Genomic DNA, 144,179 nt, shown 5'->3' with positions numbered 1-144,179 from the left:
GCAAGTATCTGAACCAGACATGACAGGGATGTTGGAATTATCAGACTGAGAATTTTAAACAACTGAAGGGAACCAACGTTTGCCATCCTTAAGCTGCCTTTTTTGGGATATTGACTCAAAGCTGTTTATTAAGAAACAAAAGAGTCAGAATGAACCTTCGACTCTTCACCCCTTTGCTGCCCAGGATATTCAGACAGAGAAATGTGCTTCGTAGACTTGCCTCATTCTCTATGACATCATAGCCTCTTTAAAAACATCAAACAACTTATGACATCCTAGGGTTTCCACTGTCAGGCTTGGGGCTACTCTCCAAAGACATATCTAAAGATGCACATAAACTCAGGAAGCTTTTTAAAAAAGATGTTTCGTTGATTTTTTTAAGAGAGAGAGAGGGAGAGACATTGATGTAAATGATCAGCTGCCTGCCGCACACACCCTCACCAGGGATTGAGCCTGCAACCTGGGCATGTGTCCTGACCGGGAATCAAATGGGCAACCCTTCAGAGCACAGGATGACACCCAACCAACTAAGCTGGCATTGACCAGGGCAAACTCCGAAAGTTTTTAAGAAGCTCTCACTTTCTGTCTTCCAATTTGGAATTTTCAGATTTTTCTCTCTCCAGCTTGCTGAATCAGCTTGATCATAGGAAGGGAAATTATGAGCTTTATGCTTCCTATTGGGCTACTATGCTTGGGTGATGTTTGGAGATAAACTAGTTGCAGATTTTAGACATTGGCTTAAAGATTGGCAGAAGACATCATCTTATTATATGTACATACACAAGCATATCTATATATATAAAAGCCTAAGTGACTGAACAACCAAATGACCAAACAACCCGTCAACCGATCGCTATGACACACACTAACCACCAGGGGACAGATGCTCAACGCACAGGATTGGGCTCCCCCCCGTATGGGTTGGGCCTGCAGGTATCGGGCTCCCCCCTGTCTGGATCGGGCCTGCGGGGATCAGGCCAAAACCAGCTATCTGACATCTCCCAAGGGGTCCCAGATTGCAAGAGGGCACAGGCCAGGCCGAGGGACCCCACCAGTACACAAATCCATGCATTGGGCCTCTAGTATACAATAAGCATATATGAATGTTTATAAATATATATACATATATGTATATATGTACTTTCATTGGCAGAGGTGCAGAGATAAATAGCAGGAGAATTGTTTTCAAGCTGCACATTAAGACAGATCAACTCTCTGCAGTTGAAGTAAGTGGCATTATTTGTGAAACAACAGAACCGGGTGGGGGGAATATGGGAGAGAGTTTATCATGGGACTTACTTACTGGGCACCATTGAATTCTATCAGGGCATCTCTAAGCATCAGCTCCCAAACTGAAAAGTGACTTTATGAATTTAAAGTGTTAACCACTTTTTTCTCTCTCTTAACACCAGATGGTCAGATTGACAGTTTAACATGGAACTATTCCCTATTAGAGATTCTAATACTTCATCCTTTCTTCTGCAGTGTTCAAAGCAGGATTTTGTTGTTTGTTATTCAGTTGACCCTTACATACTATCGAGCATATTATCACAGGCATTTTAGAGAGCTTATAAAGAAGGCTACATTTATCTATGAACCATTTATGGCATTATGTCGGGCGCCTTCAGTTGAAATAGTTTTGTTTTTGCAATTGCCAAGGCAACGGTATCTATAACCCCAAAAGGACTGCGAGCTGATATGAAACAGTGCAGCGCTGTGTGGATTCTGTGTGATGGTGGAGGCCAGATTATTTTTACAACTATCTCAACTGAACAAAGACAGCCACAAATCTAAAAGAGCTTGTGGGGTTTGTGATGGCTTGCTGTTCGCTGTTCAGGAAATACCTACGCTACAGTGACAGCGAGGGTGTGATTGTTCTGTTTAAAATAGCTTTATATTTCCCCCAGAAATCCTGAGTTTGGTAGCATTTATTACCTCCTAGTAGTCACTTCTTCATCATCCAGTCCACGTCCACCCATTCAAATGCATAGATGTAAGAAGGTGTGCAGACAGTGATTTAAGTGTTTGAGTTCAGGCATTTACTTTTGAAGACTGTGCAAAATTCTAAATGTAAAAAAGTTGATAAGGATAAATAGCATTGCACAGATACAGCTTGTCATGAGGCCACACAGAAGGATATGACCACAGATATCTTGGTTGGGTCACACAAACCCTAAAAATGGAGCCAATACATCAACAATGGAGGAGATTGGAAAAGGCTTTTTCATGTGCTCTGGTTGGCCACTCATGACAAGTTAGTTTAAAGCATTGGGAAAACACATAAGTCTGCTGCCACCAGAAATGAAATAGAAGAGTACTAAGGTGTATTCATAGACCAGTTAGAATAGGAAAGAATACAGTGAAGCTTGTTCAAAGAAGACAAATTCAATTCAAGCTCTACTAGAGATAAAACAATAGACTATGTGTATCAAGAATTTTGGTTGAACCAAAACCGGTTTGGCTCAGTGGATAGAGCATCGGCCTGCGGACTGAAAGGTCCCGGGTTCGATTCCGGTCAAGGGCATGTACCTGGGTTGCGGGCACATCCCCCGTGGGAGATGTGCAGGAGGCAGCTGATCGATGTTTCTCTCCCATCGATGTTTCTAACTATCTCTCTCTTCCTCTCTGTAAAAAATCAATAAAATATATTAAAAAAAAAAAAAGAATTTTGGTTGAAAGTGACAGGATATAAAGAAGAAAAAAAAACAGCCAGTGACTATATTGAAGAAATGGTCAACTTCTGCAAACTATTTGAAAGAAATGCAAATTAAAAGTTGACAAAGGTGAAAAAGAGTGGACAGACTCAGAGTGTGGGTAAGTTATAGAAAGTAATTCTTCATAAGTGTCAGGTGGCAGCACAACCTCCATAGCTGCCCAATTGTCAATTGGGTCACCCTTAATTACAAGCTACAGTTGTGTTCATGAAACCCTAGTATTGCCCATGGTACCCAAAACAGGCTTTAGAAGTCAGAGATGGCAAGACAGAGACTGGAGACACCTACAGGCATACACATCAGAACCAACACAGACTGCTGGAAGTCCTCTGACCTTGACTTGATCCTCATGTATTTTTTCTTAAAGGTTTCAGAAAGGCATAGAAACAATTTTAGAATGATGAATAATACTTTAAAATTTTCAGTTTCTTTATTTGATGGTCCCCGTGCCTATAACATCTATGGTGACTTCCCAGAATACATTGGTCTGGAGGATATTTGTCGGCTTCAGCTTCATTACTCTGACGTAACTCACTAATATGCCAGGTTGCAAATCCCATTAGTTACAAACTGGATACTGATGAGTTTCTAGATCACATTTCAGTGTTACAGAGCAAGAGAGCAATTCCTGTGGATGCTGAGGTGAACACAGTTGTGGTCTGAAGCATGGGCGGAGCCCCAGATGGGAGCAATCTGTTGTTTACAGCTGTGTGATGGAAACTAAACAGCCAGACCCTAAAAGCTTTAATTACAGCAGTGATAATTTGTCTTTTCCTGCTTGTTTTCAGTATGAGTAGGACAAAATCCCAGCTAATGAAGCAAACCTTGTTTCACGAAGGTTTAAAATTTATACCCCCAGCTTAGACTGGTATATTCAGCTGTCTACATGACATCTTTGCTTAGATATCTAACTATTCTTAAACTTAGCTTGGTCAAAATGGATCTTTCCCCTCCACCACCCCCACCCCCAAAAACATTGTTCTTGTTCCTAAGCAGTTAGAACAATGCCTGGTACATAATTGTCATTGTCTTCCCCATGTCAGTAAATGGCATTTTCAACCTCCCAGTTGCTCAGGCCAAAAATCTTCCTTAGACATCCATCAGCTAATCTCCATCATCAAAATTTTCCCAAAATTAATGCCCTTCTCACCAACCCCACAAGATCACTTATTCCAAGTAACCATCTTCTTCTGCCTGCATTATTTTTAAAAATATATATTTTATTGATTTTTTACAGAGAGGAAGGGAGAGGGATAGAGAGTTAGAAACATCGATGAGAGAGAAACATCCATCAGCTGCCTCCTGCACAACCCCTACTGGGGATGTGCCCGCAGCCAAGGTACATGCTCTTGACTGGAATCGAACCTGGGACCCTTCAGTTCATAGCCTGACACTCTATCCACTGAGCCAAACCAGTCAGGGCTCTGCCTACATTATTACAAGAGTTTTCTACATACCAGTCTCCCCACCCTCTATGGACACATAGCCCTTAGATTTGTGCTAAATCAGAAGGCAGGCACTCAGGCAGCGGCTTTAGAAGTAGGCAAATGGGCCTCTTTCAGGGACAGACTAGGCCTGGGCCTTTCCGTCTGCTCTCTCTTGATAGCCACACTGAGCCCTCAGGAGCCTATTAAGAACTGTGTTTTTGTTTGCTATAGGCTTGTGGGTCTTGTGAGTACAAGTTCCACTGGCTGTTAGAGAGAGGTGTTTTGGGGCCAATCTCTTGGTGGAAGTCTTAAAAGTTGTGGTGCGAGATGCTGGGTCTAGATCCTTTGTTCCTCAGGGAGAAGCTGGGAGTTGTGAGTCCCCCCTCAACTCCACCACCAATTGGATGAGGGGTGAGGTTTATGGTGAGAGTGTGTCTCAGCCTTTCCTACCCATTTTCTTGGTATTTTGTCATTTGCCCAATGAATAGGAGTCACTTAACTAGTTTCTAGATTTCTTTCAGAGGGAAACATGTAGCTATAAATTTGGTGTGTCTATAAGTGGAGGTGAATCCAGGAATCTCCTATGTCACCATCTGGGAATAAAACTTCCAGGAAAAAGGTCCTCAGCATGGGTCTTGGCAATGATTTTTTTGGATGTAACACCACAAGCACAAGTAACAAAAGCAAAATAAACACGTGAAACTAAAAGAAAACCAAAAACTAAAAAGCTCTGCACAGCAAAGGAAACCATCAACACAATGAAAAGGCAACCTATGGAATGGGAGAAAATATTTGCAAATTATACATCTGATAAGGAGTTAATATCCAAACTATAAAACAAACTCCTAAACTCAATAGCAAAATAAAACAAACAAACATAATAACCAGATTTTAAAATGGGTAAAGGACCTGAATATATACTTTTCCAAAGAAGATATACAAATAGCCAACAGGTATATAAAAAGGTCCTCAGCATCACTAATCATCAGAGAAGTGAAGATCAAGACCACAGTCCTAACTGGTTTGGCTCAGTGGATAGAGTGTCAGCCTGCGGACTAAGGGGTCCCAGGTTTGATTCCGGTCAAGGGCATGTACCTTGGTTGCGGGCACATCCCCAGTGGGAGGTGTGCAGGAGACAGCTAATTGGTGTTTCTCTCTCATCGATGTTTTTAACTCTCTATCCCTCTCCCTTCCTCTCCGTAAAAAATCAATAAAATATATTTTTAAAAAAAGAACACCAAGACAACAATAAGATATTGCCTCACTCCTACTAGGATGGCTTTTTTGTTTTAAATCTTCATCTGATGATACGTTTTTATTGATTTTATAGAGAGGAAGGGAGGAAGAGAGAAAATAATGCTCCGAGCTAGGAAGTGGATTCTAACCAGATATGGATCTGCCAGTGCCTTCATCATGGATTTCCCTCCCTCTACAATATTTATAAGCTACCGGTCTCGGTCTCTGGTATTTTATTATAGCAGCCCACACAGACGAAGACACATAGAATGGAACATTATTCTGCCTTTAATATAAAGGAAATCCTGCCATTTGTGACAACATGGTAGACTTGAGGACCTTAGGCAAGGTAAAATAAACCAGACACAGAAAGGCAAATAATGTATGACCTCACTTACAAGTAGAATGGTCAAATGCATATAAGCAGAGAATAGAATGGTGGTTTTGAGGGACTGGGGGAGGAGGAAATGGGGAAATGATGGCCAAAGTGTGCAAAGCCTATGTTACACAAGATAAATAAGTTCTAAAAATTTACTGCTCAGCATTGTTCCTATAACTAACAATACTGTGTATTTAAAAGTTGCTGAGAGTAGATTTATGTTAAGTGTTCTTAACACACACACACACACACACACACACACACACAAATAAAGCATGTGTAAAGACACGTTAGGAGGTGATAGACATGTCTATGGCCTTGATGATGGTGATGGTTTCTCGGTGCATACTTATCCCCAAACTCAAGTTGTGTACATTAAATATGTGCAGCTCTTTACAGGTCAATTTTACCTTAATAGTTTTTTGGGGGGTGAGGGGGGAACACAATGTAGTGACTTAAAACACACACACAATCATTTTATTATCTCCCTTGGTGGTTTCTGTGAGTCAGCAATGCAGGAAGGGTTTCGCTCTATGCTTCTGAGGTCTTAAGCAATTGTAGTTGGATGATGGCTGGAGCTCGAACATAAGAGGACTAGAGCAGTGGGGGGCTGGCCAGGCATTCATATAGTCTTCTCTTCATATAGTCTTAGAGCCTCTCTATGTAATATCTTCATATAGGCTAGTTTTAGCTCCCTCACAACATGATACCTCAGTGCAGTTGGACTGCTTCTATGGCAACTGAAGTCTAAAAGAGTGAGTATTCCTGTAACCCAGTAATGCAGCAGGTTGAGGCTGCATTGCCATTTATGACCTGCCTAGGAAGTCATGCGACATACAAGCCCATCTGAAATCAAAGAAAGGAAAATTAGACTCCATGTTTTGATGGGGCAGTGGCAAAGTCACATTGTTGAAGAGCATGTGGGACTGGAATTTGGATTGCAATCCATTTTGGAGAGAAATGTTACCTAAACAATATTATGTGTTTTAATCCATGAACATGGTACATTTCTCCATTTATTTTGATGTTTAAAATTATTTTTCTTTTCAATATTTTGTATTTTTAAATGGGGAGATCTTGAACAGCTGTTATATTTATTTTCAAAAAGATAGTTGATAATTTTTGAAGCTGTTGCGCATAGTATTTTTACTTCATTTTAAATTATTTATTGCTAGTACATAGACATTAAATTTTTATATTGACCTTGTATTCTGCATTCTCACTAAATCACTTATTAATTCTAATTGTTTGTACATTCTGTTGAATTTCATACATGTGCAACCATGTCATTACAAATAATGAAAGTTTACTTCTTTCTTTCCAAGCTTTATACTCCACCCATACTTTTAGTATTATGTTGAATAAAAATGGTGACAGTGAACATCCTTGCCTTCTTCTCAGTCTCAGCGTTTCACCATTATTTATAATATAAGCTGTAGGGTTTCTGAGTAACACTTTAACCAGATTAAGGAAGTTCTCTTCAATTGCTAGTCTTCGGAGAGTTTTATCATGAATGTGTGTTCAATTTTATCAAGTTTTCCCCTTAATCTATTGAAATGTTTTTTCTCTATTCTGATAATACATAAATTACATTGATTTTTGCAATATTAAACCAAGCTTACATTTCTGGGATAAATCCCAATTTGTCATGATGTCTGATCTTTTAAAATACACTTACTGGGTTCTATTTGCTAAAATTTTATTTATAAATTTTAACCTATTTTTATGAGAGATATTGGCATAATTATTAATAGTGCTCTCTTTTACTCTAAACAGGATAAATTTGATCACCCTAATAAATACTATGTCTTTTTGCATTTCGTTGAATTTGTAACCTTCCTAAAATTTTTTCCTGGTTCTACAATAAATTGTTTCAAAGAGTCTTTAAAATCATATTCTCTTTCCCTCATTCTGTAGATTTTTTATTTATACCCAGTTTTGAAGTGTGAACAGTAGGATTTGTGTGGGAGGGTTTTCCTCATCTTCAACTAAGATGAAGTCTTTCTAGACGAGATATTGGTCATCAGTCAGTGTAAGTGTGTTGCCCTTGACTATACTGTCAGTCCAATGTGTGATGAGCATCTTTTCAGGTTCGGAGTACAAGCTGACATGCATCATGTCCAGACCCATTTTCAGTTTCTAGCAAGTGTGCACCTAACATGGCTCCATTCAGCTGCGGTTACATACTCTCCCACCTGGTTCTCTCTTCCTTTGACCCACGGAGTCACCTGCAAAACTGCAATTGATAGTGTGTACTGCTATTAGAGACCTTCCTGTCCCCACCCTGCCTGCAGTGTTTAACTTGTAAATACTCTACCTCCCAGGATATAGTACAAAATTGCTGGTTCTCCTTCCTCCCGCCCCTCCCCCACATATATACACACTTCCTGACTAGTTATTTCCTGGGAGGTGCTATCTCCAAATAGATAGAGTATTGGCATCCTCAAAAAGCAGCACTGCCTTAATAATACTGTATTGCATATTTGAAAGTTGCTAAGAGAGTAAGATTTTAAAAGTTCTCATCATAAGAAAAAAATTTTTGTAACTATAAAAACTGACAATGTTAATTAGACTTACGGTGGTAATCATACTACAAGGTATACAAATTATCAAATCATTATGTTTTACATCTGAAACTAATATAATGTTACATGTTAATTATACCTCAATAATTTTTTTTTTCATTTTTAAAAAGCAGCACTTCGATGACATATGGGTATCCACCTAGTGTTCTACTTCAGCGGTCACCAACCGGTGTTCCGTGGTCCACTGGTGGTCCGTGAGGTCCAAAAGGTTGGTGACCGCTGTTAGTTGGTACAGACCTTGGATCTCTCTGTCTGTAACAAAAGGTAGGGGCAACTGGCTTTCCATTGACTTTTATTACCTGAGACATAACCTGCATAGGTTTGTACCAATTCAATGTGTCCCACTTTATAATTAATGAAATGCCCTATTCCTGTTTTCATAAATGCCATAAGTTGTGAGAGCCTACCTCATACACTTTGAGCCAAATGGCATTGAAAGCTGGAAGTCATTTCTTTGTGGGTACCTATTTTATATGTGTGTTTAGATCTGTCATTAGAGAGAAAGGCGAGATTCCAGAAATCTGTGAAATAGGACTGTCCTTGGTTGGGTGTGAATGGCATAAAGAAATAGAATCCAGACATCAGAGAATGCTATTATCTTCTCACTTGTAATGAGCTATTTACACGGGAGATGTTATTGCATTGGTTTCAGCACGGAAGGACCCTCATTCCGGTCTCTCCTCCCCTGGTTTCCTCGTGACAGGTCCCCTTTCCTAACCATTGGGCAACTGTCTTTTCCATCAGTTGAAACCTCCTAGAATGCAGACCTCCACTCACTGTGTTCTCTGCAAAGTGAAAACTCTAGTCTTGGCTGCTTATTTTTCAAGTCTCCTTCCTGGGTTTATTCTTTTAAAAACATTTGATCAGGCAGTTAAAGCTGAGAAAACTCAAGACAAAGGGTGGTGTGGTAGGGCCCAGAAGAGACTGAGGTGAGCACTTGATTAAGGTACATAATCCATAGGGGCTGAGGCCCACTCCTGGTAAAAGTGCCTTTATTCTTTTTTTAAAAAATATTTTTATTGATTTGAGCCCACAACCCAGGCATATGCCCTTGACCGGAATTGAACCCGGGACCCTTCAGTCTGCAGGCTGACGCTCTTATCCACTGAGCCAAACCAGCTAGGACAAAGTGCCTTTATTCTTACCTTTGAAAAAACAAAACTTTTTTTTAAAAATTGAGATTTTAGACTTGCAGGGCTGACATAGATTTTTCAAAAATACGTTGGGCAGTGGAAGTTTTGTTTTATTTTGGTAAAAATTTCTGACGAGGGTTTGGGATTATTGGAAGATTTAAGGAATTTTTGAAATATTAATTCACTCATCCATTGAATTAAAAATTACTGGGAATCAACTACATTCTAGACTGTACTAGGCATATAAACTTGTAGCAGGGGAAGATAGACATAAAACCGACAATTTTGGAGTTCTTATGTAATTATAACTGTGGTATGGTATAATAGTTATAAACTTAGATGAAAGAAAAGACATTTTGCTTTTCCTAAGTCAAATTAAATATTACTTAAGAAGCTACTTGCCCAGGTTAGTGAAGTTCAGCCGGATGATTCCTTGAGCTGATATCATCCAGGAAAACAGGATGGGGCCCCATTCCTCAGGCTGGATAACTCGCACTTTGGCTCACCCTCTGTTGGCCCATGTTGCCCTGCTGTGGTAGCCCTTTATTCTGGAGGTTCCACTCTTTCTGTCCAAGTTTGACCATTGGAGTCCCACTGAAGGGTCCAAGTTCACAGATTTAGTGCCTGAACTCCACAAGTACCTCAGCAGTTGTCTCCTGGAGGCATTGCCACTAGAGATGATGTCTCACGATCAGGTTCACAGAATCAGCAACCTTCTCCTCCAGCCCCAATCCTTCATGGTTCCAATGCCTTTGACTCCCATTCCCACCCAGGAGGCCCAAGACCTCCACATCCTTCTGGGGGATCCTTCCACATAATACTCCAGCATATTTGTAAACTCCAGAGAACCTAGTGAGGGGTAGGTTGGGGTGGGGTAGAAGAGTGTCTTTATCTTTATTTTGGGGGTTAGACAAAACACCCTGAGATGTGGACACAGAAAATGCTATGCGGCCCCTTGAGAAGCCTGCAGGGTACTATCAGAGTTCGTATCTCTGTGTCTGAGGAATCAGAGGAGGCTGCCTGGAGAAGAGATTTTTTGGCTGAGCTGTGAAGGGGACTAGGAGTTAACCAGGAAAATTTTAGACTCAATGGCATGGAAGGGCACGTGTGTGTGTGTGTGTGTGTGTGTGTGTGTGTGTGTGTGAGAGAGAGAGAGAGAGATCTGAGACTGTAGTAAACGTAGGAAGTTTATTAATAGAATTAGGAGGATGATATTTTGATTGTGAGTATAGTTTGCTAAGTAAGGCCACTTCACTCACATTTAAATATTTCTTACCTTCTTGGGACTTTTGGAGACATTGCCAAGGGAACAGGTGTTGGTTTTTACTTGCCAGATGAATTCTGCAAGAGCCAGAAAATTCAGAGATGTCTCTCAAATTTTAGATTGTTTAGAATGTTCTACAGAAGCAAATCATTACATATGTTCCAGACTCTTCTTTATTCTGACTTTGATTTCTTTCAAATCATTCACCATCAGCATACATGTGAGGACATGTTTGGTGTTAAGATTCCTGTGTTGTGTGAAGATCTGCATGGGTAGAACCCCTCCCAAAGGGAGGACATACTTGTCATTCCTCATTCCCTTAATCACTAAGTTCTCTAGCTCCTTTGTAGCTTCTTTTGGTTTAATGGTTTCCATAACAGTTTTTAAAAAGTGTTTCTTTCTCTCTTTTTATTACAAGTTTTTTAAAATAAGAAATGGGCAAAGCCAGCTTTCTTTTCAGAATTAAAATGTAGAGCAAATGAGAAAATGATGGTATTTAATCTTCCCAATTTTGAGTCTGCACAAATAATGCAGCCAAGTTTTACATTTCCAGCAGTCCTTCTGCAGATACTCAATCTTCTCTAACTTGGTTCCAAGTTTTATCTTCATTACCAATTATGCTAATTCCATTGTTATTTGAAAAGAAAAGGCCTTTTAAAAAGAAAAGAAAGAGAAAGCCTTCAGGGTTATTGTCAGAAACTGCTCTTTAGCTTACTCCCCTCCCCCACCCCGCACTAGCTAGCAAACTACAGAGAGGGTGGAGTGGAACGTGAACAGCACAGAGTGGGGTACAACTCATGAGGACCACTTGATCCTTACCGGAATCTGGTTGCTAGCATTTCTATCATCTGTGACAATGACTCCTGACTGTTATTTCCTGTGAGAAATGGGGGAATTCCTTTCTTTTTCATGCAAGTTGTACATAAAAAAAGCAATCTCATCAGCTGAGCTGGCAGGGAGACTCCAGAGACCAAGGAGTTCTGAGATCTGAACAATTAAGAACACAACAGGACCCCTTTGCCAACGACCTTCTTTGATGAGGTTTCTGGTGGTGTCCTCTCCTAGAAAGACAGCCCTACAAGAGGGAAGGAATGACTTCTGTTTCACTCGGGGCAGGTGCAACAGGAGGCAAATGTTTACTGACCCACTGTGAGCCCAGCCCTGGATTTGGCATTCAGAAGGCCAGAGTTCCGCTTCTTGCTCTGGCACTTCCTAGTTATGTGACCTTAGACTAATCACTTAGTCCCTCTGAGTCACAGTTTACTCATCTGTAAAATGGGGATACGTTAGTAGCTTCACCACATGTAATGTAAGGCTCAAATGATATAATGAATGATTCAGAAGTAGTACCAGAAGGAAATGTTGGTTATCTTATTCAATGTGATCCAACAGCAATACCACTGAACCTGTCTTGCCTAAGCGGTTCCATTCAGGGGAATTCCAAGGTCTTGTCCAACTGAAGAAGCAGATCATGTGGCACCAGAAGGGCTGTGATGGCTGGCAGGCCAGATTGCTAGTGATACTTAAGTCAAGGACACCATAGGCAGGCACACTTGCTCTTAGATCTGGGGTGTAATTTCAGGACACAGACAAAGGCTGGGTCATGAGCAGACACTGGATCATGCTGAGCTTTTACTACTATATTTATGAACATGCACCATCAAGTTTATATAAATGCTCACAAGGAAACGTATTAAAAACCAGAGGTCCAGTTATATGAGAGTAAAAAATAAAATGACAGCATCAAGTATCTTTCAAACAAGGATAGAAGTCAAAGGATTTTTGTTGTTGTTAATTGAGAATGTCATACACATTAAAAGTGAAAAAATTATGTGAATCATATCTGGGCAAAGGCCAACTGAATTTAAATTTTTTATTAAAAGAAGATAAGATATTAATATAGTCTCTTAAAACTAAGGACAAAATGTAAAACCTCACTCATTTAAATGAAATTAAAAAATCATTCTCATATTGCTGGTAAACAGAGGGAGAAAAGGAGAGATGGAGAGAGAATAAGGAAAAGAGGGAGGCAGGTTAAGGGGCACCTGTGAGGCAGCAAGGAGAAGGAGCTGCAGTAGAGAGAGCACAGAGAAAGAGCACTCAACACAAGGTTCTAAAGTTAGCGTGGAGCCCAAGAAACTGCTCTTGTCACTTGAAGCATGGACCTCCACAGAAGTTATTACTGACTTCAGTTTCTGATTATCTGAGTCGTCACTTCTACTTTAGAAATAGCTTATCTACCTGATTTAGGAATAAGTGCTTTCTATTGGAATTTTGGAAATTTTTGCTGTGTGAAGGAATGGCTTAAGTTTTAAGAGTCTTCTTTGTGTAATCTTAGTTGTATCTTAAATTGCATTGGCTTACTCTTTTCTTATGTTCCTTCTGGTGACTAATAACTCAGTGGATAAAAAGTGGGAGTGTCTGGCCTCACGAGCCCAGACTGCTCTGTCTGATCCTCGGAGATTCAATTCTAAACAACATTCCTAGAAGAGATGACTCAGGAATCCTTAGGACTTGAGATATGTCAGGGAAATGTCACTTCAGATACTTGCTTCCAACAAATGTTCATAACAGGTAAGATTTGACAGGACAGAGGGTAATAACATGGATATAAGTTACTGGTCTCACCTTTTCCCTTTCCATGCCATTCACATATACACCGCACCCCCGTTGGGGACATCTCATTGCCATTTTCAGTCTCACAATGTAAGAAAAGTACATAAGACTCTGAGGGTAGAGTCAGATTTGGGGTGCAAAATCCCCTCCCAAAGTTTCCATGTCCACCCCCTTTGAGAGTCACTGGGGTACTATGGTAGTCACTGAAGAGTAAGCCAGCATCAGATGAAAAGTCACTGACCCTACCAGCTATGCCTTCCATACAGCAGGTCAGCCCCATCTTCCCAAGCTGGGCAAACGCTACAACTGCCTGTTCCTATGAGATGACAACCGTCGCAAGTCACAGCAGCGACAGCCACCATGCATTGAGTGGTTTCCATGCACCGGGCTCTGATTACACCCTGAACACACATTGTCTCATTTAATTTTTATTAGTGACTCTATGTGCTGAGTGTTATGATTATCCCCATTTTATAGGTAAGGTTATTAACAATAAGAAAGGTTCAGAAAGCTGTCCTTGGGTCATAAGTACCAGAGCTAACTAAACCCAGAAGCCACAAAAGTCCATACAAATGTCACCATGCCACGGTGGCCTTCCAGAGCCCATCCCTACAGTCTCAGGCGCAGTCTTTCAATGTAGAACCACCTTGACTCTATGACTTAAAGACTCCTATGTCTGATAAAACGTTTATCCCTTTGTAGGCCTAATTTCCTAGTTTTGAACGAGCCTCTAAAAGGAAAAAGAGTAGTCCACTGTGTGGGAGGTTCGACAGAAGGGAGGGAGGAGGCAGCATGGCCATGAATATGTGTGTGCTTCCCGCCTATACTGAGCTTATTGCAAAAGGTCAAAGGTCGTTTGTTCCAGCTGACCAAGGTACAGGGAATGCCCCATTTCCTGGGTAATGAATGGACAATTCAGGGGCCTAGTCAGTCAGTGCTACTTCTTAGACTTTAAGCCACAAATCTAAAAAAAAAAAAAAAAGTAATAATAAACAAGGGAAGTTCTTTAAGACTCCCTCAGCAATCTAGTCTGATTGCTTTTTATTCAGGGAAGATGCCAAAAAATTTCCCAACTAACTACAATTTCATTTTTTGTAAGACACTGAAAAGAGGGAAAACTCAAATGTTTTTGCTGTCCTTCACTTGAACATTTCTAACCAAAGTAAACAGGCGACCTCTGTCCTTTGTGTTGGCCAGCAGCAGACACAGGGCCCTTGTTGGAGGAGCATGGTATCGGCCCATCACAGGCCCCAGTGCACACTGAGGCCCCAGTGTCCCGGCGAGTGAGATGGGCTCAGGCTGGCCTCTGATTCCTGCCCATGCTGGTGTGGCAGCGCAAACGGTTCATATTCAAACTTCATCCCTGCCCAACCCCCATAAGCATCTCTACCTCCATGAAAGAAGAGAAACCCTCTCATCTCTCATTCTGCAGCTCTGCAGCCCTCCAAACTGCCCACTGCCTTTCTTTCTGAAAGAAATCGGTCTGTTTCTTGTTAAGAAAATGAAATAGATTCATTGTAGAATATTTAAATAGGAGAAGTAAAGAGAAGAATAAACAGAGAATCGCTCTAAACCACCCAGACCGAAGTGTTAATCATTTTGGTATACCTATGGCATTTATCTGTTTCTCTAAGCATATATATTAGAGACAACATTTGGATCGTACTCTTCCTTAAAAAAAATCAATTGGATTAAAAAATTAAATGTAAAAGATAGTGGGATAAATACAGATGAGTATAGAAGGGGCAAAAGCAGTTTACAGTGATTCATATGAAAAATACAAGAATAAATAATAATAAAGAATAAACTCTGTTTCATGTACTCAGAACTGTAAACCTACTTTTGTCCACCCCTATATTTATATCAGATGTTAACCTGGGGTCCATGCATAAGCATCAGAGAGCCTGTAAATGCATATAATAATATGCACAATTTGGGATATTGATATATAGATGTAGAGATAGATATAGACATAGCTGTATGGGGAGAGAAGAGAAGACGGTTCATGGTTTTCATCAGATTCTCCAAGGCATATGTGCCCCAAAGAACCAACGAACCAACATGGCTGGGGGTAAAATAACCAAAGTGGAAAATTGCCTACCACACAGTTGGTAAGAATGTTAAACTTTTCTGTAGGGTAGTTTGGACACTCTCTTGTGTGTGTGTGTGTGTGTGTGTGTGTGTGTGTGTGTGTGTGAGAGAGAGAGAGAGAGATTTAAATAGCCATAAGATATTATAAAGTTAAAATAATTTTAAAAGCCTGGGAATGAATGGGACCAAGAATATAAAAGATCTATGATATGATAAAGCTATTATTTCAAATGGGTAGGGTAAGAATTGATAAAAATAATGAGTGTCAAAAACCTTAAGATTCTTCACCATCAAATCAAATTTTATGGAGAAGGTTATAAAGCAGTAGTTAGATTGGTATTCTTGTTTGGTTCCTGCCTCTAATAGGAATGCTTCTAATGTTTTCACATGAAGAATTTTATAGATGGTAATTTGACATAGTTATTTCCTATGTTAATGAAGTAGCCTATTTCTGGTTAACTAGGAACTTTTCCCACAACTATAGAGATAATTATGTTTTATCTTTGATTTTTAAATCTTTCAAAAAAAAACTTTGTAATTACGTGTGGGATGGAGGTTACTAAGATGTATTGTGATAATAATTTTGTATTATATACAATACAATAATCATTACATTGTACACTTGAAAGCAATATGTTACATATGTCAATTATATTTTCATTATTAAATGTAATGATTTATGTTAATAAAATACTACCTGAATTAGCAGAAAATCTCAACTTGGTCATAATATATTCTTTTTAATAAGATTTTTATTTGTCTTCTTAACATTTTGTTTACTTTTTTTTTCATCATATCTTTGGTCTTTAGTTTGGTATTTCCTTTTCTTCATTTTTGCTTCTTTTGTTAGTTTGGGTGCTTTAGTTTGAAAAACTGAAATGGGATACTTTTTATCCTTTTTTAATGTTCAGGAACATTTTATTTTTAAAAAAATATTTTTTTTATTGATTTCAGAGGAAAGGAGAGGGAGAGAGAGATAGAAACTTCAATGATGAGAGAGAATCATTGATCAGCTGCCTCCTGCATGCCCCACACTGGGGATCATGCCCACAACCCAGGTATGTGCCCTGACCAGGAATCAAACTGTGACCTCCTGGTTAATAGGTCGACACTCAACCACTGAGCCACGCTGGCAGAGCTTTTCTGTAACATTTTAAACAGCAGGAACATTAAATTCCTTAAGGACTAAAAGAAATATACTTCATAACTCTGTGGAATAAACATCTTTTGCAGAGTAATTATTTAACAACGTTTCCATTTCTTCTGTGATTATCAGTCTTTTCAAATTTCTACTTCTTCTTAAGTCAATTTGGCAAGTGTATTTTCTAGAAAATTTATTCATTTTAATAAGATTTTTCAGATTTTTTAACATTGAGTTAAATATACCACTTTCTTATAAAAAATATTTCCCACATGTTCTGTCCCACTTTCATTTCCAACACTGTGCACTTATAATTTTCTCTTCATTCTTCATGATTAGTCTTACCATTTATTATTTTTTTCAAAGACACTCTTGCATTTAATCTGATTATTTGCCTTTTCTAAGCTATTCTTTTTTGCTTTAATTGTGATTCCACATTTCTGCTTTTCTTAGATTGATTTTTTCTTTCTATTTGAGTTAAATCATCACTTTACTTAGTCTTATTATTTCTAAGTAATAAAAAAAATTGTGGCTACAAATGTTTCTTTGAATACATTTGGCTGAATCCCAAACATTCTGATTTGAAAGAAATGTATTTATATTTATAGGATAGAAAATCTTGATTTGTGCATATTGAGTTAATTATATTAGATACATTTTCAAATTCATCATAACTTTACTGAATATTTATCCTTTGGAGGTGCCACCGAGAGAAATGCTCAGGTTCCACAAAGTGTATCCATTATCTATTGCTGCAAACAAAACACACCAAAATTCAGTGGTTTAGAACAGTGACATTTTGTTATTCCTCATGATTCTGTGAATTGGATGGATTCACTCTTATAGCCAAATTCAACTGGTGGATTGGATGAGGGCCGGGTTCAGGAACGGTGGCTTGTCTCTGCTGCATATGGCCTCCCTTCCTCTACTAGACTGAATCAGGCTTCTGCCCAAGATGGCAGAAACACTCCAGGAGGACAAGCCCCAGTGAACAACAGTTAAGTCCCTGCTTGTATCTTTCGGTTTACTGAATCCCACTGAACCCATGGCCAAACCCAGACTCAGTGTGGGAGGGAACGGCACAAGAGCTTGGTAACAGGAAGTATGCTTCATTGGGGACCATTAATGCGATAATCTACCACATAAAGAGATTATAATTTGACCTTGTACTTTTCCTCATATTTCTAACAGTTTTGACCAAAATGATCCTGTTTATATGTTAATTCCTTTTTGCTACACATTTTCATTTTCTCATAATTATGTTACCTCATCAGATTTATTTTGGTTTGCATTTCCAGAGCAATTGCGTTTGCTTTTTATATCACTGCCAGGTGTGTTTCCTAAAGTTGGATTTTTAAAAAATATGTTTTTATTGACTTCAGAGACAGGAAGGGAGAGGTGAAAGGGCGAAGGCTACGCCCTCCACCTTCCCCCAGGGTAAGGGCTACGTCCTCCATCTTACCTTGGCCACGTGTTGGGCAAGGAGCTTCTTCACGGAAGTCTAAGACTCTGCTAGCCACACCCAGGAACGGGACATCGACTTGTGCCTGGCCAATCGGCAAAGCACAGTCCTTTCTCCTCCCTTACTCCAACCCCCCCCTATATAACCGGTCTCGGGGAGGGGTTTGCTCTCTCTCTTGGCCACTTGGCTAGCCGATGTGTCGGTGAGTCTGGTGGATGGAGAGCTCAAGTTAACTTGAATACAGATTCTTATGCTTTTACATCGAATTGGCTCCCTGATGTGGTTTCTTGGGAATCTTGTAATCTGGGCACAACAAGAGGGAAAGGATAAAAACATAAATGATGAGAGAGAAGCATTGATCGGCTGCCTTTTGCAATGTCCCCACCGGGAACTGAGCCCATGCGACTCAGGCATGTGCCCTGACCAGGAACTGAACCGAGACCTTCTGGTTCATAGGTGAATCAATGCTCAACCACTGAGCCACACCGGCCAGGCTGGAGATTGTATTTTTCAAGGGGGGTTAAAACTATGCACATTTAATGGGAACATAGTTATATTTGTACTTACTCCTATTATATGGTCATATGTATGTTTTCCAACCTTTACATTTCCTGATTTTTTCCTCATTCTCTCTTTTTGCTATCTATCTATCTATCTATCTATCTCTCTATCTCCCTATCTCTCTATCTCTATCTCTATCTCTGTCTCTATCTCCTCCATTTTTTCCTCAAGAAATCTGGATATGTTCTATTTTTTCTATTACTAGTTATCTTTAAATTTTTAAAATAAATTTGCATGTCTATCAAAGAATAGAATTTTAAGTAGCTATTAATTCTCTTTAATGAAAGATGACAAAACAAGTACATTTTTTTAAATATATATTTTATTGATTTTTTACAGAGAGGAAGGGAGAGGGACAGAGAGCTAGAAGCATCTATGAGAGAGAAACATCGATCAGCTGCCTCCTGTACACCCCCCACTGGGGATGTGCCCGCAACCAAGGTACATGCCCTTGACCGGAATCAAACCTGGGACCTTTCAGTCTGCAGGCTGACGCTCTATCCACTGAGCCAAACCAGCTATGGCAACAAGTACATTTTTTATTTCCCTTCTCCTATGCCACCCTGTGCTCCCAGTTTCTATAACAATAATCTGGACCTTTAGATTTAGATTGTTACTATGATTTAATCCCAGCTCCTCATTGTTATATATATGTTTTCTTTCAAGAATTCTCTTCAGCTCTAGCCGGTTTCACTCAGTGGATAGAGCATCAGCCTACAGACTCAAGGGTCCCAGGTTCGATTCTGGTCAAAGGCATGTACCTTGGTTGCAGGCACATCCCCAGTAGGGAGTGTGCAGGAGGCAGCTGATTGATGTTTCTCTCTCATCGATGTTTGTAACTCTATCCATCTCCCTTCCTCTCTATAAAAAAATCAATAAAATATATATTTTTTAAAATAATTCTCTTCAATAGTTTTATTAACTACCCAACCACACCTTCCACCTCACATATCAGACTACCTGACCATCAGTGGTTCAGACATTAAGGACATTTCATTATACCATAAAGACAGGTGGGAGAAGGGAGGCAGGTCTAGGTTTGGCTCAGCAGCTCTTCAATAAGCTTCCCGGTCCTTGGTGGGCATCTCTCAGATCCTTTTGGCTTTCTCACAGCTACAAGATGAATGCCACATTCCAGGTATTTCATCCTTAGACAGCCATCTTCAAGGCAGGAAGAAAAGTCAGACTATCTCAGGTCCTGTCTTTACCAAAAAGCAAACTCTTCCCCAAGAAGTCTAACAGGAGACTTTTCCTGACAGTTCATTGGCCAGAACTTAGTCACATGCCCATCCCTAGGCCAATCATCAACAATGGTCAAGAAATTGTCTTCCTTTATCCTGTGGGTCATGTTGTCAGCCGCACATAATTGGAATTCTGTTAGCAGGAAGGAAAGGGAAATGTTCACCCTATTGGCATCCAACAGTGAGTGCCACAGTATATACAGAATCAGGAGTAAGGCTCAACATTCAGTTTTATTGCTTTCATCAGTTCACTGACATTTCTTTTACACTATTGTATTTATTTGCTTGACTGGAATATCTTCTGTGGAGTCTTTTTTTTTTTTCCAGTTGGGCTGCTACATGAATTGTTTACTTTTTTAATAGTTGCTTGTCTAAAATATCTTAGTAGAAAACAGAATTTGAAGTCATAATCATTCCTCCTCAAAATTTCATGGATATTGCTTTGTTGTCTTTGGCATTTATATGACAAACGTCACTATGGGGTTTTTTTCTTTCACAGGTAACCTGAGGCTTCTGTCTGAGTGGCTCCATGAAGCAAAGAACACTTTACCTGTCCATTGTCGAATCCCTAGTGCCTAACCCAGTGCCTGGAACATAACGAGCTGGTCATGAGCCAGTTGTCTGTGGAGACTCCAGAAGAGCAGAGTCTTGCCTTCATATGAAAGCGTTTTTCTCCTGCATGGTGTGACCACATAAAGCTAGCTGGGAGCTGGTGTGGCTGCCCTAACCATCACTGCCCCCTTGGCAGATTCTGCCTACGCCAGACATCAAATGTGATCCCTTCCCTGTGTGCACCCCGTGCCTGGGCACTTCCTGGATGCTTCAAGACGGGCATTTGCCCTTCCTGTCTTTTTTTGTGATTAACTTTAGTCTACGGCCCTTGTCACAACCAACCTGGATCTGTTGGGGGTCCCTCCCTCAAGACACCTTTTTTTTTCTGTGAGGTAAATTGAAGTTTGCCTAACCCCTACTCTCAAACCGGTCTCATCTGCATTAAGTCGTACAGAACCTCCTTAAAAAGTCTGGTGTGTGGGCGGCATCTTTTGTTTTTTTCCTGTTTTGAACAGTGACAGATTTCCCTATCATTATTTCTTATTTTTGGCTGTTTCAGTGGAACTTTGGAAGAGAGGCAGGAGGGGAAGTTTAATGTGATGGTCTGAATGACACAGAATGGAAGTTTAGAAAAAGTCCCCTTCCTCTTAGAGACCTATGAGATGTACAACCCTCTCCTCTCATCACTAATCCCTTTTGGGGAACAAGGACTTTTTCTCCTCTATCAGCTCTGTGCTCCTTCTCTGGGTACTATTAAAAATATTTTGGATATCCTGATTTTGTCTTTCTCTGTCTCATAGTTTATCTCTCTCTCTCTCTCTTTTTCCTTTTCCTGTGAGCCTGGGAAGAATTTTTTCAGTTTATCAGACAGATTGACCCATCACTGAAAAACAAATTATTAAACCCCCTTTATAGCTCTCAATCTTTCTTTGATTTCTCCTTCCTCAATTCTTTATATTTTCCTTTTCCTGTCTATCCTTTGCTTCACTCCATCATCACTACCCTGTTTCTGTCAACATTATTAGTTTTACTTGCCTAGGGATTTCTAGGCATTTGACTTAGGACTTTCCCCTGAGCACTCCGGAGAATTCTGGTGGGCAATCTTCCCAGTCTTCAGAATGGTGTGGCTGTACGGTTGAGGCTGCTGGGAGGACAGCAGCAAAGACAGCATTGAGCAGAAGTGAATGCATAGCTCCTCCTCCTCCAAATGGAATGGTTTGACAGGAGCTATGCTGAATCCTCTGGGTACCTCTACTACATCCAGTCATCAATTAACGAGCTGTATGAGATGATAATACCTTTAGTTGCAGCAGCCATCTGGTAACTCCAAGTCTTATAGACTCAGCCTAGTAACTTGATGTCTTGGAGCTGATTGGACCACTCATGGAACCATCAACTTCCAGACCTCAATTGGGCTTTAGGGCCATCCTGTGATATCCCTTGAGAAGGAAGGATTCAAGCTTAATACACAACTTCAATGTGCATTCCCAAGGCAGACCTGAGATCTGGAAGATAGAAGATGCTAAGCAGAAGATCATACCAGTCTTTGGACAACAATGGACGTGAATATCACCCCAGTAGCTGCGGACAAAGCAAATGCTTCTTATGGCTTCTTACCCCACTCATTATGCCGGTGATGTAAACTGTAAAAATGGACCAAGCATAAGGTTTCCCGTTTTTCTTGCAGTTAGAGATAAGGAGTACACTGATAGCTAAGTCTTCACAGGGAGCTGATACTTGGACAGTCCCTTACTTTGGATTAGATTTCTTTTCCTAAATCCCTTAACACATTAAAATCTCTTCACTCTGACTAAACACAGTTCCCCAGAGTCCTTTATAAAGTCTCTTTCTCATACACAGATGACATCTGACTTTTGCTCTCCTACTGTGCCAGTAACCCTTTCCTGTTTTCCCCTCTGAGTCGCCCTGTCTGCAGCTGCCACCCCTCAAGGTCCCGCAGCCCCCTGAAACCAACTCTAGTCATTGCCCTATGAGGCTTGTCTGCAGGAATTGTAATTCCTTCAGTGCTGTGGCCCATGGCTGCGCTTCCCCCCGAAGAATGTGTAGGCTATTTAGTCACTAATGTCTTGGGCAATTACCCATCTGAACAGGCCTGAATCATTCAGGGAAGACTGGGGTCCTGGTTGCCCACAATCACTTCTACAGATGAATCAGGACGGAGCGGGAGGCTGATTACAGTGGAGAAGGGGATTCTTTAAATGCACGCTCTGTAATAAGTATGTAGAAGAAAAGAAAGGGAAAACTGACAGTGGGATTTTACTGGCCTCTGAGTAGAACATAACATGGTTCTCGTTTGCACAGGGAGGAGAAACTGTGATTTCGGGGCCAGCTGAAGCAAGTGTGTGCAAAGGCAGCCCCGGCGGATTCTTCGTGAAAAGAATCCTATTCATTAGGTTCCATGTCCACAGAGAAACAGGACCTTCAGTGGCCAAGCGAGACAGCCACAGTGCCTATAGCAGAAGGAATGTAGCTTTCTTCAGTCCTACATAGCATTCAGGGCTACAAGTAGAATTTCACTCAGCTCGGACAGCACTGTATTCCATACTACAAAATGCAAAAGCCTCACACCACCCTTTAGAAAAAAAATGGTTTCTTGCTCTAAATCACATCCTGTAATTTTTCCCTCACTGTTACACCACAGACTGAGAAACAAATGCTTAGCTCCTGACTTACCTGTGAAACTATCCCCTGTGGGAAGGTGTGTTTTGTGCATGCAGAGAGATATAAGCATATGCAACAGTGAAGTTCTGATATGAAAGTGATAAAATAAAGATGATGGTAGGAAATTGAGAGAAGGGAAAAGTATGGCCACTGAAGGAGTTTTTCTTTAAAGCATAGCTATACTAGTATTTGTTGATATCAAATGCTGTGCTAAGCATGCAAAAAATTCTTGCAGTTAGTTCTCACAGCAACTCAGTGAGTTCAGTTATTATTCTTATTAAAATGAGGCAGCACTGCATAGAAGCCAACACACAGGCCTTTGAACCAGCTCGTTTTGCTTTCAAAATTGAACTCTGCCACTCACTGGCTTTGTAACTCTGGGTAAGTTACTAAATTCTTAGGTCTCAATTGTTTTTATATTAAAGGGAGATGGAATCCATCTCATAAATTTCAGGAGAATTTCCCCTGTGAGGATTAAATGAAATACACAAGGTGCCAAAGGCAGAGTGTTAACATTTTAGGATATTAGGTGTCCTTCTAATTCTATAAATAAATGTTCAAAATATTATTTCAGTTCAGTTTACAACAAATGCTGTAGATATTAAAAAACAAAACAAAACAAAAAACAACCCCAACCCTTGATTATCTGTTTGACTTGAATAAATTGGAAGGTTTATAAAACTATAGGTAAGGACTGACTCTTGAAAATGCTGGGGGATAATCAATAATTTCCAAGCATTAGAATGTAGTTTGATTTGAATATTCTTTCATTTAAAAGATGAAAAATTATCTCTTGATTTTCCAATCCTGACAGGGACACATCCTCATTGGCTTGATTCTGCTGCTACTTCCCTCCACCCTGACTTTGTGTGTAGGCAGAGGCTAGAGAAGGAAGAACTGCTGAACCTGACTCTCACCGGCTTGGACAGCCAACCCTCAGCCACAGTGAACCTGATGTGTGTGTCCCAGCAGGAAAGGTGACAGGTCCACTCTCCAGTCCTAATGAGGGTCCCGGAGAACACAAGAGCCTGAAAAACTCCTGATTTCTTCCCTCTTGTAGCCAAGACAGGTTAGTGTAGGAAGGAGACAGACAGACGGCAGAACAGGTCAAGACCAGTGTGAAGGAGGTGGACAGAAATGCTGCAGGGGAGTCAGGAACCACTTACCAAAGAAGATGTGTATGTGCCCGGACATGCATGGGTGTGGACGTAGGTACCCCGGGACTTATCAGGAAACCCTCAGCACAGGTCATTAAGGGTTGAGAGAACAGCAAAGTATCCTCTGACAAATGTATTGAACAGAATGGCTTCTCAAAATTAATTTACACTACTCCCAAAATCCCTTTCCACTCCTGTGTGTCCTGCTCAAACGCTGAGGCCAATGGCCTGATGCTTTCTTTTTGAAACTAGGTCTCTCAGCTCATATGAAACAATCTTAGCAAAAGTCAACTCAGAGTCTGATCCTTGGGCCAAGGAAACAGTAGATTTCCCCTAAGTCTCCACCCTCACCCCACCAAGGAGAAGGGGTCTACCCAGAGCAGCTAGGCTGGAGGGGTTCGGAGAAAAGAATTAGTCCCCGAGCTTGGGGCATCTCAAGAATACCACCGGTCACGGCCTGTCGGGGGCATACTGTCCCCTATGGACAGACCCCATGGGTCGACCCCAAGGAACCTATGAACGGTCCCAAGGAACCTATGGTTCTTCCATTCTCTGCCCAGGATGTCTTCCTTTTGTCGCCTTCATTTTCCCAAATTCTAGCATCAAGGGCCAGCTTAAGGCCATACATCCCGAAAGGGCCACCCAGGTAGCTGCAGCCTCTCTCAGGGCCCACTTGTCAGCATGCTACCCCACACCTGGCTCAGCGCCTGTAGCGGGTGGGCTGGGGGTAGTGGTAGCTAATCAGGTGCCCCATTGACAGAGGCCCATCGTCATTAGCCCCAGGCCCACATGTACGAAGACACACTGATCTTAACAACGCGCCTGCCTGTGAACGTGGGGTGACTGCTCCCGCGGCAAGCGTCGGGAGAATCAAGTGTTCTTCCCTGGGATGGGGGCACAGGTGAGCAACCTGGATGAACAACTTCTTCGCTGGCTTCTAGGGAGCACTTTCCTTAGGCCAAGTCTTAGCAGGCGAAGCTCACAGGTCAGGTCTCCTTCAGGGCCTCGTCCCCGGTCCCTGGCAGCTGCAGTGGACACAGGTGACCCCCGCCTGCGCCTCTGCTCCGCCTCCTAGAGCCTAGAAGCTGCCACTGCGCCTGGGGACACTCCGGCTCGCAGCAGGCACCGACCCTGGCGCAGGGGCCGGACTGCACTAAGCTGCTACTACTCGTCTGAAGGTGGTGTCTGAAGTCGGTCGCTTCCTGCCTTTTGCTGGTCCTGGGTACCAAGCTCCTGCGGTGGGGCTCCGAGTCCCAGATCGCCCCGCCCCACCGCCCGCGCCCTGCACGGTGCGTGCAACGTCCCCGCCCCCAGCCCCAAACCTCCACCTCCTATGCCCTTGGGGGGGCACCCCCATCGGGGCGGGAGAGTGGGCCGCTGTGCTGGTCCCCGAGTGGCAGAGAGGTGACGGTAACCGCCTTCCCATTTCCGCCCAGCCGTGCAGTGGAGTGCGGGCCAGCGGAGGCACTCGGGTAGCCGAGGCACTGGGTCCTCCCTCTGCCCGCCCGCGCGGGGGCCGGCCTTGCCTCGCCGGCGCCTTTTTCCCCGGCACCGCAGCGCCGCTTCGCCACTCGGGCACCGCAGGTAGGGCAGGAGGCTGGAGCGCCTGCTGCCCGCCGCCCGCCGCCCGCCGCCCGTAAAATGGTCACCTCGGCTGGACAGCTCGCCTTGCTCGCCCTGGGTACGTATGCCGCCGGCTGCGCGCCCCCTCCTTGCGTCCCTTCGGCGACACCCCGCTCTCCCCTGTCCCCTTCATTTCTTTTTCCCGAGGGCTTTTCTCTGCCCGCCTATTAGAGTGGAGCCAGGTTAGTGCTTTTCAAGGGTTGGAGGCTGAGGGGTAAGGGGAGTCCATCGGGCTTCCTGGGGATGGAGGGGAGCCCATTCCAAAGAGGGGGGCCGTCGAACCCCCAGGCTTTCCCCGCGAAGTGGCCACCTGGACCGTGCTCGAGAACACCGGCCCGGGGAGGGAATCGGGGTGCGCTCGGTCTGGGACTTCCACCCGCCGCTGTGTGTTCCTGTGTGTTCGTACACTTGCCCTCACCTCCCTCCTTACCTGGCTGCCTCCAAGCCCTTCACCCTGCGCGTCGGAGTGTGTAGACTCCCAGAGGGTGGCGAGCCCCGACCCTCCCGCCTACCTTGCCTGCTTCCCTTTGGGACCCCCTTCCCATCCCTGAGCCCGAGCAGATGTTCACGGTCCGGAGAGGTGCCTTCGCTCTTCTGACTTACAGAGCTCTTGAGCTTTGGAGTAGATTTTGGATTTTTGTGCGGATTAATTGTTTTTTTAATTAACTTCCCTGGGAGACGTGGTTTAAGAGTCAGCCAAGGGCAGGGGTGAAACCCTAGACTGAGAGTTGTCTGTTTCCTTTGAGTTTGTTCTCGGAGGGGAACAAGGGATGGGGGAAGGGAAGGAAAGTTAAACCCACAAACCCGGGTCAGGTCTGCAGCGGGTGCGTTCACAGGTCGGTCTGTAAGTGATGAGGGTGCTGCGCCGCGCACCGCCAGGCGGGCTCCGGGCTCTCGGGAGCCGGGTCTGTCCCGTGTGGAGATAGCAGATCAACAGCCCAGGTGTCCTGGCCATTGCGGCAGCTTCTGTGAACTGAATTGTTCCGTGAATATCCCCTGAGTTTAACCCTGTAAAGCAAGTTGCTCGCTACATCTGAGTCTGAGAGAAGCTATGGAACCCCTCCCCTCAAATGCCCTGAGCCGCAGCCTTACCCAGTTCCGGGTACAGTTTCAGGGGGTTCGCGGACCCCTCTGTCATCCTGCCCATGCTGGATAGGAACCGCATTATCCCAGGGAATTAAGCGCAGTGTGGAGCGGATGCACCCAGCGAGGTCCTCACCTGAAACTCACCAATAGGTGGCATGCTTATGGATCGCTCCCCCTACACACCCCTTTTCCTAGGACCTTTTTGTTTATTTTTTTGTATTGATTATTGTTCTGATTTTAGATGTTTTCAAAGCAATAAAACATTACCAATACACTAAAAGCCTCCTATATGCTGCTTCCCCGTTGTAATTTTCTCCGCAAATTCTAGTAGTAGCAATAAGAGCTTGAGCGTTTTACTCTGTGTCAGGCACTGTGCTAAGTGCTTGCCATGTATTAACTCATTTAATTTAACACCAACCCAATGAAGAAGGAATTACCATCCCCATGTATAGAGGAGAAAAGCGAAGCACACAGGGCCCACCGTAAGTCGTTGGTCCCCAATTATTACAGTGTGGAAGGAGTGTGGTTATGAAGTCACCTAACTGGTCTCTGCGGGCCCATCTCCCAGGTTTGGGACTTGGCCTTGAGGAGAGATTATGGGAAATACTCTGGAACTTGCTGTTAAATGTTGTTGAATTCCTAGATCTCAAGGTGGGCTTAAGCTCTTTAGTGAAAATTAGGGGCAGGACATGATAAAGGGAAACAAATGTGAGGACCCTTTTTGAAAGTTGTCTCTGCCACTGCATCACAGTATAATTGGCCATGAAGACTGCATTCATTCATCATCTAATTCTTCTTTTTTGCATGTGGCACCGATGGGTATTTGGCAATCTAGCAGAAAGTGAGTTCAACTTGATCTTTGTTTTCTTCTTTCGGAAAAAGATGTATGACTAGAAGGGGTCAATGGGGGGAAGTTGGGGGACATTTGTAATACTTTCAACAATAAAGATTTTTTAAAAAGAAAACAATGTATAAACCTAAAAGATTGATTAATATGTAAAAGCTGGCTCATTACAATTCCAAAATGTGACAAGTTGGGGGGAAAGTCAAGGAAAAAGAAGGTAGGAGTAATTTACACCAGTGAGGATTCCTTTTTATTTCTGTTTCTTTAAAAAAAAAAAAAATCCCACAGACCAAAGGGTCTCAGGTTGGATTCCTGTCAAGGGCACATACCTGGGTTGCAGGTCCAACCCTTGTATGTGGGAGGTAACCAATCGATTAAATAAATAAATAAATAAATAAATGTATTTACTAGAACTTCTGCCTTCCATCTCACTTTCTAGATTGCTAAATACTCATCAGGGCCACATGCATCTTTCATTTGCCCATTTCCTCGAGTTGCTTTTCTCTCTGATTTTCTTCACGTCGTTGAAGGCAGTCCCAGACAAATCAGGCAGCGTGCCCCTGCTGACCCAGATCTAGAAAACCAGTATCTCTCCTCTCCTTTCCATTTTCATGGGGACACTCAGAGAAAGAATCAGTTAATACCCCTGATTACTTAGAACCTGAGCACTGATTGAGGTTTTGGCAGAGAGAGTGTGGAGACTAATGATTAAATGGCAACACTGGAAAAGTAATCCAGATTCCTGTGGTGGCTGCCCTCCCATGTCAGGTTTCCATCGCTGGCAAAGCAAACCTCACAGGGGCTTGGCATCTCCAGTCCCACATCCTCCTTTGCGTCCAGGGAGCAAGATGTGTAATCTTGGGCAAGTTACATAGCTTCTCTGTGCCTTGCTTTTCCCATCTCTGAAATGGTGATATTAATAGGGTTGTTGGATGTATGTAATGAACATAGAATAGTGCCTGGCATGTAGTAAGAGCTTAATTAATCTTAGCACCGTCAAGTTATCCTTGCTATTAAGTGAACCCCATAGAATTTCATTGCAGGTTATGTGGATTCCATAACTGGGAGAGTGTCTGTCTTACTCATCTCATCTCCCTGCTCCCCATCCTTCTTAAGCCAGAAAAATACCGCCCAACTTAAAAACCTGCCAAATGATTTTTGTGAATATCATTTGGCAGATGACAAATTCAAGCAAGTTTGGGAGTTCTTTTGCACATTGTGAATTCTTTAATTTTTGTTGCAAAATATTTGTATTTCCTCCATTACATTTCATGGTCGGTTGTTTACTGAATTCAGCACTAAGTTCCAGTTTTCTCAACTGTAAAGTGGAAATAAAACTGTGCCCAGCTCACAGGTTATTATGAGAATCAAATGAGATGGAAACGTGGAAGCTATTTATAAACTATAAAAAAGAAAGGGTTATACACAAATGAAAGTGATATTGTGATACAGAAGTAGGTTTTATAATCTAGAAATAAGCATTATTATTTTTCTGGCAGCTCCCAGGAGGACTGGATGTAGACCTAAAGAACGACATCCTAGGATGCCAAGTGTCACTAAGGATGTGTAGAGATGAAACAGGTCAGCTTCCCTGTGGATTTGGGACTGAGGCCAGTAGGAGGCATGAAGTAAGACGTTTCTCCATTGCATGGAAATTTTGTCTTTCAGTGTAGACAGTGGGGGGTTGGCCCAGAACACAGGTTTTCCTTCCTGGGCAGCCATAATTAGGGAAAGTTCACTTAGAACATGGCTGTAAAGGTGTATCTGGAGCCTTAGAAGCTGCGTTTCCCATATTTGCTTTTCCAAAATTTGGTTTCCTCAGAATTTTTCTGTAATACGCCACATCCCCTGCAAAGGGGACCTTTCTTGTACGAATAAATGATGCTTCGTGCCGTTGTGTTGCTATGGTAACATACAAAAACTAGGTGACTTTTTCCATTAGCCCTATCTCTGAGAGCCTTTTGAAAGCGTGTTTGAACAGGGTCCTACTCTTTGGGCTGCCCACTAAAAGGGATGGGCAATGGGAAGTGGAGGTTGGGTCAACCAAAAAAGGGAACAGCCTGACACGCTGAATTGGACATTGTGTGCTTGGTTTCACAAGCACAACCTCTGTAGCATCTTCCACAGCAGTGCCCTCAAATCCCAACCGCCTGGAGGGTTTGGTAAACCAGATTGCCAGGTGGGAAACAGGAGAGTTTGCATGGCTAACCAGTTCCCTGGTGTGGCTTAGGCTGCTGCTGGGGAGACAGGGGAGGAACACGGGGGTTGGGGGGGCGGGGGGGGGGGCGGGGGGGCGCGGGGGGGGGGGGAACCACTGCTCTTCAGTCAGTTGCTGTTAGGGAAGCTTCTGGCTTAACCAATTGCATTTTATCTACAAGTACATTCTGGCATTTATAAATGCCACAGTGGATTTATGAGTAACTATTAAAGGTGCTTGCCTCGTTGGCCAGGGCAGAGTGAGAAGTCTTGCTGAAGTCTCTTGTTCTAAGTGTTCTTGTACTTTACCCAGGGGAAATGTGAGAATCCAATGTTATTAGACTTAAGCTAGCCAATGCTAATCATGTCACTCCTTCTTTCTCTTTTTGGATTGCCAAAATTGACTGCTGTTCTGCTACCATTTCAAATATGTATATTTTTTACCCTCACCCGATTATATATTTTATTGATTTGAGAAAGAGAGGAAGAGAGAGAGAGAGAATCACTGAGAGGTTGCCTCCCATACATACCCCAACCAGAGATCGAACCCGTAGCCTTTTGGCGTACGGGACAATATTCCAATTGACTGAGTTACCCGACCAAGGCCATTTCAAATATTTTTAATCACCTCATTTTTAAGCATAAACTTAAAGTATAAACTAAACATTAATATGTTTAAAATTGCATCTAGATAGAGATTTGGGTACTTTTGCTTTTGTTTTGCTTCCCTCCCCTCCCCCCACCATGAAATGTCAAGTATAAAAAAGCCTGAAATAGGAAAGCCTGAAATCTGGGCTACCGGAACCATCTCTTAGGAACTCTTCATTTCAAGTGCAAGGCACATTCCCTTTAGACCAGTGGTTCCCAGCCTTTTTTTGGCCATGCCCCACCTAAGCATCTCTAAAATCCTGATGCCCCCCTGTGACATATAATTCTTATTATTAAAAAAGTGAACTCCTATTCACGTGGAGGAAGCCTAAAAGGCCATTAACTTGTTCTAAACAAGCTTCCAAAGAACATGGCATCCATGAAAGAGAAAAATAAAAGAACGAAAGGACAGTTGAAGTACTGAGGAAGGAATCACTAAGAAATTGTTAAAAAAAAAAAAATAATATGAAGTGATATGAAAAAATAGCAAATAAAGTTTCAAAACATATAATAGAGAACTGAAATGCATAAATGTCACAATATATATTTATGTACTATATATGAGGCCCCTAGAACCATAAGAAATGCAAAAAAATTCAGTTAACAGCTCACTCTCTAATTGTCCCCCTTAAAAATCAAATTACCCCCTGTGGGGTGTGTGCCCTATGTTGGGAACCACTGCTTTATACCAAATCTAAAAATCTGGGTAAATTCTTTTGAAATAGTATGGATTGGTTGTATTGAATATGACTTAAATAATCATTACCTAGGCTTAAAGAACAAGTTGGAAGTTTATTGAAATGGAATTTCTTGTATTGCTAGTGCTTTCTAGTAAGTTGTAGGAAACCATTTTCTTTCATGTAGAGTCTCTCCCCTTGTCAAGTGAAATCTCAGTACCTTTGCTTTTAATTTTTCATTGTCCCCTTACCTTGCAAAGCTTTCCATTTTCCCCACCTTCTCTTCTTGTACTTCTCAGGTACTTGTAGATGCTTAGGGCTTCCTCAAGAAGGCATGTACACGTAACCGCGTTGTGTAACAAGCTTGTACATATAACTTAGTGGAATTCCAGCCTGCTATTGCCTTGCTTTTGTTTTTGTTTTAATCTTTGAATATGTTAATGTTTCTGGCTAGGAATCTCAGCAGCAGAGTTCGGCCCCTCCATTCCTGCCTTGGATTAACCTTGGTTGATACTTGCCCTCTCTTTTCTACTTGTTTGAGGGCAGAGACTCAGTCTTCATCTCTGCCCTTGGCCACTGTGAGCACAGGTGGAGCCTCAGAAGTGACTACTAGATGCTACGATAGCATTTGAAGTAAGAGGACCCAGGCTTGTGTGGGAGATTTGTGTTGTTGTTGTTTGCTCATTTGCTCTTTGTCTTTTGTTTTGTTTTGAAGATCACTACTTTTAGGTCAAAATATTGGATTCTTACAAAGAGGCCATATCTCCAGCTTGAGTTTGAATGAGGTCAGTCAGTAAACAAGTCTCCTGGGCACTTAGAGATAGATGTACCTTAACTGCTCCTCCAGCATCTCTTGCCAGGTCTGCGGCATTCTCTGTGTAATTAATGTACTTCCAAGAGGTACCGGAGATTAACTGGCTAAATGGTACACGTAATTTGGTGACACAAAAGCAGCCAACACTGATAAATGAGAGGTTTGCAATTACACACTCCGCTCCCTCCCTCCGCAGGCCTTGGCAACCAACTGGGAAAACACAAACTTAGGATCCTTTTCTTAGTTGAAAGAAACAGTGGGGGTCGGGGAGAGGCAGAAGAGAGGAAAGGGGGAATAAATGGTGATGGAAGGAGACTTGACTTGAAGTGGTGAACACACAATACAATATACATGTATTATAGAATTGTACACCTGATGCCTGTATAATTATATTAACCAATATTACCCCAATCATTTTTTTAATTTAATTTAAAAAAAATAAAACATGGACATGGACAATAGTGTAGTGAAGGCCTAGAGTGGGGTGGAAGGGGGCAAAGGGTGAAGGGTGATGGGGGACAGACTGTCAACAATTAAAAAAAGAAGAAATAGCTCAAGGCCTCTAACTTTTGCCATGTCAGTGGCTCTGAGGAATTGGCATATGAACTATGAAGGGACATAAACTGTTCACCTTGCTTAGCACCCAGCTCAGATGGAAACTCTGGGCTTGAGCACTTCTCACCTTGGATGGCTCCTGGGTTATTATTTTGCATTGGAGGAGCATGTCATTGGGCCAGTTTGCATGCTGTCCACACCCCCTGCCAACAAATTGAAACAATGACAGATGTTTTTTTGCACATAGCAGACCTTGGGTGTTATAATTAGGGTTTCAGGGGATGAATCATAGGTCCCTGAACTAGAATGAAGAAAGCAAGCCTGGGGCCTGAGCATTTTTTTTAGGGAGGTGAGGTAAACTCGGACAGTACCCAGGTGGGGAATCCTCCTGGATCTAGACTCTCTCTGAACCTCATCAACCACAACCCTGCCCCCCTCCAAAAAACATAGAAAACACACACACTTATGCTGGTCATGGTGCAGGCCACTTAGTGTTCACAGATGCACACCCCCTGGTTGCCACCTCTCCATGCAGGCCATTCAGAACACACTCCTTCTCTGCCAGCCTCAGTTATATCCTTCTTATTCTTTTTCCAAAATGAAACGGAAATCAGAATCTACAAACAAAAAAATCTAAAAAACATACCCAGCCCTAGCCAGGTTGGCTCAGCAGATAGAGCCTCGGCCTGCGGACCAAAGGGAACTGGGTTCAATTCCGGTCAAGGGCACATGCCGTGGTTGCAAACTCCTCTCCAGCCTGGTCAGGGCTCATGCAGGAGGCAACCAATAGATTTGTTTCTCTCTCTCTTTCCCTCTCTCTTCCACTCTCCAAAAAAAAAAAAAAGAGCCCAAATTTGACTCACCGGAGGCATCCTCTTACTAGGTTTAACCAGCAGGTAGGTATCCTACCAGATCTCATTATGGGTATGGATACAGATATTTGTATATTCACTTTTTTCCCTTCAAAATGCCATTTAGTAGATTATGTTTCTAAATCTGCCTTTTATTTACAGTACATAGGGAAACTATTTCTGTGGCAAACAATATAAATATATCTTATGAACCTATAATTTTTTAATGACTATGACACATTCCATTATAGAATTATCATTGTTTATTTATGTATCCCTTATTGATTGAGATGTAGGTTGTTTCAAACTTTTAAATACCCAAACCTGCCGAAACCGGTTTGGCTCAGTGGATAGAGCATCGGCCTGCAGACTGAAAGGTCCCAGGTTCGATTCCGGTCAAGGGCATGTACCTGGGTTGCGGGCACATCCCCAGTAGGAGATGTGCAGGAGGCAGCTGGTCGATGTTTCTCTCTCATCGATGTTTCTAACTCTCTATCTCTCTCCCTTCCTCTCTGTAAAAAATCAATAAAATATATTTAAAAAAAAAAAAAAAACTTTTAAATACCCAAACCTGAAATGAAAATTCTTGCAGCTAAATTATTACTAGCGTCTTTCAATTATCTTCTATGGACTAATCCCCAGAGCTGGATTTCTAAGGCCAAAGGTACAAACTTTTTCACCTTTTAACATGTTTTGACAATCTGCCCTCCAGAGCAGCTGTACAATTTGATACTTCTACCACCTACGTGTCAATACCTATTTATCAGCAACCTTGCCTATGGTGAATATTATCATTTTCTAGACTTTTCTAATTATGTTGGTAAATGGTATCTAATTATTTTAATTTGTATTTCTTTGGGTAAGACCAAAGTTTGGTAGAATTTAAAGATTCTTCATGTTTGAGTGTTTGAATTTACTTGCTTGTGAATTCCCTATTTCTGTCCTTAGACCATGTTTTGAGTAGGTTGTTTTCATGTTAATTTGTAAGCAGTTTTTAAAAAATTAAATTGAAAATATTTTCTTCATTTTGCCTTTTAAACTTAGATGTATTGTGTTTGGGTTTACAGACGTGTGGTTGTGTTTTTACTTTTAAGGACTTAAAATCTGTTCATTATTCCATCGTGATTTCTACTTTTGCATAATACTTAGTCTTGGGATAGGAAGGCATTTCAATGACTGATCTCCCATTTTCCCTTGTACTTTTAAGTTGTGACTTTTGGGGTTTAAATTTCAATTTCTTGGGAATGTATTTTGGTGTAAGATGTGAGATAAAAGTCCAACTTGCCTTTTGTTAAATAATGATCCAGTTACTCTAAACACCAATTGTTGAATAATTTATTATCTACTCACTGAATTCAAATCCCACATTTGTCACCTGATACATTCTTAAGAGTACTGGGTCTGTTTGTGGAATTTCTGTTCTTTCCACTAATATGAGGCTCACCCTGTAATAAATCATTCTTTTGGGTCGGGAACATGTCATTGCCCCAGAAAGTTGGGACAGAAAATATTGAGAACTGGGAAAGCAGACAGTGCATTATAGTGAGCATCACTTCACTTCTCCCTCTCATGGCAAGACTTCTCCTTCCCTCCCACCCAGGGCATGTTGGAAGAAGAAACACTTGTGGTGGTGGAGGAAATGAACATTAATGTGGTGACAGAGAGAAGGATTACTTACCATGTTCAATCCCTGGGGAGAAAGGATGCCTTACCTCACTCATCCTCAGCTTGGCCGAGGACTGATGAGCATTGGGTCTCTACTGAAAGGCATGATGAACCTGCCTATGCTCTCCTACTCTTTCTGGAATTTGTGCTTTGCAGGATTTGGGGCTCACAAGGCAGGCCTACAATCCACTATGTGATATTCTGGTTAACAGAGACTGTATATTTTCATCCCCCTTCTCAAATGGGAGTACTATGGAGAATGTCATGGCATATCTGGATCCACAGACCAAAACCAGCACATCTCCCTGGAATAAGGAATAATTAAAGAATCTAAAAGGAACTTAGCTGGCAAGTTAGAACATTTTCTGTATTAAAACATACTCAGATATATTAGTGAATAGAATGGAAATTGAAATATCAAAATTAACTTTTAGAGCATAAAACCTCAAATAAATTAGGGTGTGTTTTTTTTCCTTTGTTGTACACTGTGCCCCAGACTCTAAAGGAATGGGTATGAGTTCCTTCCTTTTGCCATTTCAGGGATTTTAATTAAAATGTTTGAGAAATACTGTCCCATGTGGGTGACTAATTTTCAGAAATTTAGAGTAGAACAAGATGATAACTAAAATAAATAACTTTATCATAGTCTCCTTACTTTGAATTTAACTTGCTTTCCTTTTTCAAACTTTTCCTAAGGTAAAAACTTAAATTATTGATCTTAGTTCTTTCTTCTTTACTAATATATGTATTCAATGTTATAAATTTTCCTCTAAGTGCTGCTTTAGCTGAATCCCACACATTTGGATGAGTTGTATTTCCATTTTTATTTAATTCAAAATACATTTTATTTCTGAGATTTCTTCTTTGATCCATGTATTATTTAGAAGTGTGTTGCCTAATCTTCAGTATTTAACTCCTTTGTAGTCTAAAAGCAAACATTGAATAATTTCTGGGCTTTTAAATTTATTAGTGTGTGTTTTATAGCCCAAAATGTGATCTGTTTTGATAAATGCTCATATGAGCTTGAGAAAGAATGTGTATTTGGACAAAATAGTCAATTATATCCAGTTGGTTAATGGTGTTGTGGAGTTCAATTATGTCCTTACTGATTTTCTGCCTGCTGGATCTGCTTATTTCTGATAGAGGAGTGTTGAAGTCTCCAACTCTGATAATGGATTTATCTCTATTTTTCCTTGCAATTCAATTAATTTTTGCCTCATGTATTTTGACATTCTGTTGTTAGGTGCACACACGTTAAAGATTGTTATGTAACTTCATCATTCTTTAATGATTCAGAAGCTGTTTCAGGGTCTCTCCATGCCTGAAGGTCGTCACTAGTAAACTCTCATCCCCACATGGTACCTGTAATTATTGCAGAACTTCCATTACTACCTGTGAATTGGAAGTTCCAGTGAGTAGTCTTCTCCCTGACTTAGTTAAGCAAAATTCTGCTCTATTATAAATTTCCTTTGGGGAGAAAAAAAGTACAAAAGGCATAACTCCAAGTTCCTATATTGGGATCAAATGCTATCTCAAGAGAATGGGACCTCTGATGAAGGCCATCATTTCAAGTAAATTCTTATTTTGAACCTTCTGTAGGTTGTAAAAGGTTTTGGTGAATGAACTGGTTATGCCCCAGTGAATAACTTAAAAGTTAGAGATTTACGCTTAGGAAAACAACATCAACTCACTGTGTAATGTGAGCTTATTTCTTGTGAAGTGCCTCTTTCCCTTACTGTGGAAGGGAGGGGAAAATAAACAAAAGTCCTTTCAACTAAATTGGATTTATCTTTTATTTCTGATAAAAGGCAGGACTTTTTTTTTCTTTTAACAGTAATAACAGAGGCATTCGGAGTACCTCCACTGTCATCCCATGTAGACTATCTCCAAGTGAGCAAACAGTTGTGATTTTTGTAGGCTTGGGGCTAATGTAATGTGGTTCTTAATTCACCAATGGTAGCCACTTTATTCACTTGATGCTGTATTATAGAGCTAACAGGCTGAATAACAAAAATAAGATTCATCAGCTCAAAGTGAGGGATGCTATTTATTTGTTTGTTGAAATTACTTATTTTATGCATGGATTGTGCAGATTCTCTGCAGGGTTTGGTGATATTAATGCAGAGGGCCGTGACCTAGCTCTTGTGCCCTGCCCCTGAATTTTTTATAGCTTGTAGCAGAAGCAGATACATAGTTTTTCACAATATGATGAGATACCCAGCGGGCACCTAGGGCTCAAGAAGAGGGTTCTTGGTGTGACAGGGCAAGGTACTCTTTGAGGAGATAATGGCCACCACTTAGCACAGTGCCTATATATGGTAATTTCTTTACGTGCTTTATGTATTTCACAAACTCCTTTAACCCATCTAGAAATCCTATGAGATATGATTATCCCTATTTTTGCAGATGAACAAACTGAGGCACAAAATGTAAAGTAACTCACCCAAGCTCCCATAGTCGGCAAGTGGCAGAATTAGGATTTGAACCCAGAATCCTTGCCCGCTGATCTAGCCATCTCACTAGTGTGCTTCTCTTGTCGGTCATGGAAGGCTCTGGATGCTGAGGTGTCCGGAGTCACTCACATGGGAGAGTGCCATTTTGCAGCAGACATTAGGCTCAACGTAATCAGATTTTCAGACAGCCACTCCCCTAAATATTTACCAGATTGAGAGTACTTTCCATGCATGGAAGTGTCATGCTGGCTAAAAAGAAATCTTATTACTTTCCAACACTGTGAAATATCATAAAGAAATGAGTGTGGTAGAGTTTTGTTTTGTTTTTTTCTCTCCTTTGGTCAAGACTTCAGATGTTCAGAAGACAGAAGATCACAAGAGTTGTGCTACCTGACATTTTTTGTTGTAACCAGGGAACCTCTAATAAGAAATTCATTAATGGAGGCCTGTTGGCATTTCTGCCGTAATTTTTTTTTAATATATTTTTATTGACTTTAGGGAGGCAGAGAGAGGGAGAGAGAGATAGAAACATCAATGATCAGAGAGAATCATTGATTGGCTGCCTCCTGCATGCCCCGCATGGGATTGAGCCCGAAACCCAGGCATATGCCCTGACTGGGAATCGAACCATGACCTCCTGGTTCATAGGTCGATGCTCAACCACTCAGCCATGTTGGCTGGGCTCTGCCATAAATTTTTTAAAGGGTGTTGTTTTAAAGGATGATCTCTTCCATTTATGCCTGAAAGTCACAGCACGTGAACTGTAGTCTCTAAAGCCCTCTCCTAGGGTGCTGGCTTCACCTCCTCCTCACGCTGTTTCCACACCTTCCCAGGTGACATTCCCCCAAATAATAGCGGAACATGGCAGAGTCTTTAACACTTTTACTTTAACACATTTAGTTCTTCACAGTCCAACTAAAGATGGAATCTGGGTTAGCACATTTGCTAATAGCTGGCTTACTTTCAGACTCTTCACCCCCAACTTTAGCAATGACATGTACCCACAAAAAAGCACAGGCATTTCCATTGACTTGATGGAGTAGCTGATCAGAACAAAATAGCATTTATGGTTTCACCTGTCCATGGGGACTTTCTTCATGCAGGTGGCAGCATTTTTTGATGACCCTTGTACCTCTGAATAGATAGTTTAATATCTGGATCCTCAGGTGTTACAGGGGTGGGCAAACTTTTTGACTCGAGGGCCACAATGGGTTCTTAAACTGGACCGGAGGGCCGGAACAAAAGCATGGATGGAATATTTGTGTGAACTAATATAAATTCAAAGTAAACATCATTACATAAAAGGGTACGGTCTTTTTTTTTTTTTTAGTTTTATTCATTTCAAGCTGGCCGGCCCACGTAGTTTGCCCACAGCTGTGTTAGATTCTACCCATGTTTATTAAAGGTGATTTTCCCCCTTAGGTAAAGGTGAAGGTGTTGTACGCATTGGCAAACTGTATTACTAACACGTGAAACAGCCAGTGGGACGGACCTCCTTTGCAATGAGTGAGCGGCTGGAAAAAAAAATGTAGGTTTTGAAAATCAGTGTCTTAATTAAAGGATAATCCTTAATTTGATAATCCTTTTCTATAGTAATCTCCCCGTAATTGGTTTGCTTAAAGTGGATCGTCTCCACTGAAGTGCCCCTCAAACCCCGCCCCCCCAATATTGACTGCTTGGTAGTTATGTGAAAGCCCATCCTGCTGGCCCATGGGGGAGGAAATGCTGGTGTTCTAGGGAGCCAGGAAACTAAATTATCTCCTGGGGTTTAAATACACAGATAGTAGCTCCTTATAAAAATCCCGTTGTTCTCAGAGCTGAGTGCCTGCCAGTGTTTTCCACGGGGCTTCTGCACACTGCCCCACAGGCTTTCTTGATCTTCACTTGCATCACCTAATATCTAGTGACCCACTATCAAACATTTCTTTCTTAATTGATGCTCTTAGTTGTAACATTCAGCTGGAGAAAGAAAGGTTTAACCTTTTGGAACGGAACAGTCCCTATGGGTCAAAATTCCTTCATCTTTTCAGCTTGCAACTCAGAACCCAAGGAACCAGAATTGCAAGGAGCTGTTCAGTGATGACAAGGAAGAGTCTTTGGTGAAATGAGCCTGCTCTTTCCCAGCAGAAAAGAAAATAAATGTGCTTCATCCCCCCCTAGATGGGCTTCACCTACTAATCAGGGAACAACGCTTTCCGCTTTCCGGCTGTTTGCTCCTCTCTGAGAGGAGCTGCCTGAAGCAGGGACAGGGTTCTGCTCCAGGGGTGACTGTTCCCAGGCCGAGGGTGGAGACATCTGTCTGAGAGGCAGCTCCCTCTGCAGAGAGCCCCGCAGGCCTGCCCTGCAGATGGACAGTTTATCTGAGTTCCCAGCCTTGAGAAGTGAACCAGAGAGGGGTGTGGGGATGTTTGTTATGCCAGAAAATGGGATATGATACGTGCCTTCCGTGGAATATACCATTATGCAAGGCAGGTACCAGCTGGCCTGTGATTGGGAGAGAGAGTCAACCCCTCCTATGTGCGTGGACACAGCCCAGAGCCTGGTTCTGGCTCAGCCAGGAATGCCCTCTGGGGGCTGTGATGTCATCTGACTCCACTGCGGGCTGAGCCGAGCAAATGTGGGTGAGCGGCCTCACTGTTTGGCCTTGAAGATAACAGTCATTAACTTTTGTGAAAAGGCATGTTTAGGCTCCCAATAGAAAGCATTGAAGAAATCTGGGTTGTCCTGAGCTACCCACCTACATACTGTCCTTGGTTTTCTCCGCTTTAGCCTCTTTCATGAATGGTTCAGTCATTGTTTTCTCCTGGGCTGTTTAACACCTGATGAGCTAGCTATTTCCAGAGGCTTCACAGCAGACATTTCCTGAAAATCTGGGGCTTTGTTTATATAAAAACCTTTGTCTTTGAGGAGGCAGAGAATATGGTAGAAATAGTATTGATATTCTTAGGTTCTACCTCCTTTATGCTGGGGGAAGGGAATCCACTTTGATTTTGTCATCATACCAACGGTGCTTCTGGATGGCCTCTTGCTCCATTGACAGTAATTGTGTGTGAGAGTGTGTGCATGTCATGTAGAGGTTTCATTTCCTACTTCGTGGGCCTTTTCTTTTTCTTGCTCCTATTCTCAACTTCTGCGGTGCCTTGCTCAAAACCTAACGTTGAGTGGTTGACAAATACGTTTTTATTAATGACAAATAATTTACCCCGTTTCTCTCTTTACTTCTCTCTTCCTCCTCCCACCCTCATTTCCAAAACTTCATTGACGTAGCAACAGATGTTACAGGAGCAGAAATGGGAAATGGTTCCACTTTCTAGGTCAACTGCAATTACTTGGAAGTGGCTGTTCAGAAGGATTTAAGGCTGCACCTGTGGGAATAGTGCTGTGATCAATTAGTAATGTCTGCTGTGGGCTGAGTGTGGATGGGGTGATACATGTGCATTGTATTTGATTCCTGCTGGAGATGGTAGGACACTTCAAGAATGAGAAAAATATATGTGTTTTCAAGGAACTGGTTGAAAATGGTATGTACCACTTATGTCACTTACATTTCATGCCCTTTTTAACACACTACTCTGATTTTTAAAAGGTGTTCCATAAACCTAATACCATAACCATAGAAGTGTTACGGAGTCCTGTTAGGCAGGATTAGCATCCCAGCAAGGCAAGAAGCTTCTGAGGGTGTGGACTGGTATGTCCTGTCATCATTCAGGACACGGGTGTTTGCCTCCCTTCAAAGTAAGAAGCAGAAAACCACAGGTAATGCTGGGTGACGAAGCTCTGTGGTGACTCAGGTCAGCCGGTCTGGGGCCCTTGTTGAGTTATCAGAAAGAGTGTTCTGGCTGCCTCCTGATTCACAAGGAACACTGACTTCTACCTGTCCTCGAGGGAAGGACTCCTTTTCCAAGAGGATACGTGGCGTGTTGAATGCTCAGCTGAGTGGCCAACTTAGGATCATTACACTTGCATCAGTGAGGGCCGCTGTCTGTTCAGTTCTCTCCCACAGGCATCATGGGGTGGGGGTGGGGGGTGAAGGCGGATAGGAGGGGGTAGGAGGGGGGTGCTCTGAGGAGAGTAGAGAGCTAGGCTGTGCCCTCAGGCGCATAAGAGGTTGCTGCAGAGGCAGGGCATTTGGTGCAGAGAAACCTGGAGCAGAGAATAGCCTCTGAGTCTGTACATTTGCAACGTGCGCATGTGCTGGTCCCAAGTCAGCACGGAGCCTGTTCGCTTGGCTCCTTGTGTGTCTCCCAGGTGTGTCCGGGATTACCTTAGACTGAGATTCTTAGGACCTGCCTGGAGATGACCCGGGAAGGACCTTCATTGTAGCTTGTGGCATCTCAGAGGATCTCAAGGGTAGTGGGCAAACCCTGGGCGGGATTTTATTAAAAGCTCTTTAGAGAAGTTTGAGATCATCAGGACCAAGATAAGACTGTGTGGATTTGACCCTTGTGGGCATTCAGCCTGCTAATGGGTTTCTCTAGGCCTGTGTTCTGGTATGTTTATTCATTTGTTTGCTTTTTAATTTTTTGAGAGAGATGAGTGGTCAGGAAAGGTTTTTGAAGACATTGATGTTTGAACTGGCCTTGAAAGTTGAAGAAGGCCTGGGAAGGAGAAGAGAAGGCAGGGGAATGGTAGAGATGAAGATGGGGAAAAGAGAGCAGGTCCCTGAAGGAACAGGACCAAAGCGCACCTCTCATGTTCAGTCCCAAGTTCAGTGAGTCCTGTCAGCTCTGATTATGTTATATTCTACATCCGACCACTTCTCACATCCTTCCCCACTGCCCCTCATCTTTCACCCGGACTTCTGCAGTAGTTTCATCTTCACTCCTTCCACTTCCAGTTTTGCCTCTGGTAAGGCCTCATCTGTTCTCAGTACCCTGAGTGAGCCCTTTGAACATATTGCCCCTCTGTTCAAAACCTTCCAGTAGGTGCTCAGCCTAAAATAAAATTCAGATTCCCAGCGCTCCCCGTGAGAGAAGTCTGCCTTGGCATCTCTCCAGCCTCATTTCCCACCACTGTCCTGCTCCAGCCACACCAGCCTCCTTGTTCTTCTTTGAACAGGCTGAGTTCACTCCTACCACAGGACCTTTGCACTTGCTGTTTCTTTACCTTTAGATGCTTTCCCCCAGATATTTGCAGGATTGGTTCCCCACATTTATCCAGGTCTCTGTTAGATGTCACCAGTTCAGAAAAAAACATCCACAATGACTCTATTGATCTACACACATACATACATACATACACACACACACACACACACACACACATTTCCAGTGTCTGCATTATTTCTTGGAGATCTGTCATCACACACAAGTGTTCATGTTGTCTTATTCCAGAATAAAGAACCTAGGTTCCACAAAGTCCTTGTAAAGTTTTGCTGCTCAGATATTGACTTCTTTGGTTCACATTCCCTAGGCATCTCTAGGCAGGTTTGACTCAAAACGGAACTGAATTCATTTAACAAGTACTGTTGAGAGCTGTCTTTGTGTCAGGCCCTGTTTGGGCACCGAGAATGCAGCAAACCAGAAAACACCACCTCTCACTCACCCCTACTTGATCCCAAAAGGAGAGAAAATAAACAAACAAACATACAATAAGATGTCAGGTTGTGACAGAGCTGGGGACGGGGAGTGAGCCGCTTGCTTCATTACCTTGCTCATAGGTTTTCATAGAAGGAGGATGTGGAACACAACCCCCCCCCCACCCCGGAATCGAACCGTGACCTCCTGGTTCATAAGTTGATGCTCAACCACTGGGAAACATCATCTATTTTACATGAGGGGCCACAGAAGCAAGGCCAGTTGCCCTGAAACCGGGTCCTGGGTTTCCTTGGTTGTTTCGGAGGCTGCTCAGACTCCTGGCTGTGCCTGTCAACCTCTCTGTTGCAAGACTTCTTTTGAAGACCCCTCACCCACTGTTCCTCCCTTCCCTCCCCTCCAGTCCCATACCCTGCCTTCTCCCCAGCCCGTTTCCACAGGGAACGTGATTCTCCCCTGCTTTCTGTCATCGGACATGCTCCCTGTTTGAGAGGGAGGTGCAGGGTGCACAGCAGCCCAGCTCAGTCAGATCAGCCACTGACAAAGCTGGCCATTGCCCCTCCTGGGAGCCACTGTCAACGTTTAGTGAGCACATCCCTGCAACACATTTCACAACAGAGGAGAAATCAGTGTGCTCCTTGTACTTCCTAGCAAGTTTTCAGCTGGCCAGGATTCACAGTAATGGCAAAGGCTAGTCAGGAATTTAGCTCTGTTGTCTGTCTTTATACTCTGCCAAGCTGATGGGGCAGCGATGATGCCCAGAGCTGTGGGCTCCATGGGAGGCTGCACAGTGTCTCCTCTGTCTTTCCAGAAAAGCCCAACCCAAGCTGCTTGTGCCAGCTTGGCCTTCCTAGGAAAAGGACATTGTACTTGGACTTAGGGAAACAGTAAGACTAGACAATTCAGAATGTGGAGAAAATAATATGGCCTCGTAGGGTTGTAATTGTTATCAGCTGGGGTTTTTTTGTTTGTTTGTTTTTTTAGCTTGTATCATTTTTTTTTTATTGATTAAGTTATTACATATGTGTCCTTATCCTCATATACCCCCCCATCCCCCACACTCATGCCCTCACCCCCCTGTTGACTGTGTCCATTGGTTAGGCCTATATGCTTGCATATAAGTCCTTTGGTTGATCTCTCCCCCTGACCCCCACCCTCCCCTACCTTCCCTCTGAGGTTTGACGGTCTGATCGATGCTTCTCTGTCTCTGGATCTGTTTTTGTTCATCAGTTTATGTTGTTCATTATATTCCATAAATGAGTGAGATCATGTGATATTTACCTTTCTCTGACTGGCTTATTTCACTTAGCATAATGCTCTCCAGTTTCATCCATATTGTTGCAAATGGTAAGAATTTCTTCTTTTTTACTGCAGTGTAGTATTCCATTGTGTAGATGTGCCACAGTTTTTTAATCCACTCATCTACTGATGGTCACTTAGGCTGTTTCCAAATCTTATCAGCTGGGGTTTTTTAATAGACATTTTTAGAGCAATTTCAGGTTTATAGAAAAATTTAGTGGAAAGTACAGTGTTCCTATATACTTCCTTATCCACCCCCACACAATTCCCCTTCTTGTTAACATCTTGCGTTAGTGTGGTACATTTGCAACAGTTGATGGGTCATTATTGGTTCATTATTATTAACTAAAAGTAATGTATTTTTAACTAGAGTTAAGTGTGAACTAAAGCCCCTAGTTTACATTAGGGTCTATTCTTTGCATTGTGTATTCTATGAGTTTTGATGAATGCAAAATGACCTGTATCCACCATTGTAGTGTCACACAGAATAGCTTCACTGCCCTTACAACCCCCGGTGTTTCCCCTGAAGGATAACACCCCCCCCCCCCCCCCCCCCCCCCGTTCCAAGCCCCTGGAAACCACGGATCTTTTTACTGTCTTTTCCAGAATGTCATATAATTGGAATCACAGAGTCTTGGTCCATAGATTTTTATGAGTAACTTCTTTCACTTAGTAATATGCATTTAAGGTTTCTCCATGTCTTTTTATGGCTTCATAGCTCACTTCTTTTCATTGCTGTGTAGTACTCCATTGTCTGGATGTACCACAGTTTATCCACTCACCTAAAGAAAGATGCCTTGGTTACTTCCAAGTTTGGGCATTTATGAATTAAGCTGCTACAAATATTTGAGTGCTGGTTTTCTGTGGACATAAGTTTTCAATCATTTGAATAAATACCAAGGAGCTCAGTTGCTGGGCCACATGATAAGACTGTGGTTAGTGTTGTAAGAAACCACCACACTGCCCTCCAAGGAGGCTGCACCATTGTATCCGCTGATTTTGGTTCCTACCCCACTCTCATTGAGATGAGCCTGGTTCTCCTAAACAATGCTTCAATAATACCCTGAATGGTAATAATCTAAGACCCTTTTCTCACTGCACCCCTTAAACGTGAAGGACTGCCACCCACATTCTTCTTCCTGTCATCCCGCTATTCTTGCTAGAGCTAAACCATGCTGGCAGAAACTTCCCCTTTTCCTGCTCCTCTGCTCTTTTGTTTCTCATCTCTACCTGTCTTCAAAGAAGCGAATAGGTACAGGAGCAGGAGCAGAGTTGGGGGAGGGGGATCCACTCCCATTTTCCCTGCAAGAGCTACTGTGTCTTCCCCGGATTTTTGTCTTCCTTTCAAATGCTTTAGGGTGACACCACTAAAAGGAATCTGATGTTCCCTGCACCAAAACTGTGGGGCCTGTCCCTCACTGGTTTGTGTCAGTCCATGAGACTCTCCCCATTCAACTAAGTGCTTTGGGGGCATTCATGAACAGTTTTGCTACCAGAAGAACTTGCGTTGCTCTGAGGGAAATACATCAGGGGCCTAAAATCGGGCAGGTGGCCCAAGAGAGAGTCAAATGCATCACCTCTCTGGTCAGTTCCCTCCCTCTCGGGGCTCCTGGGAGTCTCTCTGGCACCTCATGACCGTAAAAGACTGGGCGTGGGTTTGTTTGTGGCTTGTCGGTCTTGTTACTTTATAAGTGGGCTTTGTATTGTGCAACCCAAATACTTTGGGTTAATACAGAGACAGACAGATGAACATAAGAAAAGAGGGAATTACTGAATGGGGAAGGGAGCATCCCAGTTAACTGAGGGCAGGCTGATCACCGTGGTTACTCTACAACAGGGGTAGGGAATGTCTGGCCCGAGGGCCATATAAGGCCCGTGAAATCATTTGGTCTGACTCTGCCAAGGCATTAGGGGTGAGTTAATCAAATGTTTGACCAAGTACAGCAGGCTAGTTTTTAAGTTGATAATTTTGTATGGCCCGCGAATGATGGTATAAATATCCAAATGGAAAAGATTGGCAAGGAAAAGATTTCCCACCCCTGCTCTACAAGCTTCCCCGAGACCATTTGCAAGGCTCTGATGAGTGGCCCTGTCTGTTGATGTGACTTCCAGCTTGTTCCCTTTTCCCTGGGTTTGGGGTGCTTCTGCCCATTCATTTGAGGCTGAATGGCCTGCGGTTGAAGAGATTTTCCCTGTTGGGGTCCAGAATTTCTTAACATAGTGCACTATTAGCATCTTAGTCAGGACAGAGTCCTGTGCATAACAGCAATTTAGCATTCCAGCTCTCACCCACTAAATACCAGGAGTGCCCCTGAGTCATTGTGACAAACCAAAAACTACCCTCAAAAAAAACTACCCTCACCGGTTTCCAGATGTTCCCTAGGAGGCAGTGCCAGCAGTGCCTCTCCTGTCAGGGCTCAGGGTGGCAGGGTCTCCCAGTGAAAGGAGGCCAGTCTGAGCACCTCCTGCCCACCCCTCATCTGGGCCCTTCTAGCAGCTGGTACCTGCACTTGTCACTCAGGCCCTTTCTCACCCACGCTCTCCTCCTCTTCCTCCTCCTCCACCTCCTCTTCCTCTTTCTCTTCCTTCTCTTCTTCCTCCTGCCCCTCACTTCCAGGGCCCAAGAAAAAGAACACAGACCCTGTCCCACTTGGCAGCATGATGTGGGTTGAGAAATGTGGGGTTATCGGAACTTCACGGTGTTTTCCCCCTTAGCTCTTAAACATCTGGAGTTCTGGAAACTTGTCTCCTCTGCTTGAACCTTGCTTCTCAATCAGTGGCCCTTATCTAGTCAAATGAGTTCTCCACAGGGGTGTTCTGTGGCCACCCCTGAAGACACAGATCACAGGGGAAACCTGACAGTGGTGATCAGCACTGGGCATCACTGTCCCCTCTGCCCCCCCCCCCCCCCCCCCCCCCCGCCGCAGGCTGGTGCCACACTGATCTGAAATTCTGCCAAGTCACACAGGTATTTATCTTAGCCCAAACCCCAAGTTTCACAGTGCCTTCTGCAGGGTGGCTCCGGGGCTGCCCAGAGTGGAGCGGGGGGAAGGGCGGAGTTTGTCATTACTAAGCTATTCACATGGAGGAAGTGGGGCAGAAGTCAAAGATTGCTTATTTTTTTACCTCCTCCCTGCTCGTAGCCTACTTCCAAGCCACTTGTAGTAAGTGATGTTTACATATGGCCTTGACGGGGCTGAAGGATTCGCCTGGCTTGGTTGGTTCTGCTGAGACGCTAACTCTGCTGGTCTGATGTCTGCACAGACAAAGCCCCTGCTGACCAGAGGATGGGGATTCTGGGGCCACCACAAGGCCAGGGGAAGCTGAGATGCGCCCAATGGGCCTCCCTGGACGGGGAGGGGGTTGCACCATGCAGTGGGCTCTTCCAGAGCTGGCATTGGGTTCCTGAATTTCCTGGCAGCCAGGTCTCCACTCACTGGTTCACAGTGCTGAGGGGCCTGGGGCCTGCACATAGAGCCATTGTGTCTACCGCTTTATCCTGGCCTTATCTTTAGTATACTTCCCATCCCTTCTTTCCTCTGGGACTCTGGGGGTGTCCAGCATAGTCCCTTCCACAGACACCTTAATGCCTCAACTCTGTGTCAGTCAGCTGGAACAGGATTTCGGAGCGCCTTGGCTTGGCCCAGCTTCTTGCGACCTCGGAGCTCAGACCTGGTACAGCCTGTTGGTGATTCAGTGGCCAGGGAACTCCAGCTAGCCCGGGATACTTGCCCTGCTGCTCTGCAACCTCTGGACGGGGGCCCCCAGCCCGCCAGCGCAGGAGCAGGCCTTGCGGAAGAGGAAGTTTGACTCAGGACCCAGCCCTTGGTCCAGGTCTTTGATAAGGCGTTAACTCTGCTGGAGATATGACTGCTGCCTCCGAACAAAAAAGGGTGTAGTGTAGATGTGGGGGAATGAGATCAGTCACCAGGCCTTCCTCACCCAGAGGAGATGCCCTGTGCATCCTGGTTAACTGTTTGATTGAAAGAGGTCATTTGCCCCTGTATGCTATTTGCATTATTGGCAAGGGTCCTTTCAGACCACCAGATCAGTAGACAGCATTGTTCTGTAAAGCTTTCAGGTGGGTGGGGAGTTGGGGAGAATGGCGAGGAGAGGTGTATTGTATCACCTTCTGGTCCTTAGAAACAAAGATATCTCAGTAAGGCAGCACCCACCTCCTCCTGCGAGGGTCTGGAGGCTTTTTTATTTAGCCATTTATTTTTTGCACACTTTCCTGGAAGTCAAAAGAGCACACGTCATCTTCCTTTACAGCTGCAACACTTCTCTGATGCATGTGGTGTCGGTCCTGGGCATTAATTAGGCCCTCGACTCTACAGAACTCCAAGCATTTTATAAATATTCTCATTTGCCCCTTGAAGTGGGGAGAGAAAGATAGTAATCGGTTCTCCTGAGTTGATGGTGGGAAGTGAGGTCCGGGCTGAGAGGGACAGGGAAGACCCATGTGAGTGACTGGGGTGGGCTATGCACCTGCCCTGTTGCTGACAGGGGTCAGTAGGTGAAAGGTGAGAATGCTACCTGCTGGAGTGGTCAGCAGGGTGTGTGGAGGACATGGGGGTCGAGCTGGGCCTGGAAGACTGGTTAGAAGTGAGGTCAGCGCAGCAGGAGGGTTTTCTAGGTGTGAAAACACTAGCGAGTGTATTTAGACCTGAGCCAGGTACACACATTTGGGTGGATATTCACAGAACACAAGTTAATGTGTCTGCTTCCATTGTGTCTCCTCATCTGGATCGTAAACCTGTGGCAAGTCCTGCCTTTGCCTGAGGAGCCCCTGAAGATGTAGTGCTCAGCAACCTGCAGCTCCAAGCCATTCAATGAGCCCTACACCCCTTATCACGCCCTCTGTCTTCCCCTGCTTGGGGGTCCGAGGTGCAGGTCTTCCTGTTTTCTCATAAAGTTTTCAGGAGAGCCTACAAAATGAGCTAAGGATCTGAAAAGAAAAAAAACGTTTCAGGGGTCATCTTATCAGTGATGAAACAACTGAGGATCATCTTGGCACGCGGTTCAGCAGCTGCACTCCTGGCTCAGAAGGACGACACTTCCCCACACTCCCAGGGCCCTCTCTCCATGCTAGCGAGACTAGTTAACATCATTGTTGAAGCAGAAGACGCATTTTAACTCACCACCCATCTGAATGGTGGTGCAGCCCCACATTTGTAATGGAGTTCAGTGTAAGTGGTTTCCAAGAATTGGAAGGATTCGTTTCCATGGGACAAGTGCACTGCAGACGTGAGAGAAGGAACTGTTAGTCCTTTGCTATCTCAGCAGCACTGAGAACTGTGTCTGCCATGTGGTGGGTGCTCGGTGATCACCTGTTAAATGAATGCATGCCAGGGTTCAAGAGTTCTTCATTTCCACTGAAATCAGAATAAGAACCAAGACTTAGAGCTGTCGGGGTCTAGGATAGATGTGAGGAGTGAATTACCAAGGATCAGCTGGTTTTTTATTCCCCATGTGCACACTCTCAATACTCACCCCCTCCAACTCTGTGACCTCTTAGAGAAATTCAGTTCCAAAAACCTAACTAGGTGTAGGTGTTATGCCAGGTGTGAGGGTTGATATGAGTAAGGCACCGTTCCTGACCACACTAGAGGTCAGAGGTGAAAACTTTTGAACTACAAGGCAAATCAAATAAGGACTTCTCCAAAGAAATGATTATTTCTGACGTTTGAGTGAAGCTTTGAGAGGCAAATTTGATATCCATGGGCAGAGGGAGGGGCCTGCCAACGAGGGAGATCGGCACAATACATGTTCATGCTAACTCTCTATAATAGCAGCTACCATTGGTGTGCCGCTCAACCTACTGCACATTTCTCATGTGTCCCCTCATTTCTTCTCCAACCCTGTGCAGGAGCTGGATAGCTTCCTTTCTTCTTACAGTGAAGGGAGCTAAGGCTCAGGCAGTGAAGCAAATATCGCACAGCTGCAAGGACTTGTCAGGTCCCCAGTGGTGTGAACCCAAGGCACCAAGCTCTGAGTGAGGGCAAGTCATGTGCAGGGAAAGGGGGACAGTGCCTGATGAGAGTGGTGGGAAGAGCAGATGGAAATGGGGTTTACGACCCGGACCTGCACCTTAAATCTCTGCTCAGGACTTGGACTGGGTTCTGTGAGCAGGGAGCCCATGGCGGGTTTAGAGGAAAGGAGTGCTATGGTCCAGCAAGTGCTTCAGGAAGGTCTCTCTGGCAGCAGGAGCAAAGTAAAAAGGCTGTTGGCAGGAAAATCAGTTAGACAACTATTGCGATAGCGCGGGAGAGATGATGAGGCCTGAACTGGGGCAGCGGCAGCAGATGCAGGGGGATGGATGAGATGGACAATGCGGAGGCAGGTTGTGTAGGAGGCCTTGACTTGGATACCAGGTAAAGGAGAGGGAGGGATGGATGATGTCTGTTGGACCTTCAGCCCCGCCCAGAAGTGAAGAGGAGGAGGTGGAACAGGTCAGGGGATGAGACCAAGTGAAGTTATTTTTAAACACATGGTTTGAGGGCCAGGCCTCTGGAGAGTGGTCAGGGTTGAAGATGGTGCTTGGGGCAGAGGAGCAGAGGCAGTGCCTATGGAAACGGGGATCTCTGTGCTGCCTTTGGTACCCCATATTCATCTACCTTCACTGTGGTACGGAAGATTCCACTTCTCCCTGACGTTGTGTACTCCATTTCACTTCATAATCCTTGCAGTAGCTGTATGAGGAGGTGTCATCCTTATGTACATATGAGGACACCGAGTGAGCAAGATTGGATAACATAGCCAAGGTCTCACAAGAAAAGAGTGGCAGAGTCAGGATTTGAACCCAGGTCTGATGTCAAGGCTCCTTTCTGCTGAGTCAGAATTAGAAAATGGTAGAGGGTTGCAGTGTGGACACCCACCTGTTTATTTCTTCCACCTCCCTGATCCTAATGGTTCATGCTGAAAACTTTGGTTTTTCCTAGCCACAGAGATACCGAGAGGGAAATGGAAAATACCTATGAGCATGCAGGTAGCACTGGCTTATTTTCCATGATGTCATAAGGCCTTAGCCTCATCAAGTTGGACTTTGCTGCCTATGGCCACGCCATTAGGAAGGGCAGCCTCGGGCCCCGAGCTCACTGGCCCAAGTGCATTCGCTCATAGGTGGTGAGCTTGCAATATATCGTCAAGCCAAAATCAAGATTGCACTGTGCTCGCTTCAGCAGCACATATACTAAAATTGGAAGATGACATGGGAAATGTAGAGATGGAACCTAGTTCACTTTTAGGTTCAGATTTAGGACCTCTTCTGTCTTCCGATATTTGATGTAAAGGTCATCATGCTAAATTGAAAGACAAAGTTACCATCAACTGAGCACACTCATCGAGACAAACACACATGACCTTCTTTTTTAAAAAAAATATATTTTATTGATTTTTTACAGAGAGGAAGGGAGAGGGATAGAGAGTTAGAAACATCGATGAGAGAGAAAAATCGATCAGCTGCCTCCTGCACACCCCCTACTGGGGATATGCCCACAACCAAGGTACATGCCCTTGACCGGAATCGAACCTGGGACCCTTGAGTCTGCAGGCCGACGCTCTCTCCACTGAGCCAAACCGGTTAGGGCTACACATGACCTTCTTATTGTCTGATCCTTTTTCAAGGCAAGGGGTCCACCTTACAAAGAGTTGGAAGGAGGCCAGGGGTGGTGCTCCTTGCTGGTGCTCTGTGTGCTAGATGGTTCTGTCTCTCTCTGCCTTCCTCTCTCTCTAAAAATATAAAGAACCTGTGAGTGAGAGAGGTGAAGTGACTTGCTAAAGGAGACACCATTCATGGCTGACCCTCGTCTCTGGGCTCCCCTTTAGCTATGTTCCCCATGTCACAGAGCATACATGGATTATGTCCAGGAGAGAAGAGGAGGAGGTGGTCTTTTCTAGCATTTCAGTGTGCTTTGCTGTACTTCACAGGACAAGCAGAAACAAAGTAAAGCCAGCTGGGCCTGTAATATGAGCCTGCAATGTCTGTCACTTACAAGCTGGGTGACCTTGGGCCAGTCACTTCGTCTCCTGTACCTCCACTTTCTTACCTCTAAAATGGGAGCATAATAGTACCTACATCTTAGGACTTGCTTAAAGTATGGAATCAGACAATGCAGGGCACATAGTAAGTTGTCACACAGATGTTGCTACTCATATTATTATTAATGCCATTAGCCACAAGGGCAATCCTATGACTGAACGATGTGAGGAGGGAGCTCAGGACACCGGTCAGGCTCTGGTGGTCTTCCCTCCACTGCCCGCCACTGGCCTAGAACGGTCTACCTGGTGAACTTGTCCCTTGCCACAGCTGTGTTTGGGCGCAGGGGTCAGGACCTCGCTTGTGTGGTTTGGAACTGAAAGCTGCCCCTCCCTGCATAGTTGGTTTCTTTGCTCCGTTCGGAAGGACCTGCCACCTGAAACACAACACTAATCTTTTCAAATAACGTCTCGATAAGACTCTCTCCTTGGGTAGCAGGGTCCAACCTGTGTTTTGAAAGCAGTGATCCAGATGCTGGGATGGTGAAAGAAAGAGCCCTCTGTCCAGAGCCCGTCTGCCCAAGGTGACTCATTCCTGTGTCACATGTTTCTAAACTCTCCTTGCCATCCCCAGAGTTTTCCTAATCCCGTCCGGCCAGTTCCGCCACAAATTCCTCTGCAGCTTTGCCTGACATCGTCTGAACTGAGTGTCACTCTGGTCTGTGAGCTGGGGCAAATGTGAAGTGTCACCTCCTCCAAAAGCAACCATGGCCTGTCTGAGGGCTGGCCTCCCTGTGCTGGGGCAATGGCGGTTGCCCTGGCTGCTTTCTGCATTTATGGATATTGTCACGAGGGCCGGCTTGTGGTCTCCTGGCCTCCCCCCTGCTCCTACAACCTTTCTTCCTAATCAGTTCTTACCCTGCAACCAGCATCTTCACCAGGCTGTCAAAACCTCTTGCATTTAAAAAGCCTATTGAAGTCATAAAACCTTGCAGTTTCTGCTATGCAGTTAAAATCCAGCCATGTTTGCAGATAAAATTTAATGTTGGGATGTAATTCCTGAGGGAAGAGGCCTTAAAACCTGTACCAGCAGGTCCTGGGTTCCATGTGACCCATTTACACATATGTTCATGCCCACGTGGCTGCTGCAGGGGTATCCCCTGTGGACCGCATGCTGAGCTGCGGGATTCTCGCCTTCTAGGGACCACCCACCACTCCCTGAGCTCCTCGCTCTGTCCCTCATGACCCCAAAGCATGGTAGGAGAGGAAGGGGGGGTCCTAGCTGCCTCCCAAACACCCACACTCCTTTCTGCATCTCTCTTGCCTGATTCCTGCTCCTCCTGCCTGCATTTGTTCTTTACCCATAAGCCTTTCCTCACCACCACCCCCTCTAACTCGAGGGCATCCTTCATCCAGAGGACCTGCTGCAATCTCTCTCCATCCTCCCCACATCTCCCTGACACCAAAACCTCACTTTCACCCCCTATGTAGAAAACCTGGCTTAGGGGACCCAAAAATGGATGAGATGTGGAGCTCTTGATTTTCTCAGAGGACAGCGAGCTGATCAGCACAGTGGAGTGGGTAAGAGCCTGGAAGCAAACACTGGCTGTGACAGGCCAGAGCCGGGCATGGTCCACTCCGCCGTGTGACCCAGCACCAGAGCTGAGTGTCCACAGAGGAGACAGCCACCAGGCTGATGAGCGGGAAAGGATGGAGGGTGTCCCGTGCTGAAGGCACAGCCCAGGTCCCCATCCCGTGCATGAGTGAGTGGCTGCACAGAGAGGCTGGGGGAGGGCTCCCTGCTTTGTGGTCCAGGGGAGATGGGGGCCCAGCACCTCTCAACAGCATTCCCCATTGACGCCCCTGTGAGTGGATTTCACGATGGCTCCATTATGTGTACTCACGAGATTAATAGCCTCACCTCTCCCGACATTCTTTCTGCTGGAACTTCTTATTGCCTTTCTAACAGCTGAGTTGTAAGCATTGCAGCCCTTGTCTTTCCTGGAGGGCAGGTCTAGTTCCCACTCTACGTGGGAAGGGGGGGGGGGGGGGATCAGCCTTTCATAAGGCTTTCCTTCCGTTGTGTGTGGTTTTCCCCTCACCAATCTCCCACTTTTTTTTTTAAGTCCATAACCCAGGGATTCCCCTCTTTGGAACTATTTAAACAGACATGGGATGCTGGCAGGAGCCACTTAAAAGGATTCCTGCCCCAGAAGGAGGCTGTCTGGGTGGCCTGTGGCAGGAGAGGTCCAGCTTTGAAACTCAAGCGAGAGGTGCCTGTGGCTTCGGGCCGCAAGCCTCTGTCTGAACTGTGCCTCGTCTCCCTGCAGCCAGTGGGTGTGGCGGCTGTCCCAGGGCTGCTCTGCTCTCTCCCCACACAGGTGCTCCAGGCAAGGATCTCCTGTGTCTCTGATGAGCCTCAGAGGCCACATGTTTCTGGAAGGCCTTCACAGAGCCAGGCTTTCCAAGCACAACCAGGGGTGCCGGCGATCTGGGCACCTGGGCCTACGCAGATTGGCAGTCAGGGGTCTGGATGTTCACACCCTTGCCCCTCAGGAGACCTTGCTCGCAGAGGGGGAATTGGAGGCCATGCAACTTCCCAAGAGGCAATGGATGTGGCCTCTAGAAGCGAGGGTTCCAGCTTCGATGCCAGACCTGCTGAATCTGTCGTTTGGACTCATTTTGGAGGCAGTAACTGGTGAATACATACCTACCAATGTGTCCTGACAGGCTGTGGTCGGAAGGACTATTGTGTGTGTGGTAACTAAACGCTGTCTTGGGCAGAGGAGTTGGACAGACTTGAGTTTGAATTGGGCTGCAGGAGCTTGGGCGCATTTCTTAACCTCTCTAAGCCTCAGTTTCCTCATCTGTACAATCACATGTTTCCACAGGCTGGACCAGAAGGCCAGGGGCTGGGAGGTGCCTGTATTGTGGGTTATTCTGAGGACCCCATAAGACAACCCATGTAAAAGTGCTGGACAGGAACTGGCATCTGCCCACTAGGTGGTACCCACCTACTTGAGAAGTGAAAGACGTGACCCTACTTTTTGGTCTGGGACCTTCTTAGGGAGCTCACCACATGGTGAAGGGAAAGCAGAGGCCTCACCTTTCATCACAGCCTTAGCTGGGTTGTGCCTCAATCAAGTTTATAGAGAGAAGCCCAGAGCACTAAGAAGCTGCTCTCCATGGAACTAGTCTTCTCACATTGCTCAGATTATGAATCAAAACCCAGCGTCTTTCATCTGTGGGACAAGGTGGGTTTGCAAACTCTGATTAGTTCCCAAAACACCTACGTCACAGCTCCCAAAGGAGGAACAGAGCGGGCAAGTAACATGCCCCAAGGCTGAGGGGCGGCCCTTCCCCAGCCCTGGAGAGTTAGCGATGCTTCTGCTCTGTCCTGGCTGCAGTTGGACGATATTTGCTTTCTTGTCTTGGTTTTGCTTGCACAGAGGTTGACAAGGAGCCCAGGAACTGGACTTTCGCTAACTTACGGAATATGGGCCCAGGGAGGGAAGTGGCAGGATAATTCATCTGTTCAGGGACAGTTTGTGACTGGCCAGTGGCACTTCTTGCAGAGAGGTATGCAAAGCATCCCCGCGTTGTTATGCTACTACAGGTCACTGGCTGGCTTTGGCCCTGAGTGGTGTGTGGCGGTGCCAACAAAGTCAGTGTGACAGGTCCCAGCTGGCAGAGTGGAACCACTAAGACTTCTGGCTCTGGCAGGAAAGCCTCACTTCAGCGCTTGGAGTGCGGATTACAAACTGAGCCTTTTACATATGTCCGGGGAGCCTAGGAGCTATGCTCCCAAAAGTAGTGTCTATTGAGCAGCACAAAAGAATTGCATAGGGAAGACAGGCTGATTTTACTCATCTTCTCTTCTTGTTCCAGCCCAAATAGCTGGTCCAGGCCTCCGTAGGAGCCTTTGGGAAAGGCCTGAAGGAGAGTTGTAAGCATGACTGCTCTTTCTGTTCCAAACGTGTTTCTCCACTGAGAGTCAAGGCTTGTCGCCGAGTGGAAGAGGAATACAGACCTCACAGGCATGGTGGGGTTTGCCGTGGTCCTGTGCAGTGGCGGGGAGGGGGGTCACAGTGAAGAACTGAGCTTGTTTTCTGCATGACTCGATTCATCTGCCTTCCAGGCTAATCCCTCGGTGGCCCGGACTCTGCGCGGCCACCGTGGCATCTTTTGCATTTCACTTTTAGGAAGTCATTGTGGTAACTCAGTTCATGCTGATTGCATAACTCGTAAGAGGTTCCTTTTTCATTGGAAACTTGCTGCAGTGTTTCCAGAAACCTCTGCTACTGTAACATCTGGGCACCCAAGGTCTTCCGTTGACAGGGGTGGCTTCATGGGCATGTGACTTGTGTAGCTGCAGTCTCACGCTCAGATGGGCCCTGAGCAAGGGGTTGGGGCTGCGGCTGCAGCCTTGAAATTCTTGATAGCTTTATCTTTAAATTTGTATCTCATAAGTGAAGTCCAGTGGGACAGTGGAGTGTGCACAGGGGCATGTGGTCCCACCTCCTGCTTCCCCTGATGGGATAGGGACACAAAAATGGTTGAGGTTAGGTGCATGCAGCCACGGCATCTCAGGACGGGGCTTGGTGGCAGCTGTCCTCATGATGATCAGTGGATGACTAGATAGGCATGAGCCTCTCCCCTATCCCTGATTCAGGTACCTAGTACATCCTGGTGCAGAGGTTGTAATACCCTTTGGGGTCACCTATCCACCTCTGGTTGGGGCACCTGGCTCTTAGAAAGAAGAAACAACTGACTAGACTTTCGTGCCTCTACCTGGGTCACTGCATATCCCACCCAGATGCTGCTGGAAGGGATACTGCCAGTCGGTGGTCGCACGTGCCCTTGCACACTCTGTCACTGGGGACCCTGTGCCTGTGAGGGGCTCTGCTCGCCTTGCAATTATCCCCATACTTCAAAGACAGAAGTGACATATAGCAAATAAAAAATATCATGACATGCACAACAGTGTACTTAATGCCCCTGAACTCTACCCTTTAAATGGTTAAAGTAGTATATTTTATATATATGCATCACCACAATAAAAATATTTATATGGTATAAACAAAAACAAGAAACATCATGACAGGTGGAGAGAGAGAGACCATGGAAGAAAGGGAAAAGCTTTCTGTGTAGTACTTTTAATGGCACAGTGTTCCTGCTCTTAGAACAAGGGTCCCGCTTTTTCATTTCGCACTGAGCCCCCCAAATGATGCAGTCAAGCCTGCCTGTGGCCGCCTTGTAAAACTACCCAGTCTTTACCTTTCCAGAAAGAATCCTGCCCTCAAATCCTGAAAGGCACGTGCTGCTGAGCTGACTCTTATCTCTCTCTCTTCTTCCCCCACAGGTCTTGTGTTGGCTGTGTGTCAGGCCCTGGAGAACACTACATCTGCCTTGAGTGGTGAGTCCTGTCCCCTCAGCCCCTTGGTGTGGGATGGCACATGGGGGGTGGGCAGGGAGCAGACCTTGGCCAGTTTGTGGAGCCTGAGCTCTAAGCTTCCCTGTGGGGCTCCTGCTGCTGTGCTCACGCCCAGCTGTGCTCTGAGCGCTCTCTGCTTGGCCTTCCCATGGGCCAAGATTGTGCTGCCGGGAGATCTGAACTGCAGAGCTGAGGGAGCTATTTCCCTGCCCGCTCAGGGCTCACCCCCTCCCACCTCTCTGTTCAGACAATCATTGTGGACAGCAGTGCTGGAAAACAGCCTGCAGGCCCTGAGAACTTGAAACTAGCTCATCTAATAGTCCATCTAAAGGAGAGCCCAGATTCCTGAGCCCTTGTGTCTGCCTCCGCCTGGTGATCTTTGGTTAGTTATGCTCTGGTTTGTCTTTTGACATTTGTAGTAACATTTCCCTTGTTTCGTTTTAAAGACCCTAGAGAAACAGATTGAAAAGTTTGGGAAATGGAGGAGGCTAACCGCTCATGGTCAGAGCGCTGCAGAAGCATCCCCGTTACATTCGCACATCACTTTGGTCCATATGCACTAATAGTGAGACATAGTGAGGAGACGATTTTGACTCCTGCTTTTTAAACTCAAGGTTTGGAGTTGTGCGCTTTTCCATGTTTCGAGAAACTTCCAAATTTTATCCTTTTAAAATATCACGATGTTCCATTAAAATGGACCCGTGTAATTGAATTAAGTATTCCCCATTAGGTAGTTATGTTGCCTTCAGTTCAAGTTATGATGCTACATTTTTATGCCTAGAAGCTTTTTCCTTATTTTGGATACTTTCCTTAGGATATATCTTCAGGAGCAAGAATAAATATATTTATGATCCCTGGTACAAATGGCCAAGCCACTTTCCAAGTGAATTTGAGCTGATTTTTATACCAGTAATGCACGAGTCTGCCAGTTTCACAGTTCCCTCATTGGCATGGGGGATGGGAGCATGCTCCCATCTGTTATTGCAGTGACCCCCTGACCTGTCTGTGTCTCCCTAGTTATTTCAGGTCAATGTCGGTGTGTGTGTGTGTGTGTGTGTGTTTCACCCTTGGCTAATTCAATATGTAAAACCATTTTTAACGTTTACTAAGGAAACATTCATACTAGAAGAAGAGAAATGGTAATGAAATCAATCCCCAGATACCCATCACCCAGCTTCAACAATTAGCATCACTCTGCTATTTTTCTTTCATCTATTCTCCCATCTTTTTTATTTTTCCCTTTGCTGGGATATTTTAAAGCAAAGCCCACTTATGAATATTACTTTCATCGAACAGATAGGGACTTTTCAGAGCAAAGCCACAGTCCATTGCACCACAAAAGCAACAATGATTCTTTTTTTGTTAGATTCTTAAATATGGAGGGTAGATGACGATGCTTTCAATTTTGTGACCCTTCATTTAATTTGCATTTCCTTTCATGGTTTCATATTTTGCTTTCTACTTATATTTACCTTTGTAAAACATGCTCATTTATATACTGCGTGACTGACTTTCATGTCTGAATTCCTCCTAACCTCTTAGACTCTGGATGTCGGCAGGCTCACTTACTGAATCCCAGACTATCCACACAGGTGTAAAGATGGGTCGTTTTAGAACAGAAGTGACAAGGGCTTAATCCAAGGTGTAAATATGCAGGTCTCTGCACTCTGAGCATTGACAGGAATGAGAAACAATAGTGGATATAAGAAGGGTTTGATACATTCCTGAGTGAGTGCTGGAGCAGGACTGCAGGCATACTCGGGATCAAGCTCAAACACTTCGATGGAGCAGCATGGAGAGAAAATTGCAAACTCCATGTGCCAATCAAGGGTGGTACCTGAGCTTAAAGGAATAGGGGCGGATCCCATGTGGCTTTCTTGTAATTCTTGTGGGGAAAAAATTCCATGTTCTTATTACTTGACAGTTAACCTTGGCTTGTCTTATTGAGGTTTCATTGATTTCTTCCAGTCTTCCTCTCTTTTAGATCCCCAAATGTGCAGGGCAGATTATGCCAGAGGCATAGGAAACTGACATTATTGTCATCAATAAATGCTTCTCAGACATCTGCTTTGGGTGGGACTTGGAGGGATGCGTGTCTTGGGCTGGAGGTCAGGAATCCTGGGAGTTGGGCCCAGCTGGTCTCAGTTTTACCAAGTCCTGAAGCAAGTTATTATTCTGGCTCCTATTTGGATCTTAGTTTCCTCATTTGTTGGACTTGCATCAGGAACGGCCTGTAAGATTTTTCACATGTGACCATTCTAATGAATTGGTGGAGACTCCTTGGAAAGCTTTGTTGAGAAGGATTATTAGGCTACCTTTGGGCTGTTAGGAAATACAGGGGTGATCCATAGGCAATGCCTGCCTTGGACCCAAGGTAGGGAAGTGATAATGTGACTGTCATGTATTTAATTCTGTTAGAACCAGACACTATTTTACACTCGGGTTTGAAGACTCTCTTGCTGAAACTATACAGTCCTTCTCTGTCCTTGTCCTCAAAGGGCCCACCATACAGGTGAAAAGGCAGCACGGGAACCCATGAGAGCCTCATCATGACCTAAGGCTACACAGGAGTGAAATCAATAGTCTGGGGGTTAGGACAAAAAATTTTATCTGGTTGGTTGTCAATTTGTAAAGCAGGCAGAGAAACATTAGCTGGAGGCAGGGTGAGGGTGACAGCACCTACAGCTGAGAACATCTGTCACACCCTCCCGGGGAAGGAGTTATGACCTGTCTTCAAAAAGCACCCTTTAATGTCCCTTAAAAGGGACAGACTGCACCCGGTTAAGTTGTTGGGTGGCTCCTTGCTTAACCCTCCTAAATGTTGCACAGTGCTCAGGCTGCCCATCTGGTTCTCATGTTTTCATGAGACTCGCTCTAATGACTGAGGGGTGTGGTGAGGGCCTCGCTCAGGCACCTGGGAGCCAGGCTCCAGGCTTCTCTCTGCTATCTGTCTTGCATGATCACGGTACTTAGGGCGGTTCTTTAAACCTCTGAACTACTGCTCCTTCCTCTAGCCTGTGTCTAATCCACCCACATGGAATCGGGGAGTGTTTGAAGGCTTGCTTAATTTAGTGTCAGTGGTGGTGATGAAAGAACACGGAAAATTCACAGTGGTGTCACTCCTGGGAAGGTCACCATTAGCAGCTTGCTTGAGGAGGTGGTAGTCAGATTTTGATGGTGACATTAGGCTTAACTATGTTGAGAGGGCGAGTTTGGGCTGGAGGTGCACTGAGGGAGGGCAAAGCAGATGATAGGAAAAAGTCTTGGAAGGTGTTACTTGTTGGGGAAACAGGTAGAACATGGGTCAGACAGCAAGCCAAGGATCTGTTTATTGCTCATCTTGCCAAACAAAATCTTCTCAGAATGCAAAGTGCTTCCCCATTCCATTATCTGGAGTTTTCCCATGTAGAGCTGCAGTCATTCTAAAATTAGAAGGCTCACGTGTTCTACCCAGGTACATGGTGCACTGGTCCAAATGTGTCTTTAGCACAAGAGACTTGGTGTGTCTTAGTTTGAGAATAAAAGCATATATATCTGTGTGTGCCAGGACTTCCTTCCATGCTTAGAGGAATGTAGAATCTCAGAGAAGGAGGGACACTCCGTTCTGCTCTAGGATTTATCCTTATCATCCAATTCCTCATTTTAGCTTCCTTTTTATTTTCAAATATGTTTTTATTGATTTCAGAAAGAGGACGGGAGAGGGAGAGAGGGATAAAAACATCAATGATGAGCTAGAGGCTACACAGTTATCACTGATTGGCTGCCTCCTGCATACCCCCTACTGGGGATTGAGCCCACAACTTAGGCATGTGCTCTGGTTGGGAATCGAACCATGACCTCCTGGTTCATGGGTCAACGCTCAACCACTGAGCCACACTGGCTGGGCTACCTTCCACTTTTTGCAAAGGAAATTGTGCTGGGTCAGAAGGAAGGTTGCTCAGGGTAGTAGACAGGCCAGAGGATATGGAATCAGGGACCATAGTTCTGACTCACTAGCTGGGTGACCTTAGTGGAGCCCTCTTAAATCGCCCTGCACCTCGGTTCTCCCATCAACAAGATTAAGGAGTGGCATTAAGGCATTGTCTTTTCAAGCTGTGAGTCACGAAGTCACTTTAGTGGGTCATGACCAACTTTTTTTATGCAATTGAATAGCTTAGAATAGAAAATTTTGTAGTGCATTATATGAAGAAAGGACCAGTATTGTCCCATGAGGCTCTTGTTTTCATTATTGATGGATTCCTATATTGACATTCAGCATCATTTTATTTGTAGGAGCTGTACCCATATTACACCTTTATAATTTCCAGATTTTATTTCTTTAGTGAAGGAACTTACACACTTGCAGAATAAGTGCCATAATCCTTCTAGACCTGTATATTTTCACACACACACACATACCCACACCTGATCTCTAGTTCTTATTTATTCCTAATTTCAGTTATTTTAATCTACTCACCTTTATCAAGAAAGTCTTCCCAAGCATTCAACTTATAATAGAAATCACAGCTCTTTCCTTATGAAAAGACATTTCATTAGTTTACGTAATAAGTAATTAAATTGCGTAAATACTATAATGAGTGCAACTGACAAACAGACTTGGAAATAAACACAAATGTCCTTTGGTGAATAGACAGCTTACCTGGTAAAAACAGAAATGGGCTAGAAAACTAGAGTAGCCAACTAACTGAGCTAAGGGTCTAGATGTTTTAGCAAAGGAAAGGAGAGGGTGGAGTGGGTAGGTCAGGCTCAGTGAAGAGAGCATCCACCATCTTTGAAAGAAGCACAAAAGTGACACAACTCCATGATTTAAAAAAAAAAAAAACAAAAACAACCTAGGCCTATTGAAGCCTTACTGTTCTCCCACCTTTTAGTGATTTTTACATTTATTTAGTTCACATTAATTAAGTACTACCTCATACCAGGAGTTGTGCTAGGCTCTGGAGATACACATGAGGATTACAGATGAGGCCCACCATCACAGGGCTCAGGGTCCAATTGCTAATGTTGGTGATTTTTATATACCAACATCAATCATAAACATAGACAAAGTCCTGATCTACCAAGATGGATTTCTTTGAAGAAAAGACCTGCTTCTACTATATTCAGACTTCCCATGTTTAATCCAAGTGCCAAACTGTCTAATTTTCATTCTCTTTGTTACATTGCATCTTCCTCTGTTTGGCCCGTGGTGCTGGGCTGTTTTTCCAGCTGATCCATTACTCTTCTGGTTGCTGTGGTCCATTCGTGAAGTTGGCAAAGAGGGTATCTCGGCCAGGAACCTTGCGCTGCAAGAGCAGAACCCAACCACATGTCAGCCTAAAAGGGGGTTGGCTTTAAGGAGTCAGCCCTTAGACCAGGGGTCCTCAAACTTTTTAAACAGGGGGCCAGTTCACTGTCCCTCAGACCGTTGGAGGGCCGGACTATAGTTTAAAAAAAACTATGAACAAATTCCTATGCACACTGCACATATCTTATTTTGAAGTAAAAAAACAAAACAGGAACAAATACAATATTTGTATTTGCATGTGACCCGCGGGCCGTAGTTTGAAGACCCCTGCCTTAGAGAATCCACAGCAATGCTGAGCTGCCTGTCCACTGGGAGTGCAGGAGCCAGGGTGACCACTCAGATCTCCACTGTGGCAGTTTGTGGCCATGTACTCCACACGCACCATAAAGATAATAGCAACTCATCTCACTTTTGTGCCTCTTAGCTCAGAGTCTCGAGGGAGACTTGGATTGGTGTGTCTTCCTTGGTTAGTGGTCACCCAGCAACTGTGGCAGGGTTGGGAGGAGAAGGCTACAGGGTAACACGGTGCCAAAGTACAGTGTGGGACTTGGGCAGGACAGAGTCCCTTATCAGACCTGGAGGAGTCAAAGACCAGCCTCCCTAATCCAGAGTGATTCTTTGAATCACTCATTCAATCACATATTTATTGAGCACTTACTATATACCAGGCTCTGATCACAATAGAAATAGGGCCTTTTCTCAAGGACCTTCTACTCCCCTAAGAAAGATAGACATATTATGTTTTAATATATCAAATCAGCATATTTTTGAGAATGTCAATATTGAATGGTAGTGCGTGTGAGGTAAGGTGGCTGCGTATATCACTAATGGGTATAGGTAGTGTTTGCTGAGAAAACAGATAAGAATATAGCCCCGAAATCTGCACTTTCCGTCCTCAACCACGTTGTGCTAAGCCTGATGGGAAGAAGCTGAGGGACACATCCTTATAGGCTGAGGTGCCTTCCCCTGAAGCCAGCAGCCCTTCCCCATCCCTGGAGTTCTCGCTCCTCCTCAGCTGGACAGTGCTGGGTTCTGGGAGTTCGGTGAAATGTCTGTGTTCCAGGACTGACTTTCCAGCATTCACTCCGGAGCTTGGTAAAGAGAATCACAAACCTCGGAACGTAGGCCATCACCTTAAAGCATCCTCTTTCCTGTCAGCCTTGCTGTGATGAAAGGGAGGCTTTGGGGTACAGGCATCAGCTTTGTTAGCTGAGAGCCCGAGCCAAGTTTGAGGATCACCCTGGAGTGTCTGGTTATTTACTAATGAAGGGACCTGTGGCTATTTTAATCCAGCCAGGCTCTGGTGTCTGCCTTAGCAGGCTCGGCACCTGTTTGATTTACAGATTCATTCTTAGCTTTCCTGTCTTGGAAGTTATGGCCCAACTCCCTTTCCTGTCTTGAAAGTTATGGTCCAACTCCCTTATCAGAATGTGCAATGGAACATGACTTCACACATCTGGCCATTTTATTACCATGTTGCATTGACTAAAATATTTCCTAAATACCAAAACACGCTAGTGTTAAACAAGGGGGGGGGGGGGGCGGGGGAAGATGGAGAAGTTGAAACAGACTGGAGGCCTGTTCCATTCACATGCCAGTGCCATGCGGCCTGGGTTCAGAACACTTTTCTTCCCCGTTGTCACTTAGCGACCAGGATAGCGATCTTTTTTTTTTTTTCTGAGCCTATTTTCATCCTGACTTTTGGGAGCTTGGGATAGAGTGAAATCTCTCTCTGCCTTACACAGTAGGTATAGAAAGGTACTTTGGGAATCTTGAAAACAGAAGGTGTTAGATCCTCTATGAAATCTGCTACACGGGAATCTTTCTTGTGCTCCGTAGCATGACAAATGGAAAAATAATCATGAATCACGTAAAACAGTCCATGGAGCCCCTATAAAATTCTGGGTCTAGCAGGCTTTCCACTTGATGTGCTGTTAAATAAATGCAGCCCAGCACAGGGAAGGGCTCTAGAAAGCTAGATGCACATCTAACCAAACGATAACCAGATTGTAGTTGTCAGTGGTTGCCATTTCCCAAGGATTGAACCCTAGGCCAGTACTTCCCAACCTTTTTCAGAGTAAAGACCAAATTTTTTTAAATATATTTTATTGATTTTTTTACAGAGAAGAATGGAGAGGGATAGAGAGTTAGAAACATCGATGAGAGAGAAACATCGATCAGCTGCCTCCTGCACATCCCCTACTGGGGATGTGCCCACAACCAAGGTACATGCCCTTGACCGGAATTGAACCTGGGACCCTTCAGTCCACAGGCGCACTCTATCCTCTGAGGCAGACCAGTTAGGGCAAGACCAAATTTGAACATCAACAGTGTTTGAGGTCTCTCAGATAGTCATTGTGCCTTTCGCATTAAATTAAATAAATAACATGACATAACAAAGCTGCTATGGGAACTCAGTAACACTTCAAAAGAAATTTGTATTTTATTGATCACAATAGAATCTGCATAGTAATATCTGAGCTAGAACTTATAATACTCTCACTTTATACTGGGTACTGTTCTATATACCCTCATTTAAATCCTACAGCTCTAAGAAGAAGGTAATATTATTAACCTCATTTTACAGTTGACAGAACAGCAGCAGAGAAGTTAAGTAACATGTGCGAAGGTGGGGTTTGATCCCAGATAACTACAGAGGTCTAAGCACGTCACCTCTGTGCTTTTAAAAATACACACATATATCTCATTCCCACCACAGATATTGTTTGAGGGGACATTTACAAACACCTTGCACTATTAAGTAACTGTGATTCTCTTCTTTCCCCTTCCACAAAACAGATTGGCAACTACACTTTCTTGGGTTTTTAATCCTCCTTGCCACTAAAAATTAGACATATATCTTAAAGCAAAGTATGGGCATGTGTGTATATGTATGCATGTACATATGTGAGCATTCCTGTGTGCACATGTGTGTATATATAATCTCTGATCTTAGGTTCTTAAGACGAAACTGTGGAATCTTCTTTTATACATTTATTCTTCCATCCATCAAAGACTGACCCCGGTCCTACAACGTGCGGAGTACCAGGGGAGCGACTAAGACATCGTTCCTGCCCTTGAGAAGCTCACCGTCTCACAGCAGAACTGTCTGGCTAACAAATAATCACACTCTTGTGTGGCTTGCCTGCTGTCAGGTGCGGTGGGAGGGGCAGAGGGAACACAAATTAGTTCCTTGGAGGGCATCAGGGAAGGCTTCTCAGATGCGGTGACTTTTCAGCTGAGTTTGGGAGGCTGAGGTGAAGTTAAGCAGGCCGGCTTTGGGGGAGGGGATGTGCCTGCAGGAGAATAGAGGTGAGTCTGGAAGAAAGCAGCGGCCGGCTGAGGCAGCCTGTGCATGGACGTTGTTCTGAAGTGTATACACCATTATTATTGTAAATGTTTGCCTACATCTAGTCACAGGTGGGTGCTTCCTGATAAAATCTTTTCATAGATTTCTGTGAAATGGCTGTTACTAGGCTTCTGAACCACAGAGGATTAAGCCGATAGGACTCCAAGTCACAAAATCCATGTAGATAATTACACGGCCCTCCCACTCTTTCGCTTTATTATGTGCAGTGTTCCCCGTTTGCCAGCTGCCTTGGGTGTATATCCTGTGGGGGATGGTTTCTAGGTTAGAAATTCTCACATTATTCTCAGAGCTTCTGCTTTACTTGATTTCAACTTCTCATTAGCAGGTGAGGGAATTGTGCCTTTTTTATCTATTTAAATTTGGCTTGATGGAAAGGTGCCTAAAAATAAAATCATTAGAATCTGATAGAACAGTAGTTACAGTAGAGTTTAGAGCCAGGTGGCCTGGGTTCAAGTCTTAGCTGTGCCCCTTGGGGGCTGTGACCCTGGGTGAGTTACTTAACCACTCCGTGCCTTGGTTTCCCCATCTGTGAAGTGGAGTTAACAATAGAGCCTATCTCATAGGGTCATTGTTCAGATTCAACAATATGACATGTGTAATGTGCTTGAATAGTGTCAGGTGCACAGTAGGATCTATTTGTAAGATTTACAAAGAGAGAGAGAAAGCAGAAATACACATGTAAGAAATAGTATCTGAAATACTAAGATGGCCTGAGCCAATTGGTGGCAAGGATATGATTGACGTATAAAGACAGAAAGGGCTGTGACGGAGTAGGCCATATACTAGGTAACTCAGTGCTCAAGGGCCTGCATGTCCTTGAAACTTAAAGAGTGGCTCAGAGGACGTCCCCCTCTGCTCGTCAGGAAGTGGAGTCATGAAACGTGCTACTCTAGCTGATGCAAAAAAATGAAGCTTCTCTTTTAGAATTACTGTACCCAAAGCAGAGCAGACACAGTCTGCCCCTTCGGTGACGGTTATGGGAAACGTGGAATGTTGTGCTCTATTCTGAGCAGTGAGATTTAGGAGGAACAGAGAGCAACCACGGTGTGAAAAGGCTGAAAGCCGGTTGAGGCCCAGAGGGCAGAAAAGGAAGAGGGGAAGCACAGAGAACCCCAAAGAAGAAGAACCCCAACAGGCCCACACCCAGACACATCATAATTAAAATGCCAAAAATTAAAGACAAAGAGAGAATCTTAAAGGCAACAAGAGAAAAGAAAACTGTTGCCTACAAAGGAGTTCCCATAAGGCTGACACCTGATTTCTCATGAGGAACTCTACAGGCCAGAAGGGAATGGCATGAAGTACTCAAGGTAATCGAAAGCAAGGATCTGAGACCAAGATTATTATATCCAGCAAGGCTACCATTCAAAATAGACAGTCAAATAAAGAGCTTCCCAGACAAAAAAAAAAGGCTAAAGGAATTCATCACCACCAAGCCAGCATTATAAGAAATGCTAAAGGGATTGCTGTAGTGAGAAGAAGAAACAGAGAGAGAAACCTAGCCATACAGAATTAAAATGGCAATAAATAAGTACCTATCAATAATAACCCTAAATGTAAATGGATTAAATACTCCAATCAAAAGGCATAGGGTAGCTGAATAGATACAAAAACATGACCCAACTATATGCTGTCTACAAGAGACCCACCTCAAAACAAAAGACACACACAGGATGAAAGTGAAGGGCTGGAAAAAATTTTTCCATGAAAATGGAAAAGAAAAACATGCTAGAGTAGCAATACTCATATCCGACAAAATAGACTTTAAAATGAAGACCATCACAAGAGACAACAAAGGTCACTACATTATACTAAAGGGATCGATCCAACAAGGGTATAACCCTGGTAAACATATATGCCCCCAATATAGGAGCACCTAAATATATAAAAAAACTTCTAGAGGACTTTAACGGAGAGATGAAAAGGAAGAGTGAAGTCTCGGCTCCCTGTGCCCAGGGCCCAGCTCATGTCACAGGGGCACAGAGTGAAGACAGCACCCTCACTTGCTTGAGGAATTCACGTCCCCACTTGCTACTTGAAGCACTTTGACGCGGTTGTTTAAAATAAGGTAGAGCTGTGTTGCTCCTCCCTCATGCGAGGATTTAGGGCAGTGGTTCTCAACCTTCCTAATGCCACGACCCTTTAATACAGTTCCTCATGTTGTGGTGACCCCCAATTTCATTGTTACAAATTGGACATAATTAAAGCATAGTGATTAATCACAAAAACAATATGTAATTATATATGTGTTTTCCCATGGTCTTAGGCAACCCCTGTGAAAGGGTCGTTCGACCCCCAAAGGGGTCGCGACCCACAGGTTGAGAACCGCTGGTTTAGGGAGAGTTTGATAATTACATGTGGGGACTATTTATAGCAATTTATATGAGAAGAGTTCACTCCTGTTTCCCCTTTTGATTCTAATGAGTTAGAAATGTACAAAGATGGGGAAATAATTAGATAGTTAAACGAGGAGTATTCCTAATTGAGAAACTGAAGCTGTTGAGATTAAATGGCTCTTAGGATTAACCATCAGATGACAACATGGAAGAAATTCCATTTTTTCTAAAAGAGAAGGAAAGTTCTCTGGGACCCTGGAGAAAGAGGATGATATACTAAAGGGACCATTGGCCCAATTTGAGTTGACTTACTTTTCTGATTTTTTTATTCTCATAATTCAGTGTGAAGGCTGATTGCAGAGGGCTGTGCTGGGCATCATAGATGGACAGGATCACTCCCTGCCCTCGTGGTCCTTTCAAGTGATGGGAGTGAGGAACAGAACTGCAGACCTTTAGAAGAGAATGCAAACCATTCAAACCTTGAATGAAATGCCTGTCCCCCAGAGTTATAAGTCAGTCAGCGTCAGGAGGGGCCTGGCCGGCTGTCCTCTGCCTGAGGACGCTGAAGGAGGCGCCGTGGGGAGGGCATGTTTAACTGTGTTCCACCCTGGGCGGCCTTCCCAGCTTGGGAATCAGCTTCAGCAACGACAGGACGCTTGAAAATGTGTGTTGGGAGGATCCTAGGTGTTCAGGAACCAGGAGCTCTCATCCGTGAACCAAGGTAAAGCAATAGGAGCCGAAGTAGGAGACATGTGACCTGGATCTTAAAGAGCAGGTTCCCTAAGCAGAACCTTTCACAGGTGCAGGTGACATGTGAAACCACTGGGCCGCTGGGCTGCAGCAAAATAATGGGACGAGAGTGAGGAGAGATGACCCCAAATCTTATTGCCTTAACAGCAAAAGTGCAATTCTTACTCCCCTGAAGTCCACCTTGGGCCCTGGGCGGCTCTCCAGGGAAGCTGATGGTGCTGGTTGAACCTCAGTATCAGCAAGTGGGATGCAAGGTCTAGTGACGGCAGCTGACCGCTCTCACCCACATATATGTCACTTTTTAGTGCTCACATTTCATTTCCTGACGCAACTCGTGTGACCATAACCTAACTTCAAGGGGCTGGGGATGACCAAGCCTTCTGTGTGCCCATTAGAGGCGTGCATATACTGGCACACAGGCCACATACAAATCTCTGAGCAGGGCCTCAGAATCTAGTTTTAACATTGGTGTCCCATATCCACACTAACATTTGAAGACCACAGGGTGAGACAGGAATTCTGAACTTTGGCTGTACGTTGCAATCACCTGGGAGTTTTTAAAACGGATGTACTGGACTTTCCCCCAGAGACCCCAAATCATGGGTGCTGCACTGAGGTCTAGGCATCCGCATTTTTTTTTTCAGTCTCCCAAGGGGAGTCTAATATGGGGCCAGGGTTGAGACCACAGGTGTGGGGAAAGCGCAGGCAAGGCCTGTGGAATCCCAACCCTAACGCTGCCCGAGATTCAGTTTGCATATCTGTCAATGGCAGTGGAGATCAAACATGTGAAAGTACAAGACTGAACAAATACGGGCTATTATGCGCTGGCAGGTGTGGACTTCTTTATAAACTGGATCTGGGTACACTCTTACACACGCATGACATTTCCCTCCCTCCCACAGAGCCAGGAGAGGAAGGAAGGTGCCCTATCGTCAGTAAGTGGGCAGTCCCTGCTCCCTCCTGGCTGCTTATCTTGGGGATAAAGGCAAAAAAAAGGAGAGCAAAAAAACTCCTTCCCTGACTCTGTTTTCCTTTCCCTTTTCCAAAACCATTGCCTTTCCCAGGCCCCTTTCTCTTCACTCTCCATTCAACCTGAGACCTATAATCCCCTACAAACCTTTCTCCAACCTCTTCCTGTAGCTCATTCCCCACTGACACCCTAGTCCCATGCCAGGACAGACAGCAAGCACCTGGCCTGGGCAAGGCCCCTTCCTGCTTTCTGATGGTTGAGCAGCATAGAAAATCCATATTTTCAGATAATCCTTACCCAAGGCATGTCCCATAGCGGTATTGTTAGGACTGGCAGGTTCAGCGGCACTCCAAGAGGTAAAGTGTGCAATAAGTGAGGTCAGCTTTTGTGAGCTGGTCTGGCACTCTTACCTACTTTTCATTTTGTGTCAGGTTATATCCTGAGATCTAGCCAACTGATTTGCGAACCTCTTCAAATGCTACCATTCTGTAACCTGGAAATTGCCTCAGAAGTCAGTTTTCTTTAGTTATAAAAATACCGCATTGGCTTTCTTTCATTGACAGAGTTAAGAGTTAATGGTGGAATAAGCTGTTTTTAATTATTTTTCCTCTCGTGTCTAAAAATTTTCAAGGCAGAACAATGCAAGAATACCTCATAAGAAATAAATGCAGCACTACTTATGAAAACACAGATTTGTGCATTTGATATGAATTGTTGACTTTATGAAAGGATCAAGAGACTCCCCCACCCTAGACAGCTATGATATAGGTCCTTATTGGTAATGCTTATACGACTGAGGTCCTTAGCAGTGAAGGTTTTATGTCACGCATCCTGTTATAAACCCAAAAGCTGGAGCCCACTACCTTCCTACCCATCAGCCTGACCCTCCCCTCCACCGTCAGGCCTTAATCAGAAGTCAGCAGGGCTGGAATGCGGTGTTTCCAAAGGAAAAGATGCTCAAGGAGCTGCCCCCCTCCTTGTCAGCAGGGGTCACTGGCGCAGCTTTTCCATATCTTCAGCGCCTCACGCATAGTAGGTGCATTTGGTGTTTAGCATTGATATATGCATGGTGTTAGGTCTAATCTAGACATTAGAGGTTTATTGAATTAAATAGAAATGCTTAGCAATCCTAAAATGAGCCTCCTTAGAGAAGATCTCTGTGGTATACGTTCTTGCAAATGAAATAGTTGAACATGTATTTGAACTTCTGGTTTAAGTTGCACCCAATGCAACATCTACCACTTAACCATCAATTATGAAAACCACAGTATCAACGTGCTGTCAAAATCAGACCCAAGCACACTCCTGCCCTGCGAGGTCCTGCTGTATGCAGCCCCACCTCCCTCTCCTGCTGTAGCTCACACTTCTTTCCTTCTTACTCTTTTTGCTCCAACTCTCTGGCCTCCTTTCTTTTTCTCAGATGTGTCAGACTTTTGTCTGTCTCTAGGCTTTTGCACTTGCTGTTCCTGGGATTTTCTTTCCCCAGTTTTCTTCATGGCTCACTCATTTGTGTCCTTCAGATCTCAGATCTGCTTCCCCTTCTCAGAGTGGCCTTCCTTGAATGGTGACCCCCTACAACTGCTCTCCTTCATAGCACTCACTGCTGTCTGTAATGATTTCATTTGGTTATTTGCTTATCATGAGCCCGCCTCCCCCAGTAGACCTAAGAGTGGGATCTTGTCTGTCTAGTCCATTCACGTACCCCCAGGGCCCAGCGCAGTGCTTGACAATAGAAGGCACTTGATATTTTGGTGAGTGAGTGAATGAAGGAATGAAGGAATACTAAGTGCCATCCGAGTGCTTTACATCACCATTGCATCTTTACAACATTCACTATTGATACATGGGGAAACTGAGGCCCAGAGGGTTTCAGTGACCTGCCCAAGGTAAGAATCAGTAACCAAGAGGCAAGATTTGATCTCAGTCTACCTGTCTGCAAACGTCTGTGCCAGAATCAGTTATGAGGTTATGGTTCAATCTTAAGTTTTTGCCTTATTCTGACCTTCATCGATTTAGTAGTGGGAAGTATTTTGTTTATTCCTATAACTTTAAACTTTTTGTCCATGGCCTTGAAATAGGGCATTACCCACAGTTTTCAGCAAAAAAAGTAACAAGCAAGTGTTTCGGTAGATGCCTATTTGGGGGGGAGTTGTAGATATCTGCTTGAGCATGAGGATTATAGATGATTCTTATTTGAGAAGTCATACGCATATTAAAGTCTAGCTTTTGGAAAAGAAAACCAATAAAAATAAGGATGGCATCACATGGAAAACAGGGCCAAGCTCTAGACAGCATTGATGATGCTCTGGTAACAACACCCTTCCCCCTGAGGCAGGAGCTCAGAGGTTGAGCGAGTGGGTGTAGCGGCAGCTCTGCAGCGTTGCTGAGATCTGTGCAGCATCCAGACGCAGGCTAGAACACTGTCACAGGGTGCTCAGTGAGCTAAACTCTGGTTGGAAAGGCGATTAAATCACTGTTTTTACAAAGTATATAATTATATACCTGGAAAACACACACAAACCACCTGTTGGAAATATTAAGAGTGTCTAATAAGATGCAAGTAAAGAAATAAATAATCAGTGGTTTTCCTATAAACCATCAATGACCAATTATAAATATACTAGGCAGGATCACCTGCAAATAGTTATAAAACAAACTATAACCTAAATAGGAACTACAAAAACAACATAAAAGATGTGTTTGAAATCTATTTGAAAAATACCATAAAACTTTCCTTTTGAGGTAATTTATTTGACTAAATAAAGAGGCCTGTGCCGCAATAGGAAAATACAATGTTATAAAATTGTTAGTTCCTCCCATTACTACTTCAGAAACTTAAGGCAGTTCTAGTTAGCCTTAGGATAAGAATGGGTAAGGGGGAATTGGAATAAATTATTGTAAAGTTTACCTTTAAGAATAAGGCACAAGAAAATGTTGATTTAAAAGGTGGAGGGATCTGTGCTATCCAATATTAACAAGTAATATAAGCTGCACTAATTAAAACACTGTGAACTGGCACAAGAATAGATATATTCGTGGAGCTCCAGCAGAGAGCCAGTTACACATAACAGGTTGACATGATAAAAAGTGGCATCTTGCATCCCTAAGGAAAAGGGGGTGATGTCACAAATGACTCTGGGGTCCCAGGTTAGGCATTGAATTAGAGATAATGTTAGACATGAAAACCTAATGACATATTAGCTGATTGGGACATTTTTTTAAATGGAAGCATAAATTTTCTCTAAGAAAATATAGGTGAATATTTATATAACTTACCAAAAAAAAAAAAAAAAGGCCAGCTAATAAGAACATTAAAGACAGAAACCATAAAGGGAAATAGATACATTAAAATCCTAATTTTCTGAACTTAACAAAAAAAACCACTGTAAGAAAATCCATTCGCAATATTTGCCAATATTTGTATCTTAAAGTAGATTCATATCTTTAATACATAAATTTCTCATACAAATCAGTAACAAAAGATTTAACACCCCAGTAAGAGAATAAGCAAATTATTTGAATAGATAAGTCACAAAGTAACTACCTGTGACCAACAAGCATAGAAAAGATGTCCTACCTTGTTAGTCATCAAAGAAATGCAAATTAATTTGAGATATTTTCATTGATCAGATTAACAAAGATAGAAATAAGTGTTGGAGTACAATGTAGATAAGGTTGGAGACTGGTATTTTTGGGTGTGCAAGTTGTTACAACTTTTGTGAGAGCCATTTGTTAATAGTTATAAGGCTTTAGAATGTCCTGTTTACTCACTGACCCAGAAATACCACTTCTAAGAATTTATCCTAAGGAAATAAGCATGGGTAGATTTGTGTAAAGACAACTACAATGATGTTCATTGCAGCAAGATATTGATCAGGAAAACGCCAAGCATTGATATGGAAAGAAGTGCTGGGGAAGTTTACAATTGCTTTGAAACTGATGGATAGGACCTGTGTCCATATTACTGGAGCACACAGAATGTTTAATGCTCAGGTCACACACGTAAATAGCAACGATGCATTTGATGATCTATTGTCTGGGGAGGGAAATTTTTTTCCCCATTTTTATGGAAGTTTATCAGTTTTGTATCCTGCAAGTTACTGTGAATTTGGGGCCACATTTCTCATTTACACTTTTGCTATTGAACACCTGCTTAGGTTTGGATAGTACTAGTGGACATAGTCATTTGCTTGAATTTCTGACTTGTGTTGGCCCTTGGATTATAAGTGTACAATTAGTGTGGATTTCCTCTTCCCTTTTCAGTTGGTGAGGTAGACTGAATAATAGTCTCCCAAAGATGTGTACATCCTAAGCTCCAGAACTGGTGACTCGGTTACCTTCCACAGCAAAAAGGGACTGTTAAATTAAAGACCTTGAAATGAAGTGATTATCCTGAACTGGAAGTTGAAGGATTAGAGTCAGAGTTGAAGAGGAGATAAGAGAAGCAAAGATTGGAGAGATGCTGCCATGAGTCAAAAAATTCTAGCAGATTCAGAAGCTGGAAAAGTCAAGGAAGCAGAGTCTCCTCTAGAGTATGTCAAAGGAAGCTGCCCTGATGACACCTTGAATATAACTCTATAGATTCATTTCAGACCTCTGACCCCCAGAACAATAATTTGTGTTGCTTGGAGTCACTAAGTCTGTGGTAATTTGTTATAGCAGCAATAGAAAACTAATACATTTGAAAAAGGTGAAAAAAGCAAACTTATATTTGAGCGGTAGTTATATGTTAGTTGGTCCCTGATGAGACGTTCAGAGACTTGGATCCTGGTCACAGCCTGGAGAAGCCACCTCTCTAGACCTCAGTTTCATCATCCCTAAGGTTCCCTTCTTACCCTACAGTTCTTTTCCTCCTTAAGCATGTGTTTACCATCATTAGCTACATCATTGTTTTGACACTGATGTGTATGGGTGAGGCTGCTGAGTAGATTTGAGTTTGTTTTGGAAGCTGGCTACACTATTGTTAGCATTTTCCTTTTTGGGGTGTGTGCCTGGGTGTGTGCTGTGTTCTCGCGTGGAGGATCCTGGAGCAGTGCAGTGAGCCCTATAGAGGCAAGTGAGGACATACACAGGTTAGAAGCTATTAGAACTATGACAAATGGATGGCAAGGTGCACCTGAGATTGGGCATGCAAACCTCAGAGAGTCTCTGTAGTGATCTGAGATCATTCTAGAAGGATGTTCTAGAAGATCCCTCCTACTCAGACCCCTACTCCAAATCGATGCAAAGTGTTACACATACGGAATGGGAAGTTTGAGGTTATACTAACACATCAAGGCCCTGTAGTGGAGCAACCCCGGTGTCCACATTCATTTGCCCAGTAGACCCACAGGACCTGCCCAGAAGAGAAATCGGGCCTCACATGGGTCTGCTTTCTGATCCACAGAAGGGACACAGTAAATGTTGCTGAAAAAACTGTTTGAAACATTAATAGTGACAATTTTCACTTAATACTGCAGTGTATGCTTATTTAATAACTTGGTATGTGGGCATTTTGGCATTTTATCACATACAGTCTTTCTTCTACAAATAAGCACAAGAACCATAGTAAGTATCCATTACTGTTTGAATTTGAATAGATAAAAAATAAATGTATACATGTAGTTTTCATATTGTGTTTGTGCCTATAAGGGATCAGAGCTAAGTTTTAAAATGAGAATGAATTAATCTTATCACCTTTAGAAACAAACTCTTGTGAAATTCAGCATTCACACCCAAAGGAAAGCTGTTTTTATCAGGGAATGGCATGAAAGACACCTTTGTTTTTCGGAGCACATTTGAAGCACAAGTGATGATTGAGACACATGTGAGGCGTTCATAGTTATAACTTGTTATCTCAACATGTGGAAAGGTTGTAAAATGGAACTGAGGTTTTGAAGTTAAATGTGGGAATATGGAAAACCCCTACTTTACCCAGATTCAGTTCAATAATCAAAAAGGATATCAAGAAGCAGCAGGTGAACAAAACAGCCTAGGACAGTGAAAAAGGAAAAAACAATCCCAGATAGTCTTGGGTTCCTGCCATGTACTAATCAGCAGAGTGACCTTGGGCAAGTCACTTAACCTCATGAGTCTATTTCCTTGCCTATTAAGTGGGGAAAATAATATATACTTGTCTGGTGGTGCTGAAAAATAGGGGTCATGGCTGACACATTTAGCCACTCATCTTGTCCACACCTGGCCTCAAGGGATGCAAAATCCAGCTGAGAAGATGCCAGGGCCATGCTCAACTGACCATGATCAAACACAGAGCTCATTAGTCCGTGCTCTAGAATCTTCTCCCTTCAGCCCCACCTTGGCCAGGTGTGAAGAAGGAAGTACCACACGGGAGTACCTGTCCAGGCCCATGGTAGGCTGTGGAAGGCTCCCGTAAGTATTAGATAGGCTCTATCACTCTTCTTCCCCATCTCAATCCCTTATTGTGTTGAGGCCCAAGGTTTCATCTATAATCTTCCTTCTTTCCTCTCATTCTTCTTGGTATCTTTGTTTTTCTCTCCTTTGTATCACCATAAAAGGGGTATTAACTTCACCCAGGTATGCGATCCTGGGAAGGTAGGGCATGACTTGCTCATGGTTTCTCTCTTCTACAGCAAGTTTTCTCTTCTATTGTATGTTTCCCTACCTAAATAAAGAGCTCAGTTAAGATTTGGTGAAAATTTTTATAGAATTGAAGGTCTCACCACAAAACACTGGAGATATACCTTTGTGCAACTCATTTCCTGAGCTTCATGAACTCTTAATCCATGCCATGTGGACTGGTGCCCTGGGCATGTCCAAGGGATGAGAGTAGGGAACCGACCAAGCTGTGGTATCTTTGACATGGCATGGAAGCTGTACGTGAGCCTTTTCTTAGGGGGTTGGAGGATAACAAAGAGGACCTTGCACTCACCAGAGTAGAACCCTCCCAAGAAGGAACACTGTTATGCTACTGTCTCCAGGAAGGGGGCCTGGCTAGCTGGGGACAGGGTGACAGGGAGACTTCCGTGTACACTTGTGTTCCTTTTGAAAATCAAGAAGGTAAAGTGAATGGATATTTTTTAAAACCAAGTTTCCTTTAGCCAGTTTACAATCCAAGGACGATCACAGAAGCACAGGTGGGCTTTGGTTGCTCCATCTTGAGTAGAGTAGGTCTCTTTGCACACACGTGGTGGGGTGACTTCTGGATCGTGCCAAGCTGGAAAGTTTGGTTTAGGTCTGGAGGATTGTTGGTCCCCGCACACCACAAAACTGAATGCCACTTGCCCTGGCCAACCTCCTGACACTTCAGTGTTGCCTGTGTCAATGTGGGTTTATCCAGGGGGGTTCCATTCCAACCCCATTCCTGACCCGGTCTAGCTGGGGGCCGAATAGCCCGAGAAAAGCATCACCCAGCAGTTCAGGTCCTTGTCCTCAGCCCCACTGTCAGAGAACTTGCTGGTGGGGCCATGGGAGCTGACAGTGCTTTCTGTAGGAGTTAAATTAGAAGCGGGTGGGTGGGTGGATTTACTCACAGGTATTGAAAGTATCCACAACAGGTATGCAAACCTAGAGACCCCAGCAGTCTTTTCATGTGAACTAAAGAAGGAGAGTTGCTCTCTCCCCCTGCAGTATTTGGGCCTGCATAAAATGAGCCGCACATTTCAAGGAGATTTGACACTGGATCCTGAAACAGCCCATCCAAGTCCATTATCTCAAGAGATAAGAAAAAGTGTGACATATAGGGCCTAGCTGTCCTATGTTCTGAGGATTTGATTCTGGCAGGCATTTTTTGGAGGTAGAAATAGGAGGCACAGGTGCGTGGTCCTTAAGTGTGTATAAGGAATCTTGCCCCAGAAATGCTCTATGTCACCATCTCCAAGAAATGGCTGCTGGCAGCTTCAGCTCTGGACTCATACATTTGTCATGGGATTCGGTAAACCTCGAACGGATTGGCATTTTTCTGCACTACAAGTTGGGGGAAGTTTCATTTTATAATTTGGAATATAGATCACATTTGTATACTTTCAATGAAAGTTTTGCAGAAAAACGTATGCCCTATTTCTCCATCAGACCTTCTTCAAAATCACTTACAATTTGTGTAGTCAAAGATGAATGATGAACAACCTTGCAATCTATTCCATGTGTTCTACATTCTTCCTGTGTTAATAGAGAGTAATTGTAATAAAACACCCAAGTACATTAAAAAAAAAAAAGTGGGTGGGTGAGTAAGTAAACTCTGTGCTGCCTCTGGGCTTGGAATACTGAATACTGGCCGTTTTTTCCACTCTCAGTTCCCAATGAATATGATCATGTCATATGTAAAACCTGATATGATTGGGGAAACCTGAGCCAGGAGTCACTTTAATGAATGGCTAGAATTGAAAGGAAAGGCGCTAACTGCTACCCAGACACGTCCACGCATTGTGTTGGCGTGCTCCAGGACCAGATAAACGTTCGAAAAGCCCAGGAAGCCCCGGAAGCCTAGACTTGGCTTTGGGCTGACGTGCTGCCTAGGTGGCTGAAACGTTAGGGCAGATGTCTTTTCATAGCTCACCTATGAGTTGAAAGCAAAATAAGGCAGGAAGTCAGAGAGAGACCCATTCATACACCCTTGATTATTTACTCAACATGATGCAGAAAGACATTTGTGTTTTTTGGAAGTTCTATTCCCTGGCAGTGAAATAAAACCTCCTTTCTAGGCTAGAAAGATTGATGTCCAACTACATTAAAGGACTATGTGAGTAAAAGGAAACTCTGTATTCCCAAATGAACACAAGAACTTCCACTGTTCTCATGTAAGCGTAGTGCGAAGTGCATTATCAAACCCAAAATTTGCAACGCAAAAATAAAATTGTTCGGGTAAGACTGAAGCGCAAAAATATCCCCACTTGTGAAGTTTTGAAAATTGTTGTATGAGGAGAGTGTTTTTATTTTAGTCACAAGACAGGAAGAAGATGGGAGAGGGGAAGTGTAATCTTCTATCTTCACCGAAGACTAGGATTCAACCTTGTTTTAATTTTTTTTCTTTCTAACTACATCATTTTTGGATGCTAGATGGTAAAAGTACATCAAATCGGTGATTATATGTTGAGTTTCTTCTCAATGAATTTTGCCTACTTCTTTGCAAAACTTTCTATGATTCCATTTATAGAAAGGAAGGGATTTCTTAATTTTTTTTCTCTTTTAATCTATTTCTATGTATACTAGACCAGTGGTTCTCAAACTTTGCTGCATATCAGAATCACCTGGGGAGTCTTTAAACATCCCATTGTCCCAGCTGCACACCAGACAATTAAATCCATCTCTGGGGGTGGACCAGGCATGGATGCTTTTCCAAGGTGGTCCCCATGTGTAGCCAAGGTTGAGAAGCAGGAAACCAGAGCTGCACTTGTCAAACTGTGATGTGGACACAACCCTGGGGGGCGGAGGCTGGTTAAAATGCAGATTCTAACTCAGCAGCTCTGGGTGGGGTCGGATAGCCTGCCTTCCCAATGAGCTTTGGGCAGCGCCACCGCTGCCGATCTGTGGACCATACTTTAAGCAGCAAGATCTTAGACTAGAGAAGGCAACTTAGAGCTAAACACTAGACTGTAGACACTGATTACAAAGCGCTGCACAGGTTCTCACTTGTCCCTTGACTGCTGTCCCCAGCTTTGTAAACAGCAAAGCTGCTGGAGTTCTTTATCTTCCTTTTCCTATAAGGTTTTATTGTTGTTGTTGTTATTTGCAAACCCCAACGGAAAAGCCCCTCTTTCTCAGACACTGCCTCATGGTCTTCTTTACCTTGAGAACATCCGTCCCCCCTGAGGTGGAGATTGGGGTCCTCCCCCCCTCCCCTGAGTGGGTGGCACCCCATGTTCTCTGGTCTGGCAGCTCGCCCAGTTGTGGGAACATTCCCCAGGAGTCCATGGAGCCCTGGTCTCCTGCTCCGTCTGATGGGGAAGAGAGATTTTAGTAAACACTGCGTGGGAAGAGGAATGAAATGGGCAGAGAATGAGGTTAAGGAATGGGTGTGTGAACCACCAGGTTGAGGGAGGCCAGGGTGCCTGGGAGCAGCATTCCAACACCCACGTCTCTAACAGCTGGTGGGAGAAGGCGCTCACCTGCAGGGGAGGCAGGCTGTGCAGGGCACCAGGACACATGTGCCCGCGAGGGTGACAGGGCCCTGGCCACTCAGGCATAGCTCTAGGTGCATGGCCCGTCAGAGCCTCACTCTGGGCCTGGGTGTGGAAAGATCATCTTGCTCCCCACGCCCTCTCAGCTCCTGGAAAGGTCTGATTCAAGGCCAAGACCCCTGAGTTAATTTACCTGGGTTCTCTGACCATCTTTGGAGCAAGGAAATCTTGGGATTGGGCCGCACGTTCTGCACTAGGCTCTCTGTGTGCAGAGGGGGTGGATTCTATAGAACTGCCACTCAAGACAGAGCTAAAAGAAACATACATAAAAACTGACTCAAACTCTGTTGTCCTACATCGTTGCTCTCTAGTCAGGAGTCTACCATGGTTCCTGCTCTCCAGTCGAATCACATCTAATCTGCCTTCTCCCACCTCCACCCCCTGTACCTTTACACATACGTTCCACATTAGGGGCACTGATTTTACATATTTGCTGTGCTTTTAAACATCCCATGTTTAAGCTCGCCTTCTCCAACAAGTGTTCTCAGATGAAACCAGCCACATTTCAACAATCACTCCTTTATTCTGTACTCCTTCAGCATCTAAGCATACCAGTAATAATAGACGTTACATGTGGATCTCTATGTGATCCCATCCTCCTCTAAGGGCTCTCCCATCCACCATCTCACTTTTGATAGAATGAAAATTTTAATAGGAAAGGAACCTTGGCTGTATAGGGGGAACCCATTTTATAGAGGAGCAAACTGAGACGTGGCCAGAGGCATCAGAGTGGATGTCCCAGCCACTGCTAGGGCCCAGGCTGCCAAGTCGGAGTGTCTTGTGTTGCCATCCTTCCTGCCCTGGCACACCCGTGCAGCCTCCAGCGCATGCTGATGCAGCAGGCCAGTGTGGCTAGAGGCCTTTGCAGATCCAATCAGGGATGGTTAACACTAAGCCGAGGGCATTACAAGAAACAGTAAGTCCAGCAATTGTGTGCACAGGAGTTCCATGGAACTTGACTGCACGATGCACAAAGGAGATTTGGATCAATGGGAAAGCACAGCATGTTTGTGACTAGGGAAACTTTATGTGCAAATGGGCCAGTTACCTGTAGGCTAATTTATAATGTCACACTCTTCAAAAGATTTGGATATGGGGAGAGAACTTATAAATGATTCTCAAGCTCATCTGGAAAAAATAAACAGATGAGAGCATTCTGTTTTTTAAAAACAAAGGGTAGGGCAAGGGTGAATGACAAATTTGTGCAACCAGACATTAAGTCAAATGACAAGGTTACAATAAATAAAATGGTTTTGTGCTGATATAGTAATAGAAAGAATCTAATGGAACTAAACAGAAAGACCACAAATTAAGTACTTAGTGTATGACAGAGATATCATTATTTCAAATAAATAGGGACATGATGAACTATTCAATAAATGATATTGGGATCATTGGTTGTCTGTTTAGAAAATAATAAAGTAAAATATACACTAAATTTTAGTATATACACTATACACTAAAATAAATTATAGATGGCTTAGGATTAAATGTAAACAACAAAGCAGTAGAAGGGAACCTAGGTAAATATTTATATAATCTTAAGGAAGGGAAGGCCTCTAACCATAACGCTGAGGTGTGACTTCTGCATAAACAAAATGAAGACATAAACCACAGATTGTTTTATATATATAGTTATTATTTGTTATTATTTAGCTCTTATTGTTTTAAATATCTCTTACAAACAAACAAGAAAGAACATATCAATAGAAAAATGGGCAAAAGATATAAGCAGCTAATTAACCAAAGCTGCAATACCAGTGCTAATAATCAGGAGAAAACAGTTGGCATCATAAGCATTCAAGAAAATACAAATTAATATACCTCCATGAGATTGGTAAAGAGGGAAAGGAAAGATAATATCCAGTGTTGGGAAGGATATGAAGACACGTTCATCTCCTCCTCACGGGAGTATAAATTGTTACGAATGTCCCAGCATGCATTATGTCTCAGAAGTCTTAGCATGAGCATTCCTTTGTCACACTAATTCTGCTCCCAGAAAAATAATCATAAGTGTGCATGAACAGAGATCTATGTAGAAAGATATTCCGTTCTGTATCATTTACAAAAGTGAGATGTTGGGAAGCTATCACAATGTCCAACCAGAGAAAACTGGACAAAGAAAATGTCTCAATAGCAACACAGCCAGTGAAGATGACCTTGTCCTATAACACTTCCTGAGTTGGGGACGGGCTCATGGTAGTGTCATTTATTCCTGTTGGGGACGGAACGGGGGCACAGCATAAAGGCTATATGCCAAAGTGCTAACAGTAGTTGTCAGTGAGTGGTGGACTTACAGGCAACTTAGAATTTTTTCTTTTTTTGTGCTTTTCTCTTCTCTCAAGTTTTCTGCCTTGAACATATGCTGCTTTTGCAATTTCAAAAATTATTAAAGTGAAAAAAAGAAAGGTGTGGGGTGCAGTTGTAAGAATCTGGGTGGGATTTACTCGGGTGATTTTGAGAAACCTCTTAGGCACTTCCAATTGGGGTCTGGTGCCACTAGGAGAGGGGCATCCTAGAGGTGCCCAAACAATGATCAAAGGAGATAAAGTGTCCTGCCCTTACTCCTGAGCCCTCCTTCCTATAAGGGCTTCAGTGGAATAGATCTGAATGTTATTGTTTCACCATGTATTCTAGGTCTACAGAGGGCATTATTTTTGCTATGTTGTCTGAGGGCAAAATATAGACCTTCTCCATTTGCAGGAAATATCTCAAAGATGGGTACACACAAAAAAGATCTACTTCAGGGGGCAGTAAAAAGCAACGCCTTCCTGACTTTGCAGGCTAAGAAATATAGGCTCAGGACATATTAATTGGGAGACTTTGCTATGTGAGCTTTTGCCTTTCAGATACTATCTCCTTGACACCTGGGAGAGTAGATGATCAATTCCAGGAGGAGGCAGTGTGGTTGTGAATTGTGACTTCTTGTTGAAGGGTACGGTGTTGACCATCTTTCTGAGACATGATGGAGAATGGCCATGGCAGCCACCCAAATTGGGTTGTTGCCTATGTAAACATTATATACAGAAAACTATGATCATGGCCTATAAAGATTCCAGCAAGAGACAGCCTATAGCATGTAAAGACAGGGAAGTAAGTACATGTTTGGCAAGAGAGCCACCCAGCTGATCAGTTGTCCTTAAACAGAAATGTGCTGGAGAGAAAGAGAAAGACAAAAAGTTGTAAAGCCAGATGCTATGGAGAGAGTGGCCAGTGCAGTTTGAAAACTAAGCAGCATTCAGCCCTTTTGGATTGATTCTCAATTGTTACAATCCTGAATTTATTTTTAAATGTCACAAACCATTAAAGAAGGCCATGGAGTTATGTTTATGAACTTAGGAAAGGAGAGCTTGGATTAAGAAAAAACAGTAATAATATAAAACAGCATTACTATAAATAATTCTTAAGACCCTGGATAACTATAGATTTTGAGTTCACATTGGGGGCAGTGAGTAGATTAAACTTGAAATTTTTAATCCAGTGTATGCCTTGTGGACTTGCTAAGGAAATGTTTTTGAAAAACTGAAATACATGGGTGAGTCCAGTGAGCTGAATGGCCAATTCCAAGACTCTGTGGGCACTGGAGACTTGGTGGGAAGGAACATCATTGGGATAAGTCCCTGGAGAACATGCCTTGTTCTGGAGTACATTGATTTGTAGCTGGCTTACTTACATAAAAGCAACCTTGTTGGAAGCCCACAAAATCAGCAAGAAAGCTGGAGAATGGAACTTGGAAATAAACAGTAACCAAGGTGGCTCCAGGGAGCGAGGAAATGGGAATTAGAGAACCCACTTCAGAACAGGAACTGTGCTCAACATGCCACAGTGGTCATGCATGAACTCCACCCGCATCATCTCTTTGTCTTCTCAAGATTCAAATTTTAGGGAGAGAGGAGGTAAGGGAGGGTGGGGCATCTTATTGTGGCTGTAAACCCATGGTGGAAAGGTAATTTTTTTTTAAATCTGGGAGCTCTTAGGAGAGGGGAAATGTTTGCCAGGCAGCCCTAAATTGTTGAGCACAAGCTAAACAGGGATGCAGATGTTTGGTTCAAGAGGAAAAATAGGAACTATCAAAAGTAATATTATCCTGGATCCATTCTGTGGATAGATGGCTTATCCAAGTAATTAATACTGTCGGGATCCTGATTGCAAAGTAGTCATAAGGATAGAATGTGGTTTGACAGCAAATGTCAGATTGGTACCTTTTCTGGAAACCTTAGCATGCCACAAATTGAGCACCTAAAAAATTCCTTACATACCTGTTGGCTGAGGTAGAGAGGGCAACAGGGACACCTGCTTTTTTGAATGTAGCCTTGCTAATACGGTGATATCTGTATGTATCACTTTAAAGTTTGTAACAGCAAAACAAAGAAATACTAGGCATAGTTCAACTTCAGAAAAGCACTGTCTACAAAAATTCAGAGGGATAAAAACAGATGTGATCCCATGAGTAGGATTCTAAAAAGGAATATGGCTTGGGGAGGTCGGAAGGATATGAGTTTGGTTCCCTATTGGTAGTCAGAGGGTGCATGAGAAAGACAAAGAATAAACATTTAAAGAGACTCAATTACATCTGTAGAGGGAGTTCTCTGGTGTACCATTTAAGGAGTAATGCAGAGAAGATCAGAAGAAAGACATGTCCCAAGAGGTAGAACAGCCCTACTGAATAGCACTTTGTTGAGTGAACAAGCAGGTTGGTGCCTCCCTGGGAGCAGGTGTTGCTCTGCAGGCTGGCAGATGTTTAGAGAATGTCAGGAAAACCGAAGGACGGAAGAAACTGAGGGTTGCCCACATGACTATTGACCACACACATACACACACACACACACGCAAGCTTTTTAAAGCTATATTTGGGAACAAACATGTAAAAAAGGAAGGAATAAGTTCATTCCTTGGAACAGATGGAACAATGTTAGTGCAGAACCAGGAAAAGATTAGGACTATGATTTTGTTTTTATATTTTCTGTCAAGAAGGAGCTTCAAACAAGAGGAAATAAAACATAGTAAATAAGAAATAGAAGGTCTTCTAGTAAAAGACCACCTAATGCCATAAATTAATTTATTTTCAAGGGTACAGATGAATTATAACTCAGTATTCTAAGGAAGCTTGTAGCAACAAAAAAAAAATCTTTCTATCCTTGCTGGTAATTCTTTTTTTCTTTCTTTCTTTCTTTTTTTTCACTTTTCTTTTTTCTATTCTTTATTGTTTAAAGTATTACATATAGTATTGCTGGTAATTCTTAAGAAATAATAACAAATATAAAAAATGCTCAGAGAGTGGAAAAAGACAAATATGTTTCTGACTTTAAATAAGAAAAAAAAACCCTGAAGATTCTTTAGAATATAGATAAAACTTAATGACACTCCCAGGAAAACTCTAGACCAAATTATTACAGCACATAGAGAATGAATACTTGGGCCCCTGAGTGAATTCACCAGAAAGAGTCATAACTTTATTTCTTTTTAAGTGTCACAGGACTGGTGAGGGAAATGCTGCCAGGGTAATGCTATCACGACAAGACAATAAGATTTCAGGAAGGAACATGACAAAAATCAAAATAGTCAGTAAAACAAAATGGAGAAATAGGAGTTAAAAAGGGTGACTGGTTAGTGAGATGGAACAACAGTGACCTTGAATGAACGACCCCCAGGTATACCCTATACAGGTTCACCTGTAAGCTCTGGGTAAGGGCAGGAAGTTTTTAACCAGGGCATCCTCAGAAAATGTGCACCGATGTATCCATTGTATTCATGTTGACCTGGGAGGGGGGCTGTTGGGTGTATCAGTGGGATTGTTCTCCTTTCCTCTGAGAATTTTATGAGCAAATTGAAGAAAGATATAGAAGACAGATTTATGAAATGGAGAGGTGACAAAGCCCAGAATGATAGCTGAAGTGTTGTTGAATGGTAGAATATGCAAAAGTATTGAGCTAGAGTGATAGATTGAAGCCAACCAACCAGATTAAATTGAACAATGACACATTTAACAGTATTTAGGTTAAGAATAATGATTTCATTAGGAAGGATATGAGGCCAAGTTTGACAGTAGTTTATGTGAAGAAAAGTTAGAGGCTGCAGTTGACCACAAGCTTACATAATCCAACCGCATTCCAGAACTGCTAGAAAAATTTATGGAGAATTAAGTTACAATAGTGTAGAAATCAACTCATAGGAGATGAGTTTTAGTGTGGGCTCAGAGGTCACACTGCCTGTTTTCAGATTTCCTCTCTGCCTCTTTCTAGTGCTGTGCCTTTGGGCAAGGCCCTAAACCTCTCTGAACCTGTACTTCTCATCTGTAAAATGGGTAGAATAATAGAATTATGTCATAGGGATTTTATAATTAGTTTTATAATTAACTTGATGGTCCAAATAAGTTTTAATAATAAATTTTATAATTAATTTGGATAGTTCGTGTAAAACTCTCAGCACAGAGGCCAACACCTAAAGCATTTGGTCAATGTTTTTATTACTGGCGTTGTCATTGTAACATTCTAGTTACTGTTTTAAGAAGGTCAGAATCTGCCTGGCTCAGTGGTTGAGTGTCAACCTATGAACCAGGAGATCATGGTCCGATTCCTGTTCAGGGTACATGCCCAGGTTGTGGGCTCGATCCCCAGTAGGGGGCGTGCAGGAGGCAGTTGATCAACAATTCTTATCATTGATGTTTCTATCTCTCTGTCCCTCTCCCTTCCTCTCTGAAACCAATAAAAATATATTTTTTTAAAAGTCAGATCCATCCTGAAGTGTAAAGTTTATAGACTCTCTTTCTTAAAGAGGTTGTATAGGAACTTGGAGCACATATTTGTTATGTATTGCTGTATAACAAATTACTCCGAAATTTAGCAGCTTAAATTAATAAGCATTTATCTCATATATTCTGAGAGTCAGGAATTCAGAAGCAGCTTATCTGGGAGGTCTGGTCCAGGATCTCTCATAGCGGCTGCTGTCAATATGTCAACTGGGGCTGCAGTGTCACCTCAAGCCTTTACTGGGGGCCAGATAATGGCTCACTCACACAACTTTTGGCTGAAGGCCTATGTTTTGCCACATGGACCTCTCCACTGAGTATCTTCATGACCTGGCAACTAGCTTCCCCCAGCGTGAGTGATCCAAGAGAGAGAGCAAGTAAGGCAGAGGTGCAGTGCCTTTTGCGACCTAGCCGGAGTCACATACCATCCATATTCTATCCGTCACAGAGACCAACCCTGAGACAGTGTGGGAAGGGTCTTCACAAGGCCATGGATACCTGGAAGCAGGGATCACTGGGAGCCATCGTGGAGGCTGGCTCTTACAGGGAGGATATCACCACAGAGACTCAGATTTGGTGGCTGACGGCAGATACATGAAAGGACCATTGTACAGACGAGGAAGACTTACTCTGTGTGGCTTCCAAAAACAGAATTCAAGCCAATTGCCAGAGATTTCTTTAGAGCTTCATTTATATTATTTTACTTTTGATGGAAAAGAAATGTTTCAGCAAAATATAAGGTCTCTGTTCCTGAACCAGTATGGCTTAGAGAAACTATTGACTTGATTTTTTGGGGGGGGGGGGGGGGGGGGGCCTGTAATATTTCTCCTTTTAAGAAAAAAGTTCCGATGTGGTGGGTTTACACTTAGGCCATGGGGTTTAAACCAGGAATCACTAACTTTTCATGAGGCAAAGCCTTCAGATCATGGAAGGAGCAGGAACGTGGGCACTGAGTTTTCTCTTTGGGAACCCCAGCAGACCTTGAAGAGAGGGATGAGGATGCAGCTCTGGGGGATGTTGGCCAGGTCGGGCTCACATCCACCAGGGGAAACCAGTCTACAATGTGAACATGTGCAAAGGTCTGCTGACACTGGGCTGGGGGTTCCCATTAGAGAACTGAAGATGCACTCATGTTTAAAACAGCCAAGGAGAAAGTTTTTAAATGGTTGGTGGATGTGTTGAGGTGCTGTTATATTGGTCACCCTGTATACATATAATGTAGGAAATGCCTAGAAGAGAATGAAGTTCTTCCGGGAACATGAAGGGAGACCATAGCATACCACTTTTACTCCTCCTTTCTCCCATCTGCCCTTGGATGCCCATTGATATGAGTGACCACTGCAATATGAAACTTTTTCTAATCTTATATCAGTACTCAAAGCTCTGAGGAATTTCTGCCACTGGATGTACAGATGCAATTCCTCCTGCCCCAATGCAGTGACCACTCCTCTAGGAGGTGAAGGGATTGTCAAGAGCCCAACCTTGGAAGGCCAGGGTATGGGAGTGAGGGCAGGCCATGTGGCAGTGGAACTGGGGGAGGTATATCTGGAGCCTATTAGTGCCCCAGGAAAAGACACCAGTCAGGGCTACACTGAGTAATAAACTCAGCTCTTACTCCTGACATGGCATGGGTGCCGGGCAAACAAAGGAAGGAAAGAAAAAAAACAAAACACCTTCTGACCCAAAGATACAACCCTCTGTGTATTTGCTTAGTCTCCTGCTTCTACCAAACAGATTCTTTACCTACTGAAAGTCAGTATATTTAAACTTTCTTTTCTATCTCTATTTGGGCCCAAAATATTGAACAGGATCCCACAGTCTCTGATGGAACCTCCCTAACTCCCAATCATACTTGACCCAGTTGATTACCCTAGGACTCCCATCATGGACTTTCGCCTTGTGTTTAAAGAAAAACCTACAGCTAGTTTTATTATACTCCTTTGTAAATAATCTGTTTTTATTTTCACCTCGATGCTTATGAGACTTTTTCTTTATAATGAAAACTTGTCTAGTTACATGGAAAGTTAATGTTTTCAGTCTTAAGGAAAGTATTTTTCAGCTTAAGAAAGTTCTTTTTAATTATTGCTTTGATAACGATGTGAACCTTAGTTTGCTTTCTTTTCTTCTTTTGGCATTATTATCTGTATATTGGATCATTTTGTTCTCTTTTTCAGATTTCTTTATTCTCCTCATGATTTTTGTCTTTGTGTCCTTCTGCGTTTGGGGAGAAATTTCCCGTCATTTTTTTTTTCATTTCACTGATTTGATTTACTGTAATAACCAATCAATTGCTCATAGGTCCATTGTGAATTCAAAACTGGTTGCCATATTTTTTCATTTCCTTGCAGCTGCTTCTTACTTATAGCTCCATGCTATCATTTCATAGATGCAATGTCAACTTCTGTCTTGAAGAAGGGATTATCCAACATCTCCCATTTCTTAGGAGTAGAGAAAGTTATTGAAATGCCTCAAGAATGTTCTTATATAATGAATCTTTTCATGTGGTCAGTAACTTCTTGCATCATCATTACAAAGACAAAGCAGTAACATGATTTATCTTACGTAGATTTAAATCTAGATTCCTAAAAGACCACTCTTTTATAAAACTACAGATAGATCTATGAGTAAAACAATAAGAAGAAAAAGTAGTTTAAACAGTCAAGTTTATAATGTGAGGTTTTAATTTTAATGATGTTTATTTTCAAACTCTAAAATGTTCATTTTATAACGTTTGGAAAATTATAAAAGAAAAAATAATTGCCCATAATCCCACCACACTCTACATCTCCGTGTTTTGGAGATAATCTTAACTAAAGGGCTTTTACCTTAGGGCAGCCAAAAGTCATCAATATAAAACCCAAATGAAAAAGGAAGAGTCATAATTTTGTCATGGGACAAAGTCCCAGTCACAAACTCACAGCAAAGTTTTTAAGGGTACTGAGCTTTGCCAGAAATTTACTTCTGGATACCTCAGTTTCCTTGCTTCAAATGAAGAGTATCCTTCATCCATGCAGACTACAACCACAGACTATAAATGAAAAAGGCATCTGTCAAAAGTTCTGAGAGCATAGATTGTTCTAGAAAAACAATTGTCCCGGTAGTGCTTACATGTATTTAGTGTAGAGTGTTTGAAGGGATTATGGTTCAAAGACTCAACAAGAGGAAGTATTTTTTCCTAAGGGTAAATTAAGGGTTTCCTGCCAAAAACTTCACCTAACAATTTTTATATTAATAAAAAAGAAGAACAGAGACACTCAGATTCTGCAAAGCCAGGTAGCCCTGGGCTCCAACGGGGTTCTTCCTCTAACAAAGCCAAACCAGAATTCCCCGTCCAGCAGGACTTGGCTCCAGTTCCCAGAGCCGTTCACGTTGTGGTTCAACACTGGCTGATGAGAGCCAAACATAGATATCCTTGTTTACTTTGTAAATGGAAATTTGAAGTGAATTATTTTCAAAATGCCGGTTGACACCCAAGAGGATGTAATTAGAATAAGGGACTTTCTGGTTTGAAGATACAAAAGAAAGAAATGATCTGTCTCTTTGAAATGAAATTATTAAATAGTAAAAGAGAGAGAGGAGGTTTGGTTTTCAGTCTTCAAAGCAAAATCATGACCTGCAATTTTCTTAATTGTTTTTGGGGGGTTGGGGGAGTCTTAAAATTACTAAAGCCAAGGCAGGGATAGAAGGAGCAACCTGGGAACTAGAGAGTGGGTTCATGAGGAGGAAGAGGAGCTCAGTAGGGAGGAAGCAGTCATCTGTGTCTGGTTCATTTCCCTTCTATTTCCATCCCATTTTAACCTATGATGGATCTAGAATGCAGTTTGGGGGTTACCTGGGGTATTTCACATGTGCCTCTCCCTTCCTCATGCCCCTTGAGGGAGGAAGTAGTGTTATTGGTTGAGAGCTGGGTGCAGGTAAGAAGCCAAGTTGAAAACCATGTATGCTTTGCATCTTTAGATGAATTATGCCCGGATTCTGGTTTTATCCCATACAGCACATGATTTCACTGAGATTTTAGATTCCTAAAGTCTCTACTAATTAAAGCCATTTTGCCTTGGGACTTTTAGCTCTTAATTCTAAAATAGCCCTGAGAATTTCCTGGTAATTTCTAATTTTTTTATGGTGCCCATAAGGATTTCTTAACCCTCAACTCATTCATTCATATTCTCCCTCTCTCTCTCTCTCTCTCTCTCTCTCACACACACACACACACACACACACACACACCCTCTGAGGTGACAAGGTGATATATTAGAAAGAGCAAGATCTTTAGAGACAGGCAACCATGAGTTCTGGTTTCGGTTCTGCCATTTACTAACTTAGCAGCACTGACAGCCTCAACTCCCTGGGCTTCACTTCCATCTGTAAGACAGGGATAGCAATGGCTACCTCACAGGATTTTTGTGAGGATTAAGTGGAATTCTCTATATACCAGTCAAATGCTAGGCATAGTGCTTGCAGTTAGTAGACAATTAATAGTAACTATTATTCATAATAATAATAATCAGCAGCAACAGCGTCCAGAAACTCAGAAAATCCACACTGGGTTAAAAGCTCTTAAGTTCTTTAGATAGAATATGAACCTAGCCAAGTATATCTATGTTCATGTTACCTGATTATCTCCTCCCTGTAGGACTAGTAAAAGGTACCAAAGGTGATGCAAATGCTGCCTTTGCCTTCAAACTAAGCACATGCAGGATGAACCCCGTTGCGGTCAATACCACTAGTGACTGACTTTCTCTCTAAATGTGTATCTATTTCCCCATCACACACACATGCTGTGTCACTAATAACCATACCTTTGTAGGAGAGGAGAAAATATGTTGTCTGCTTCAACATATTTTCTTTCAATATGGTTCCCTACCATCCTATACCCCTTGGGTTTTATCCAAGGAGAAATGACCAGAGGGAATTAAATTAACTCAGATGTGGCTTTTTGTTTAATGCTGCAAAAGCAATTCAAGAGTCTGTTTGAGCACTGCTGTGAGCCAGAAGCCCCCAGTCTCTTGAGCATGAGTACCATGTGGCCCAGAGGTTGGGGGCTCTCCAGGCCAGACTTTGTGGGAACCACCCTACTTGCAGCTACTCCTCAATTAACCATCATCCATAGACGTATAGAAATCTCTTTGTCATCTGTTTATGTTTTGCAGCCGCTGCTCCCTTGTGGGAATGATAAGTTCCATATGTACAGTTCCCCACTCCTCCCCCAGATAAAGCAATACTTCCTGTTTCTCCTAAAAGTGCCCCTTTCTGATGACCAGAAGCTGCCTAACAAGTGTTCCCCTTCCTCTGCCACATAATTTGTAGATTTTGATTACATGCCTTCCCATCATTTGTCTTCCTAGACTTGAATAGCATCCTGATTTTCTACAGCTCTTTATTCTCTTAAAATCAGAGAGAACTGAGATAAGATTCCAATTCTAGTACTTTCTAGCTATGTGTCTGTTGGCAAGGTTGTCCAAGCTGTAGTTTTGTTTTCTCATCTGAAAAACAGAGACTGGTAATGCTTGCCCCATAGGTTGGTCAGAGGTTTAATGTATTAGTACAGTATCCAGGCCTGTAAGTGGAGGTAGAGGGGCCTAACGCCAGTTTAAGATCAGGGTAAGGTTAAGGTCAAATAGGATCAGAATTAGCCAGTGTTTGAAAAGATTGCTGAAGAAATGAGTTACTCTGTGTTCAGGGATCAGGTTATAGAAAAAAATATGTATTTTATAAGTATAGGAGTTACTCTCAGGAAATTGAGAATCTTGGGGTGAAGCATGGTAGTAACAAAAATGGCACTACCCTTCCCACCCTCATCAGGTGGGCAGCAAGAGGAATTGCAGCACTACGAGTTACTTTTCTCTTTCATTGCTTAACTAAAATGAATGTCCTTTCTCTCTTAAATGTTGGTACTGTGAAGCCAAACTGTTGTCAAATTGCTTTATATCTATTCTTTTTTAAGTACTCACTGTTCTTGATTTTAAGAGGGTATGAGTTGAGTGATTATATTTATCTCATTCTACCACTGTGCACATCCCCAAAACAGTGAAATCGAGTAGTCCTTAAGACTGAGACGAGTTTCCCACTCCTGCTATAAATGTAACTGGCATGACTTTTCTGCACTCTGCTGACTTCCACTGGTCACTTGAAAACTGCCCCCTTGCTCTCTGCCCTCTCACACAGCCTCAGGAAATGCCCTTATTGATTAGCTTTCTTGACAGGCATTCCCCTCTGTGCTAAAGGTCGGTATGTTGCCACACTTGGTACTGACAATGCTCTTCCTCTTTGGGATCATTTGTAAAACTTCTCAGAGTTCTTATTGACAACCCTCCTCCCCCAAATGCCCGGGGACCAGGGTGCCTGCTCACCAGTTGCTATCTGGAGAGGATCCTGTACCATTGGCTTAGCACTTCCACCACCCCGGGTGGTAGCCCCTCTGTACCAGCCTTTTCTTCACACGCTGGCCAGTTGTGAAGGTTTGTGCGTTGTCTCCTGTGAGTTTGGAGTTCCATCCCTGTAGAAAGGGCACTGGTGGCCTGAAGTGAGCCTTCCCCGTCCCAGAACTGACCTTAGAACTATGTGTGATTCTAGCCTGGCCCTGCGGTAGAATGGAGGCCTTGGTACCTGGGAGCTTCAAAGAGTAGATGTCAGCTGTGTACACTCCCCTACTGTCACCAGGGGCTGCTTGCTGACTCCCATCTTTGTTAAGTTAATCTACTGCCTTTTCTCCTAGGCATTCCAGAAACATCCATTGGCTTTGCCTTTGTAGTGTCTAAGAGAGAAATTATTTAGTCCAAGGTCAAAAACCTTGGCTGAGAGTTCCTACTACAAAGCCAGGCGTCGTTATTAAATTGTCAGAAAATTATGAGAAAGTTAGTCATGACATTTGAGGAAGTAATGAAATGGCTATAAATGATGTAAGCTTCCTAACGGACTAACATGTTTGCAACTTCTGACATCTAGAGAAGAGAGTGAGGAGCCACGGCCTCAGCTGGCCGCCATCCACCAGCCCAGCAGAAAGTCCAATTAGGGCTGCTTTGAAAAGGAGGTGACTGTACTTGGTGGTGTGGGTGCAGTTCCCTGGGGAGCAAGGCTATCGGAAGGAGCTGTCCAGATGGCTGCCTCCCCAGCCCTTCTGAACTGGAGAGACCCCTCCTATGAATTGATTCCATGGTTTCCCTGCCCCTTGATTGCTATTCCAGACCCTTTTTCCCATGAGTGAAGCTGGGCCCCAGCCCTATTAGTGGGTCTGTGGTCTCTGGCCATAGATTTTCACAGCTTCCCCAGGAAACAGTGGTGTCTACAAAACATGGGTTTGGTTAACATGTTCGAGGCCTCTTGTAAATTTCAAAACAACAGGAACTGAGCAGCTTTGAAAAACTCTCGCTGCCGATGGGCTCAGTATGAGGTCTTTTCTGAAAACCGGAACATTTGAGTTTCCAATACGCCCCGAGTGCTAATCAGACTTGGTGCCTGGAGCAGCCAAGTGCAGGGGCCAGAGCCCTGGGGAATGGGGCCAGCCCTTCCCTCTGTCTGGACTTCCTGGGGGCCTCCTTGGAGTTTCCCCATTGACTTTCACTGCCTTCCCTTTCTAAGTCAGGGTTTTTCCCCTTTGAGGTGTCTAGGCCTTTCCTTGCTTCACTTGATATTTCCTGGAGTTTTGAGAAAGAAAAATTAAGAAGGAGAGAGGAAAAGAGTGGAGGAAGGTAGAGAAAATATAGGGAGAGGGAGGTAAAAAGAGACAGAGAGGCTGAAAGAGTCATTCTCTGGGAAGATGCTGGGAATTTGGGGATTTCCTTGTAAAGGTCATTGTTACCTAAGTTACTGAGCAAATCCTCAGTGACCACCTACCCTCCCTGGATTCATGAGACACTGTAAGGACAGCACTCAAAGTGATAATTCCTCTCCTCCCCTCCTCAGCTTCCCCAGAGTCTCATTCCTCCTGGACTTCCTGAAGCTTCTGGGAACATCAGTAGGATGGTTTTGTCTGCCTGGCCTGACCATGCTGCGGTGTGCATTTCCTTTGCCTATTCTGGTGGTATCTGAGACAAACCCCTTTAAAAGGCCCAAAACAAGAACAGCCACTCCCCCCTCATTGTGACGTGGTCTGCACTTTGCACAGAGCTTTTAGGTGCATTAGTCCACGAGGCTATCCACGAGCGCTCCGATGCCACCCCTTGTCTCTCCCTGAGGCAGCAGTCGGAACAGAGGCCAGAATGTGGCTCACTCTTGGAACTGCTGTCGGTCCTCTCCTCCCTGTCCACATCCCCCAAAGCTGCAGAATGTGCTGTTGGAAACAGGACCCGCCCTTCACATCACACACATTAAACTTCTCCGGGTTAGAGGCCAGGACCGCACCCTTTGCGGAGTCTTGAACTAAACGCTCACTTTTAAGATGTTTGTGGTTATAGCAGGGGAGAGAAAGACATGTAGCAGAATAGGAACAGTTAAGTTGCCATGAGTGTGTGCATTGTGTACTTACACATTTCTAGGTGGTAGATTAGAGATGAAATGTATCCTCTAAGATGTTGGGTGTTTTTGTTTTTTTATTCCACATTGCCATTTACAAAAGGTTTTCTACAGCGATTCCTTTGTAATCAGGAAAAAGATTTTTAAAATCAAGTGAGCATGCTCATCGGCTAGCATCGGGCTCCCTTGGTCCCTCAGCACCTTTGGTTGCGTCAGACAGATGAGATTGTAGAGGACTAGGAGCCCCCGTCCTCGCCTGGTCTGTGACTGCAGAAAGCAAAATCAGCACATTAGCTGCTGTTGCTGTGATGGTGGCGTGGAGTGTCCTCGTCCGCTGGCCTCTTTGGCTTCTTAGTGAGCTGTGTGAAGGACGGAGATGGCTTCCATTGGCGGATGCCTCTGCATTGTCTTTGGGAGATGGTGAAGGATATCATTCACCACAGCACATGAAGTCCCCTTCCGAAGCAGCCACAGAAGAGATAGTTGCTCTCTGACCATAGACTTGGGCAAAGCTGAGCCCGTCCTGCCCATGCAATATGGATACATTTCTATCTAATGCGCTGTATGCATCCTTGCTTAGACTGCGAGGGGCCACAGAGCTGGATCCACCACTCAGCTTCGGCACACACATGTGATTTTCTGATGCTTGTCTTTGTGCATGGCCTGATACCTACCTTTATTTTCCTTTGCCCATTTATCTTCATTCCTTTCTCACTACCTGTGTCTGTCTCTGTTTCTTCCTCTCTTCCCCCTCCCTCCCCTTCTCTGCCTCTTTCTCTGTCTCTCTCCCTCTGTTGTCTCTGTGTCTATCTCCCTCCTTCCCTCCTTCCTTCCTTTTTCCCTTCCTGTGTGTGTCTCTCCTCTCTGTCTTCCTCTCTCTCTCCCCCTCTCATACACACATGCATGCACACACACATGCACACACACATACACCTTTCCCAACTGCATCCTCTTTTTATGGTAGCATTTTTATAAAGCCTCCTCAAATCATTAATGAGAAGAGGCAAAATATCTATCTATATATATATATATATATATATATATATATATATATATATATATGAAGCTAATATGCAAAGTGTCCCCATGGGAGTTTGACCAGGAGACCAGGAGTTCTATAGCTTGCTATTACGTGTGCTGACCACCAGGGGACAGCGCGGAATGAAGAAAAGCGCCTGTTGGCAGCCAGAAGCCAGGGAAGGAAGGCCCCGGCCAGCAGCCAAAAGGCCCCAATTGGCCCTGATCGCCCAGGCCTAAGGACCCTACCTGTGCACGAATTACGTGCACCGGGCCTCTAGTAAATACATAAGACAATGACAGTGAGCCTACGCCTCACCAGTTTGGAGAGCAGTGCTCCCAAAAGATGGATCCAGAAGTTTTCTTTCAGTATATTCTATTGAGCTGACACTTGACCGCAAAAGAACTTGAGCAGGTTTAGGCTTTCGTGCTACAGGAGTTTGAATTGCTGGAAAATGATCAGTTCCTAAAAGGATGCCTTTAGGAACCCCTGTCATTTTTGTCTCTAAGAGGCCTTTGTCTCCACCTTTTTTTTTGTTGTTGTTTTTTGTTACTGTTGTTTCCTGTGTAATACAAGCCTGTGTCTCAAACAATAATGAATTTCCCGGAGGGCAAACGGTACTATATATGAAATCTATCTCAAACCTGACTTTTAAAAAAGCATCTGGAGAGCATGCCTCACAGATTCCTGGGCCCCGCCCGAAGATCCTAATTCAGTAGGTCTGGTGTGGGGCCCAGGAACTTGGCTTCCTAACAAGCTTCGGAAGGTGAAGCTGCTGGTCGACAGAGCACACTTTGAAGAGTCCAGCTCCAAGTCCTGGCAAGGGACTCCCTCCAGCCACACGGAGGTGGTTGTCTAAATGGCCTTTTGTAGAGCTTATCAAAAGCCTTTTTTAAGGTCTAAATCAAATCAGATTCGCTAGTCTCTAGCCCCTTCATCTTGCCACGTTCACTCCATGACAAGTTTAGTAAGCACAGAGGAGCCAGTTATGCGAATTACAGCAGACCTTTCCAGTGTCTACTGCCAGCGAGTGCCCAGCCTTTTATCAACTACCCAAGGCCGGGACTTGCAGGTAACTGATCGGCCAAGGCAGTTGGTCCTCAGATACTGCCTTGGCCTCGTGTCCTGCAGGCTGCTGCTGGACAGGGACATGCTGCTACCAGGAGGAGCAAGGCCAGACGGCAGCCCTGGGTGGACATCTCCACCTGGCTTTGGGCTTCCTGTTTTGTACTCACATGTGAAAGTAGCTATTCTTAAGGGCTAAAGGGGACATTTGGACTTTTAGTCACACTATACTGAATTTATGGAGGGAGAGGGAGATTATGTACTAGAGTTGGGGGGGGTGTCTTATCACATATAGGACTTCATTAGCATCTTGGGTTGTCAGTGATGGTAACAGCAACACTAACAGGTGAGTGATGTGTAACAGGCAGTTGAGTACAGTATGGATCAAGCTTTGTCTCATTCAGCCTCAGAGCCACCCGTAAGGCAGGTGGAGTCCCCATCTTGTAGAGTCCCAAGCAGGCTGGAAAAGATCAAGTACTTCCTCCAGGTCGCAAAGGCAGGATTCAAACCTGTGCCTCTCTTTCTCCAAAGCCCATGCTCATAACCACTAAATCTCTCTCACCTTCTGCATCAAGGATTCTGTTGTAGTTTGAGCCTCTGCTTTTTCCACTGGAATTATGAGATTTCCAAAATTGATACTTCTAGAAGCCATTCATGAATAGAAAGGCAGCAATGTGAGGTTAATACTCAGTGGTGGTCTAGAAACCCACGATATGAAATGATCTGCCTTTTCTCAAAGAGCAAGAGCTCCAAGAACATTTTTTCCAAAAAATGAGTGGGAAAGACCCATTCCCCAAGTACCCAGAACACAAGCATAAGAGAACCTTTATGAAAGAAGCAACAGAAACCATCTACCATGTCATCTTGAAATAGCTACCTATCTCACAGGTTATGTGGACAAAACGAGGCTATTGGAGTCTAATTCGATAAATCCAAAGTGATGCCCTTTGGGCTGGTCCATTGATATGTTCATGTGTTTTTCCTTACAGTGCCCCTGGCTGGCTATTTTTATTCCTTCCTGAAAGCCAAGGAAGGAAAACCCTGCAAGGTTTGGTAATGCCCCTGGCTCTTTTTTTTTTTAATTGATTTCAGAGAGGAAGGGAGAGGGATAGAGAGATAGAAACATCAATGAAAGAGAATCATTGATTGGCTGCCTCCCGCACGCCCCCCACTGAGGGGGATGGAGCTCGCAACCCAGGCATGTGCCCTTGGCCGGAATCAAACCTGGGACCCTTCAGTCTGCAGGCCAACACTCTATCCACTGAGCCAAACCAGCTAGGGCTGCCTCTGGCCCTTGAGAGTTATGGGTGTCAGGGCTGTGAGTAGGACCGGTCTTGCCCCTGACTCTGTTCTCTTTCCCTCCCTGCCCCCCCTCAAAGCTTTCCCATTACTGTCTGTGCTGCTCCCAGGTGGACTTCTGTGCCTAAGTCATCTTCATGGCATAATCACCCATGCCCACCACCCAAGAAGCCCTGCTACCATTTGCATGTATATCCTTTCTAGCCTTTATGTTTGTTTCAGCACAATCATACTATACAGACCATCTTGAAAATGCACCTAATTTCCAATAATGTATCATGAACATCTTTTTATATCAGTAATGCAAAAGCATCGGTTTAATGGTTATCTAGTACTCTTTTGTACCTCTCTTCTGGTTTCTTGTGTTTAAAACAAATTTTTATGAAGGCTATCTTTAAAATTTGGTCACTGTTTCCCGGCCAGTGTGACTCGGTAGTTGAGCATTGACCTATGAACCAGGAGGTCACGGTTGGATTCCTGGTCAGGGCACATGCCTGCGTTGCAGGCTTGATCCCTAGTAGGGGGGCGTGCAGGAGGCAGCCAATCAATGATTCTCTCTCAGCACTGATATTTCTATCTCTCTCTTCCTCTCTCTTCCTCCCTGAAATCAATATTTTTAATTGTAAAAATAAAATTAAAAATGGTCACTGTCACTTTGCAAAGCAAAATTAGGGTAGTAGGCTTTAAATAGTAAAATGGCTCTGGTGTCTCTGACTCACACAGAATCTGGTGGGGAGGTTGTTTTGTTTTCTACAAAGGTAAATAAATAAAGCCCTGCTGGCAGGCACACGATGTAGAAGGCACTAGCCCTGGACTGGCTGGGAGAGAAGTGAGAGCTGTGGAGGGGATGCCGGTACGGACCAGAAATCCCAGCCGGCCCCTCCTGACCAGTGGGACCAGCAGGTATGCCTTCCTGTACTGTGGATCTGAGCCAAATGTCTTTTCTCTCCCCAGCAAATCCACCCATGGCCGCAGCTGTCGTGTCCTACTTTAATGATTGCCCGGATTCCCACAGTCAGTTCTGCTTCCATGGAACCTGCAGGTTTTTGGTGCAGGAGGACAAGCCAGCATGTGTGTAAGTGTCCCCTGGTGTCCTGGGGTTCTGGGGCTGGGGGCAGCCCGGCAAACAATTCAAAGAACATTTCCCTCCACGAGACTCCTGGAGCCTGACATGTTGGAGGGTCAAAACCCAGCTGGTGTAAAAGCCCAGTCCAGAGTTACTGAGGCAGAACCTCCTGGGAGCCGGGAGCCTGGTAATTTGCATTTTAACAAGCATCTCAAATAACTGCTACTCAGTTCAGCAAAGTCTGAAAATTCCTGGGTTCAAGTTTAATTCACAACTTAGAAATGCTGGATGGCAAGGCACTGGGTTGGATCTTTAGAGTAGCCAGAGTCTCTAAGATGAGGTCTCTGCCCTGTAGCATCTTTACATGCAGCTAATAAAATAAGCAGAAGCACATGCAAAGGGTTAGTGCATATACGTGGCAACAGAACAAGGAAGAGCCTGGAAATAAAGACGCACGCCAGAGCACGGCGGTTTCCACACTAGGCTGAGCCCCCTGCAGCGGCTTCGTAAAGAATACCTGAGCCCCTCCCCAACCTCCTGAATCAGAATCTGTAGGAATGCGACCCGGGAGTCACATTAGTTAGGAGCCACCAGCCATGGTCAGCCGGACTGGGGAAGAAAGGCTCTGAGGAAAGCTTCTCAGAGCAGGTGTTGGGGCTGTGCTGGTGGGGACAACAGAGAGGTTACTCCAGGCTTGAGTGTCAGGGACCTGCTGTTACAGGTCAGAGCGGCTACAGCAGGGAGGAGATGAGGCTGAAGACGAAGGGGAGGCCAGGGCCTGTTGGAAATGAGCCTTTATTCTGTAAGCAGTGAGAGCCATCGGTTTTGGAAAGGGATATTTTAAGAAAATTGATCTGTCCATACTAGAAAACTGTTAGGTGGCCTTACGCCCAACATGGGCACTATTGATATTTGGGGCTGGATAATCCTTTGTTATAGGGGCTGATCTGAGCATTGAAGGATGTTAGCAACATCCCTGGCCTCTACCGACCAGATGCCAGCCAATAGCACCACCACTTCACAGTCATGACAATCAAAAATGTCTCCAGATATTGCCAAATGTCCCAATGCGGGCGGTAAAACCACCCTTTCCCCCCTTAAGAACCACCCATCTATATGAAGTTACCATTCTAAAGGTTGAAAGTCAGCAAATTCAACGTAATAGTTTCAATAAATAATACTAAATGTTAATAAAAGCTAGCATTTGTTGAGCTTTTGTTCATGCCAGTCACCATTCTAATCACAATCTATGTGTTAACTCATGCAATCCTCATAATGATCTCGTGACGTAAGCACAGACAGGCTGAGTCCATAACCATGATGCTTAAGGGTGTCAAATGTGCCCCAGACTCCTTCGCTCTCCTTAGGGAAGCCCCGCTCACCTTACTTGTCCCCCTGGAGTGAAGAGAGGCCTCAGTATTGAGTGTTGTGTGACAGTGACAGTGTTGTGTCGCTGTGGTCATGTTGATTAGTTGAAGAGAATAAAGGGAGTAAGATTTTTTTAAAAAGAAAAGAAATATCAAATGCATTAGCCAGGAGAGCTGTGGCAGTAAGTGATGGTTGGTAGGGCTTTCTGCTTCCTGAGGTGTGGCTGTGTGAGCTGAGCAGGCCCCTTGGGGTGCCTCCGAGCCTCACCTGGAGAGGCACACTGGCCACCTTCCTCCTGGAGGAAGGACTGTGTGAGGCTCCCAGGTCATGTCTACAGAGCTAGGAGCCCTTCCCACCCCATAAATACAAAGCACAATGATGATAATAGTCACAGTCATTATTCATTATTATCATTCTCATTAAGGTACACAGAGGGGCCCCTGGGGGACTGATGGGGTTGTTTTTGTTAGCAGCCTGGTCATTGTGGAAAAACACTGGCCCTGGAGGAAGTGTTGCCTCTTGGCCCAGATATCAGGAAAGCTCCCAGGACAGCAGGTAGAAGGCATTCTCCCCTCCAGGTACCCAGTGCAGGACCTCAGGAGGCTGCCCCTGGCTAGGCATTGAGAAGATCATCTTCAGAGCGAGGGCAAGTCTTCACCGACTTCTGATCAATTGTGTCCAAAGCTCAGTTTTTTCCTTCCCACTAGATAGGGGGCGGGGCCTGGTATAAACTTGCTGAGAGCTGGCAGGCTCCAGCCTGGATCAGCAGTTAAGCCAAAGCGATAACCTCATGTGTAGCTAAGACTCCTAGCGCTGGAGGAAGCCTTCTCTTGTTCTCCTCAGTCTGGATCCCAAGCCCTGCTCTTGGCCCAGGGAGATACTTGTCCCTCACATTTACACACCATTACATTGCTCTCTCTTCTCCATTCACATTATAAATATTACTATGTGGTAATCTCTCAATAAAGGGATTTTAAGCAACTTGCCCAGAGTCCCAGGGCTTATAAGTGGTAGAGCTGGGAACCAGGTGGTCAATTCCAACCCGAAACCCATGTTTTCAGCCACTGCCCCGGAGCGCAGGCTGCCTCAGCCTCACAAAGTTCACCTGAGATCACGAAGCTCTTTGGTTTCCAGGAAAGGTGTTGGCACCTTCTCCCTGCAGGTACACCTTCCTCCAGAGAAAGGCCGAAGTCACTTCCAAGCTGGTTGCCGTGATCACAGACTCCTAAGGAGTCCTTCCTGTGGGCCCAGTGTGGGGTCTATGGAAACAGCCAAGACAGTTTTGCAGTTTGGGAAAGCTGGCCTTCTGTGCGGAGGCACAGCCGTGCAAGCAATCACCAGTTTCCCCACTGGCTCTTGGTGGCACTCAGCCCACAGACATGGTTTATGTGGCAGTAAATGACAACCCACGTTGTTCTTTGGTGGTTTTACTTAGTTGTCAGCATTTGGGAAGTCAGGTTTTACATCTCCATGCACAGGCCCAGCTTCTCTAAGTAAACACAGGGCTTGCCCTCTCCATTTCTCCAGTCTCCACTTCTGTGCAACAGGAGCTTGTAAGCTCGGTGAGGACAGGACCACACCTTATACCTGTTGTATTTATAGTATCTAGAAGATGTTCTCATTAATCAATTCCCACTAGACCAGAATCTCAGCCCATACAGAGAAAGCAGAACATTCTGTCCCTGATCTTAAGACCTGCCCCAGCTTTGGGGCGCTGACAAACACATTCTGGTCAATAAAACTGACATACCTTGAAGTAAGGCCTCATCTTTCATGGCCTTATAAAGAAAACCCACGGCGACCCAAGATCATAGTCTCAAAAGAGGGAGTTCTTTCTATAGTACTGTCATCCTTAAGCTTTGTATTCCATAAGACCAATAAATAGTCTAGGTTTCCAGAGAATCTCAAATGACACCTCACACTAAACTATGAGGTCAAGCAAAGAAGTTCAAACAACTCGTCAGAGATAGCCAAAGGTAGTGAAAGCTGGCCTTAAACATTTATGCTTCAGATGAACCCTAAATTGTATTGTATGTCTCCCTTTAATAAAACTCTGCTGGTACCCAACCACATCAGGAAACAAGTGGGAAAAGAATTCCCAAGACAGTAAAGCCATAGAAATGCGAGCTCAGGACTCGCACATTATTTTCCCTGAGGCAGATTCCATACTGTTGGTCTGCTGCCTGCAGAAGCCTTCAAACAAAGGAAAACAGTTGAAGGAAGCCACCCAAGCGACAAGTTTTAAGGGTTCTCCTGTCAGCAGCCAGTGGCAACTAGTTTGAAGGTTAAAGTTTCTCACCTGTTCAAAACAGCTCCTCCTTCCTCCGTGACTGAATTCCCTGACAGCTTTCCCACAGCAAAGTGTGAAAACAAAGCCCTGTCCGCCAAGGAAAACATTCCATATGACCCGGCCACAGCACATTCCAGTGGGACCTGAACAGAGTCAAACACCAGAGAAAAGTGATTGCCCGTGTGACCAGGAACACACCTCCCAAGAGACCAGGGTTGAGAGGTTTACTTGGTGCTTGAGCCACTATGTAGATCAGTTCTCACTTCAACAGCCAGCAGGTGGTGGGCCCCCGGGTTAAGAAGTTATGACATCACTACCATCCACATGTCTGGAGAAAGTGTATGTCCTCATTCTCTGTCTACCCCGCTAGAAGCAGATACTGAGGGTCACTCACCAGGTGGGATAGCACACAGTTAAAGGCACAGATTTGAAGGTCAGACAGACCTGAGTCTCAAGTGACTTAGCCCCATTAAGCCTCAGTTTCTTTGTGTATAAAATGGGGACATTAGTACTTCACAGGATTGTGATGAGGACCCAGTGACCATAATGCAGATAGAGCTATTGCTGTTCAAGACAAGAGACATTAACAAAACAGCCAAGGCTATTTAAAGTGATTTGTTTCTCAGTCTCTCTAGCCACGTTTCCCTTTAAAATGTTTGTATTGATTTCAAGAGGAAGGGAGAAGGAGAGATAGAAACATCAATGATGAGAGAGAGAATCACTCATTGGCTGCCTTCTGCACACCCCCTACTGAGGATTGAGCCTGTAACGCAGGCATACACCCTTAACCAGAATGAAACCTGGGACCCTTCAGTCTGCAGGCTGATGCTCTATCCACTGAGCCAAACCGACTAGGGCTCAAGCCACATTTCAAGCACCCAATACCTCTAAAGGCTGATGTGCTAGACATCATAGATAGAGACTGTTGCCATCATCTCAGAAAGTTCTATGACACAGCGCTGGAGAACATTCAAGCCCAGTTCCCAGCAGAGCATAAGAGCAGTTGGCAACAGGACTAACTCCATTGTGATCAGGTTAGTGTTGCCATTACCACAGCTAAAGGACGTTGAAAGATTCTGCTGAAAGAAGCAGTGAAAATCAGGTAGACCATGGTACCAGGTCTGTCCCATGAGGCCTGTAAATCAGAGCTGCAAAGGAAGTCTTTACTCCATCCAGCCCACTCCTCCCGAGCCCCAGAAGCAGAGAGGCTATAGGACTTGGCAAATCCAGTTCTAAGGAGGCCAAGAATGGGTGAGGCAAATACAGATGTCCTTGGGCTCAGGGGCCTCACTCCCACCGCTGTCCTGTGGATTTTCTCCATATTACAGGCAAGTTGGTGTAAACATATTTCTGAAACCAAGGTCCTTGGCCCTCAGTCAACTTGGTCCTTGGCCCCCATATTAAAGACTTTGTCTTGGGACCTGTGCCAAAAGGCTTGGCTAAAAATCAGAGCATTAACCTCCTGCCAGAAAGGACATCATTGTTTATGAAGACAGTGTCTCTCAGGAGCCTTAAAAAACGCTCCCATCCTTTATTTACATCTTTAGGACTTAGACAGCACTTCCTTTGTGCCAGGCACTTCACAAGACATTCACTCACTTAGTGCTCCTAACTACTCTGTGAGGTGAGTACTGTGACGATCACATTTTAAAGAGGCGGAATCGATGGCACAGAGTGATTCAGTAATTTGCTCAAGGTCACACAGGCATTAAGTGGGAAATGGGATTTGAACCCATGATAATTTGGCTCCAAAGTCTGTACTGTGTTGTACCAACTTATAGGGCTCTATACTGAGGAAGTAATACCAAATGCAAACAGAGACGGGTACACAAAGATAATCACCTGGCTTTATGCATGATCTCAAAATTGGATCAGCCTAAATGGTAAGGATTCGGTGAAGCAAACCGGGTACATAAATTACTATACAATCATTTTAAACGACTTTTGCAGAGTTTCAAATGATGTAGTAAAATGGTGAAGAGATGTTAAATGAGGAACTGATACAAAAGTATAAAAAAAATCCAAACTATTTAAAAAACTACATAGAAATAGTCTGAAAGGGAACATGTTCATTGGACTGCCATTTGAAGAGATGGGTATGTACCAACGTTGGCTTTCTTTTCTTGTTTTTCTTTCCGCTTTATTACCATTTATATACCTTAAAATTTGCTTAGAAACATTCCTTTTCTAGTTGGGGAAATTTTTTCTTAAGAAAAAAATTCAAGAGCACAGCTCGACATGCTTTATCGTATTTCTTTAAAGTTTAAAAAGGGTGCTTGCTGTGAACCACGTACAAAAGGGACATGAGGGGGAAAGTGAGCAACTTGACGGGACTGGAGGACTCTAAAGCCCTCAAACAGAGGAGAATGAAAGACATATCATAGATACTTTCACTCTTGTTAAAACAGAGAGACCTACAGCCACAAAATGTGCTTCTAAGAAAAGCACCAAAGTAACCTCCAGACTTAATCAGGAACAAAAATACAAAAGCCTCAGGGACTCCCCCGGCTGGAACATGTTGCCTTTTATCTCCAGCTACACTTGCTCCATTTGAAGCTCAGACAACCTCCTTGCCCTCCTGGGCTACACTTCCTTTTTTTATGCACTTCTTTCTTTTTGGTTCTTTTGGGAAAAGAGCCTGAATGTAATTCCAGAGCCTCATTTTCAGCATTATGAAGACAAAACAGCATCCTAGAACCTTGTTTTTGGCAAAACCCACTCTAGACAGATGAAATTGAATGGTCAAATGATATTTTTAAAAAGTTCAGTCCTACACATTTCCCATTCCCCTCTGATAGACAAAATACTCCTATTTTGTTCAGATTCCTGTTGTAAATAGGGGTGCAACATCTGTTTCTCCTGTACTTGATATGAAGTGGACCATTTTATAGCCACCACCCTGGGGAAATGCCCTGGGGGGAGGGGGCCTGGGGGTAGAGGAGAGAAAGGGGGAGGGAGGAGGAGAAGTAGCAGATTTTGAATTGTTGGTCCTTGATTCTCTGTACTTAAATGATAGTTCTACCTCAATGGTTCTTAGACCTGACTGGAATTGCCTGGGTGCACGGAGCAATGGGATGGTCATCTCTTGGGGTGTGACCTTGGCCCTGGCATTTCCCAGAGCTTCCCAGGCGATTCTTATGTGCAGTCAGGTGGGAACCAGTGCCTACCTGAGGTAAAGGAGAGGATAGCAGCTGAGTCAAGTGTCATTCATTTGTGATCAGGTGAAGTGACTCTTTCCTTCCTTGTGTAACTTATATCTAAAATAATCAGCATAATTAAGTCTAATATTAGTAGAAGCTTGGGATGTTTTAAAAAAAAATACCAAAAAAATAGTCACCAAACCTTTTCTTTTTTCCCCCAACTAGGAAGCATCCCCCTTATTAGAAATGATTGAGAAGGAGAAAGGACCTCCTCTCCACCCCAAGGCCAGAAAGTCTAAATTATGGTTCTTAACATTGGCTGCCCAGTAGAATCATCTGGGGGCTTTAAAAATAGGGATGCTCAGGCCTTATTCCCAGAGATTCAGAGTTGGTCTAGGATGTGGCCTGGACATCATGATTTTTTTCAACCTTTCCAGGCAATTCCAATGGGCAACTAGAGTTGATGTCACTGGTAAAACCTTCATGGTGGCTGTCAACTCGGCCTTCATCAGAATTTCCTTTGGCCTTTTTTTTAAAAAAGCACCCCATATTCAGAGTGATTTTGACCTGGGATGTCCTGGGGAAGCCCAAGCACCTAGAACACAGGCTATTCTGCCTCTCAGCTACATTTGGGCTGCTTGGGGCTAAGTCTTGCTATTCTCAGAGCTCACCTAGGCCATGACCTGGAGTCTTACCCATTAGGCAGTTACCCAGGTGCTTCCTTGCCTCACTGGTAAGTTTTCATTGAGAAGCACGTTGGGCTCCCTAACCCAATGAGACTGAGATTTGAGTACAGTAGACCCTTGAATAACACTCACCCTCCACACAGTACAAAATCCACATATTAACTTTTGACTCCCCCAAAATTTAGATATCCCTGGGTATCCATAGGAGATTAATTTCCCACCAACATTAAAATCTGCAGATGTTCAAGTCCCCTATATAAAGGCTGTAGATGAATGCATATAGTCGGCCCTACATATCGGCGAACTCCCAACCAGGGATCACAAACAATACAGGTATTTATTGAAAAAATTCCACTTATAAGTGAACCACATAGTTCAAACCTGTGATGTTCAAGGCTCAGCTGTATTTGCAGCTGTAACACTAAGGTGACAGGCAATAGTGTTGGCATGAAGACATTCTTAATATGCTAGGGCCGTTGCTAGGGTTGTTTTGAGGCAGGCAGAGCTGATTGTGAAGGACCCAGAACACACAAATGTTTCTTTGGTTGGAAGAACGTGGAAAGTCAACAAAATGTGGCCTAGCCCAGGATGTTATCTCTCTCTGGGGCATCTCTGCATTTTCCATACTTGGTGGGCAGTCAGCAGCCCATATTTCTTCTTGTTATGAGGTTTGTGAGTTTGTCATTAAACCACTATCCCACAGTATCATCCAAACTAATTTGCATTACCCCAGAAAGACAGCCTTCATAGTTGAGAGTATTAGTTTTTAAACCTCTAGAACAGTGGTTCTCAACCTTGGCTGCACATTAGAATCACCTGGGAATCTTTTTAAAATCCTGATTTCTGGGCCTCATCCTCCGGAAATTCTGTTTGTTATGGGGTGAGGGCCACAACATTAGTAACAAAGAAACAGAATTTCTGGAGGATGAGGCCCAGAAATCAGGATTTTAAAAAGATTCCCAGGTGATTCTAATGTGCAGCCAAGGTTGAGAACCACTGCTCTAGAAGTTCCCATTTCCTAATCTGCAAAACAAGGTGAATATAGCCCTGACCTTACATGCTCTGTGATTGTTGGGATTAAGAGGTAATTTGCCCTGACTGGTGTGGCTCAGTTGGTTGGGTGTCATCCTGTGCACCAAAAGGTCACCAGTTCAATTCCTGGTCGGGGCACATGCCTGGGTTGCTGGCTAGATCCCCAGTGAGGGGTGTGCAGGAGGCAGCAGATCGATGTTTCTCATCTCTCATCAATGTTTCTCTCTTTCCCTCCCCTTCTAAAAATAATAATGATAATAATAATAATAATAATAAGAGGTAATTCATATAGGAGTTGTAATTCATATACGAGTTTAGCCTACTGCCTTGATAAATGATAGGTGCTGTAATTAGCACCTGGCTGCCACTCTTATTTAAATGGGATTTCTTAGAATTCCCAGCATTCATTTGTTAATTCATAGGGTTTTCAGAATCAAGTGGTTGAGGAGGTGGTAGGACCAGTCTCTCCCACAGCCTGAAGATTAAAGGAGGAACATTTCAAGTCACATGAAATTGCCTCATAGGTGTTCACCCACCTATAACCTGGACCTTTCACAAATATTTATGCTAATCCTCATCACTACTCTTCTCTAGGAGGAAGCTGCACTAATACTGTCGACAGAGAAGTCCCATTGGCTTGGCTGCAACTCCTGGTTAGAAATCTAACAATTCGCCACAAAGCCCAGGCTCCCCAGCCCATTCTGTTCAGTGGTTCACCAGTTTTTGTAGAGCTAGGCCTTGCCCACAAGAGCATGGAGTCTGCCCTACAGTGAGGCTAGTGGAAGGGCAGTCAGAGAGGTGGGCATAGTCCTGAAGGCATTCAGAGGAGGAGGAGAGGATAAGGGAGAGCCATGGAAAGAGCTATGAAAAATGAATGGATGGGTGACTGGGTCTGTAAGTTACATCTTTTTAGAGACTGTAGTATTTGAGATGGAATCTGAGGAGGAGAGTGAATAATAATTGTCCAGGCAAAGAAGGTAATAGGAGTTGAAATGGGCAAGTGGGAGGGTAGTATTCACTCATTAGGCAAGTGTGTCCTAAGTGCCTAAGTGCTGGACATGCGTTTATTTGACACTAGACTAGTGAGGAGGGTGGGACAACTTGGATTAGCTGGAACCTTGGTGATGGGTAATAGAGAGGGTAGGTTCTGGCCCTGCAGAAATAGGGTGTCAGATACCAAATGGAGGAAGCCCAAAACTCAGGTGGGAGCCATCTGGGTGTGGGCCAGAGAAGGGACCCTTTGCAGGGTTCTCTTTAGACACTGACAGCTTAGCTTATGCATCGCCAACGTCTGCTGCTCATTGCCTTTCGGCCCCCAGTCCAGTCTGCTGTTAGCTTCCCCCTAGTGAGAAGGGGCCAGTGACTTTGTTTTCACAACCGATAGGGTGAGCCGTTTCTTGACTTTTGCCTTCACATAATTGTTATTGATACCAAACAAACAAACAGAAAATCTGCCCCGTCCCATAGCCCCTCGGTCTTCTCCTTCCCAGCCCAAGTGTGTGAGAGCCAGGGTTCTCATTCAGAATTCTGTGGTCCAGATCCTTTTCAAGAACAGTCGTCTTCCTGGAGATCCCCTCTCTTCCACTTTTTGTTTCTCATCCATCAAGGGCCTGCTCTCTTCTTCTTGGGTCTATAGCGATCCCTATGCAGCATTTTCCATCCTGGTTGGCCCACCTCAGCTTCCTTAATTACCAAACAATGAAAACCCTCTGCAACCTTGTGGAACCTCAGATCTTTTACCCTATCATGATTGGAGGCTAAGCCAAAAGCCAAGTTTGATCAAGAGCTTAATCTGTGGCATTCTCTTCCCAACCTGTTTAGTATGCAGGGGAAGCAGCCTAGTGAGTGAGCAAGAACCCAGACTCTAGGGCAGCCGTGGGCAAACTACGGCCCGCGGGCCGGATCTGGCCCGTTTGAAATGAATAAAACTAAAAAAAAAAAAAAAAAAAAGACTGTACCCTTTTTTGTAATGATGTTTACTTTGAATTTATATTAGTTCACACAAACACTCCATCCATGCTTTTGTTCCGGCCCTCCGGTCCAGTTTAAGAACCCATTGTGGCCCTCGAGTCAAAAAGTTTGCCCACCCCTGCTCTAGGGTCAGCAGACCTGGGTATGAATTTCTCTCTCTTCCCTAGCACAACCAAATGACTTGACTTTTCTGTGCAAGGATTAAATGAGAAAGGGCATGCTAAATGTAAAATAACCCTTAATAGAAAAGCAAGTGCCTGAATTCAAACTAAAAACATACCTTTTTAGATAGATAACAGTTGGTCTTTGGGAGAAAAAGTGCCAGTGTTAAGACTTCTGTTAAGCAGTGTTACAGACAGAAGCTTGTATGCCATGGTATCCCAGGTTGTAGTCTTAATCAGCAATTTTTGCAGCATCTACTTAACCCCATAGAGCAGTGGTCAGCAAACTGCGGCTCGCGAGCCACATGCGGCTTTTTGGCCCCTTGAGTGTGGCTCTTCCACAAAATACCAACTTCTGCACATGGGCCACGAAGATTCAATCGCACTGTATGTGCGCATCCGCACGTGGTATCTTGTGGAAGAGCCACACTCAAGGAGCCAAAGAGCCGCATGTGGCTCGCGAGCCGCAGTTTGCCGACCACTGCATAGGGTATCTGTTTCTTTAACATTAAAATGATTTTTTGTTAACATTGAGCAAAACCTATGCTCCTGGAAAATGTACTGTACAGTAAGTTCTCACTTAATGTCATTGATAAGCTCTAAGACTTTATACGAAATGATGTATAATGAAACCAATGTTGCCATAGGCTCATTGGTATAAATAAGAGTTAAGTTCATTAACATCATAATGAAATAGTTGTAATGAAATAGGTTATAATGAAAAAGCATAATATTCCCAAAACGAGGGTTTTCATTATCCAAGGACCTAACTCCAAGGGCCCTTCTGGCATGTGGGGTCTGGCAGCCAGGAGCACAGGGTTAGGGGACTCACAAATGAATGCCTCCGAGGCTAGCGCTGGCACAATAGGCTGGCACACCACGACCCTTCACCGCCTTTTCATTTTTCCTTGTTCCTCAGATGTCTTTTAATCTAAAAGTGAAGGTGGCAGGCTATCTACTTCATCAAAAAGCACTCTTAAAAAACAAAAGTGTAGCTATCATTGCCATGTCTGAGGGGGGACAAAACAAAACTTAAAACCAAGGTGTGATGTTTGGTGCAAGGCTGCTCCGGGGAAGTTCCCTGTGGGAAGGAAGGCTCCCCACCTGAGAAGGCCGAGGTGATCCAACATTTTCATCACAATTTGAAAGTCACCCCCGACAAAGAGACCAATGTGTAAGCTAAGTATCTTCTATTGAAAAGAATCATGTGCTTTGAAGAGGGGAAATGCCTGCATCAGAAAATGGCCATCTCTTCCTATGGGTAGAACATGTCCTAAGGAATCATCACGTGAGAGGCACTTGTGGCTGCCCCAGAATCGGGGTGGGGGATGGAGGTGGGTAGGACAGGCCAGAGCGAGATGGAAGAAGCAGCATTCGCCTTTAGCACATAGGAGGAGGCTGTTACTGAAATGAATGATGCCAAAGAGCCTTGAATAGTAGCAATGCCCATAATAACAGTGGCTTGTGTTGATGTTGCCCTTAAAGATTACACGCAGCTCACGAACATGACCTCTTTTGTGCCCTTACTAATCCTCTAGTGGAGAAAGGCCAGCTGTTGTTGGAAATGAGGACCCGGGTTCACAGGAGATCAGTGGCTTCGCAAGTCCTACAATTACTAGTTAGTAGTGCTGGCTCTAATGTCAGCACGTGCCTCATGTGCTGGGCCACCAGGTAAATGCTTACAGAGCTAATTAAACTTAAAGAAGATAAGCAAACCACAGCCTGTGTCTCCTGCTGGTTTAGTGTGTTTTCTTAAGCTCATCATCAGAAATTCTGAATACACACATTTGGTTTAAAAATAACCTGAATTTTTATGAACTGCCAAAATGAACTCCGTGTCATAAACACATTTGCTGCCTCCTTCATTCCCCCAAGAGCTGGCTTGGTGACAATAATAATAAAGTGCTTCAGTAGCACCTTTCATCCCCACGTGATAAAGCTGGTTCCTTACCCCTCATTCTCCAAGCAAGAGGTGCCTGTGCAGAGAAGTGGGGGTGACTTTACTGACACCTGGAGGGGTCCCTTTGGGCTTTTCCTGTTGCTTTCGGTCCCTTCAGCCCAGCCTTCCCTGAGGAGTTGGGGGAAACAAGCCTTCTACCAGGAGAGTGTGCTGATGTCCCTTTCTTTCCCAGCTGCCACTCTGGGTATGTCGGAGCGCGCTGTGAGCATGCAGACCTCCTGGCCGTGGTGGCCGCCAGCCAGAAGAAGCAGGCCATCACCGCCTTAGTGGTGGTTTCCGTCGTGGCCCTGGCTGGCCTCATCATCACGTGTGTGCTGATACAGTGAGTATTTGCTGCCCTAAGGTCAGGTCTCCCGCCCTCCCAGGGACATCTGCAGCATGCCCTGATAACAGGGTCACCTCAGCAGTTTGTTGCTGTGATGTCTGATTGGTATCAGCTAAGCCAAGAGGAACTTTGGTGACAGCCAAGCTGTCAAAGGGCACATGTCCTGGGAGGGTCCCAGCAGTGGGCCTGTGCACTGCTGGAAGCCACGCAGAACAAAGGCAACCCTCCCCCAACCCCCCCCCATTGTTGGGCTTGGAGCCTTCACTCTTTCGTGAAGGAACATCCAGGTGCCCCAGAGTGAACTGGAAACAGCTCCCAGCCTCATTTGGGCAGGAGCTCTTTGCAAATCCTAAAGCCATGTCTAAGGCCACTGTTACTATTATGACAAGTTAATGACAGCCCTTCCTCGTTTTTGCATTTTGCCCTTCTCTGCCCTCCTCATCCTTCAAAACTCCGTTTCCACCTTGCATCTTCCAGGAAGCCTTCCTGAGCCCAGACCATTAGAGATTGTTTCCCGATGTTTCTTACCCCCATTTGCTTGCCCATATCTTCCCTGGTTCTGGCAATGAATAAAATGGGCTTTAGAGCCCCAGCTCGTTGACAGTAGCCACTACCTGCTCACATCCTTCTCCTGGAATAAGCCAGCATTAAGTGGTGAGAGATGAGGTCTGAACTGGGCTGGCCTTTCCTTCCTCTCCTAGCAGTATCTGTTCCATTCCCGTCTGTCTTGGAAAAACATATTTGTAGGTAGTGAACAAGCAGCCCTGGTCCAAGCTGGGGCAGAGCTCAGGTTCTGCCACTCATGAAGGCCCTCCCTGGGGGAGCAGTAGCAACTTAATGGACTACTGGCATCAATTCTCATGGCTGGCTAGCTACCTGCGCTCACCCATCACGTTCACAGTCCTATTTCTGTGGCAAGGAGGGTCCTAGAGCCTTAGAATAAGACTGAGTGCCCACGTGGGCCTCTCTAGAGGGACTTAAAAGTTCATTTTCACCAGATTTTTTGAAACAAGAATAAACCAGGATACTGGACAGCCTCTCTCATTCCCGGGGAGGCAGCCAGTCCCACTTCTCTGTCCTTTGCCAGCCCGTCCTTGCCAAATACCAACTTCAGAATCTCTGAGCCAGAGACTAAGCCCTCATGCTTGCCAGGCTGCTAGATGCCTGGGCAGGGGGCCATCCTGAGTTGCAGAGCTGGTTGGGACCAACTCATCCCCTGCCAGAGAGATAAAGAGACTTTGCTCTCCCTGCCCTGGGACACTCCTGGCTGGGGCATGACTGGGGCAAGCCCGCGTGGCTAGCTGACTGCAAGACAGCAATCAATGACGGATCTGGAATCAAGGCCTTCAGCATGGGATGAGCTGGTCCCAACCTGGACTGTGTAACTCAGGAGGGACCCGTCCAGGCAGACTGCTGGCCACCGTGCCAGAACAGGTTGGGCAGAGTATTGCAGGGCCCCTTCTCACTCTGCTGCCCAGAGATTCAGGGGTCCCAGGAACCTTCCCAGGGCTGAGGATCGTGAATTGCTACCAGGCACCAAGAGGGAAGGAAACACAGAAACAGGCTTGTTTCCTTGTCTGTTCTCGGGCTCATGTCAGCCAAGAGAGCTCTCCCAGCCCTAGTCAGTGGATTCATAAATTATATATACATTAAGGTTAGGAAATGAAGTCTTCTATGGGACTTCCATGGAAAACAGCCATCCGTGTCTCTAGGTAATGTATGACTTAGTGCTTCTCCTCTGACCTGTGAGTTCTCGGATTCTTTTTTCACTCGAACTCTACAAACTGTTCTTTCCTGCCCACCCAAGGAGGCAGAAGCGGTCATAGCCCTAATGCGTCAGGACTCTGGGGAACACAGGTTCACCAGGAAGTTGGGTTTGCCCCAACTACAGGATGTTAGTCCTCAGAGAAGGATTCAAAGCCACTGAGATCCATGCCTCATTCTCGTTCTTTCCATGAGTCAGTTCAGCCCATCCACATTCCCTGCTTTGCTGCTGGAAATACCTGATGGAGGGCTGCCCCCCTCCCAAGCCCTCACAGCCCTGCCAGCCTGAAGCGGCTGCGCTGTCTCAGTCCTACTCACGGAATTACCCTTCTGCTGCTTTATGGGGAGGGCAGATGGGTGGGAGACTGGGCCTCTCTGACAGTCGGGCAAGCTGGAGCCCAGTTGCCCTGAGCAGAGCTGCAAAACAGCGCTGGGGCCTTGGGGGGGGGGGGGGGGGGGGCGTCAATGGGTATCTTTGTTGTTGGCCAGCATCTGCCCTAAAGGCCACCACCCAGCCGGGCCCTCAGTCCCTTTCTGTGTCTGTCCCTCTGGAGGCCCCCACAGGAGGCTGGTTGAAAGCCCATAGCTGCCCAGAAGGCCCCTCAGGCAGACATTGCACCAGCTGGGCACTCCTGCCAGGCTCCTGCCTCGACCGTGTTCTCTGTGTCTTTGCAGCTGCTGCCAGGTCCGAAAATACTGTGAGTGGTGCCGGGCCCTCATCTGCCGGCACGAGAAGCCCAGCGCCCTCCTGAAAGGAAGGCCTGCTTGCTGCCACTCAGAAACAGGTAAGGGGCTGCATCGAGGAGGGGCCTTTTCCCCTTCGGGGGAGAAAATGACACCTTCTCCAGGTCAGGACAAAAGTTCTTGGAGGATGAAGCAGGAAGAAGGAGAAAAGGTGATATTTATCTACCACATCAGGTTTAGTTTAGCCCAATGTAGTGATGGCGAACCTTTTGAGCTCGGCGTGTCAGCATTTTGAAAAACCCTAACTTAACTCTGGTGCCGTGTCACATATAGAAATTTTTTGATATTTGCAACCACAGTAAAACAAAGATTTATATTTTTGATATTTTATATATTTAAATGCCATGTAACAAAGAAAAATCAACCAAAAAAATGAGTTTGCGTGTCACCTCTGACACGCGTGTCATAGGTTCGCCATCACTGGCCTAATGTGTGTTTTACTCAAAGGGGAGCTCTTTTATCCTTACTGGTGACTGTGTGACTTTTAACAAGTTACATAACATCTCTAACCCTCAGTTTTCTTATTTTAAAATGTTGTGCAAGTTGAATAAGTACAGACATTAAGCATCTAGTATCGTGTATCCCCAACTGTGGATATGCAATAGTTGTTCATTTCTTTCTCTTAAAAAAAAAAACAACAAAAACCACGTTCCTTTTCTCATCTGTGGAGTGAGCGATTCTCCTATCGAAAGTCTCTAAGGACTCTTCAAACTCTTAGATCCTGTGACCATCATTACGTTTTTCATTGTTTCATGCATGTTTTTCAACATCCTTAAAGTGGACTGGTCATCTAGACATGAGCCAACACACATCTCAGGAGTCCGCATCTGAGCATCACTAGCTTGGGGCTCATGGAGCCAAATTGCTCCTTTATCCAGACAAGCTCTGAGAAATCTCACATCAGCCATTTTTCTGCAATGCTATTTAGACCAATAGAGCCCGAAAAAAAAAAAAGTTTCTTTATAGGAAGTAGTAGGTCAGGAGGGAATTGCCCCAGGCTGATCCACCCAAGGTGTCCTTCTCTGATAAACAGTTGACATTCCAGAAGCTCAAGGTTGCATGGAGAGCGTAGGGAGAAAAGTAACTGCTATGTTTGTTAAATCTCATGGTATCTGACCTGGAGGGAACAGAAGGCCCAGGAGCACCGCTTATTTGTTTTTCATTTCAAGAACCACAGTAATTGTGCCAGGGCATTTCTTTTGATCTGGGAGGATGCTAATCCATTAATCCTCAAAATAGCCTTAATGAAGAGGAGGATTTGTGGGTGATAAAGGTAAACTGAGTCTGCCAAAGGCCTTCTTGGGTCCCACCATGAGTCCGTGGGAGGAGAGGGCACTAGGATGAGAACCAAGACCCCTGAAGGCCTCACTCACATCTCTCTTCCACTACTTCTGGGGCCATCCATTGAGCTAATGGAGGTAAATTTTATTTTGTCTTTTAGCACCAATAAAAAAGTTATTTACACCTTTTAAGAAAACTCATAGTAAATTTTGTACCATTTGTCCACACCTCAGCAGAGTCATTCGGAGCAGAGTTAGGTTTCTTCTTATTACTTCTTCTCTACCACATTTGAGAGAACATTAGCCTTGACCCTGGGGATAGATCTGGCCACTGAGACTGAAGCCCGTCTCCGAGATGAGGCATACCTCCCCATCTCCGCAGGGACGTTGAGAGGGACCAGGGTAGGAAGTTGTTCAGGCTGACTGGGGAGCTGCTGGGAATGAGGTCCATGCTGCCTCACCACTACAGCCACAGAGGATACCCTCAGGGCCCCCCACCCATTGAGAAACAAATGGGTCCTCACTTGTATGGCCATAGGGGAAGTGATCCTACCACCAGAACCCTACACCAGCTCATGAATTGCCCACTAAACCATACTTTATGAAAGAGCTAGCCACATGCTGGGTCAAATCACTTCCAGTTGAATTGAGGCCCACAAAACAGGGTGCATCCCCATTTCTCTTCTGCCACAACTCATTTCACTTTTGGTCAGCCTTTTCTTTGGCACTGACAACACAGTTTCAGAAGCTGCTTCCCCTGAGGTTGAACCTACAGAATTTGGACTTGGGTCTGAGTGCCCAAGAGAACTTGGTGACTTGGCTGATGCATCTCTAAGTTTCTGTCTCAAGCCTGTTTGGCCAGCGTGGCTGGGGTCTGGCCCACTGAACTTAACCTGTTTTTTCTTCCTCGCAGTGGTCTGAAGAGCCCAGAGGAGGAATTTGGCCAAGTGACTGGGGCAGCCCTAATGAAGAATGGACTTCTTCTGGACGGCCCTGCAAGGGATGCCTGGGACGTGCTAACAGACCTTCCTACTCTGCCGGCAATCACCTGTGCAGCCTCTTGTCTTATGTGGGCCTTCCTTCAAAACTCTGTCAAGAACCTGTCTGCTTGGGGTTATTCAGTGTGACCTAGAAAAGAAATCAGTGGATCACAGTGTAAAGGCTGGTCAAAAAAGAACTGCAAGGGGTGGACTTCCTGTTTACCTATACAAGATGTGTGTGTCAGTCAGCGTCTGAGTCCAGGAGTAGTTGTCTTCTACCATTCATGGATGCCAGGCTGTGTTTCTTTTTAATGGACCCACAACAGCATGCATCCTGCCCAACACCGAAGATTCCTATAGTTGTTACAGTTTTTTCTCATCCATTTATTGAGGAAGAAGGTGGAGAAAGGGTAACTGCTTATTGATATGGGAGGATGCCAAGTTTAAGAAGAGCTGCGTCTGTCCTCTGTCCAGTAGACCCTCAACCAGCCCAACGTCCTCCACAGACACGCGATATTGAGGACCTTCCCAAGTCACCACCACCCTTGGAGATAACTTCTTATTTATTAGCTGGATGATGGTTTTATTTTTAATCTCTCAAGTCAATGTAAAAAGCATAAAAACTCTTTTAGACTTCTACATTAATGATGGATGTCTTGCTGGCTGCAGAGTTATACCGATTAAAAATGTCTGGCCTCTTTGGGACAGCTAAGGCTTAGGAAAAGCTACCCAGAAGGTACAGAGATGGAAGCAGAGGTTGAGTTCCTGATGGGAGCAAAGATTGGGGTTCAGACATTGTGCCATTTAAGACACAAAGCCGGTAAATGCCCCTGGGTACATTCTGTGGAAAGGTCAGCCAATCCAGCAGCATAGATGTGTCATCTCAGTCGGGAAGAGAGGAAGAATGCTCCTGTGTGTGGGTCTGCACGGGTTAAACACAAGACTTGCTACACTGCTCAAAGATTAACATGAGCCCTCTGAGAGCCACGGGCATTTGGGGCCACATTCATGAAAGGGGGGCTAGTCATTTATTTTCCATTTTGTCACTTGGTTAATTTGTTACTTCATTTTTAAAAGGAAAAATTTAACTTTTCTATTGTTAAGCATGAGGAGAAATATTTCAATGATTTGTTTTCATCCGGAATGCTGGTTTTATTAACAAAAACTCTAACAAGCCATGTCTACTGTGAGAGTCTCACTTTCCCCCAGAAAAGGGCGGATAGTTCTCCTGGGCATTAGGGTACATTCTGCCCCACTGGCCTGCCTGTGGGAAGCACTGCCTCCCTCCTGCCAAGGAGTGGGGGGGGGGGGGGGGGGGGGGGGGGGGGGGTTGGGTCATCCCTAGGAATTTTCATTAAAATTCGGGACCTGAATAACAATGAAATAACGTACAAACTCCCTACATGAGGAAAGTCTTCTTCACTAATATTCAGAAAAATGAAAGATTTCTACCAATTAACCCTTCAGTGCATTGAGCTCCTCACATCCTGACAGTGACCAGTTAATTTTGTCCTCCCCTAATTCTTCTTCCCCAGTCTGTCTATTTCAATGAATCTTCTCCCCCTTTCTTACAGTTGAGACAACTATATGACCCATGTCTTAACTTCGGCACTTTTGTTGAATCATGGTACACCCAAAGCACTGAGAGCAGAAATAGGATCTGTTTACCAGTTGGCCCCTAACCATGTAATTGACACAGCTCACAGGTTTTAATTATAAAAGAAAATAGGTCTAAGTTTGCATTCCTTGGGCCAGTCCTACAGATATGTGGGCTGAAGCTGATATATGTAGCATCTCGCTCAGAGACCAATCCAGTTGATGCCAGCTTATAGACCCCAGTGTGCCCTCACTTTTCCCCTCGGCCTCTGACAGTCTGAATGGTCTAAAAGAGACTAATGGAAGTGGGATAGTGTTACTTGTTAACTTGAGGTCACATTTTTTTCTTTAGCATGATCTTTCCCCAGTCTTTTAGAGACTCTTTGAGGTCTGGTTGCCTTTAAAAGGTTTGGATTGATGTGAAAATGTTTGTGAGCCTTTCTTCACTAGTGAATGGAAGGATTGGTATCTGGTCTTTAGGCTTCCAAGAGCCTTTGCAGAGGTGTGAGAAGACATGGATGGAAGTGGAGGGAACCTTCTTGCTCCCCTGTGGGGTCTTTGAGTTTAGTGTCTGTGAATGTTCTGGTCCTCAGATCCAAGAAGTCACAGCTGCCAGCGCCCCCTTCCTTGTGCCTGTACAAGCATGCAATGAACAGGCTCGAATGGGCGCTTCCCTAGACATGCCTCTGGGGTCAGTCCTCTGCAAACCAAGCCTAAAAAGAGTTGAAGCCGAGTTCAGGGTCAAGGCAGGCCTGGTTGGACCTTTGTCCACTTCCCAGGATATGACACGGCCTTACTTCTTTAGGTAATTTCTAGAAATCAGATGGCCAACAAGCTTTGGATCCCTGAGCCATTTTATGGCATTGATACCTCTTTGGTTAGCTATAAAATGCCCCCATTTCAGGATAAAAATGTATCTTCTAATCCATCTCTGCGGGTTCCTTGTGTTTCCTTGCTTTTTAGAAAGCCAAGTGTTCATAATGATTAGGGAATCATTCCCAAGCCCTGACCTGATAGGTAGCCACACTCCTGGGAGTGGGAAGCACAGCTGTTTCCATGTCTCCCTCAGGAAAAATGAGGAGACTCCATTTTTAAAAGGGGAGGAGATGCTTCCACATCTTTTATGGAACCTGCTCTACAAGCCATAACTTCAGGCATAGTAGCAGAAAACATTGTCCTCTAGATTGAAGACATACAGCAGCCAATCCTGCTCTGGAAAACATGTCCAGACACATGTGGAGAAAACAAGCTATGAGCTTGCCATTGTGTTCCAGCAGAGGAGGTGGGCAGAATGCCCCCCAAGTCTATTTTCCTGAGAAAGGAGGAGGAGGTAGGATTGACACTCCCCCACCCACTTTGGTGAGGGAAGAAGAGTGTGGTTCTAGAGCTTCTTGGGAGACTATTCTCTTCAAGTAGAAAAAAGTGCCTGGCATCTCCAACCGGGTCTTCCAGGGCCAGGTTGTCTCAGTGCACATGGGCTACTGGTGGTTTGCCAGGCAATTTTGGCAAGAATGGGTCAACCAGACTCCGACACTGCTCAGGGGACCCTGACCCTTTTAGTAGGATCTGGGCTTTGATTTTTTCCCAACCTGCTCAGTAAAGAGGGGTAGGGGGGATGATTCAAAAGCCCAGGGCCATGGGGGACATCACAGAAACAGATAAACACCTGTTTGCTCTTAATGTGCTAACATAAGACCTATTTTCTGTAGCCACTGATTTTTACCAGACTCTCTGAAAGATCCGGTGGTAAGCATACACACAGGACTGAAAAGCGACCCCTCTTTCTAATGTAATAACTGACTGAAGTGTTCAACTTTTCATTCTCTTTATTATACAAACCTGATGCTTTTTTTTTTAGAACTTGTTACTCCGACTTCTGTATATGTTGCACTGAAAAGGTTAATATTTAATGTTTTAATTTATTTTGTGTGGTAAGTTAATTTTGATTTCTGTAATGCATTAATGTGATTAGCAGTCTTTTCCTTAATACCTGAATTATTTAAAGAGTAGTGAGCAATAGAAAATGCAGTTGCATTTTTTCATTAATGTGCATTGTTCAGTTGTACTGTACCTTGTTTGAAAAAAAATGAAGGAATGAACTTTTGTTTTCCTAAATCAAGACTGGAACTTTTCTTTCATGAGCATTTTTTTAATTTTTTCAATTACAGTTGACATATTATTTGTTTCAGGTATGCAACATAGTGATTAGACATTTATATATCTTACAAAATGATCACCACAGTAATTCTAGGACCCATCTGGTACCATACATCATTATCACAATATTATTCACTATATTCCCCATGTTGTACTTTACTATTTTTATAACCTTGGGCATTATTTTAAATCTCTCCCAGTGATTTAATCCAGTCCCTATCACCCTTTGGAACATACCAGGCCCCAGGGAGAAGATGGCATAGGAGAGGTTTGATGCCTGGGACTGCAAATACCTCATACCCACCCAGGGCATCCCACCTTGGCCCATACTTGGGTATCCTTAATGTCCAACAGATGTTAGCCCCTGAGCACTCTTGAAAGTGTGGGCCTCCTTTCAAGTGGGATCATCAGAGGCAGGGAAGTGAGAAAACACCTGTGGCAACAAGGGCCATGAGGAGTACCATATGGCTAAAGATTGAGGTCATACACAAGTGGGCGGTGGCTTTTCCGGGAGCCAAATTTTGAAATTGGGAATTAAAACATAGCGACATTTATGCTGAATGGAAAATAGGAGAGAGGGGAAAAGTCCTCTTTCAGTACATTTGCTCCAATGGAAGCTTCAGGCTCTGATGTGCAGTTGCACAGCTAACCTAGAATGAGAGGAGCCCCTGCTGCCATGAAGTCTTTGTGGCAAGTTCAAGTCCTTTAGAGAGGCCCTCTCAGGAAGTCAGAAAGACGGAATTGAGAGCTGGGCAAGGGAACAGCTACACTAATCTGAGGGATGGGTACAAGATGCTGTGTGCAGATGATGTTTTATTGAGTTTTTCACTTGAAACCTGCATTATTTTACAAACCAATGTCACCCCAATAAATTCAGGTTTTAAAAAAGAACAGGTTTACACCTCACTCTCTGTGAAGCCTACCAGGAACCCCCATGGAGAACCTTCCCAACTCACCCAAAGCACATCCCAAGTCCATAGATTGGAGACTTCACATTATTAAGATGGCAATACTCCCCAAATTGGTCCACAGACTCAAAGCAATCTCTGACTTTGTAGAAACTAATGCACTGATTCTAAAATTCATATGGAATTACAGGTTATCTGGACCAAGCAAAACAAAGGAGAACAAAGTAGGAGGACTCACAGTTACTGATTTCAAAACTAACTACAAAGGAATGGTAATTAAAGCAGTATGGCACTGGCACAAGGATAGCTTAAATTGCTTTAAAGAATAGATCAGTGGAATATAATTGAAAGTCCAAAAATAAGCCATATACCTATGGCTAACTTATCTTTGATAAGGGTGCCAGGACAATACAATGGGAAAAGAGTCGTCTTTTCAACAAATAGTATTAAGACAACTGGATGTCTACCTGCAAACTAAGGAAGTTGAACCCCTATCTCATACCATATGTAACAATTAACTCAAAATAAATCATAAACCTAAATAAGAACTAAAGCTATAAAAATTCTTAGAGAAAACATAGGAGTAAATCTTGTGAACTTAGGCTAGAAAATGGTTCTTAGATAGGACACCAAAAGCACAAGCAACAACAGAAAAAATAGATCAATTGGAATCCAAAATAATTAAAATCTTTTGTGTATAAAAGAACACCATCAAGAAAATAAAAAGATAGTCCATAGAATGGGAGAAAATATTTTTAAATCATATATATAATAACAGTCAAGTATCTGAAATATATGAAGAATTCATCATTCAACAATAAAAAGACAAATTAATTGAAAATTGGCAAAGGGCCTGGCCAGTGTGACTTGGTGGTTGAGCATCAACCTTTGAACCAGGAGGTCATGGTTCAATTCCTGGTCAGGGCACATGCCCAGGTTGGGGGCTCAGTTCCCAGTGGGGGTCTTGCAGGAGGTAACCAATTAATGATTCTCTCTCATCTTTGATGTTTCTGTCTTTCTCTCCCTCTGCCTTCCTCTCTGTAATCAATAAAAATATATTTTAAAATGATAAAAATAAATAAAAGGGAAAAGGATTTAGATAAACATCTCTCCAAAGACATATAAATGGCCAATGTGCATGTGAAAAGATGCTCAGCATTATTAATCATCAGAGAAATGCAAATAAACCACAGTGAGATACCACTTCACACCCACTAGGATGATTAGAATTAAAAAATCAGGTAATAGTAAGTGTTGGCAAGGAAATGGAGAAATTAAACCCTCATATATTGCTGGTATGATGCAAAACGATGTAACCACTTTGGAAATAGTTCCTCAAATTATTAATCATAGAGTTACTATATGACTCAGAAATTTTGCTCCTAGGCATAGACACAAGAGAAATTAAAATGTTCACACAAAACCTTATGCATGAAGTTCATAGCAACATTATTTGTTATAGCTTAAAAAGTAGGGGGGAAACAAATGTCCACCAACTGTTAATGGGGTTTCTTAAATGTGGTTCTATTTTCATGAAATGTCTAATATATAAAATAGGCAAATCCGTACATTAGTTATTGTCTGGGGCTAGGAGAGAGCAGAAAAGAGTGTCTGCTAATGAGTATAGCATTTTTGGGGGGGACATTATAAGTGCTCTAAAATTTAGTGGTGATGGTTGCACAACTTTGTAAGTATACTAAAAACTGCTTGCCCTAACCGGTTTGGCTCAGTGGATAGAGCGTCGGCCTGCGGACTGAAAGGTCCCAGGTTCGATTCCGGTCAAGGGCATGTACCTTGGTTGTGTGCACATCCCCAGGAGGGGGTGTGCAGGAGGCAGCTGATCGATGTTTCTCTCTCATCGATGTTTCTAACTCTCTATTCCTCTCCCTTCCTCTCTGTAAAAAAATCAATAAAATATATTTATATTTTTTAAACTGCTTAATTGTATACCTAAAGAGGATGCATTTTATGGTATATCAAATACATCTCAATAAAGCTATTACTAAAACAAAAAAGACAACTAAAGACCCCATTACATAGAAAAGGAAAAAACAAATCATTTGAAAAAGTCATTGAACTAAAGAAATGGACTGAAATTTTGATTGTTTTTGTCTCAAATATACATTTGCCGAAAATACTGTTGCTCATCATGATGAAATCAGGTTCAAAACATTCAGGACAAGTTAGTTGAAAACTAATAATTTGTCATATTTTTCTTATAACTGATGAGAGCATAAATCTAAATAATATCATATAGTTAGCTATACTTATTCATGGAACCCAGTAGGTGTTAATGGTTTTGGCTTTGCAGTTTTTAACATAAGAATTTTGGGACATGTGCTCACGTTAGACAACATTGGGAAATAAATTATTTTGCATTGAGAACATTCTTGAAAAGTTTAATGTAGACAGGTCATAATTAGTCAGCATAATTGCTGTGATGTTGATGTTAACGTGGGACTATCTTATGAAACTTACTTCCACGGTGGCATTACTCAGCAAGGAAGCGGAATTTAAATTCGTTGTGTCATTCCCCAGGAATGTCTTTGTTGCTAAAAGAGTAAGAAGAGAACACAAGATGGATGTAATAATTAACTCTATGTACTAGATTCCCACTCCGGCTTGACCCAGACAGTTCAATGCACAATGAATTGGCTGTACAATATGGCTGGCTGCTGCACTACACAGAGGTCATGTGGCTAACTAGTGTCTTGATGTAAATGCAATTTTAACTATGGGGAGAGAAATTACATCGTTCATGCATCTGAGGAAAGGTCTCCACCTCAAACTCATCGATTAAAATGGAATCAATTCTTGGTATTTTTCTTTGTCAAGATAATATCTTCAAAATGACTGAAGAGCATTCACAAGTAGTTCCTCAAATGTATGATTTGCCTTGATTGTCCTAGAGAAATATGACTTTGGAAAACTTATGTGACAAGAAATAACCTGGCTCACTTTGCTCCACATTAAAAGAAAATGAAACCTATCTTTGAATCGATATGGGAGGAATTAAAATTGGAATTCATGTTCTACAAAAAAGGAATAAGAAACTATGAGAAAACAAAAATATTTCTTCTATTTAATTTGATATTTAAAACATAATTGTCAATATCATTTATATCATAGATGCTTTTCTTCATAGATCAACAAAAATAAAGTTTAATAATAGAGCAGCTTATTTTTTCTATTAGGCTTGTTTTACTCAATTATGTAACTTCCCTCATTCCTGCAGGCAATTTTACTCTTTTGTGTAGACTTATACAAACATTTATACACATATCAGAACTTTTTCACAAATAAATGGATTATATTATAAATTTTAACTATTCAATTTGCTATTTTTTTACGTAATAATAATACATCATGAACATCCCTCAACGTCAATAGACATCAGTCTAAATCAGCTATTTTCAACCTTTTTCACTCATGGCATACATAAACTAATTACTAAATTTCTGCAGTGCACACAAACATATATTTTTGGCTGATCTGACCAAAAATAGGTGTAATTTTGATTCATTCACACCAGGCGGCTATTGTTACGTTGGCTGTTGTCATTTTTTTATTTGATAATATAAGGAAAATGAGATCAGTGCCCCTTACTAAGTAGCCAGGTAATGAATGTTTTAAAAATTCTTGCAGCACACCAGTTGAAAATTACTGGTCTAAATTATTCTCTCATAGTTATATAACATTTAATTGTGTGTATACCCTCCATTTTATTCAGCCATATGACTATTGATAGACATTCAATTTGTTCTTAGTTCTTTGCGTCCCAAAATGATGTTATATATACATCTCTAAATACAGGTACTTTCATTTATTTAGGATGGAGTCACACATAGGAATGGCTAGGTCAAAAGATATATATGTATCTGATTAGAAGTATACAGGATGGGGCAAATGTAGGTTTACAGTTGTGAGTACACAAAGCAGAGTTTATTCTTGTATTATTACTTATTAATTGTTGTATTGTTTTCCATATGAACAACTGTAAACCTACGTCTGCCCAATCCTGTATTTGGTGACCAGTGTCAACACTGTTCCTATATTATTACCAGTCCTAATAGAGGCTTAAACAAATAAGGATTTGGTTTTCACACATAACAAGGATCTGGAGGTAAATAGTAATGGGTTTTGGTTGAGGACCCCAAGCTCTTATGTTCTTCTGCTCTACTATCCTTAGCATGTTGGCATTTTGCTCCATGCTTGTCTCTTCATGGTTACAAGATGGTTGTAACAACACCCACAGTTGTACCTTCCCACAGACCCTGCAGCAGTCTTTGCCTTATATTTTATTGACCAGAACTGGGTTATATGACCACCGCTAGTTGCAAGGGAGACTGGGACATTGAGTAACTGGAAAACAACAGGATTGTCATTACTTAAATTAATTACAATTTATCACCTTGCTCCCAGCAACAAAATTAGAATTCTAATGGCCAGGAAGAAAAAAAGCTGTGGATAATGGATAGATAACTAACAGTGTCTGCCATACTGTGTATTTTATCTTTTTAATTAAATTTATTGGAGTAACTGTTTGATAACATTATATAAGTTTCAGGCATACAATTTTATTTTTTTTATTGTTTTCTTGCTTAAAGTATTACAAAAAGTATTACATATGTTTCCTTTTTTTTCCCCCGCCCTTGACAATCCCCTGGCCTCCCCTACCCCCAGTGTCTTATGTCCATTGGTTATGCTTATATGCATGCATACAAGTCCTTCAGTTGATCTCTTACCCGCCTCCCTCCTGCCCCCCAACCCTCCCCGGCCTTCCCGCTGCAGTTTGACAATCTGTTTGAGGCAGCTCTGCCTCTGTATCTATTAATGTTCAAAAGTTTATAATGGTCTCTATTATCCATGAATGAGTGAGATCATGTGGTATTTTTCCTTCATTGACTGGCTTATTTCACTTAGCATAATGCTCTCCAGTTCCATCCATGCTGTTGCAAATGGTAAGAGTTCCTTCTTTTTTACAGCAGCATAGTATTTCATCGTGTAGATATACCACAGTTTTCTAATCCATTCATCTACTGATGGGCACTTAGGCTGTTTCCAGATCTTAGCTATGGTGAATTGTGCTGCTATGAACATAGGGGTGCACATATCCTTTCTGATTGGTGTTTCTGGTTCCTTGGGATATATTCCTAGAAGTGGGATCACAGGGTCAAATGGGAGTTCCATTTCCAATTTTTTGAGGAACCTCCATACTGTCTTCCATAGTGGCTGCACCAGTCTGCATTCCCACCAGCAGTGCACGAGTGTTCCTTTTTCTCCACATCCTCTCCAGCACTTGTCGTTTGTTGATTTGTTGATGATAGCCAGCCTGACAGGTGTGAGATGGTACCTCATTGTTGTTTTGATTTGCATCTCTCGGATGATTAGTGACTTTGAGCATGTTTTCATATGTCTCTTGGCTTTCTGAATGTCCTCTTTTGAAAGGTGTCTATTTAGATCCTTTGCCCATTTTTTGATTGGATTGTTTATCTTCCTTTTGTTGAGTTGTATGAGTTCCCTATAAATTTTGGAGATTAGGCCCTTATCAGATATGACATTGGCAAATATGTTTTCCCACGCAGTGGGCTTCCTTGTTGTTTTGTTGATGGTTTCTTTTGCTGTGCAGAAGCTTTTTATTTTGATGTAGTCCCATTTGTTCATTTTCTCTTTAGTTTCAACTGCCCTAGGAGCTGTATCAGTGAAGAAATTGCTTCGGCAAATGTCTGAGATTTTGTTGCCTTTGGATTCTTCTAGAATTTTTATGGTTTCCCGTGGTACACTTAAGTCCTTTATCCATTTTGAGTTTATCTTTGTGTATGGTGTAAGTTGTTGATCTAGTTTCATTTTCTTACATGTATCTGTCCAATTTTCCCAACACCATTTATTGAAGAGGCTATCTTGGCTCCATTGTATGTTCTTGCCTCCTTTGTCAAATATTGGTTTGGGCCAATTTCTGGGCTCTCTATTCTATTCCATTGATCTATATGTCTGTTCTTGTGCCAGTACCAGGCAGTTTTGAGAACAGTGGCTTTGTAATACAGCTTGATATCTGGTATTGAGATCCCACCTACTTTGTTCTTTCTCAGGATCGCTGCAGCTATTCGGGGTCTTTTTTTATTCCAGATGAATTTTTGGAGCGTTCATTCTAGATCTGTGAAGTATGCCGTTGGTATTTTAATGGGAAGTGCGTTGAATTTATAGATTGCTTTGGGTAGTTCAGGCATACAATTTTATAATGCCATCTGTATATTCCATTGTGTGCTCACCACCTAAAGTCTAATCTCTTTCTGTCGCCATATAATTGACCCACTTCACCTTGTTTATCTTCTCTCCACTTCCTTTCCCTTTGGTAACTACCACACTGTTGTCTGTGTCTGTGAGTTTCTTTTTGTTTCTTTTTTTTTTTCATTTGTTGCTTTTTGTTCTATATCCCACATGGGAAAATATTTATGGTTTAATGTGAGGGAAAAGTTAAGGTGCAGAACTGCATGTATAGTGTGATTATGTTAAAACAAGTAAATTCTGTCACTTAAAGAAAAACACAAACCAAGTAATAGTGACTATCTAGATTCTAGTTTAGATGATGTTATAAATAATTTACTGTTATTTTCTATATTTTATTAACAATTATAATGGGAAAATAAACATTTTTACAATAACTGATACTTGAATGACTGTGCTTAAGTTTTTTCTTTAGTTTATAGTTAATTCCAATGAACATGTTTTCATGGTCAAGTACATAGGCTGATTAAGTCCTGCCTCCACTACTGAACTTTGGGCAGGTTACTTAATTTCTCTGCACCTCATTTCCTCATTATTAAAATGAGAGTATTAATTGTACCTAAACTGAGGGAGGTTTTGTGAGGCTTAAATGAGTTAATACATAAAAGCTTTTAGTCCAAAGATTGGCACATGGCAAATGCTCAATAATAACTATTGTATTCATTATTATTAACAATACAAACAATTTGCATTACATTTCTATTTGCTTTATTGTTTTCACCCTGATTGATCCCTGGGAATCATGTTATATACACACAAAGCAAGATCTCACTCATCACAGGTGTGCTGTGAATGATCTTTGAAGCGGGTTCCCACTACCATGTCAAGTGCATGTTAAGAGAACACAGTAAAGATGAGGGGAGCCAAGTGTTTGAAGAAAGCTGGGCCAGCCAGGTGTCATCATGCCAGCTGCCTGGGAAATGCATTCAGACCTGTGCCCAGCGACTCAGCAGTCATTGCACAAGGCACAGGGAACATGCCCTCGGGGAGGTGCACATAGTCACAAAGCAGGTATAGTGTGTCTGCCAGGGCCCCCACCCCTAAACCAGGGGGCAGTGAGAGGTGACAGACACAAAGATGAGACTCGGAGGCCATGTGACAATGTCATTCCTGAGGGACTCAGCAGGCCCTACACACACACACACATACACACACACACACACACACACACACACACACACACACACCTTTTGGTTGCCCTGGAGGCAACTGCCCTGGAGAGGACAGCCAGAGGGCCTTGAAAGGCTGACTAACCACCGGAAATTATGGTTCGGTGAGTACTTTGCAGCAGCTTTCCAGAACTGGGCATAGACTTGCCTGGATCCTTTCTTCCATTCCTAGCCTGGCCACCTGAGTTCAACATTTGCAGGAGTATAGAAGCTTCCTACCCACTCCCAGAACCCCTAAGGCAGTGGTTCTCAACCTGTGGGTCACGACCCCTTTGGGGGTCAAACAACCCTTTCACAGGGGTCACCTAAGACCATCGGAAAACACATATATAATTACATATTGTTTTTGTGATTAATCTCTATGCTTTAATTATGTTCAATTTGTAACAATGAAAATACATCCTGCATATCAGATATTTACATTACGATTCATAACAGTAGCAAAATTACAGTTATGAAGTAACAACGAAAATAATTTTATGGTTGGGGGTCACCACAACATGAGGAACTGTATTAAAGGGTTGCGGCATTAGGAAGGTTGAGAACCACTGCCCTAAGGAGTCCAGGAGCTTTTGTGGATTAATATTTATTTAATTAAACTTTCCTCAAAGGACTCATGCTCAGGGCACAGCTTAAGTTTTATTTTAGTTCCACCTAACAATCTGCAGTGACTTAACCTTGGCCGTCTCCCTAGATTTCTCGCTCTGCTGGTTTTTCTTTTCCTATCACCCCCCACCCTGCTCCCAAGGGTGGGATGCAGGCATTCAACCACTATAGTAGGACAGGAGACAAATGAGCCCAATATATATAGGAACGAACACAGCAACCAGCCAAGACTCAGGAAGGACTTTTATTCTGACAGAATTAGAATATTTAAGGTGACACAAGACAAGGCCCTGACACTGAACCTAGACATCACCATTCGAAAGTAACTTTGCAGAGAGCTTTTAATGATGAGGGGGTATGCTCCCATTCTAACATTAGGGTTGCAGGCTTGATCCCCAGTAGGCGGAGTGCAGGAAGCCGCCGATCAATGATTCTCATCATTGATGTTTCTCTCTCTCTCTCTCTCTCTCTCCCTCTCCCTTCCTCTCTGAAATCAATAAAAATATATTTTTAAAAATGGTACAGATATACAATGGAAGTCTATGTAGCCATTAAAAAGAATGATCTAATCTACAGAGTTGGGAGAGGTCTAGGATATGTTGTTAAATGAAAACAAATAAGTAAAGCATGGCTTCATTTTTAATAATCTTTTGTACGTGCAGAGCTATACAGATATACATGTTTTGTATACACAGAAAAAGACACTAAACCAGTGATTCTTTTTTAAATGTTATTTTTCAATTATAGTTTACACTCAATATTATTTTGTATTAGTTCCAGGTGTACAGCATAGTGGTTAGGCAATTTCATACTTCAAAGTTTTCCCCGATTCTTTCCAGTACCCACCTGGCACCATAGTTATTACAATATTATTTACTATATTCCCTGTGCTGTACTTTACATCCCTGTGACTATTTTGTAACTACCAGTTTGTAATTCCTAATCCCTTTAAGTTTTTCACCAAGTCCCCCAACGCCTCTCCCCTCAGACAACCATCAGTCTGTTCTCTGTACCTATGAGTCTTAAAACGGTGGTTCTTAAAGTGGGGTCCACATACCAACAGCATCAGCATCCCTAGGAAATCTATTAAAAATGCAAATTCTCAGGCCCCGCCCCAGACCAGCTGAATCAATCTCCAGGGGTGAGGCCCAGCTATCTGATTTATAATCCCTCCAGGTGATTCTTCTGCTCACTAAAATTAGAGGCTCACTGCTCCAGAAAAAAAGCATTTATCTGGAAGTGGCGGAGACATAACTTAGGGGAAATTTTCTACTCATTTATTCACTTCTGTCCTGTTGGGGGAAAAAATTAATTATATTAATGAGGGATGTTTCTCAAAGTCATGTACACATCTTATTAGGTTGTACTAACTTATCAGCTGAATCAACTTCTGCTTGTGGAAAATCCAACATGGAAAAAATCCTGTTTGTGAAGCCAATAATGTAGGAAGATAGCTATATTACTAGTTTCTGACATCACTGGAATGAAATAAAATGAACACATGGGTCAGGAATTGAACTTGGCTCTGCTGTGTAAGCTGAGGGAAGAGAACTCAGACTCGGAGTCTTGATTGCCTCATCTGTCGCTGAGGGCGACAGCAGCCGCCTTGTCTCCTTACAGGTCATGGGGAGGAGCAGTTGACACAGACAGCATACTACTTACTGCCTTAATATTAGTACCAAGGTTTCCTGAAACACCAAAATGCCTCCAATAACTTAATCAACTCACTCCGTTTTACAGAAACATCATCATTGCACAAAAATTGTCCCCAAATGATCCTCCTAGGAGAAAGGGCTCTTCCAGAGAGCCTTGACACATGCCTGTCCTGACCACTTTTACTACTGAGACGCGTGAAACTTGATGAGCTGGTGAATAAGTGCAAGTGATTTCTTTCCACCCATTCCCAGCCCTCCCGCCCATCCACCTCGAGCCTGCTTTGTGTGGTGTGTCTTTTATGGTCTGTGAAAGGCCTTCTTCTTGTCTCTCACTTCTCTGTCCTCAGACAACAAAGCAGCCTTTTCTAGTTGCACAACGTGCTCATTGCTTTCTTGACCCATGAGAAGACGTGGAGCAGAACAATAATGTGCTGCTTCTTTCTGCTCCAATAAAAAAAGTTATGAAACGGGAGCCTGGGGCCAAAGCAGGCTCCCTGTCGTGTGTTTTGACAAAGAAATCGTTTCTGTACGCACAGTCGCTGGGCAAATGGCAGTGAGTCCATGTGGCACAGATCACGGAGCTCCTGCCCTGTTGATGGGACCCAGCTAGGTGCTCAGAGTAGCAGGCAGGACTCTGGCCTTCCATTCAGAAAACCCCTAAACCCACCCCCATAGAAGAGGGGTGCAAAGGTCTGCCTGTAGCTGCATGGGATTGGAGGCCCCTGAGAACGGCCTCAGCTTCCAGCCCTGTCCCACCAGGCCTGCAAGGGTCTCCATCTACCTACAGGGAAGCTATTGGGACAAATTCTCAGTCCCCCTTCCCCTCCCCCTGAAATACTGATTTAGTAGATCTGAGGAGAAATCCTGGAATTGGCCTTTTTTAAAAAAACAAACAAACAAAAAGAAAACCTTTCTTGATTAATTCTGATGGTCAGCAACATTTAGGAACCAGTCTTACAGCCATCTAACATGTTTCCATCTCTGAAACCTTGACTCTCCCAGGCACAACTGGTGTCACCATCCACCTTGGTCTTCTCTGTTCTTCACAAGGGCCCTCTAAGGAAGCCCGTGCCAATATGATTACTCCCCTTACACACCTTCTCTCATTCCCCCAAATGTGAGTAGGGGTCAGGTCAACTGCATCCAACTCCAGGTTGGCTACTTACTAGCCCATGTACTTGGGAAGCCGACTTAAGCATTTGAGCATCAGTGTCCTCAGCTATAAAATGGTTGCTCTTCTCTCCTAGCCTCCATTCCTTTCCATTTTTCTTTCCTCCACTCTGCTTCCCACACCTCTCCCCTCCTTCGCCAGAAACAGCGCTGGACTGAGGGCAGGTGTCCTTATGTTCTAATCCTGGCTGTGTAACCAACCAGGGGTGTGACCTCAGGGCAGTTATTCAGGATTCTGGACCTCATTTTCCTCATCTGTAAAATGAAGGGATCAGAATAGACTTTGTCATTGTCTCTAACCTCTAGTCAATCTCTTCTTCACTATGGACATTCATAGTAGCCTTTGCTCTGAAAGTCTAAGTATGACTTCACCATGCCTACCTACCTTCTCAGAACAGAGAAGGGAGACCAGGCCAAAGTGTCTGCATCTTCCCTGTAGGTGATTTTTTAATGTATTTTTTGTTGATAGTATTACAGATATCTCCCATTTTGTGATGATTTTTTTAAAAGAAAAAGAAATACAGTGGGGCCTTGACTTACAAGTTTAATTCGTTCCATGACGGAACTCATAACTCAAATTACTCGTATGTCAAATCAAAAGTGAATGAGTGAGACACATGATGCTGGGCTGATGTTGTGGCATTCACTGTGACGTTCGCTGCGCCAACTAGCGGTGGGGTATCTGAAGCTGGACCGTAACCCGAATTTTAGCTCGCAACTCAAAGCAAAAAATCGGCCGAGAGACAGCTCGTATCTCGAAAAACTTGTTAGGCGGGACACTCGTAAGTCAAGGCCCCACTGTAGCTTGAAGAAATTTCATTCAGAACCTACAATGTTACTGTGAATTGGTAGTGAACCTTTTTGAAGTTTCCAATTATAATTGTGTATTTATTTCTTCTTTCCATTCCATCAGTATTTGCTTTATATATTCTGAAGATCTTTTACTAGGTACATATATACTTAGAATCATGTCCTCTTAATAAATTGATCCCTTTCTTATTATGTAACATCCCTCTTTTTTAAAAATATATTTTGATTGACTTCAGAGAGAAAGGGAGAGGGAAAAAGAGATAGAAACATCAATGATGAGAGAGAATCATTGATCGGCTGCCTCCTGCACACCCCCACTGGGGATTAATCCTGCAACCCAGGCATGTGCCCTGACTGGGAATTAAACCATGACCTCCTGGTTCATAGGCCAATGCTCAACCACTGAGCTACACTGGCCGAGAAGCATCCCTCTTTATATCCAGTAATAGTTCTTCCTGTTCATCCTTTGTGCTACTTTTGTCTAGCATTTTCCTTCTGCATAGGTTATAAACCCCCAAGCAGGTTTCCTTCCCTCCCTCTAGTATCAGATGGCTTTTACTTCTACCCCTAGCCCAGTGGTAGCAGCTCTTTGCCTAGGACCAGGGAATAGGAGAGTTTCCTTCCTCTCCTCACCCCCTATGTCAGAAGCATGTGGCTTTTGCTTCATATAAGATCTGGGAAGAATTGGATTCCATGCCTGTGCAATACAGTGGGGAGAACACTCCCAAGTCTCCTACTTCACCCCCAGTCTTCTCTTGGTAGAAGCTCATACAAAAGAGCTGACAAGTATGGACTCCCCTTGGGTCTGGAGTTTCCAGGGATTCTAAATTTTCATTCTAGAACCACAGTTGGCCCTCAAGAATTCATTAACATTTCAGCTCTTGTCTTCTTATTTGTTGTTTTGGCAGCTCCTTTCCACCATACTGTACCAAAGGTGAAACAGTTCACATCTCCTGTTTCTCCTCAGAAGACCTTCCCATACCCTGGAATTTAGTTCAATTGACCAGGTTGAGACCTCAGCTTTCTAATAGGTTCAAAATATTTAATGACCTTTTTTTTAATCTTTGTCCAACTTTTTCTCATTACTAGTATGTATACAATAACCCCTTGTGGCTTCTTTGTAGTCTATAAAGAAGTGAAGTTTTATTATATTTCTTTATTGAAACGGAATTTAGGAATTACCTTAAGCTGAAATGTGTTAGATACAACTCTACTTTCATCTAAATATGTAGAAAAGCTCTCACACTGAGCAATCTAATACTTTGTTCTTGCTTCAAATCTTCATACATGTTTTCTAAGCATCATTCAACAATTTTAAATATCATTTTCTGACAGATGAAATATCATTTTTTGTCATTGTTTTCTGTGTATTTCAGCCAGAAATTAGGATGTATTTTTCCAATAGTATATGGCTTTTTGTCTTTTTCTATTGTGCAAAAAACCAAGAGATTTTAAACAGATATTAAGTTTATTAAAATTTCTTAACAGGACTGATTTTTTATGACTCTAAATGTTTCTGAAAAACTGGAGAGACATGCCTTCATGTTTTGAGTGCTCGGTTTTTAAATATGTTGCTAAATGTGATGGTTTTATATACCCATTAAGTATTATCTCAAAGCATGGTAGTCAATTTAGGAGGGTCACCTTACAGATTATGGGTGTAAACTCATATTTCAAACAGTCTTTACCAATTTTCTGCTTTTACCAACTTCTCATCAGATCTGATTGGATGGCCACTGTTTTCCTTTATAACATGTCTGGCTGATACAACTCACTCCAGGAGGGGAAGTATTCCCCACTACCTTTTGGTTACTTATACTTAAATTTCAGTATTATTTTCAACACATGGCTTCTTTGAAGCCACTTGTTTACTTTGTGAGGATTATTTTAAAATCTATAAATTCTTTTGTGTCCATCATGGTTTATCTTAATATACTAAAAATGAACAAATGAAAGCCTGAAGGTGCCACTTCTTTGTGGTCATAACTTCCATTCTACCCTCAGATACCGCAGATTCTATGTATGAAGGTGCTAGTCTCCATTAAATGCTTAATTTCTTTATTTATTGGATTAGAAAATAAATACAAATTGAAGTCCTAGTTACGTTTTCCTGCTCTGCCAGATCCTTGGGGATCTTGCACCCCACTTTGGAGAGTATTGGCGTAAAACACATAGTGGGTGCCTCACACATAATGGGTGTTTAATTAATGCAAATGTTTCCTCCTGCTCTTCCCTGAGGGAACAGGCTGGAAAAAAGATACTTGGGCTGCCATCCAGTCCTCATATCTCTCTCGTGAATCTTGGGGGTTTATCTGTATAGGCAGGGAGCTGAAGGAAGGACAAGGAAGGGGTCCAAGTGAGGGGGACACTCGAGGACTCTTGAGCCTAGATGAAGCTTGCATGAAACCAAAGTCTGAGGACAAAGGATGACAGCCACTTCGTCACCGCATTGGGGTCCTCACCTAGGCCCTGAGCATGGGGATGGCCGTCCTCAGGAGCAGCTCACTCAGATGTCCTTCAGTCCTTGGAAAAGGAGTGCAGACTCCGATGAAAGAGCTCAGGTCCCCACCCAGGCAGTCTGACCTCCTGAACCGCCTTCAGCTGACAGGAGCCATGAAGGTCCCATGGACAGGAGCCTCCATCAGATTCCCAAAAACATACAATGTCCCTGACTCAGAAATGTTCTCTTTAAAACAAAGCAGATGAAGACACAGCCTGGGGCTTCTGCATCTCTAGATGCGGCCATGAGTATTGCTCGTCTTGCCTGCTGTTTCTGGGATTTGGACAAACCCCATTGGCTTCCTTCTCCTCCTTCATCCTCCTCCCTACAGAGGGGATGGAAAACCCTGTGGCTCCTCTGAGGGGCAGCCTGACAAGGAGTCTCTGTGCCCACACAGGAACAGCTCTGTGTGTCTGGCTGCAGGCCATGGCCTTTGATAAAGCCACAGGGGGGAAAACCTCATTCAGGCAACAAGCATCGCTAGCAGAGCATTTATTGGCCCGTGGAAGCCCTGTGATGGTAAGTCATTGCCTCCTCCCTCCAACCCACTTCAGAGGCACAACTTAAATAACGGCTTTCATGTTAGGCTCTGAAGTGAGCCAAGATTTGGGAAGCTCCTGGCTTTTAAGATGTGGCTTTCCTCCTGTTTTGAATGGTCTCCTTTGACTAACCCTTAACCAGGCTATCAATCAACAAAAAATTATTGAGCACTTGCTATATTTCATTTGACTGCAACAAACATTTTTTAACACGCTCACTGGTACCCAGCTACAAGCAAAAGCTTCACATAAAAGAGAGACAAGTAGAAAATAGAGGCATGAGACTCAAGAGCTAGAAGAAATGGTAGCTTAACTTCTATTTTAAAGGTGACAAAACAGAGGCCCAAAAGGCTAACGTGCCTAAGGGCTTCCTGCTAGTCCCAGTTAATAAGCAGCATTAGAAGTTGAGTCATGGACTCTTAGAATGGGGAGGAAGTTCCTAGTGTGTTTTATTCAGCAGGACTTGAGCATAAGTTTGCAGATTCTCCCCCAAGATATGTTGATGCAGGAGGTCTGAGTCAGGCCCAGAGATCTGCATTTCTAGCAGCTGATTCTGTTGCAGATGGCACTCTTTGAGAAACAGTCTAGTCCAAATTTCTAGTAAATGCCAAATTTCCAGGAAGGCAGGTCACCCGAGTTGAAGCAGGTGTGTAAGACAATACACACTTCCTGAGAGGCCAGCATATTCCCCTGCTGGATGGCTCTTACCATGAGGAAGTTTTCCCTTTAGATAACAGTGTTTCAGGGAGGTGCTTTCAGGTCCAGGGGAGACAGGTGCTCAGGGGACCCTAGGTGATGAGGGGGTGGTGTAGGCCATATGCAGAAGGCGGGATTTCAGGATAGGACTCTGAGGCTGGATTGCAAGGGTCCCTCATGAGGAACTGAAACAAGGGCCAATTGTCATTCGGGTCCAATAAGCTCTCCCAGGGACCCAGTGGGTTGTCTATTCTCAGAAGCTGGCATTTGTTCTTCCCAAGAGAAAATTGGGTCACTTTGTCATTATCCATGATTAATATGCATATAGTTTGTAAAGAAGAATCCATTTAATGGAAGAGTACTGAAAATATTTTATTGATATGGGTGAGCTTTTAAAGTTTGGGAAGTAGAGCTTTAAAGCAATAAAGAATAAAACTAATTCCTCTTTCACAAAATACTTCTTAACATTAGAAGACAATAGTCTGTCCCTCCTAAATAATCTTTTCTTCGGGAGAAGCACCCTCACGTTTCTCAATCAGACCGGCTACCAAGACCCTTCACCAGCCCTCACTATGTTTGTTAATTTCCATGAGATGATATTTGGCTAAGACCCAGAGCCACTCACCTCCATCACAAGTTCTTTTTTTTTTTTAATATATGTTATTGATTTTTTACAGAGAGGAAGGGAGAGAGAGAGCTAGAAACATCAATGAGAGAGAAACATCGATCAGCTGCCTCTTGCACACCCCCCACTGGGGAAGTGCCTGCAACCCAAGTACATGCCTTTGACTGGAATCGAACCTGGGACCCTTCAGTCCACAGGCCGACGCTCTATCCACTGAGCCAAACCGGTTTCGGCAACAAGTTCTTAAAGAAACTATGTAGAGCAAGCATGTCAAACTCGCGGCTGTCAGGCCGCAGGCCTTGTTTATTTGGCCCATGTTAGCCTTTTGAGTTTGACATGCTTGATGTAGAGCAGCAGTTCTCAACCTGTGGGTCGCAACCCTTTGGCGGTCGAACGATCCTTTCACAGGAGTCGCCTAAGACCATCCTGCATATCAGATATTTACATTACAATTCATAACAGTAGCAACATTACAGTTATGAAGTAGCAACGAAAATAATTTTATGGTTGGGTCACAACATGAGGAACTGTATTTAAAGGGCCAGAAGGTTGAGAACCACTGATGTAGAGGAACATGCCAGCAACAATCATTCTCTTTAATTCAAATATTCATTCATGATATGTCTATTGAGTAACTACATGTACACAGTTTTAGCTCTGGATATGTAATGACAAAGACAGAAAAAAGTGCTTGCTCTCATGATCTTACATTCCAGTAGAGGCAATAAATATATAATAATGTTACATATGATGTAAGTGCTGTGAGAAGAAAATAAAGCAAGGTCAGGGGATAGAGAGCCATGATGTGGGCAGCTATCTTCGATAGGGTAATCAGGGAAAGAAGCACTGATAATTCTTAAGATCTGAATGAAGTGAGGGAGTGAGACATGAACATGTAGGGCAAGTGTATTCTTGGTAGAAAAAAAAAACAGCCGATGCAAAGAACCTGAGGAAGGAGTTGAAAAGAATGAGGCCAGTTAGTTAGGAGAGGAAAGAAATGATGTCAGAGAGACTGGTGGGGTTGGATCAACTAAGCCAGTGAAATGTGGTGACGAGTTTGGATTTTATTCCAATGTGATGAAAAGTCATTAGAGAGTTTTGCACAGAGGAATGTTGTATATTTTAAAGTAGGATTTGCATTTTAAAAGATAACTCTAAGTTAATATGTGAATAATTGAGGAGCAAAAATAGAAGAAAAGAAACAAGGCTATTACAATTGTCTAAGCAAGAACCGTGGTGTCTTGGGCCAAGTTGGTATTGGTGGAAGTAGTGGGAAGGGGTCAAGATGGAGATGAATGTTTGAAAGTGAGAGTCAGCAGAACTTAGCAATGGTTTGGATGTGTGTTGTGAGGAAAAGAGAGGAATCAAGATGGTTAACTGGCCTGAGCCCATGAATGGTAGACTAGTGAATAGTAGAGCCATGTCCTGAGATGGGGATGAGTGACAAAGGAATGGGTTGGAGCTACAGTTTTAGACATGTTACGTTTGAGATGACTTTAGCCATCGACTCCTGGGCCCTTTTCCCCAAGGTCCACATCTTAAACTCAGTCCTTTCCCAAAAGATAGAGGGAGCTCTTTTTCCAACAGTTTGATCATTTATTTATTGCATCCTTGTTACTGATCTTGAAGTAACTTGTGGGGTTTTTTATTTATTTATTTTGTATTCGTTTCAGGTATACAGCATAGTGGTAGACAATTATACTTTACAAAGTGATCCCCCAATATTTCAAGTACCCACTGGTACCATATACAGCTATTACAATATTATTGACTACATTCCCTATGTGTACTTCGCATCCTCATGACTATTTTGTGACTACCAACTTGTTCTTCCTTATCCCTTCACCTTCTTCTCTCTTAAGGTCAAAGTAGAACTGAGCCACCTCATGCTTTCCCAGTTTCTCACACGGACCACTCAGGAAAAGGACAGGCTTCATCCAAAGAGAGGCCAAGGCCCATCAGGAAGGCTCTGTACGTGTCCCTGCACAGGATCCACATCCCAGGGTGTCTGAGATGAGAGAAGGAAGCTTGGATGTGCCCTAGAGGATGAGAGCATTCCTATTTGCTTGCATACTGGAAAGCCAGGCCCCTGGAACACAATAGAGAACAGAGAAGAGAACAGTACAGTGCAAAGGACAGTTGGTTACATCACAGCTACACTGCTGCTGTCTGTTCAGCCTAAAATTATGAGCTGTAGGTTTCTCAGTTGCTAACTTCGAGCGTGTGCAAGAAATATTTTGTATAACTCTGTTTCTGATTCCATGCCCCTTCCCAACAGAATGGCAGAAAATTTAACCTGGTTATCCTTGGCATATTCTCCCCTGGGTGACACAAGTTTCAGGATTTTATGCGGTCAGTACCAGACTATCAACTGGGGTAGGAGTGAAGGGACCCATTGGTCATCCATCTGTCCCCACAGGTTTCCCCTGAAAAGCTCACTGTTTCCAGTTCCCACTGGCCTGTGGGTCCAGGGACTCCCTGCTAAGACTATGCCTCACACAGGGCAAGGGATCCTTATTTAAGGCCACCTAAAGGCCCATGTGCATAGAGTCCCCACACAGCCATTCTCTGGGGTCTCTACATTTCCTGGCTAACTGCCATGAAGAGAGGACCCCAGATCCAACTGCTATCTCCCTTTCTCTTCTGCCCACGGTCAGTCTGGAAAAATCTGTAGCCTGGGGGAGGATACCAATCTCCCCTGACTCTGCCCTTCTCCCTTTGAGCTCCTTGGACCTGTTCCCCTAAAAGATTCGGCTTTCTGAAAACTACTTGCCTAATGTAGGGAAGGAAAAGAGGAATATACAGGGTGAAAAAAATTAAAGTCTGGAAATATTCAGCTATTATCCACTACATTATATATCTCACATTGAACTTGATGTCATCAAAATCACTCAAATCTTTTTCAAGTCTACAGTTGCTAAGCGTTAGCCCTCACATATTACTGATTTTATATTACATAAAGTACATGACAACGTTTTTCCCTCTTAAATTGCATCTTATTAATTTCAGTTAATTGCTATCAGGATGGACTTGAAGTTTGATTCTGTGACCCAACATAGTATATAAACCACCATTCTATTCTGCCTCTATTCTAAGATACTGGATTTTTCAAATTTTAATGTTGTGGAAATCAAGATATATCTTACTAACAACATAAAAAGAAATTTCACCAGACAGAGAACTAAGTGTTATTAGCCATACATGTGGGAAATGATCCATGCATAGAAGTTATTTGTTCATCTCTTATCTCAGTTGAATATTTACATTTTTAGTGCCATTCACTCTTAAATTTGTATCCCTAATTACCAATTAAAATACCTTTGAAAAAAGATAACATTATATGAAGCACTGAAGCATAAACCTGTTATATAGAACTTTTCCTGCTACACACAAAGTACCTCAATTACATAGTCCCTCAGAATAGACTCTAGAATTTAACACTAGGACAGATTGGAGTGATCAAGTCATGCCTGTTACAAGGAATTATCCATGAGGTGCTAAACATCCATCTGTTTAAAGCTCCCATATGACTTTCAGAGGACATTTTTAATTTCCAATATTAACTCAAAACAGTTTAACTAAACTAGGCCATTTAATTTAATTACGTGCTATCTGTGTTGCCCCTCCCATTTCTCTTCTTAGTCCCCAAGGTCCAAGATTTCCAATTATGAATAACCACCACCACCACCACCCATCAAGGGTACATTCTATTTGGCTTTAGATAATTATGCTGGTCCCCATCCCCCGACAGAGATTGGTTTCAGAGTGGGCTAGTCACCCCATCCTTGAAATGAGAAAGAAGACAGAGCCAGGAATTCTAGGAAGACTCCTCCATCCTAAGAAATAATGTCCCCTTTGTATCTGGACATTGTGCCAGAACTGCTCCACCCCCCACCTGCCAGCAGCCTCAAGGAGAAGCCAGTATAGTCAGGGAGGCAGAGTCGAAAAATGGAAAAGCTGGAACCTTGATGACACTGTTAAGTAGCTGAATCAACTAACCCTGAAGCATGTTTGACCTCAAAACTTGCAAACATGTAAGATAAATAAATTTCCTCACTGCTTAAGCTGGGAAGTAAGGAGAGGGAGGGAGCCTGCCACTCTGATTACTATCCATGGATCAAAGGGATTTAGAAGAACAATTACGTTCTGCATGTAACATAACATTTTGTTTTGGTTTTTGCAAAAGTATATCAAATTAATGATGTGGCTCGTAAGTGGTGGTGTCTTAGAATCAAGGAAATACAGCATACTAGACGTGCTGCTCAGAAGGAGAAGATTCGTGTTGGAAGGATATCAATTCCTTCAAAATAATTTGTAAGTTTGTTTTGACACCAATTGAAATACAATGGAATTTTCTTGAAAGTTGACATCATGATTTGGAAGTACAGCTGGAAAATAACGGATAAAATAGCAAAGAAATAGTGCAAGATTCATTTAGTACTCACCCTATCAGATATTAAAATAGACTACAGGGTTGGAAGATGGCGGCGATATAGGCAGACGCGTCCCAGGTCTTGTCCCGGAGCAAACGGAGTAAGCAGCTGAAACTAATAACACCCACCCCGAATTGGCAAATTTACTCAGCTGGTGAGACGGCTTGCAGCCTGGAAGGGCAGACCTCCCCTGGAAAGGTTAAAAACCAGGGATCTGGGCAGGAAAGTTTGCCAGACCTGAGCCCAGAGGGTCGGAGGGAGACCGCATGGCAGACAGCCGCGTCTCTTGGGACAGACACAGACCCTGACCAGGGTAAGGAGTTCCGCGGGTTTGCTGGCGCCAGGAGATTTGAGATTTGGATTTTGTGATTGCGGAGAACTGAGACTAAAGGGGGCATCCTGAGGAACTGATCAGACCATGCAGTGCCCATAAGAGAGGAGCGTTTCCCAGACCGGTAAGAGGGGAGCGTTTCCGCGGCCGGCCGGCGTTTGTCTGTTTCTTTGTTTTCACTGAACCCTGCTCATAGGACAGTTCGGATACAGACACTCACCTGTGCTGAAGAGAGGGTGAAGGTGCAGACGAGGGGAATCTGGGGAGAGGCTGAGGAAAGAGGGGGAGCCGGAGGAGGTGGCAGCGAATTGAGTGCTGAGACCCCCCCTGGGCCCAGGACTGGGGCAGCCATTCCTCCAGAGGGTGGAATTCCTCCCCCTAGCCCCCCAGGCAAGGAGCACAGCCACTCCCAGATTCCACCCTGTATGAGATAAAGGACTAAAACAAGCTGATTAGCCCCTGGGAGTTACCAGGGTCTGGCCTATAGAGGGATTTTCAGTCCCACCAACAACACAGAGCAGGGTAAGGATTAAAAAAGGATAGAGAAGCTGTATAGCCTCAGAGGCCAACCCAAAAACACTGCCACCCAGAGGCTGAGCCACAAACTG

General features: G+C 43.7%; 1 protein-coding gene across 1 annotated transcript; it reads left to right on the top strand.

The window, feature by feature from the left end:
• Positions 1–25,624: 25,624 nt before the first annotated feature.
• On the top strand, positions 25,625–119,228 carry TGFA (transforming growth factor alpha). Its single transcript, XM_070428459.1, has 6 exons — positions 25,625–25,922; positions 57,826–57,879; positions 100,279–100,399; positions 113,171–113,320; positions 115,763–115,872; positions 118,025–119,228. The coding sequence occupies exons 1-6, from the start codon at positions 25,883–25,885 to the stop codon at positions 118,030–118,032; spliced, it is 483 nt and encodes a 160-aa protein (XP_070284560.1). The 5' UTR covers positions 25,625–25,882; the 3' UTR covers positions 118,033–119,228.
• The last annotated feature ends 24,951 nt before the right edge of the window (positions 119,229–144,179 follow it).

Source organism: Myotis yumanensis, unplaced genomic scaffold (genome assembly GCF_028538775.1).
Source record: "Myotis yumanensis isolate MYYU_CA2020_CCGP unplaced genomic scaffold, mMyoYum1.0.hap1 SCAF_11, whole genome shotgun sequence".
Lineage (NCBI taxonomy): Eukaryota > Metazoa > Chordata > Mammalia > Chiroptera > Vespertilionidae > Myotis > Myotis yumanensis.
This window is presented reverse-complemented; position numbering and strand designations above follow the sequence as displayed.

Bases quoted from the DNA above. Each gene is read 5' to 3' on its own strand.
- TGFA (XM_070428459.1), top strand. From the start codon at position 25,883: ATGGTCACCTCGGCTGGACAGCTCGCCTTGCTCGCCCTGG. The intron at 57,880-100,278 runs GTGAGTCCTGTC...TTCTCTCCCCAG, and splicing joins CACTACATCTGCCTTGAGTG to CAAATCCACCCATGGCCGCA. The intron at 100,400-113,170 runs GTAAGTGTCCCC...TTTCTTTCCCAG, and splicing joins GAGGACAAGCCAGCATGTGT to CTGCCACTCTGGGTATGTCG.